Source organism: Acanthochromis polyacanthus, chromosome 3 (genome assembly GCF_021347895.1).
Source record: "Acanthochromis polyacanthus isolate Apoly-LR-REF ecotype Palm Island chromosome 3, KAUST_Apoly_ChrSc, whole genome shotgun sequence".
NCBI lineage: Eukaryota > Metazoa > Chordata > Actinopteri > Pomacentridae > Acanthochromis > Acanthochromis polyacanthus.
The window spans coordinates 19,906,562-20,028,457 of NC_067115.1; the positions used below are offsets into that span (position 1 = coordinate 19,906,562).

At 38.9% G+C, this 121,896-nt stretch overlaps 1 protein-coding gene and 4 long non-coding RNA genes across 6 annotated transcripts in view; 2 read left to right on the forward strand and 3 right to left on the reverse strand.

Annotated features, from left to right (window-relative positions):
- LOC110961498 (alpha-1,6-mannosylglycoprotein 6-beta-N-acetylglucosaminyltransferase B-like) overlaps nt 1–30,662 on the reverse strand; it is a 163,194-nt gene extending 132,532 nt beyond the window's left edge. Inside the window, 3 exon segments of the mRNA XM_051945508.1 lie at nt 25,471–25,530; nt 25,533–25,582; nt 30,042–30,662. Coding sequence (XP_051801468.1) covers nt 25,471–25,530; nt 25,533–25,582; nt 30,042–30,109 — 178 coding nt within the window. The 5' untranslated portion in view covers nt 30,110–30,662.
- A 31,031-nt stretch (nt 30,663–61,693) lies between these two features.
- On the forward strand, nt 61,694–88,413 carry LOC110961497 (uncharacterized). Its single transcript, XR_007940886.1, has 5 exons — nt 61,694–61,793; nt 84,202–84,299; nt 84,445–84,520; nt 84,727–85,056; nt 85,677–88,413. It is a non-coding gene; the product is annotated as an uncharacterized LOC110961497 (long non-coding RNA).
- Nucleotides 88,414–99,343: 10,930 nt separating this feature from the next.
- Nucleotides 99,344–103,675, forward strand: LOC127533143 (uncharacterized). 2 transcript variants are annotated; one of them, XR_007940884.1, is made up of 2 exons: nt 99,344–99,655; nt 103,222–103,675. It is a non-coding gene; the product is annotated as an uncharacterized LOC127533143 (long non-coding RNA). The 2 variants fall into 2 exon arrangements; XR_007940883.1 differs by lacking the exon at nt 99,344–99,655 and adding an exon at nt 102,604–103,065.
- Nucleotides 99,915–101,750, reverse strand: LOC127533144 (uncharacterized). The gene is made up of 3 exons (XR_007940885.1): nt 101,652–101,750; nt 100,816–100,924; nt 99,915–100,656 (listed from the first exon to the last, which is right to left on the reverse strand). It is a non-coding gene; the product is annotated as an uncharacterized LOC127533144 (long non-coding RNA).
- Nucleotides 103,676–103,813: 138 nt separating the features above from the next.
- LOC127533142 (uncharacterized) lies at nt 103,814–105,202 on the reverse strand. The gene is made up of 3 exons (XR_007940882.1): nt 105,059–105,202; nt 104,222–104,330; nt 103,814–104,062 (listed from the first exon to the last, which is right to left on the reverse strand). It is a non-coding gene; the product is annotated as an uncharacterized LOC127533142 (long non-coding RNA).
- Between the last annotated feature and the right edge of the window lie 16,694 nt (nt 105,203–121,896).

Sequence of the window (121,896 nt, forward strand, 5' to 3'; positions counted from 1 at the left end):
TGTGCATGCCATGCCATGCCATGCCATGCCATGCCATGCCATGAAATGCCATGCTATCCAAGTTGGGCATCTGTGGTTAACTTTTTCTTCCACCATGCATCAACACACATTCTTCTATTTACAGACAGAGGACAGAAGTACATTGTAAAAATTTGTTAAAACCAGCAGTGAGTGATGCTATATTCAAGCTTTGCATATTCATGGCACACATTATTTGCATTTGTCTTCTTAGAATAATTTTTATCACACCAGTCGAATGATAGCAGTTAAAAGTCTTACATTCTTTTAAGCTTTGATTTTTTAAATTAAAATTTCCATTATTTTTTTTCTTTAATCGGTGTCCATTGCAGAGTGTGAACATCGCTCCATGCTATCTAAGTGGGACCCATGTCATTCTGTGCCATCAAACAGGGGACTTTTATCATTTTAAAAAGTAGTAGTTTCCATCAAAAACATCAACACACATTCTCAAATGTACTGATTGAGGAAACAAGCATATGGTCAAATGAAGTTAAATTTTGTTCTTGTGAAAAATTATCCGGGTGTTTTAGGACTGAAAAAATTTAGATGTTTTATAAAAGTCTAACATCTGTATTTTAGTGGTTAATTTAAAATCTAAAGAAATTATCACAAGCCTGGCAATTTTATGGTCAATATTGTTCTGGTTTTCTTTTACTACTTTTTTCTTAAATTGTCTTTTTTTGTTGTGATAGTCCTTTATTTTAGTATAAGTTAAAGTTTAAAGCTAGTTAAGACTTCTATAAAATTTTAAATTTCCTTACAAAACAGAATCAAATCATGTCTAATGAGCCTGGTTCCTTCAGTAAGTAGTGTCTCCTCTTAATCCCTCAGAGCCTCCCTGCAGCAGCAAGCCATTCATACAGCAGACGAGTGTGTGAACGACGTGTGTGAATGGGTCGTTGACATACCTGTTCCTGTCTACAGGGGTGCTGCCGAGTGCGCATATTTACACATACCTACCTCCTGGGCCCCACTTGGCAAAAATTATAAAACTTCACCAGAAGGTTTTAGACATGATTTTAGCATGATCTAAAGCATGACCAAGAGGGGTCCGGAAAATGGGCCACTGTTGGTAATGAGGGCCACACTTGGTGAATGTGTAACGACGCTTGGGCCACACTTAGATAGTAGCACAAGTGCACACACACACACACACACACACACACACACACACACACACATTCAAACAAACCACTTGAAACAGACAAATAAAAAAAACAACATTTGAATAGAGATCAAATTGTATATACGTGTACGCAGCATAAAAGGCTAATCTGTTGACAAGTGCGGCGTTTCAGTGTGTGTGGGTGTGTTTGTTTCTTGATGAAACTGCGATGAAATGGGTTGATAGTGACTGCGGCTTCAGACCACAATTTCAAAAGGAATACAAAATGATAAATTTCTTAATCAGATACTATTCTTCTTCTTCGAATTACACATGAGAAATGCAATGTTTATCTATTGGATTGAAAGGTGACATTGTCGAGGGATGACCTCCTTTCTGATTGCAGACACATACACAATCCAAACTAGAAGGATTTAGACTGTTTCACATTTTTTGTTCTTCATGCTCTGAGCTTCAGCACAGTCAATTTGAAATGCAGTAATGGATACATATCAAAGTGCCAGCTTTAATTTGAGTAGTTTCATGTCAATACTGAAAGCAGTGTGTCGGAGATATAGCCCTTTTAATGCACACTGTCTTGTTATTTTTTGTGGTTTACAGGAAATTAGACAGATATGTATGATGTCAAAGGACCAACTCTTTGTATGTTTCCTGCTGATGCTCTCTCAGGCCTTCACTGCAGACAGCTCTTGCTTGTTGTGGGCTTTTTCTGCCTTTAGTCTGGGCTGGAATGCAGCTCAGTCGGATTAACATCTGGTCATCGGCTCGACCGGTCAAGGATGTTCCACCTCTTTACCCTGAAAAGCTCTTAGGTAGCTTTGGCTGTATGTCTGGGACAACTGTCCTGCTGAATGATGAAATGTCCTTCAGAGCGACTTTTGGTGCATTTGGCTGAGTCAGAGCCCACAAAATGCTCCTGTATAACTCTGCATTCATCTAGCAGAGAAATTATCAAAAAATGCCAGTGTCCAAGCCATAACAGAAGCACCATATTTATCAGATACGTTGGTTTGCTTTGGGTGATGAGAACACTATCAATTTGATAGAAGCTTATTTTGTTTTATGAGTCCAATTTAGGTTTTACTTGAAGAGACTGACATAAAACCATCACAACCATGAAGTGACATGTGTCATAAACATTAAAGTGTCTTTATGACTTCTGTCACTGTCATTCCAGTCAATTATGTTATGTTGTTAATGCCAAGTTGACTCTCTTTTATAGCTTAACAACTTAACGAGAACATGTCAGAAACTTGACGTACTCTAATTGTCAAAGATATAATCTAGATATATGTAGCATGACATTACAGTAAACTGTCAAATATGTTTGGTTTTGACAGTGCATGTATCATTTTCCTTGACCTCAGCTATAATGGTACAATTTGCCATTAGATATTAGTCATTAAGACCTAGTCATATAATTGTAACCTTCAGTTAATGTCAAGTTGTTTGACACATTTCACACAAACCTAATAGTAAGGATGACATAACTGACCAAATGACACCTGATGACAATAGTCAAACAATGACTCCTTTTAGGTGTGATGTCAGTCTTATGGGCACCACTTTAAATAAAACAGCACCAAGTTTTGTTCCAGAACTCTGATTTTGAATGTTTTCACAAACTAAAATCTGGTCTTTCTGGTTTTTGAAGCATACCAGGGGTTTGCATCTTGTGTTGAATCTCTTGATCTCTTGATTGTTGACAAGACTCTTGACTTGCTTTGCACCATAGGGGAGTTTTTCTTCCCCAAACAAAGGATTTTCTAGTCATCCATAAAACTTATGTTCTGACACAAAGCTTCTCAGCTTTGCACGAGACAATGTAGTATTCACCTGTTTATTTAAAATTTTATGGAATAAGATCAAGATTTGTTTCTCTACAGTTCTACATTTGGATGGCCATTGATACTGAGCACAGATGAACCTACTTAACATTATATTACATAACACATTTTAGTGACTACTCCGGTTTCCTCCCAGAGTCCAGAAACATGCTGAACTGGTGACTCTTTGCTTGTTTGTCCCTATGATAGACTGGCAGCCCGTCCAGGGTGTCCCCTGCCTTCACCCTAAGTCAGCTGAGATAGTGGTGTATAGACAATGGATGGATAATAGTGAAATATTTCTTCAATAAAAATTACAATCATTATAAAACTGCAATGATGTTAAAAGTTGTACCTGCCATGGATTTGCTGATGTGCGAGGGATGTGTGCAATGTGTTTTGCTGATAGCACAACTCACAGAGGAGTGAAATCCACAGCAACTGTTGGACAGTGAAGCCGATGACACTCTGCAAACTGTTGGCCCTAACATCAGTGATGACGTTGGGGACCTAAACATCCTGCAACAAGCTGTTCTGCAAAGTGGCCACTGCTCTAAATCTGAACTTGGGTTCCAATATGACAAGAATGTCATTAAATCCTGTATTATCATCATGAAACAACGACTTGTTATCAAGAGCAATGTAGTCGGTAAGAAATGTTTTTTTTGTTGCCTGTGGGTTGTCTCTGGACATTTTCCTTCACTTCTGCAGTTGTTTTATGAAATGTCTTGTGTTTCCTCTCCTCCTTTACTCTTGGCGATGTATCTGCTTCATTTCTGCTGCCACTGCTATTCTTAAAATATATACAACCACTGACACGTCTTCTTCTGTGCCTACCTGCTCAACCAACCAGAGGTTACTGTAATGTTGACAGACAGTTGTATCAGGTACATTGTATTGAACAAGTTTTACAATGAAGAATGTGGCTCATGAGTGCAGCATAAGACCTGAAGCGCAGAGCCTGAATCGGGAAAAAATGTGTAACCGTCCAAATAATTACAGTCTGGACTGTATGAGAAAACACAAGCACACTCATCTTCATGCATTATCCTGACAAGCTTGACAGACACAAGGCGTGACCCTCATTACCATTTCCACCGCTGACTGAAGTCACGGTCTTTCAGAAAGCGTTTCTCTGTTGATTTTCACTTCTTCAACTCTGCTGTTCGAAGCAGAAAGACATACAGCTGCAGGGGCTGCTTTCACCACAACCACATCAATTTATGTTAGTGTGACAGAGCATTCTGTTGTACTCTGAGACTGGCATAGATCGAGAAGTTGAGCTTAAAAGGTCTGCAAGTGTGTGTGTGTGTGTGTGTGTGTGTGTGTGTGTGTGTGTGTGTGTGTGTGTGTGTGTGTGTGTGTGTGTGTGTGTGTGTGTGTATTCGATGGAGGTGCACAAGAACTGTGATGGTAAACATGTGTGACATGACCTTTTCACTATTCAGTGTGACTGAGTGGGCAAATGTGGCTGCAGCATGCTCACAAATGTGTGTGTGTGTGTGTGTGTGTGTGTGTGTGTGTGTGTGTGTGTGTGTGTATGAGTATGAGTATGAGTATGAGTATGAGTAGACCACAGGCATAATGGTAAGTCTTCCTGAGGAAATTCCTGGAAAGATGAGTGAGAAGAAAGAAAAAAACAAAGGTATGATGTGTGTCTGCCATACCGATGGGTGTGGTTGCTTCACTGGATCAACTGAACATTCATTATGCTTGAGATGGAGAGGAAAATGAGTTATTTAAGAAAAAAATCCCTACATTTGACTCAGAGGGATTACGTAAAGTGCACACAGTTACACAGATTTTCATGTAAGAGTTTAGAAAACTGTGTACTGATGCTATCAGTTGAACTGCTGTAATTATTCCTCGTTTTCTCCCATAGAGTTTTAAAGATCCCACACTAACATGTCTTAAGTGGAATGGATGGGGAATAACCTAAGCAGCTCTTTTTCAGTGGAAAATTATATGAAAAAATAAATTACTGTAGTGCTAATATGTGTGCTCAGCATCCTGAGTTATACAAATCAAGTACTTCATTTCTAAAGTAACGATGTTTTTAGCATTCCTTCTTTGTGTTCTCTTAACAGTGCTTTCATGCTAAACTGTAGTGGATGGACAGTGACATAAAAGGGATTTTGTACTAATAATACAAACTTCAAAAAGATATTCTAATTAGCTGGACCCATCACTTATACTAGAAGTGTGTTATGATCCATAAGTTATTAAAATAACTTTATGCAACCAATGAACTAACAGTTTAAATATACTAATATTACACTATAATATAACTATAAGTTCATATAATGTGTAATATCCGTGTGTGATACCTCATGTGTGTGATTCCATATGATCTTAAAATCCTTTAACATTTTAAAATTTCTGTAGTATGAGCCCAACCTCATTCTCCTGCAAAAGTGCATAACGCTTGCTGGCATTACACAACATATCACCAGCGATGAGTCTTTTCTCGCTATAAGAAGAAGCCAGCATGGTGTTCTCAGTATGGACACTGTGGCAGAGGCGAAGAGACAGATGGAGGAAATCAGACTTCAGGCGTTGGTGAGAGCTTCATGAAATAAGGATGCCAGACAGACAATGAGCTGGTCTTCAGTTAGACTAAAAGTAATATTAGCTGGCTTTATATATTTTGTTGCACATGCTTGATGTTTTACTGTGTTAGCAAATTTGATCATAGGTCATGTCAGCCCATGACCACAGAGGCCCCGCTTGACATCTCAAGGTCACGTCAGCTAACGTGCTCAATAAAACAGTGAGACATCAGTATTAGTAATAAATGTTCTTGAATTTGTTTCTGTGCAGCATGCATATAGACACCAGACTATTATTTGAGAGACAAAGTGAAACCTGTGCTTTAAAATTTAACATTGGATGAAGGATTTTTTAATTGCATGAGGCATACTTATTTATTTGATTTTCAGGAACCTCCATTTCATTAAGCACCGAGTCAGGGTTTCCCAGTTATAGTGTAGTTTAACTTAAATAGGCACAAAATACGTTTTTACATCGCAACACTGCTCTCCACACCGGGTGCCTGTGAGACTGACACGACTCAGGTTCACCTCATTGACAGATTTTAGCCCCAGTAATGACCTAACATTTGATTTGTGTGAAGAATTATATGTTAGTATTGATAATCTTATCCTAGAATTTACAGACAATAGCCTATGATACTATACACGTATTAGCCTGTCTCAGAATCAAGTTAGGTAATTCCATAGTTGACTAGTTATGGCACATGGACACGAAGAGAAAAAAAAGACAGAAAATAATTCTAAAATGTTGAGACATATCAACAATGCACCCAAAACATGGCGAGACATCTTCAGTTCAGATTCAATGATGCCATGAGTAAGAATATTCACAGACAATAACTTTATCTCATCAATAAATGTCTTTTGTTTTCCTTTTCACATGGCAAAACAATACATGTCAATTAAGAATGAAAACATAATTTAGGAAAAATTGGTTAATTTCTAACTGTCAAAGTAAATATGAGTTTAATAATGAGGCTGACATCTTGCTTTTCTGTGTAGTTTCAGAAGAATTCTTAGTAATGTACAAATACAGTAAATTCGCCACATTTTAAATGGTTCAGTAGGTTTCGTGTCAGTTAAAATGTTCAGTAAATAAAAGGTGCTCATTTATTGTACATGCATAGCACAGTTTTCTCGTGCACATGTGTAAGATAGCATCAAAGCCCCGAGGAAATAATTGTATAAGCTGTCTTCTTTGCCTCTCCATTATCTTTCACTACATCACCTAAAGGCCTCCCATCAATCAACATCACAATGAAACATGGTTGCACTGCAGCCCTGAGGGAAGGATAAGGGAAAGATGGAAGAGAAACGGAAAGACAGCAGTAAAATAGGTTTTAAACAAGTGGATTTCGATGGTCATCCTCCCTTTTTTTTGACAAATAACAAGATACATGCCAGAGGACAATGACATCATTAAATGTCATCATACGGCCAAGACCAAAATAATGGTTTGTGAAACTGGCATCAAGGGCAATTTTCCTATCTTTTTCCATCTACTTATTTCCACAGCATATACATATTTCATTGTACATAATCACCTGAAGGCTACTTGTTTTCAATTGGGTTTTCTAGAAATGCACAGGGCTTTAAGTAGGTAACCTCCAGCTTTTGGATGAGTCAGAGGACAGTGATTCATTATAAATTTCATCCTAATTTGACAGTTGAAATCAAATGATTTGGCAGTTGTTGTATGAAACTATTCTTTGTCACAGGTCAGTTTCGATGGTAATTATTTGTAATGTGGCACTAAAAATGATTTATTTATCATCCTTTGCCTCTCTTATGACTACTTCACGGCACATTCATTCTGTCCAGTAGAGTGAAAACACTCTCATACATTTTAGACTGTGAGTATTCAATCTCTTAAGATCAAACCAATCACTGATTTCTTAATAGTTTTGTGTCCTTTGTTTCTATTTTCTTTCTTTCTTTCTTTCTTTCTTTCTTTCACTTTCATATACTCACACTTTCTCCTCTGCTGATTTCTTCATAGCTCTCTTTTGGCATCTCTCACTTGTTATTGCCCCTAAAATTTATTGAATAGCATCTACCTTTTTCTCTCTCTGGACCTATAATGCTTGTCTCTAATTCAGCTTTCAGCAGATAAATTAGCATCTGTCGGGGCTTTGCTCTGAGCTGAGAGCTTTGGCAAAAACTGTTCTCTTTTTTGTGCTCAATGGCACACTTCAGTGCCCTGGCACCTTCACTCATCCTGTTATTTACTCTGACTCACAGGTAATGAAGCAAAGGACTGATGAAAATGTGTGTGAGACAGGAAACACATACCACTCCTAGAGCCAGAGTGGACATCTGGCCCTGTGATACGGGGAGGACGAGTTGCAAACTGGGGATATACAAATGTTTACAGTCAAACTGAACAGCTGGGCTGAGGGAAGTTTAGGTGTACACTGCAAAAGGTTCTTATCCGAAGGCTTTTAGCCAGTGGCAACAACTACACCATGTGTTCTACAGAGCAAAAATGGAAAATGAGCACCACACTATAGAGCCACAACAAAGTTGTTAGCTAATGTGGGGAAATGCTGGCTGATTGCATGTGTTTCATTGTTTCTGTTGTTCATGCTGAGTCTCATTTTTGCAGACTGAGAAAATTAAATTTCAGAAAATGTTTTGTGCCGAGCTAACATCTTGTTAGAGTGCAAGCAGCTTCTTTTTACTCCCTAAAAAAGGCATAAACAATAGCTTTATGGTGGAACAGCCATCACTACTTTTTGCAAGTGCAAACTCCTAAACTTTCAGTTAGTGATGGAATTTTAAAGCAGCAACTGTTTTTTTTCCCTAAGAGAAGTAAAACAGAAAACAGAGGGCTTTGTTTAAATTTTTCAGGGAACAGAGCTAGCAGCAGTTAGTTATTCTCAAAAGTTGCACTAAATAATTCAGCATTTTTATTACCATTTTATGCATCGCTGATACAAATCCTCTCTATATTTTTCTACTTTTTTATGACAAAAATGGTGCATGTTGAAAAAAGATTAAAATCATTCTTTTTGTTGACTTAAGTTTGAATGGCTACGTTTATAGTTAGTGGTGTTTATCTCTATATGTGCTATGTAATATTTAAATTATTCAAATTTCCATAACTATAGAGTCCATTATGATTTTGTAGCTTTAATCAAGGTAGTCAGGCAGCAATTTACAAAAACATTTGATGCCTAAAGTATATACTTTCTAAGATCTTCTGAGATTTAACAGACTGTGACACACAAATGTGATATTTGTCAGCCTTATCAGTGCCATCTGGTCCTAATAAAATGATCGGTCTGAATGCAAGTATGATAGAATGAAATACTCTGATGTATCACAGAGTCACAGACTGACAACCTTATGTGAAATATGGATAGGGCTGCCCCAAGTATTCGACATTTTGATTTGTTGGATGGTTGTAGAGAAGAGAAGAATAACTCTACAGGAAATGGTGACACTTAATCGGTCACAGACAGACATTGTTGTTTAGACAGCTGGAATTTGCAGTTGTTTATAGTTATTGTACATATCAGGTTGAAAATCCAAAATGTGGAGTCCTCTAGATAGAAAGATGACCCAAAGATGCTGACATGTAAATTCTATAAAGAGAATTTATATGTCACTCACTCCAACATTAGATAGATTGATATGTACCACTGAAGTGTGTGACAGCTGGACGACTGATGGTTTGAACTGACGATGTCCCGTCTTTGGTCGTGGCCATATAAATTCATTGTGAAAGAATTTAAGATACATAAAAATCTACTAAATCACAACTGAAATGAAGGGATGGGAGAAATCATAAAGCAGAAACTGGGTCAAGTGACTATGGCCCTAATAGGTGTGTGTTTAAGTCAACTAAGGCAAGAGTGACCTCTGTTCCCGATCGACACTTTGTTGTATAATCTGCAGTTGGCTGCCGTGTCCCCATCTCACACACATACACACAGCAATCAACACGTACATATACTAAAGCTCAGCCTCTGATCTGTCACCCTCACAGCTTAATCTGACAGCCATGTCAGCTTGAATGGGCTCCTGTTTGCAGCCGAGGCTCTGCGGTATTCCCCTAATTGTATTATCTTACAGCTACCTGAGACACTACGGTCTTTTATTCTGCTGATGGGTGATGCAGAGATGAGAAATTAGTTATCATAGAGGGGGATTTAATACAAAGTGTGTTTTGTGCTGGCAAAATTAAGGTGGAAGTGTGCGATGATTATATCTGCCTTTGTAGAAACGTGCACACCACATTGACATCCAAGCAGAGGCATGGCAGGCAAATCATAACACCACCCATGCAAAGAACGTACATATTAAATCCCACTGGATGGGTTATCAACTATTTATTAATTCCCCAGTTCTGCAGATGATGTTCTTTTGAAATATTGATGAGAGTGTCTAGACAGTGCCAAGTGTGTTTGTGGTGTAGTTATGTGTTTGGATGCAAAGACCAATAAATATATATTTATTTACAATTTTGTGCACTCAAATGTTCTCGGCTATCTTCATTTGTCAGGCAATATCGGCGAGACCGGCAGAAGACCAAAACAAACAGAGAATAATATATGCCCCCGCAAACTTTGCTTCTCGAAAACCTAAAATCAATTTGTTAATCTGCTTTTTTGAATGTCATTATTGGTTAAGACTGATCGTCTTTTTGTGCCATCATTCAGTCTCATTGTTATACAGCTGCCTGCCACTTCTCTGTCTCACAAAGCCAATAAAGTATCTCTGAAGAGGAGCTGCCACTCACAAAGTGACACAAATCCAAGTTAGTGTAAGTTTACTGCAATGTTTTATTGGTACCTGTCAACCAACATATGCATCAGTGCTGATGTGTCTTTACGCAATCTATAATATGCAATTCTCTTTCAATATTTGACTACAGTTTAAAAATTGTGCTGCTTGATATAGCATTAAAAATGTGTACTGCAGATACCACTTTAGCCAAAATGTCACAAAAATAGTCAATATACAACAATCAACGACAACTTTGCATCCGCTGGCAGGTGAAGTGAATAATACTGTAGAATTTTGTCACAATGCAATGCTCTGCTGGGTAACCTTGGGTTCTGGCATTCATGCGCATGTCACTTTGCCTTGTAGAGGCCACCTGAATATTGTTACAAACGAAGCACATCTCTTCCATGGCAACAGCTTTCCCCCAGCAGCACAGTGCATCCTACCACATACCCTCTCAGAGAAACCACTTAAGGAACGTGACCCAGAGCCCAGGTTGTGGATGTACCACACCTCAATTCAAACAATAATCCAGGGGACTCACCAAAACAAATCCAATCCACAGAGGCTCTACCCGGCAACAAACAGGGCCCAAAGTATCTGCTGCCATTATCCTGGTACCAAGCACTACAGGATCCCCAGAGGTCTCATATCAGAGCTGTTTTGGCAGCATAAGGGGAACCGAAATAATGTTAGGCAGATAGTTTCATTGTCGTGGCTCATTTGTGTTTCGGCATCAAACAGAAGCTATTTATTACTTCCACACCCCAGCTTTGTCCAACAAATGCTAATACAAGTTCATTTAGGCACAAATAGCACAGCTTTACCTCAGCAGATATTGTTAGCGACAGCAGTGACACTGATTGCTGTAGTAAGGATGGTATTGATCTGTACAGCTGCAGACAGCAGATATTTGGTTTAAACGTACAGGCAGAGGCACTTTCTGTCAGCATTTTTTTCCTTCATGGTGACAGAGGAAAAAATGACCAATGTGATGGAAACACATGAAGCTAAATAATCGCTAAGGATATGGCTGTGACAAACATGGTGACTGGACATATTTTGTGTTGACAGAAGGAAGAAAAAGACATCTCACTGCTTGTATAAGACAGAGCAGAAAAAAACTCCACAGTGTACCTGCGTGCCACATGGCAGATGGCAGCAAGAACAAGATATACATTTGCAATGTAAATGTACATGGACAGGAGGGTGGGTTACACTTAAACAGATCCATAATTTACGCTGGCAAAACAATCTCAAGGGATTACAGAGGAAGATACACTAACTGCTCTACAGCCGGGTGCCTTTAAATGTAGATGTGAAATACATTTAATTGCTGTTAACATTTATTCTAGATGTGAGTGCAACATGGATTTTATTTGCACAAAGCTGTGCTGAGGAGCTTGAGGCAATTTTCTCCATTGACTTGCTAAACTGTCTGAGCTCAGCTGCTATGAAAGCTTGTGGATACAGTTTTGTGTGTGTGTGTGTGTGGGGTGTGTGTGTGTGTGTGTGTGTGTGTGTGTGTGTGTGTGTGTGTGTGTGTGGGTGGGTGGGTGGGGGGGGGTGTATGTGTGTGGCAGAGAGATTGGGGGTTGGTGCTAGTAGATATGTAAGATCCTATGTTTTGAGATAATAAAAACAATAGTTGTTATGTGTAAATAATCTACAGTAAGACCTGCAGGTTTATAAAGTATTCCCAGGTTTACCCACCATAGAAAGCTGGCACATTTCATTCTTCAGAGACTGATAGCCTTGTGGAAGCCACAGAGACTGATGCCACCTTGAGCGGGTCCATTAAGGAAATGAGAGTGATCAATCAAATCAGATTAATCCCACTTGATCTCCTAAGGCAAATAAAGAAATTGAAATCTGGGGCCAACGCACCCACATGCATGTCCACATACACAAAATAAGGGTGTGATGACACGATTTTAATTAAGGATTTGGGGATGCCAGAGAAGGACAGCACCTCCCTACAGCAAGAAGAGAGATCAAAAGCCGTGATGTAATTAGAGTCCATTATAATGGTGCATGTATTCATTCTGAATGTTCAGTATGAATTGTCTATCATGGCTCCCTGAATAAAAATCCGAATAGCAAGTTCCATCCAGTGAAACTAAGTTATAGTATGATAGCAGATAATAGTTACCCTGGAAAATAGGGTGGACATTGTGTGATTTTTATTAATTATGTACAATGTGTGCTAAACTTTTACATTTTACTTCCTGTACGGCCAGAAACTGCAACTTTTCAGCTCACACTGGTCACAAGCCCCTCTTTGTTTTTTTTTAAGTAACAGGTTGAATTAAACTTATTCAAACAAGACGGCTTTACTGGTTAATTTAACTTATTAAAATATATGTTGCACTTGTGTCAATGGACATTTTAATGTTACCTGTATTATACAGTTGATAGATCAAAATGAAGATCTTTATTAAAGTTATTTTTTTCTTATTGTATATGTCAGAATCTGAGTCTCCTACCTGTTGCAGTAAGAATTATGAACCAGTGAGAAATTCTTGAATGATTATTTTTCAAAGTAACTGACATACATTTTTTTTTTTTTTTTTTTACATTTTTTGCTGTACCAAGAATTCATTCAACCATGACCCCAAAATAGTGGTCCATACCGAGACTACATTTTTTTCCACCTTTACACTCCGACCACGCAGTGTTCTAAGATTAAGTGCTTTTAATGATAGTGCTATGAGTCAGAGGACATGAGTAACCAGTTTGTCATTCTTCGCCTCTGAGTCTGGAACTCGATTTGTGCTTGAAGTGAACAGTATAAAAGTCACGCTATTACTTGTAAATCTCAGCCGAGTATCTGCTCAAACACATCGATTATAAGGTGAGCGTTTCTGACAGGGAAAAATGGATGCGCTCGGTGAAGCTGTTCTCATTCAAATGTGACGCACTTCTCAGCAGACGAATCTACTGAATGGTACATGACATGAAACAAAGAATGAGAGATTTGGGAAAACCTTTTAGAAATTGCTTTTACTGTTGTGCTTCGGCACGTCCTTTATTTACTGGGAAACGGATAGGTCCTATCATCTAGGCTGACAAGTAACGCCATTTAAACTTTCCCAGAGAGAGAAAGAGCCCAAGGCTTGGCAGTATAACACACAGTGTAGCTCAGCAAGCTTCTAAACAGATGCTCGACTAGAAGAAATCCATCAGTATGAAGTGTGCGCGTCGAGGTGAAGCACCAAAGTGCTTCTCATTCGAAAAATAAAATGTTTAACTTTATGTCGCTAAATGCACGCATAAATTACTGGCTCATAATCAAGAGTGTGCAATATCTTACAATCAAACAGAGCCCATGAAAAATGCATTAAGTGAAAAATTGTAAGATCCCCTGGTATGCTTTCTTATCACGCCTGGTTTCACAAGATAAATACCCTGTTACATTATCTCCTATGAAGATGTCCTACAAATACCTGGAAAGCAGCCAGTGGTTTCAGAGGCAAATTTAAGTTCCTCCTTATCGTTTCAACAAACTGCAGTGGAGAAGGTGGGATCATTATTTTGTGTGTAAATCTCGAAACAGAAGCGTTTAACCGCCAATGCATTTTATTTCAGTCTGCAACATTTATGACAACAAGCTGTATACAACTACAGCTCATATGGGTCAAGACAAAAATCAATTATTGGACACCGATGTCGATACTGCAGCCATCAGAGAGCACTTATGTGAGTGTGACCGGCGGCAAATTTCACAATTTTCAGCTTTGTAACATTATGTGGTACAATGCTGACAGATGTGTTGCACCAAGTCTCATATCAGTGCCTCTGATGGTATTACTACTGCCACATGATAATGAGCAGGGAATTCTAACACATTTATGTCTTTGTCTGTGAATTCTGTAGTACACAGACAAACAAGGAATGGGAAGAAATATAAAGATATAGAAAAGCAGAGAGCTTGGCCGTGACTGCGAGGGCACAAAGACAGGGGTTATGTCTGTGATTTAGGCATACGTGCACCTTGCATCAGTTTTTTCGTATATGGTCTGTCTATAAATTAAAGCATCCCAGCTGCACTAAACAGAGCTTTCACCTCCTTCCCTGAACTCTCCTGTTATTTCAGCTCGGCTTTACAACCCAGACATGGTTAATCTGTCTCTGTGCTCCAGACAGAACCTTCGCAGTCACTCACTAACACACTCACAGACACACACATACAAGCACACATCTAGATGAGGTTAGGTCCACCTGTCTTCTGTGTGGTGAGATACAGAGCAGCCCCTATTCACCTTTCTCTCTTTCAGGACTTTTTTCTTTTTTCTATGGACAAACTGTTTCTCTCATTCTCTGTGAAAACCTGTCGGGAGGAGCTCTTTACCTGATTCATCTTACAAAGACTGAATTGGTAAGGTATTGTGAGGTAGGACATAGAAGACTAAGGAAGAGATTTTGAGTGTGTAAGTATAGCACTGAGAAACTGAGGGGCAGGGGGTGTCTACGCGTCCATGCATTTATCTGTCTTACAGTCAACTTAGCCACTATTGTTGGTCATTTGACTGAGTTGTCAGAACTTGACAAATGCTTGGAATCAAACCTTGGGCTACATGCAAGAAAGTACATTAATGTGGATCCTTTTTACATCTGCCCATTGACGAATCCCAGTCATATTCGGGAAAGAGCTCTCAACAGACCATGAGTCGCCTTTTATCCCAACTACCAGTTAAAAGTTTCTTAAGTAGATAAAATCTGTCATACTGGACATCAGTAAAGAAAGTACAATAGCAGAACTTTGTGATGTGGACAAATTATGTGTTAGTCACTAGTATTTTTCCAAAGGCAGACACTACGTCATATTCAACACTGAAACATGAATATTTCCCAAATGGTTAATCTAGTAAATTGTAGTTGCTTGTATAAATGCACAGTAAATCTTCCATTGTGGTTCCATTATGCAGTGTTTTCCTATCGAGGAAAGCAACGTGCCCTCTTAAATAATTGTTTAAAACAAAGTAACCTCCAGCAAAACAGAATTGTGAACTGAAAACAAATTGATTTGAAATTATATGACATGTTCACGTATTGAAAATAATCATATCAGTAACTTATATGGCTGACAGAGGGACAACCACTGCAGCTAATTATTTTTAATCAACTACATCAACTTACTGTTTTTTAATATCCACAGTAAATCTTGCATTGCTCACAAACAACATACTATGTATAACCTCGAACTAAACGCCAGCAGAAAACTGCAAAACAACGAAAGAAAGAGAAGGAAAAACACACTGAGACAAAAATAAAGAGAGCTGCAGCATGAACGCAGCAAATGACGCAAATCAAACAAGCATATATTACACGGTGAATCAAACAAGCAGAGCCGAGCAGAGTTAACTCTTATTACAGCAATCTCTCTCATGCCTTTGTTTTCTCCTCATCTGTCTATCTATACTGCATCTCTGCTGCCCTAAGAGACGTGTCACTTCCTCCTTGCAGCGTTTCCTGAAATAGCACCAGTGCCCTCGCAGGCGCTGAACTGCTACATAAGCACTGTATTCAACAAAAGCACTTCGGATACAGTACACACTGTATATGGGATTTGCTGTGCCACTAATCTAAAATCAGTGTTGGTGACATTATTTATTTATGGCAGCTTATGCATGTGTTTCTCACATCGGCTTAGTTCTGCTTTCTACACATTTCTATCAGGAACTGTTTCATTTTTGTGTTGGGTGCAATTGTAACATGGTATATGTGCCACATTCATCGCAATCAGTCAATGAATTCCTGTAAGGTCCATTTTTATGTCCATCACTTTATACAACGGACTATACTCTGCATTAATGAGCCCACTTAGATTTCTTGTTTAGGCTTTTATCTCAGGCATTTTGCATTTTATATTTTGAATTATCAACAACCTGCCATTTATGTCTGTGAAACTGCTGAAAGAATGACTACTGGCATGTAATGTTACTGCAAAACTCAACTTCCCGTTTTCTGATAAACCTGCTGTTTCCTGTGATGAACTGAATGTTGGTTGCCCTTGGCGGAGCTCCGTGTGCTTTGTTTTCTCGGCAGAAAATTCCATCAGTCCTTCATTCCGCTGTATAGTATTTACAAAAACACCGAAAGCTTCAGCATTAATTAGCGCTGAAAGCAGAGCAGCTTCTCCACAAGATTTTGCAACATTTTCCAAAACATTCTACAGAAATAGCCGAAAAATACAACTACATAAAGAGAAGGATGAAGACCCTTAATTTTTTCCAACCTCACAGTATGAGTTTAATTTGTTTACAATATTCTAACATCAGACATTAAGTATAGTAATGAATTCTTCATTCTAAAATGTTACATTACTGTCTTTAGCATCTTAATATCTTTGGAGTGCCTGTATGTATATAAACCTTCTGCTACTGACTTATTAGACAGTAATGCGAACTTTAAGCCAATTTTGAAATAATTTGCAACGGACAATGCGAGCTAATGCATGTTTCCATCCACTACCATTATTTAAATACAAGGAGTTTGCTGTCAGGATAAACAGCTGGATCAGAAATGTTCCATCTTGTAAAAAGGGTGTAACGCCTGTCAAAACCCTCAACTGGTGAAATACACTTTGTGTCAAATAAATGGCTTCTCATGCATTGCAGTAATAATTACTGTCACTTTTCAGACAATGGCAGCAGTGTTTATGTGGCTGTTGAGGAAAATTCCCACTGTATTCAAGACAGGCTCGCATGTGAGAGCAGGAAAAAAAAGAGAGCAGAGAAATAGGCAGAAGTGATTTGAAGAAACAAAGAAAAAAAATCTACAGCTACCCTGCAATTATTCAGTCTCACGCTGGACACTTAATACATTTGTCTCTTGGTGTAAAAAAAAAAAATGAGAGAGAGAATGGGAGCAGGAGAAATAGGAAAACAGAGAAATGGGAAAAAGAGGTGGCTCGAGGTAAGAAATAATCTCAAGTCATGCTTGGTGTGCTTTTATGGGCTTATCAGTCCACACCAGTAAAGAAGCCAGACAAACGCAGCTGCCGTTTTTGTCAACACAGACGTAATACAATCGGCAGTCTTCCCAAACTGTCAGGCAACAGAGGTTATGGCTGTGCACCATTAGTGTATATCTGCAGAAAGGAGGCATGAGCGCACTTCAGCATGACATTATCAGGACCTGGGAAAATAACCAGCTTATGGCAGAGGAAATGATGAGCCAGCGACCTGTAGACAAAGCTTGATGCAGGCTGGGTAATTGAGATAGCATATTGCTGCGGAGTAACCTTCCTTGAGACGTAACCATAATATAATGTGCTGTGGAGAAATTTCTCATTTACAGCAGGGTAATAGCACTTAGGTCAGAACAATGGCCCTCTTTACTTGGAAATTGGATAGGCTTTTTCATTAATATGTATTGGTATTGGGAATGGGCTAAGGATGGAGTAACACAGTGAATAGCCTGAAGTTTTTAGACAGGAGAGACAAAGTTGGTGAGGAGAGTCTTTAGTGAAGATTGCACAGATAGATGCAGCCCAGGCACCAGCATGATGTACTTGTAGGTGAAAGTCAGGAAAAAGTGCACCCTCTTACTTTTTATGTCAGAATCCTGGGGTACTGGAAGTTTGCTGTGGCTCTGTTGGTGGAGCTAACTTTGCACTGGCTTCCTCAATTGAAGAGATTTGGGGGAACAGGTGATTTGTGCAAATTAACATATGGAAATTACATAAAAGTAAATTCATAAGACTGTCCTCCATTTAAAACCACATTAGGTGTTTTATGTAAGCAGCTTATTGCAAATCATATCTATGTATCATTTTGTCTAGTATTCTGAGCTCAGCAAAAGTGGAATGTAGGTGAGGGAGAGAGAGAGCCAAAGTAAAGAGGCCAGGGTGGAGAGATGGGTCAATAAAACATTGGAAAAGAACATAGGAGATTGTTTCACATTTCAAACCAATGTGTTTCTGTTAACCAGAAATACTTTTTAATCTAAACCGCATGTTTATTGTTGTAATGATGATGGCAATAACAGTTGCAGGTCCTCTGCTTTTACCTAAGCCCCAATACTTCTCGAAGAGTTGGTCTACCAAAAACTATCCCAACACAGGTGAAAAATATCTTTCAGACAGTAGGAACAAGCAAGCTATATGGTCCTTCAGGTTGGATGACTTGCTGTTTCAAAAGCTTGTCTCGACTCAAACTCAAGGACAGAAAGTAGACACTTCAAATAGTCATGTTCGAGCACTGCTTTTAATAACACAATATTGTTACAAATAATTTTATGTTTGGTTATCTGTGGAGAGTAGCATGAGCTAATGCAGAGGTTGCACATACACAAGCTGATTGATTCAGATGTTTTACTATTGTATTAATATAAACAGCTGCTCGGCTAACAGCTGACAATAAACATCCTTTCAGATGCATCAGTTGCAAATATAACCTGACACCTCTCACTAATACTCCACTGGTATTGCGCCTTAGAGCTGTACCTCCTCCTTAATGCTATGTTTTTGAAGTTGTGGCTTTAAGAAAGATTTAATAGTTTAAAGAGTGTATGTGTTTTGTTAAGGGGGAATCAGGTCTCTTGAAATGCTGCTGCTAATCTTTGAGAGCTCCCCTCAAAGAGCACAACACTTTTCAGGAAGACTAACTGTTACATGTGTTTATATCCCCTTTACCTATCGAGCACTGAAAATGAAAATGCCAATAAGCGCTCTCCTTTTTCTATCAGCACCCTGTAGCCACAGCATATTAACTGAGCATCCCTGCTCTGATTCCAGCTGCACTTACATAGGATTTGTCATATCCAGACCTCAAAGTTGTTAAGTACAAAACACAATCTTCTATTTCTCCCCTCAGAGAAGTTCTATAAGAGCTGCTGCAGGTTATTAGCTTGTCTAAGGAGAGTGGTGAATATTAGAATAAGGTCAGTCCAGTTAGGCCTTCTTTCACCAGTCAGGGGATTTATATGCATAGAATTTATAACATTGCTTTTGTCCTCACACTGCCGGTGTCCTTGTTAGTTTATAACCAATGACATGTAGTGATAAATTCAAATATATATGTGTGTCTAAGCTTCCTATGACACTTTCATGACTTACAAATACCTTATAACAGGATTCTCCAGCTCCTTTGTACCTTTCACCTCTTTATTTATGAAGCTATCGTACACACAGCCTAAACTCAGCATGGAAACTTTCAGACGAACATCACAGAGCTGAGTTTAATGCGAATCAAACAACCGTTAGTCTTGGCCTCGGCTCGGACATACAAGCACAGCAGCATTTCCAGATGGAGCGTTCTCCTCTTGACAATCGAAAGTGTCTTATTTTGTAGAATGTATAAATTCTGCTATTTGATCAGAAATATTTTCAAACAGGTAGTTGTTACACAGGGCTGAACAGTGGACCTGTGGTGAGCACTGTTGCCTTGCAGCTAGAAGACCCTGGGTTCGCTTCCCAGCCTCGGCTTAGGATCTTTCTGCATGAAGCTGGCATGTTCTTCCTGCGCATCCACCGGTTTTGGCCAGGTACTCCAGCTTCCTCCCACGATCCACCAACATGCTGAGGTTAATTGATCTAAATTGTCCATAGTTGTGAATGAGAGTGTGATTGTTTGTCTCTATAAGTAGCCCTATGATAGAGTGGTGACCTGTCCATGGTGTCTCCTGCCTTCACCCAAAGTCAGCTGGGATAGACTCCAGCCTCCTCGTGACCTTAATGAGGATTAAATGGCATACAGATAATGGATGAATGGATAGTTATTACATCTACATAGAGGAGAAAGCTACAAAAATTTAAAACTGAGGCAGAAAATCTCGAGTTATGTTTTCTGTCCCATTGGGGACCCACCTAGACAGTGACAAAGTCCTGAGCCTTTATGCTAGAACAAACAGTGTAGTGAGAAACATGCTTAGGGCAAAGGGACTGTCAACAAGCTCTATCGGGAGCGCCGCTGATCAAACTAACATCTCCCTTATGTACGATGCATTTTATTCTTGTGAAGAAAATGCTGGTTATGCATCTTTTATTCCTCTTTTTCATCTGTCTCTTTTGTGAGCAATGCAACCTCCAGAAATTTAATTCTTTCGCTTAATCACACATACTCACAGACACATGCAATCTCTGTAATTCTTCCACCTTCTTCTTTTGTCCTCCCCTTCTTCATTTTCACTATTGAGCCCCTACCTCTTCATCTCCGGCTCGCAGCTCTTGATGAGTCACTGAGGAGAGAAGGGGATTTGAGCGAAAACCCAGCACTCTGAACCTCCAGTGGAAGCCGATAATCCACAGAAGCGAGAGGTGGCGACGGAATTCAGTTAATACCCAAACAATTGCTATCAGTGCTGCTCCCACTAAGGTGACAAAGCCTTACACAAATTTTGCTGTTATTGTGTGCAAACAGCAAGCTAATATCTATGTAAAAATGACTATGACACAATGCGAGATGAAATCCTTTGAATTTGATTTATATAGAGAAAAGCAACTTGTCTACTTGTGTTCCTGATGGCCATGTAGTCAACTCAGTGTGGATTTGTCTTAGCTGGCAGCTGCTGAGTCAGTCATCCTAAACTCAGTGGGATATATTTGCCACGATTCAGTAAAATCCAAGTTTAATTTTCACTGATGCAAACAGATTGGTCACTGGTTCTTTACAGGTGACAGATAAGTTAATATGAGATGTTTACAGCATTAAAATTTGAATGTATATTCAGTAAAGACAAAATAGCATTCTGAGCAACTCTGTGAAAATGTTGATGAAAGGAAGAAATCACAGGATGAGTCAAGAAAATGTCCAAGTCACTGAATATCCCTTGGAGAACAGTTAAATCCATTATTTAGAAATAGAGGGGATATGAGACATGCGTAAGTCTGCCTAAAGCAGGCTGTCCTCAAAAAGCAAGTGACCGTAGACTAGAGAGGCAAGTCACCAAGACAACCATGACTTCGCTGAAGGAGTCACAAGTTTCAGCAGCTAAGACAGGACAGATAGTGTATACTGCATCTGCTGCCTGTTCTTCATCAGTCAAAGCTTTATGAGAGAGTCTCGAAAAGCAAGTCAATGTTGGAAAAGGCTCATATTAAATCTCCGTTACAGTTTGCCAGAAGGCATGTGAGAGACTCTGAAGTCACACTAGAAGGAGGTTCTTTGATCTGATGAGACTAAAATTTAGCTGCGGATCATTACAAACACACCATTGCCACCTCCCAAAACATTATTGCAGGCCAAGTTCACCTCCTCATGGAAATGTCACCCACCAACATCAGAAGCCTCCACCAGCAGGACAATGCACCCTAAAACACAACAACAAAGAGCCCAAGCCACTGACCTGGCCTCCAGACTCCCTAATTTAATTGAGCATCCGTGGGATGAGCCAGAACAAATCCGATCCATGGAGGCCCCACTTTGCAACCCACAGAAACTAAAGGATCTGCTGCCAACGTCCTGGTGCCAGACACCACGGGACACACCAGAGGCCCTGTTTCTATACTCTGATGAGTCAGAACTGTTTAGGGAGGTAGACTTAACATAAAATCAGGCTGGTGTTTTTACTGTTGTGGCTGACTGGTGTATAAGACAATAAATATGGGAAGACAAGTCAATATTTTTTAACATGAAAACAATAAGGTAAATAATTGCAACAAAGCATTCTAATCAATAGAAAACCTGAAAAGGCAGGGTTTAAATTTGTGTTTAAAAATATGAACACATTCAGCTGTAGATTCTCCAGGAAGACCATTCCAGTAGTCTAGAGCATAACTGCTGAAAGTTTTGTCTTGGATTTTAGAGGAAGAAACACTCCTGCCACAGGATCTGACAAGCCATGATGGCTCATAGATTGGAGGCATGTTAGTGACGTAGGCGGGGGTGAGACTTCAAGGAAATAAGTGCTTCAAAGACAAGTAAAATACACTTCATCTTGTGGCCACTTTCTCTCTCTGGGTCTTTAAACCGATAACTAAAATTTCAGTTTTATTTTTGTCGAGCTGTGAAAGGTTTTGTGGCATCCAAGCACTGAGATGAAAATACATATGAGTGGAAAAGACCTTAATGGTCCCTCAGTGTTTCGATATTAGGCTGACACCACCTAATGCGACTGTTGACAACTGGGCACTGTAGTTGCTTCAGCTAATGATAACATTAGCTTCACAGTCTGTCAGGCTGCCTCAGCCGTCAGTTTTGGTCGTCTCAATTCAAAGCTTTTAAGGTTATAAGCTTAAAAAATGTATATAATTTGCGTTGAAAATTTAACTTTGGTATTCAGATAGTTCTGATCAAAAACTGTAATTTGTGCATAGCAACTACTTGGAGTTACCATTGTGGAACTGGAGGCAGGAGTTACTTTTTCTTTGGCAAAAATATCTTTGGACAAAATTTACCATGGAGAGCTTCATACAGGTGAAGAAATCACCAGCTACCAATTTAAATGTTCACTTTTCATAGCTTGTTATGACAACTGGGTAGTTCTGTAAATACCAATTCACATTGTGGGTCTTGCGATTTGAAAATTAAACTCCTTCACAAGTCAGAAATTTCTTGGCAGCTTTCAAACGATCACAAACATGGTTATGTCAAAGCACAGTTCAGCCTGAGTAGAAATTTTTCATTTTTTTCTTGTTAGCAAAGTTGTACATGCCAATAAAAAGGGCTGTAGCTAAAGCCACTGCAAAATGTAGTAGCTGAGTTTTGCAGGTCTGTTTGGAAAGACCAGAGCCAAAATAATTAAAGTGAATTTTTAATTTGGCAATGTTGGACGTTTTCACACAAAAGGTCTGCCAGAAATGGCGTGTAACTCGATGAAACAGGAGACTGGAAGTGTGTGTGTGTCTTTAGTCAGCGGGGGTACATGTACGTACGTACGTGTGTGTGTGTGTGTGTGTGTGTGTGTGTGTGTGTGTGTGTGTGTGTGTGTGTGTGTGTGTGTGTGTGTGTGGCTCTGCAGGTGGTGAGTGGAGGCTTAATGAAAGGGCCAGTTGTTTTTGCGGGGCTGATTTTGCAGAGAGCAGATGGATTGGTCTCTCAGTCTCTTTGGTTTCAATCTTGTCCCACATTGCTGCTGTCGCCCCATTTAACAGCCAATTTCCTGCCAGCTCATCACAAGCACACATAAACACGCACACAAACACACACAAAGGAAGGCAGCAGCAAAAACAGTGTGAGGTAGCAGACCACAGAGACGCGCATAAAGGGAGAAAAGAGGGTGAAACAGTGGGGCATGCACACAAACAACGGTAGCCTGGCGAACTAGATGACAGAGACGCGGGCATCTTTTGTGCATCGACAAGCACAAAGATATTTGAAGGATACAAACAAATACACGCTCACACACAGTTTGCTCCTATGGCTATGCATGGTTGGACTCTGAAGTTTTTAATGAGCTTGCTCCAGATGCCTTCCTAGGCTGCAGCGAAGGAGTGGTTGATTAATCAAATATATTTTACTAAGAAACACTGACACATACGCACTAATCCTAATTTGTCACACAAACACAGTAATCTCAATTTATCACAAACGAAGTAATCCCAAATGACCCCCCACCCAACCCCTCTCCCGCTCCATTATCTCTCTCACACACACCGCTCTTGCTCGTTAATATGCTGCCGTATCTCTGCATTCATTTAAGGCCAGTGCTTTCTGCTTCCATTTTCACGGGTTCATCTTTCTCTTCCACAATCTACATACTCGCTCCCCAACACCTGAGTGATTCACACTTACAATAACACTTACACCGTCTTTCACTCGCTGTCACGCCCACGCAGACCGACACATGGCGAGCTTCAGCTGCAGCAGAGCGCACACACAAGCCAATCACATGTGGAAATGCCCTCAGAACACAGGGTTTCTTATTTTAGCTCCAGCCATAGTGGGCGGTTGGCCTTCGCAAAATGACCTCTGACTTTCAATCTTCACACCTTGTACAGCAGGAGATTACAGTGGCATTGTTTTTTTTTCCTCCCTTGCCATTGGCGGTCAGCCTACACTCTGGGTCATGTGATATTGCTGGCTGGCCACTGTATTAATGAGATTGAACTGGTGAGATATGGCTTTGCTGGACAAAGGCTTCCCTGTCCGTGCAATATAAGTGCAACAACCAATGTGCTGCGTGTGGGAATTTATGCTTTTTAAGGTCAACAAAAACTAAGGAATTTGCAAGTTCCAATTATTTAAAAAAAGATAGGAGGTGAATGGAAGAACAACTTACATGTAAAAAAATAAAACATTTTAGGTTCGCTGTTCACAGAAAGCATTTGATGATGTGAAGCATCAAAAAAGACTCCCCAAAGACTTGTTATCAAAAACTGTTGGCATTAAGTTGGAAACAAATAAAGAAGCAATCTCAAAAGAGTAAAGCTATGCTTCAGTCAGTGGACAAACTGTCTATAAATGGAGACAGTTTAGTGCTTTCTACTCTACCTAATAGACCAGCTAGGATGGCTCCAAAAACCAATAAGGAAAGCACACTAAGGAACAAATAAATCCGAGAGTAACAGCTATAGGCGTGTAGTCATCATAGGAGTTTACTGTATATACATTCATTGTTGCATGAAGCACAGTGTTCCTGTCAGGAGTCTACTTATGAACTTAAAATACACAATTAATTCACAGAACTAGGTCATTCCAAAGGCTTTTTACTACTGTGTGTTAACTGTGATCTAACAGAAATATGCCGTATGTCTGGCTCAGAAGTGCAAATAACATGTTTATTTGGGATTTTAGGTTAACAACTAATCAATCAACCATTCAAGTCCTCATTTATTGACTGAAAATTGTAAAAAAAAACAAAAAATACAAAATAGCACTGTGATTGGGACGTGTAGAAGTTTCAGCTACGTGTGAATTCTGTGAGTTCTGACTTTTCACACCTTGTGGCAACACTCAACAACCCCAGACTCCACTTGAACCCAACTCTAAAAAGAAAAAAGACAAAACTGCTTTTCTGCTGAAGGGTATATGAATGCAATGTTTTATAAATTCACTGGTTCTGGCTCTGCAATGGCATTTACTTTATGATTTTGTTGCCTTATCTTGATATAGTGGGCTATTTCATACGTACTTTCCCGTGACAGGTGGTGCAGCTTTGACAAAGTGGCACATGACAGTGAAGCGCCAGCAGGACCACGGAGAGTTATAGCATTGCAATATGCAGTGACATTACAGCATTTTTAGCTCAGTGAAGGAGCTGTTTACACATAAACACACACACACACATATACACACACACACACACACACACACACATCACATGCCAGTACCTTCTGTGCGGATGGTGAAAGGGGAGTCCCCCAGTCTCTTGGCTGAGAACTGCCCCCCAGAGAAGTCATTAGAAAGCACAGGCTGAAGAAGCCTATTCCCACCACGAATATCCTGCAACACAGGGGGGAGGAGAGAGGACGATGAGTTGAGACAGAAGTGACATATTTAAGGGGAAGGGCAGGTAAATGGATGTTTTGGGGGAGTAGTTGGAATATATGAAGAGGAGGTGGGAAGTAAGGGAAAGAGAAAGGGAGGCGGAAACAGACAAAAGTAGGAATGCATGTAGATGAATAATTATAAAAGACAGGTTTTGCAAGACGAAATGATTGACAGAGAGATTAAAAAATTGAAGGATGAAAAATAAGAGGATGCAAGAAAATGTGGAGAGGAGAAATGAACAGTGTTGGGAAAAATTGAGCAGCAATTCCAAGCAGCAGAGCATAAACAGAGCAGTCATAAGAAGTAGAAAAGTGGAATCTTGAAGCCAAAGGGCACTTGAGACAAACTAGTGTTGTGCTGTTATCATCTGGCAAACATCGAGGACATCTGCCAGAATAAGGGTGAGCAGTGTGCTCCAAAATGAAGGTGATTATTTAAGTACTATGAGAGGGGAAGGGAGGAAAAGGCATATCAAGGAGAGAAGGAAATTTGAAGGGTTTTGGTATGAGAGTAGAGGACTATGAAGTCCCTAAAAACAAACTGTTCTCAGTCACTACGCTGTCCTGAAGTACACAAAAACTGGGTCGACAACGACAGTGTACGATGTAATAGAGTCACTGCTTCACTCTATGGAAAATGTTTTGGTGGGTGACAAAGCATTTAGCTGGTCTCAGGTGATTATATTTTGAAATACATTTGAAATGTGGCCTCAGATCTAAAGTACAGTCCCTGGATTTGTGATAGAAACTTCTGCTTTACCCCGCTTTGTGGGACAGATCTGGTGTTTTCTCCAGTACCTCTGAGGAAAAGAATAAAAATCAGGCTCTGTGACGATTTCCCCCTTGTTAGACAACCATGAGAGAGCCAAATATTTGACTTAAAAGACTTGAAAATCGGGTCTTTTGCGTCTGCGTAAATCCTGCCCTACTTAAGTTAGTCTCTTCAGTGTATATGGATCACAGGTTATCTTATTATGCCGAGACACTTTGGGGGAAACACTTGAGGAAAAGCTGTGTGGGATTCTCATCCAGTGGACTAAACACCAGTCAGCCTCCACAACTAGCAAGTCAAGACCTACTTTTAAAATTGTTTCTGCTCTACTGCTAACCCCCACAAGGGAATATTCTTGGAAGATTTTGAATAAATAGTGCAGCACAAAGGCGGATTTGTGTGACAGTAAACAAGTAAGACTACAGTTTTCATTTTAGCTGCTGAAGCCATTTTCACAGATTTATTTAAATTGTATATATTTATGTAAATACACTGTAATTTCTCAGAAACATGAAGGTCAAATGGCACAGATCATATCTAGCACATTATGAGCAATGTCTGCAGCAGAAATGTAAATAAAAAGAAAAAAAGATGTGAACTGCGATCTAATTATCACAGTTCACTTAAATTTAATTTCAGGCCAGTGTTGCACAGGTAACCTTAACTTCTGCACTCAAGGTCGGAAAATTAAATCTTAACATAACAAATGAATGAATTATTCATCCCTATTGCTTTCTCTCTGAAGCCAGGCGGGAGCTGTTTGCTTGAATGCCTGGTCCAGTGTGAAATCTGACAGTAGTTCCTGGAATTGTAAGTAGCTCCTGTCATGCATACCTCTGAATTAAACCCCCTTAATATTTATGCAGCCGTAAGAAATGAGTTCCTATCAACAGCGAGGAAGAATGGCCACTTAAAAGCACATTCGCTGAACTGATCTGATTGACCCAAATGGATGAAGATGATGTTGAATAATCTGTTAAGTATAGAGCTTTGGTGGTTTGGCAAGTCCCCAGGGCGAGTTTGTATTCCAAGACAGAGCCAATGTATCTTGTCCTGTAATACACTAAGGTGGATTCAAGGACGGCCAACAGGATAGGGCTTCTTTAAGAGGGAACTTTTTATTCTCTTGAAGATATTGACACTGAATGATCATAATCAAGGCTTTCGTCTAATTTGTGGCATCAAACATGACTACAGCCGTCCCATCACCTAAAAAAAGTAAAGCAGCTCCACTGACGTTACCGTTAAATTGGTCATTTATCATTGTTTCCCACACATTTTGTAAGCAAAACGGTGAAATTGCATTACGAGCTGGCGCTGCAACAACACAAACAGTGACTTGTGCATAAGGCCATGTTGAAATGAAGCTTTCCAAGTTGCCTTAACTTAATTTTCTCGTGGCAGAAGCACGTTATAAAACAACTCGTTAATGTGATTATCACCGTGACCATCAGGATTGCAGCAGCAGCATGTCAATGACCGCTCCACTGAGTTAGACAAAGAATAAAAAAAGACAGAGGAAAACCGTGATTGCAGCCTTTATGCCAAAGCCCCGGTATCTCACCACACATGCTCATTCTCTATGCCCTCTCATTTACCTCTCTACCTCCCCCAGGAAGCTGAAATATCATGAAATAATAAAATATTCTCCCCATCTGTTCCAGACATATTGTGGAATGTATTAGAATGGCTCTATCATTGTCAGAGGACCAGAGTGCAGCAATACAGTAGCTGATGTGAATCCAATCCTATGCAATCGATGTAATCAAGGGATTATTTGACATCGAGGTGATGGCATGAACCAAACATACTTTCATCTGCATGGATTACGCTCTCACTGTACGACCATCTGGTCAACAAGCCAAGGGAAGGTAAAGCTTCAAATTAAATCACTGACCTGATCTAGGGCAAGTTATACACGTCAGCTGCACCATTATTTGCTTTTCATTGCCTCTGTGTTATTACAGTAAGAAAAACACAAGCGGCTCAGTGGCAGGTTGAAAAGAGAAAAGGGTCACACAGAGGGCAGGGGAGAAAATTGGCTGATTTTATGGGCAACCATAAAGTTTTTGTCATCTATTCCTTTCGGTAATCAAAGAATTTCTGTGTGAACGCAGGACAAAGGCAGAGACTGATGGAAAGGCAAAGAAGGAAAAAAATATGTTCAGCTCATGTGGGTGTGCAGAAGCCGATCCGATGCCGTCCTAGGGCAATCGCCTCCACTCTTATCATTTAGCCGTTTTTCCAAAGTGGCGTTAGGTGGGTGATATGAGAGGATTAGGCCTCGGTCCTGCCTGACGAGTCTTTAATTAACAGGCTTAAAGTAAATGCCCTGCTCCTTATAATTGGATCAGAGGGAGAGATGTGAGATCAGCTAACTGGCTTCCTCGCACAAATAGACTTATCAGATTTTGCCTCTAGGTGGATGATTTTGAGGAGAGAGCGGTTCTGCCAGCCGTGAAGGAGCCGCGGTGTAGGTGTTAGCTGTGGCGTCTTCCAAGAAACTTTTCCTGGCAGCTAAAAGTAGCCTAAATCCTGGAGAAGATTCAGATCTCCTGACAAACAGGCTGCATGGCAACTTTCAACTTTCCCATTAATTACATAAAAACAGGGGCTTTATGGCATGTCGACTCAACAGCACAGTAGATGTGTCAATTAGATGTGCCTGTTGAAAGCATGATTTAGTCTGTATTTACTCTTTTTAGTGATCTATGATGCAGACTCCACACTAGAACTTCATCTCTCTTTGTGCTTTTACTGTTATTTTCTGTCAAACACTATTAAACAAAGGCAAAACCATCCTGAAAACAAGCTCTAATCTAGTAATCTGGTTTCATTTACATTGCCACAGCCTCTCACTGCCTGTGCTGTTCATCCTTTTTGTGTTTTATTTTTTAAATATTTAACAAAAAGCTGCTTAATTGAATACATTACTGAATAGACAGCAGGTGCAGTACGACTGTAATAGCGCTTTTACACTGCTGCTCCATCTCACTATCCAACAGCGGGTGGAAATTAGATACAATGTGACCGTTTGGCAACCAGCTGTGGACATCCTCCAGCTTTGAACACCAGTGCTGGGCTACAATTGGGAAAATATTGATTAATTGCAAGATTTAAATCCTGTAATTCCTCGGGGTCTTTATGTATTAGTGCATTAAAGCGTGAAGCAGGTTAGCAGAGCATTGGTATGCAATGGGCTGTGAGGTATCAATTCCTCATGTGGTTAACATGTGCAAAGAAATCCCTGCCAGTTTTCTCATTTGTGTCCTCAAACAAAGCATAATGGAGCCATCCATGCAGCCAGGAGGAAGCTGAAGTTGCAGCTCGCTTGGCTGGTAGTGGAGGCTTATTTACAGCAGCCAGATTTACAGCTGCGTGTTGCCTCTTTATCCATATGGATCTGGATCTAATTCATCTGGAAGAGCGAGGGAAGCATCTGCTGTGTGGGTGTTTGGATGAGTGACATGTGAGCACACCTTGGCTCTACAGTATTTACACGTTGCCCCATTAGAGGAATTTGTCAACGCTTTGCAACTCACAGTTTTGGGACGTGTGTGTGAGGGAAACATATGTGCAGCCACAATAGAGACAATGCTGGAGGGGAAACTGTGCACAGATTCAGCTCTTTGTCTCTTACCTGAATGGTTTGAACGTTACTAGACATCTTCTGACCATTATTTTACCGTCGGTGCTGCCAGTAATCATTTCCCAAAACGAGCGACCCCTGACATTGTTGTTAACCTCCCGACCTGGAACTTGACGTGACCAAACATCTTCTGTTATTTTTTTTTCTAACTGCGTCCCATCCAGAGGATCCAGCCGCAATCAACTCGCTTGTTGTGGATAAAAGCTGCTCCCATCAGCGCTTCTTGGCTCGTCCGGGAGAAACGGCAGAAAGTTTCATTCAGCAAGTCTCCTCATCCATGTGCGGAAATGTCATTTAAAGCGTTATTCCAGGCGAAAACGGGGAATCAGGGGGAGAAGAGGAGCAGCAGCAGAAGAAGTCGCCGCCGGTTGTGTCGACCGCAGGAGTCATATCCGATGTAGAGTCACCCCGAAACAAAATAAAATTTTTAAAAAATGGCGTTTTGGGGGGGAGGGAAATATGTTGACCTGAAAGTGTGAGTCGGTTGAATATCTGCGCTTTCTCACCGGGGGAATTGCAAAATAAAGAGGAGAGGCAGCTTCGTTTTAACTTCGCACCGAAGCCAGAGCGACTATGGCCAGTCAGCCAGTCAAGTCGTTCACTTCTCTACGGTCAAGGTAGAGTTAATTCAGTTATGAACGTCCGGGTAGTCTTTTCAAAATAATAGCCTTGCTGAGCAGGGACGAGTTGGAATAATGGGAAACAACAAAAAAAACCCAAAATAAATTAACAATTAAAAATACATTTTAAATTAATGTATGTGATTTATTTTGCGTGTAAAATTGCTAATAGCCTTACTGAGACTATTTCTACTTATGATGGAAAACGACACAGAAATCCATATTAACAAAAGCACTAAGAAAAAAAACAAACAACAACAAAAACAAGAAACAGGAGGTTTGTGTATGTGAGTTTGAGGGGTTTGTTTGTGTGTGTGTGTGCACATGTGTGTGAAACTGTTCATAGTCTTGTTGAGCAGGGACTGTTTCTACTGTTAATGGAAAATGGCACAACCTTCAAATCTCAAAATCTGCCCTTTTATGATCAGCCCTTTTTTTCTTTTTGAGATATCAGCATTAGTGTCTCAATCCTATTATATAACCCTAAAATTTGGTCAAGAAAGAATTTAAAAAATAACTATACAAATAGACATAGATTTGATAAAAAAAGTGACATAAAACTAAAACTATTATTTACGGAGCCCCCTAGGGGACATCCTTCATGTTGTATTTTCTCTCCTTCCTGTTTGTGTTATATCCCTCCTGTTGTACTTTTTCTCCTCCGCGTTTGTATTTTATTCCTTCGCGTTTGTGTTTTTTTCCTTCGCGTTGTACTTTCTCTCCTCCGCGTTTGTGTTTTATCCCTCCGCGTTTATTTTTTAAGGAACACTTTTGTCATTTTTGCCCTCCGCCTTTATTTTTTAAGGAACACTTTTGTCATTTTTGCTGTTGACAAGTTGCTTTTCAAAGACGGAGTTCGCGTTCAAAGTCGAACTCCGCGTTCAAAGTCGAACTCCGCGTTCAAAGTCGAACTCCGCGTTTAAAAACGAACTTCGCGTTCAAAGTCGAACTCCGTCTTGGGCCCGAGCAGTGTCACTCAGTCTGTTGAGCGTGCAGCAGGGGAGTCAGAGGACGGATTCCTACGGTACTACTTCCTGTCCAAACTTAGTTTGGAGGTTTGCTTTGCCTGGCACACCGGCTGATCATCACCTTGGGACATTACACGCCAAACGGTAAATAATTATGTTAATGAATACCACTGTGCTTCGTCTATTGTTCTGAACTCTGCTTATCTCAAGTCACATTAGCCCTTTCTGTATTTATCGCAGTTGGACTGCTTCGGTTTGCACGCTAGCATGAAGCTAAAAGGAGCGCTCATTTTTGTTCAGTGGGACCGTGCGCGGGACCGTGCGCTTTTTATACATTCAGAGAAACAGTCGCGGTTTGGTCAGTAGAAACGTTGACAAAAACGAGCGCTCCTTTTAGCTTCATGCTTGCGTGCAAACCAAAGCAGTAATACAGAAAGGGCTAATGTGACTTGAGATAAGCAGAGTTCAGAACAATAGACGAAGCACTGTGGTATTCATTAAAATAATTATTTACCGTTTGGCGTGTAATGTCCCAAGGTGATGATCAGCCGGTGTGCCAGGCAAAGCAAACCTCCAAACTAAGTTTGGACAGGAAGTAGTACCGTAGGAATCCGTCCTCTGACTCCCCTGCTGCACGCTCAACAGACTGACTGAGTGACACTGCTCGGGCCCAAGACGGAGTTCGACTTTGAATGCGGAGTTCGTTTTTAAGCGCAGAGTTCGACTTTGAACGCGGAGTTCGACTTTGAACGCGAACTCCGTCTTTGAAAAACAACTTGTCAACAGCAAAAATGACAAAAGTGTTCCTTAAAAATAAAGGCGGAGGGATAGAACACAAACGCGGAGGAGAGAAAGTACAACGCGAAGGAATAAAATACAAACGCGGAGGAGAAAAAGTACAACAGGAAGGGATATAACACAAACAGGAAGGAGAGAAAATACAACACGAAGGATGTCCCCTTGGGGGCTCCGTAATTATTATTATTATTATTATTATTATTATTATTATGTTTGTTCTTTGTGCATGAGACAAACTTATACTGGAAACTGTAGACTGCATAATAAAGACCTGCTAAAAGGTTTTTGTAATCAATTCCAATGGCACAATAACCTTAAGGGCCGATCAGGACTCAAGCTACAATTTTTTTTCTTTTATTTGGAAAAAGATTCCCATAACTTCCTGTCTCACTGCAGTTTCTCGTGTGTGACTTAACGCCGGTTCAGTGACGGACAGAGCCGCTGGTCATAGCCTCCGCCGTCGCATTCGCCTCTGCATGGCGTCATTTACGACTCTTAAGTTTGAACTTCTGTTGTGACAGGAAAAGCACTCAAGCACCGCTCAGAAACCTCAACTTTCTTTGTTCTCGTCTCACTATGAGTAAAATCCTTCACTGTGGCATACTTTTTCTCCTGTTCAGCTTATGCTTTCCTTTTCATGACAGACTTTCTCAGGTCTTTCTCAGGTCTATTCTGCAGATTGTTGTGGACTGACTTGTGACTTGTGATTCTTTAGTTCTGGCTTGTTATGATGCAGTCTGACTGTGTTTTTGTGGCTGCCATTGAATAACATGCAGAGCCCTGTTGGGAAGTATTTCAGCACCACGGACAGCGATAATGTTCAGGATGCATCAGCGGCACCTAGTGGCAGGTTGTGGTACTGCAGGACTAACAATAGCAGCCGTAAGTAGAAAGACACTATGTAGAGATACCATGTTTGAGAAACAAATTTACAAGAGAGACTGAGATGGAGTATAACGAGCATTTTCTCTTATTTATTCATTTTCCACACTGGTCACATAGTTAAACACTGTACACTCATACAGCTCACAGCTTACACAGGACTAGCAAACAGAGAGCGACCCAAGCTACAACACTACACCACCTTATTTTAAATGATTTGCAGTCAGTTTTAGTCTCAGCACAGATTTTTTACAGACTTTGTGGCCAGCAGAGCATCGGAGCAGAAATGGAGGGAGAAGGGGTGGGGGGGTTGGGGGGGATCTGCAGGGGACCAGACTGGAGATGACAGCGAAATCTCAAACTCCCTTCATGCATCACTTGCACTTGTACATGTGGATTTGACTGACAGCCCACCGCCCATGCAGGCTGTCCCTCTCTGCGGGTTGTGGGAATTGTTCTGCTCTATCAGCGGGAATCCACTGGGCAAACATGGGAGTTTTACACCTTGTGTTTGTGTGTCTGTGCGTGGGAGTGCCTCTGTGCGCATGTATGTGTGTGCAGAAGGCATCTTGGCTCACGCAAATGCAGAAAGACACACACATGTAGACATAATTGTCCACATGCTACCCACACAGAAGAAGAAATGACTGAACTTCAAAAAGCATTCTGTCAGACTCAGAAAATACCCAATGGCACGAGGCATCACCTCACTTCAGGCTCTTACAAAAAGCAAATATAGACATTTTCTCTGGCCCACTTTTAAGAAAAATTGATGCATTTTTAAAATGGCTAAATTGGCCATCTGCAGCAGAAAACTACATTGTTTTTAGTCAAATTCTATGGTGGTGAAAGTGTCACAAGCTCACAGCTCTAATATGCAGCTTTTGATAATCCAGTCCGCCTTTCCCTCAGTTGGTTAAATTCCCCCAGAAGCAAGTGTCACTATTGTTAATGAGCTGTCTACCTTAAAACAGAACGTAGCCTGAGGCTGAGCGAACCAGCAGCGTCTGTAAAGCCACTGCAGCCACAGAAAAAGCAGGAAATCTGTATTAAAAACAAAAGCTACTCCCAATGTTCACAGCACTGTCTGAGCTGCACAGTTGGTGTTGCTGGATTTTGCTTTTTTTTTACTGTTTTGTTTCTGTTGATGCTTATAAATGGGTCTCCCACTAAGCTCACTGATGGCCTGCAGGAATTGATAGATACCCTAAATTGTACTGATGATTATACAGTCAGTTCCAGGCCATGGGAATAACGCATAAATAGAAGCTGTAATTTATCCTGTTGATATATTACTTTATTTGCTTACAGGCTTCGCATAATGTACTCCTGCAGCCTATGCCAATTTTGGATCTACCCTAACACTATAGTTACTATGTCCTACAGGCCTATACACACGTGGACAAAATTGTTGGTACCCCTCAGTTAAAGAAGGAAAAACCCACAATTCTCACTGAAATCACTTGAAACTCACAAAAGTAACAATAAATAAAAATTTATTGAAAATTAAATAATCAAAAACAGCCATTACTTTTGAATTGTTGATTAACATAATTATTTAAAAAAAACAAACTAATGAAACAGGCCTGGACAAAAATGATGGTACCTCTATAAAAGATTGAAAACTATTTGATCAGAGTGACATGATTAACTCAGGTGTGTCATTTAATTGACATCACAGGTGTTTCCAAACTCATAATCAGTCAGTCTGCCTATTTAAAGGGAGACAAGTAGTCACCCTGCTGTTTGGTGAAAAGGTGTGTACCACACTGAACATGGACAACAGAAAGCGAAGGAGAGAATTGTCCCAGGACATCCGAAAAAAATTATAGACAAACATCTTAAAGGTAAAGGCTATAAGACCATCTCTAAACAGCTTGAAGTTCCTGTGACAACAGTGGCTCATATTATTCAGAAGTTCAAGACCCACGGGACAGTAGCCAACCTCCCTGGACGTGGCCGCAAGAGGAAAATTGATGACAAATTGAAGAGACGGATCGTTCGAATTGTGTCCAAAGAGCCCAGAGCAACCTCCAAAGAAATTAAAGGTGAACTCCAAGGCCAAGGTACATCAGTGTCAGATCGCACCATTCGTCGTTGTTTGAGCCAAAGTGGACTTCATGGGAGACGACCAAGGAGGACACCACTGCTGAAAAAAACTCATAAAAAAGCAAGACTGGAATTTGCAAAAATGCATGTTGACAAGCCACAAAGCTTCTGGGAGAATGTCCTTTGGACAGATGAGACCAAACTGGAGCTTTTTGGTAAGGCACATCAACTCTATGTTCATAGACTCAAAAACCAAGCATACGAAGAAAAGAACACTGTCCCTATGGTGAAACATGGAGGAGGCTCAGTAATGTTTTGGGGCTGCTTTGCTGCATCTGGCACAGGGTGTCTTGAAAGTGTGCAAGGTACGATGAAATCTGAAGACTATCAAGGCATTCTGGAGAGAAATGTGCTGCCTAGTGTCAGAAAGCTTGGTCTCAGTCGCAGGTCATGGGTCTTCCAACAGGACAACGATCCAAAACACACAGCCAAAAACACCCAAGAATGGCTGAGAGAAAAGCGTTGGACTATTCTAAAGTGGCCTTCTATGAGCCCAGATCTGAATCCCATTGAACATATGTGGAAGGAGCTGAAACATGCCATTTGGAGAAGACACCCATCAAACCTGAGACAACTGGAGCTGTTTGCTCATGAGGAGTGGGCCAAAATACCTGTTGACAGCTGCAGAACGCTCATTGACAAATACAGAAATCGTTTAATTGCAGTGATTGCCTCAAAAGGTTGTGCAACAAAATATTAAGTTATGGGTACCATCATTTTTGTCCAGCCCTATTTCATTAGTTTGTTTTTTAAAATAATTATGTTAATCAACAATTCAAAAGTGATGGCTGATTTTGATTATTTAATTTTCAATAAATTTTTATTTATTGTTACTTTTGTGAGTTTCAAGTGATTTCAGTGAGAATTGTGGGTTTTTCCTTCTTTAACTGAGGGGTACCAACAATTTTGTCCACGTGTGTACAACCTACCAAATCTATTGTCAATATGACAGTTTTGCAAATTAGAAGAAAATATTGTAGCAGCCAAAGACCAATCAATATTCAGTTTCAGATGGGATCCAACATACAGTGTAATGATCTCTCTGTTGCATGCGGCAGATTTGGAGACAAATGCCAACATAACACAGTTTAATACTGAGGTTGAGAATGTGAGATGTAAAGGATGAGCCGACTGGAGATGGTTGAGAGCCCAGGCAGTACTGTTCAGTGGTTGTGGCTGACAGAGGATAAAGCCAAGGTTGGTGTGTGTCTGCCTGGGTAAGCGGGGCTATGGGCTGGGCAGAGGGATGGCGTTGAGCTGCGTGATGTGGACAGGCAAATGAGAAGGCAGCCAGGCTGGCTGACAAACCAGGCAAGGAGACACAGGTTAACCAGGAATCAAGAAACATGAAGAACGTCAACTTGTCAGAGCGAGACCTGAGAGTGGAGGAAAGAGCAAAAGTGGATATCCTGCTGGAGATGACTGACAGCAAGTCACACATAGAGACACAGCAAGATGACAAAAGGGGACAAAACAATGAGAAACACTGGCGAGGGGGGAAACAAAAACACCAGAAATGGGGAAAACTAGACACTTTCTGACTGTACTAGATAAGAGATAGATATGATCATAGCTGCTGTTTTCTGCAGCACCTGTGGCTTTTCAGACTAAATTTCCCAAATCAGAGCATGTTTATGATGAAAATTGTGCAAAGTCATTAGAAATTAAAAAAAATAAATAATCAAAAATAACTTCAATAAAGACTAAAACAAAACAAAGGAGATCTAAGGAAGCAAAACACGTAAATAACTGTACCGAAGCACAACTCTGCAGAATATAAAGGGAGTTGTAAGACCCAAACACACAGACGAACACTCACAAAGATGCACAAAGCAAATGAAAGAAAGATGTCGACAGCATGACTTACATATGTTATACTTAACACATTTTCTTATGGGATGGATGACTATGGATGGAATTGAAGAAATTGTCCCATTTCAAGGCAAGTTTTGTTTTCAAACACCTGCCCTTTTCTGTATCTCTTCTGTACATTTGCGAATTAAAGCTATTTTAGATCTGAGAAAAGCAGAGAAGCTCATGATGTCAGCCCTTATTATTCCTGAAAGAAAGTACATTAGATATTAGCAGAGCTCACTGACTCACACTCGTGTTCCACGGACAGTTTGTACATCACTGTAAGATTTTGTTTACTGGCTTTTTTCAGAATGAACTGCGATGTTGAGCCGATTAAGTTGCTTCATTTTCCAAAGCTACTTTTCTATGTATTTTTTTTTTCCTGTTTGAATGCACACAAACCGGTTAATGCTACAGGCAGACATACACACACACAGCTGGCAGCCGGATGCTTCTAAACTGCAGTCTGAGCAGACATGCAATGGATGATTGGTACTGATAATCTTGGTGGTATGTGAGAGTTTAGGAATCCCCTTTTGCTTGCAAATGTCAGTGGATTATCTCAAGCATCATTTTCACTACTTGACTTAGACCAAGCAACACAAATCTGAAAATTTAATAAGAAGGACATCAAAAAAAAACAACACAATTCGATGAATTATTGTTAAACTAATCAACGCTGAATAGTATTATGTGTAATAAAGTGAGTCTCACTTAACCTCAGTCAGTCTACAAGACTCACTTGCAAATATTTGCTTTTAGTTTGTAAAGAAATTATTTTAAAAAAAGATGCTTCTTACTGAAAATCTCAACATTTGCCTTCAAATTAATTGTAAAAAGGTCCCATGAACTGAGTAACGCTGGCTGTCTATAAATGATGGTGAAACCTGCATTATATTACATATTGCCGTCCTTTTTGTGCGACCTAATCGAGAAGCTGTTTATCAGGCTAACAATATAAATAGATTTTCTGCTTCTGAAACCAGAAAAGGTCACAGCCACTTCCTTATTTCAAACTGAATCTTATTGGAACTAAGTGTCAGTGGAGTTTCCTCAACAAAATGTGATTCTGATCGAGTGATTTATGGAGGTCATTATAAAGGTAAGCTGCTGTCACCAGAGGAGTTAAGATGAGAACTGAGATCAAACTCTGATTACACAGACACCCTTACAGACCTAATCTAATTTAATGTCCTTACTGTATCAGGTCTTAATATGTGGTTTAAACACAAAGCAAAGACAACATCTAGACAGACACATACATCAAAACATTTATATTAATATATGGGCTTGCTTCTGTGTGTAAAATGAAAAAAAAGAAGGTATGGTTAAAATTTCGAGTCCTATCACACCTCTGACTACAACCAAATAAACAACACAGGTGTCTTCATCAATAGTCAAAGACAAATCCCTGCTGTGTTATCATTAACTGCTGTGTGGCCACGAAAACCACAAGCCTTAAAGGCATTAGAGGAGATTTAATTTCCTACGACTTTGAATGTAGCATGCGCATGCGCACATACAACCTCTCCCTCACCCCCCTCTAACCTCCCCCCTCTTAACATTTACGAAGAAACGCCCCCCTCCAGAAACTTGCGTAGCACTCGTGAAGCTTTCTTTTACGGCTGGGTCCCCCTGGATCTTTATCTGCCATTATGTAAAAAAAGATGAGCAAAACAAGTCGCCAGCTAACTACGAAGCTATACCAAAGCAACACATACACAAAACACGTAAGTCCAAGGCGTACGTAATCTACATAACTAGGTCTGAGCCGGAAGATTTTTGATTGACAGGAAAGGGAGCAAACCAAATGCCTCGGTCCGAGCGCAATGATTGGCTGATGTTTTTCAGGTCCTGCCATGTCCACAGTTATTTTTTTAATTTTTAATTTTTTTAGAGACCAAACATACAAGTCCACTAAAGGTCAGTATATTCATTTTATGTGAATCAGACAAATTAAACAAAAAAAACCATCCTCCATAATGCCTTTAAAGAGATGACCTGTCCCGAACATTGCAACAGCGGGTATCTGCACTCAGAGATTCACCTTATCTTCTATATTCACAGGATATAATCACATTTCTTCCGGCATGTCTGAATAGAAAACTGATGCGTCACACGTTCTATAAAAGAGCTGTCAACGGTGCTCATCTGTGATCTCCAAACTGACTGTTTGGTCCTTGTTCTCTGCAATAATAGGACAAAAGATAATATATGGCTTCAGCTGTTCACCTTAGCCAAGTTGAATGGTTAAATTTCAGAATATTTTCAGTATGTAAAGTTGAATGGTTAAATTTCAGCATATTTTTGTGTTTGTCCTCATAGACATAGTTTATCCATGACAAAGATGTATGGGCTTCAGTGATTCCATCATAAAAAGGAAGAGTATCTGGTGTGTTTATGCCTGAGTACCAGTAAAAATGATGGTTGTATTTTGTGAGATTGTTAACAAAATGAATGAATGTAATGAATGCATGGCTACTGTAGCCTTGTACTAACATCATCTCAACTCTGAAATGCATTTTTACATTAAATAAATGCTGCAAACCTTTTCTGCTAATAATGTCTGCACAACATGAAGGTATTGCTTCACACTTTGTACAGGAAGAATGATCAATGAGGCCTACAGCTTATTCAACTATACATGTGACATGTACACCATTTGCGCATTTATTAAAAGAAGCTCAAATCACTATTTGTATACTATTTCAAAACCCTCAGATCTCCATTTCCCATCAGCTCTACAGGACATTGTGCTGACATAAGGTCATAGTTGATGTTTTTAGGTCATTTTCTTGCTTACAAGTTTACCATTTTAACTTTTATTTCGACCTTTCCAGTTGCAGCTTGAGCTGTTTTGTGTGGAATGACTGAACACATTTGTCTGGCACCAAATGACAAACAGACTATGTTAGCTGCTTGGTAAACCTAGTGACACATTTAGCAACTATTTGTTTAAGAGGTTTACTGGAAACACAACTCCAAATGCATGTAATGTTCTTTCATATCTGCTGAATGTTGGCCTAAATGGGCGAATATTTCCTAAGAAGGTGATTAGAGCTGAATTTACATTCTGTTTCTGCAGCCCCCAAGAAGCCAGAAAAGTAGTTTATTGTGGGTTTTAAAACTCTAAACTTGTTTAAATGTTTTTGTCTTCTGTAATGTTCGACAGAATTCATACCTGTTACTGAATGTCAAGTATTTTGCTAGAAAAAATACAATTCACGCTCGCTAAAAGTCCTTGGTCAACACCAAAACACGAATCCCTCACATTTCTGACTTTTTCACTAACACGGATTACGATTTTGCTACGGTACTGATCTGTACGTGCCTTTGTACATCTCCTCCATAAGATGACAACTTCAGGAGCAAAAGAGAGGAAATAAGGCCAGCCAGTGAAATAAGCCTCCTGTTAATTTAGCCCCGCTTAGCTTTTGTGTTACAAACTAACTCCTTCCACCTCAACCTCTGCGGCCTCAAACAAAGACGAGGCTAATTGGGAGTCTGGACCAGGTCACAACAAACAAACAAAAAACAATCCATTACCTCTGGACTGTAATTGAAAACAGAGCCTGGAGTTAATTACTAATCTTTAATCATCCAATTCACTTCCAGCTGGATCGTTTCTTGTTGTTGTTGTTTTTCTATGTCAACAACTTTTTTTTCTACCAATTACAAAACCCTCCCTCTGGATGGGATGGAGGGAAACTGTTGAAAGAGAGGGATAAAGACAAAAGCAGTGCAGACAAATAGAAGGATGACAGAAATCAATGGAAGAATGGGGAATGGACATGAGGAGAGAAGAAAACAATAAGGGAGATTGATTTATCTGTAATGAATGATGGAAATGGCTTGGCGGGGTGATTTGTCCCAGTCACGTCTGGGCTGATTGTGGGCCGTTTTGTGAGAGGTTGAAAGGCGATGGAGTATTGTGATGCTGATTGACAGAACAGGTCGACACGGGAGAGACAATTTGCATTTTCATTATATCGTAGATTGACTTTTTTTGCCCATGTGGTTTGACACATGCACATACGGTATACGCACACACGCACGCACACAAACACGCACTGACATACATGCACATGCAGCTCCTCATATACAAACATGCAAGATCATAGTGCTGTGTTATGCAGTGTGAGAACAGTGTCCCTTTTTGAGTTGCTGTGAGATTTAGAAATAGTTGAAACTTCTCTCAAAACAGACCGAAGCTGAAGTTCATTAATCAGATAATTTGATTGAACAAATTGTTAAAAGTTTCAGCAAATGCCCTTATTTGATTTCCCTCAGAGAGTTTCAAGCAAGGATCAATATGTTGTTGTAAAAGGTTTGGAGTTTACTTTAAACTTTAAGTACACAGGACTGACCGTACGAAGCAGAGCAAAGTGTGCAGACAGAGCACTCAAAAATGAGCAAACTGGAGTAAAATTGATGGTCCCCTTGAACTATGGATTGTCCCATAATAACCTGTAGCACTAATTTGATAGCATTTGTTTTCAAATTTATCATGAAGACCATGTTCTTAAGTTGGCATATACTTCTGCAATACTTTTGCTAACTACCTGTGTAGCCACATAACATTTACATATGTTTGTATATGTTCATACATACACTGCCCGCCAAAAGTATTGGAACAGTGAGACCAATTCCTTTATTTTTGCTGTAGACTGAAAGCATTTGGGTTTGACATCAAAAGATGAATAATATGTGACAAGAGATCAACATTTCAGCTTTTATTTCCAGGTATTTACATGTGGATGTGATACACAGCTTAGAAGACAGCATTATTTGTAACAGAACACCAAATCTTTATGTGAGCAAAAGTTTTGGAACAGATACTTAAAATAGATTAAACCAAATAAGACTTAATATTTAATTGCAAATCCTTTGCTTGCAATAACTGCATCAAGCCTATCACCCACTGACATCACCAAATTTTTGCATTCATGTTTTTCTAGGCTTTTACCACAGCCTCTTCCAGTTGTTGTTTGTTTTGGAGGTTACTCCCTTAACTCACCTCTTTAGCAGCTAAAATGCAGCTCTATAGGGTTGAAGTCTGGAGATTGACTTGGCCAGTCTAAAACCTTCTACTTCTTGTCCCTGATGAACTCCTTTCTTGTTTTGGCAGTGTGTTTTCATTATCTTGCTGCATGATTAGGGATCTCCCAATCAGTTTGCGTGCATCTTTCTTTCAATTGTCACACAAAATGTTTCTGTAGACTTCTGAGTTCATTTTGCTGCTGCCATCATGTGTTACATCATCATTGAAGATTAATGAACCCATCATAGAAGAACCCATGCAAGCCCAAGCCATGGCATTACCTCCACTATGTTTCACAGATGAGCTTGTATGTTTAGGATCATGAGCAGATCCTTTCTTTCTCCAAACGTTAGCCTTTCCATCACTTTGGTAAAGGTTCATCTTTGTCTCACCAGTCCATAAAACTTTGTAACAGAATGCTGGACGCTCAGAGGAGTCACCAGCTGTAGTCAATTGGAAACCCTCATGAGTAGTTAAGAGGCCATATCACTGAAAAAAAAAATTTGATTAAAACATCTTTCTACATCACCAAAACTAATCATTCAAATTGCTGTATGTATATTTTTGACCCAGCAGATTGTGTCATATTACCAGAAGACTTTTGATTTTATCTATGAAAAAAAATGCATGATTGTTGTTTTGTGACAAAGATGCATGAGTTTTAACGATTCCATCATGAAAAAAAATATGAGTTAAAGGAGACATTTGAAACTCAAAACTGCTGAAGTACATAGTTAGAAAAAAAAGTTGCACTGAACTAAAAAACTGTGTTCAACACATGTGGCCCCAATAAAAAAAAACTATGGAATGGAATTTATAAAATAAAGTAAAATATAAATTATAGTTTATTTGAATACAGTAGTATTTTGTTGAATCACATTATCTTTGTATTAATATTTACAACAGTATTTCCCTTCATGCAGTCACTTTTGTTGAGCATACTGTTTTGACAGGCAGCAGCCCTCAGACTGAAAGGAGCAGTCATCTGAGTGTAGCATTACTAAGCAATGCCAAAGGGGAAAAGGCTGCAGGGGCCACTGAGGGCCCTAATACTGACACTGTGACTGACAGACCTGCAGTCCCATTTTGTGACAGCAGTGCAAGGATGGAATACACAAAGACAACGACCAACTCCCAATTGCATCTTCTCAGAGACAGAAGAGAGCTGATCTCCACATCGTGATCCAAAAAGAAAATCTCTCTCTGACTGTCTCAAACTAAGCACACTAGTGCAGCCAACAGCAAGAGCACACACATTAGGTCCTGGCAGATAGAAACTGCTGGCGGTACATAACAAGTTAAAATTAGGGAGCCTCTCCCTTCTCCTCTTCATTTTGCTCTGTGGCTAATTGCTTCTTTCCTTCAGTCAGTGGGTAGAAGTAAATATATTCTAAATGAAATGAGGCAGCCCAGGTAATTATACATAAATTACCATTATATAATACAAGTTCAACTTTTGTTTAACATTTTATAGAGTTTTACATCATGGTTTGAGTCTTATTTCATTTAACAAAAATAGTCATTTTAATGTATTTTGTGGTCAACCTTTTCTCCTCTTAGCCCAACAGTCCCTCCATGCATAAAGCAAGATCCATAAAGAAATGATGTTCAAACACAGGTCCTTGTTCTGAACTTAATCCACCATTGCTAGCATGAATTGCAAGACTGACTTCGAGTCAGACTTCATCACCCATGATCAGTGCTGAACTCACTAATGTTGTTGTATCTGAAGGGAAATACACGTGAAAAGCTCAAAAGAATGGAGGGTCTTTTAACAGCATTTTGAGTTATATGATTTTGAAGTGAGATTTTCAGCAAACACAGATGACTGTATGTTGAGGTGTTCTAAAACATTTTGACATAAAGTTTCCACATTGTGTGTGTATGATTTACAATGTTCTTATACAACAAAAACACATTGCAGACCATTTCTTAAAAAAATATTTCTATAAACGTCTTTTTGCGCCTAAGTCTTTCTGCTGCTGCCCCTACATGCAACTGTTTTACCTCCTCTAGCGCCACATCTCAACAGTTTATACTCACTATAAACCATCAGTGCATCTGTGTGTGATTTACTGTCCTGCTTTTGTTCTTGAAAATTAAACAAGAGAGAGCTGTCATGGATGTTCAGGAAATAACTGGAATGAATGAGCAAAAGAGGAAAGGAAACCAGGAACCTCAGGAGAGGGAGCGATTGAACAGTCCCATCCTTTTGGAATTGACTTCACATGGATCTCTTATCTCTACATGAGATGAGTCCCAGAATGACTTCCTCAGCCAACAAACATCCTTCTTCCCATAGTGCAAGTCAGTATCCCTGTGCACCCTGACAGTGAATCATTATAGCCAGTAAGGCTTCTTTTCCTTCATTTTCACTCAAATAGGGTCACAGTGGCTACTGCAGCCAGACACCATCCAGATCTCTTCATGCATTTCACAATCTTGACAGAAATAAGGAGCAGAATATGATTTTGCTACTCAGTTGCAGTTCAGCTGTTTCGCAGTAAAGCAGTAATATATTTTGGAACTTTTTCATTCACTGGTGAGTTTTGGGCCACTGAGGTTTCTAGCTTCAGGTGGCAAATGTTGAAAAGAGAAGTCATTGATCCTATTCACTTTCCACCTCCTTACGCAGCAATAAAAAGACAGCACAACGAGGAATCAGTGGAGGATTATAAAGGCTGCTCTTGTGCTCTGGGTACAACATTATGACCACTCAGACTTTAACAGACTGAGGTGAGCACGGGGGAAAAGGGGAGAAAATTGAAACTTGATAAAACTATTCTGTTTTTAAATGTGATCAAATAAAACTCACATCAACATGTAGGTTGATTATTTCTCGGATTTTTGCAAAAACTCGATGACGGGGTCAGAAGGGGTCAAGGACTTACAATGTGTGAAAGGAAACCACCATCATCTCAGGGAAGATCTCCAGTTTTACCAGCAATTCCACCTCCACTGTTGTTCTGTATTTTCCCCAGCTCGGCACGACCCTATACCCCCGATATCTAATTGTCGACACGTGTAGACACACTGTTCTAAGCAGGACACATAGTGCGAGGGCTCGGAAAAGACAGTGATGTGTCAGGCCCTGCAATGGTTGGTAAGAGATTGGAGAGCCACGGTGATTAAAGCAATGAATCACCAGCATGGAGGTTTCAGCTGCTGGCATCATCTCGCACGCCACGCTGGCAATTTTGGGTGCCCATAAGCGGAAATTCTACACTAAAACTAGTGGACATACAATTGTGTGCATTTTGTCTGAGGGCGAGACAGAGGGACGCTTCCACGCTGAAGCATTGTTTTTCACTCTGTTGTTTACACAGCACTGTATAAATGTGTCCAATTTCATTCTCATTCCCTCGCCAGCCGAAACAAGACTCATAAATCTAGAGAGTAGATGTGCACCGAGAGTCACAATCACTTTGTAATGCTGTGAGAAAATGAGTTCAGGTGTTACTTGCAGGTGGTTACTGGAGTGGAGAGAAGTCCTGCTGTTTTATACTTAACACAGCAACAGAGACGTGGGATTATTTGATTATTCTAATCTCAAACTAAAAATATATCAAATATTGCTGTAGCCTGAAGCAAAAATCAACAAGACTTTGTGGCAATACTGAAAGTCAACATAAAATCAGCCTCTGCTGAATAAAATAGATGTTATGTTGAACACAGACAAAGCACATGCAACAGTGAAAGCACAAAAGGAATCACTCTTCACATGTAGAGATGCTTTGTCAGGGCCACTGAGCTCAGATTTTAAAAAATGTTTGCAGAAAATACTGTAAAAACTGTAAAATAGCAACAGTAAAGCACCATAATATGTAAAACAGTAAATAATACCAGCTGAATTACCCTAAGAAAAGGCACATGATGTAGAAAACACGCGTTTTTACTGGGAAAATAGAAAATCTTGGTTAAAGTAACAGAAAAACACCATATTGTCAGAAGCGAGTAATGACTCTAAGCTTACTTGGATTAGTCTGTCATCTTTACAGATTTTAGTGGAGTGTACATTCAAAATAATAATATTAAAGCATTCACCATTCAACAAAGATAAGCCTTCATATCTACAGAAACAAATAATGTAAATAATATTGGATATGTAAGTTAAATAAGGATAAATTCACCATAAAACACATAACGTACTGTAATTTCACCTCTATGCCTGTGACAGATTTGATCAAATAGATTATGTTTTTCAGGAAGGTCTTAAAGAATTCCTTCAAATCTGACACAAATATTCACTTGGACTCAACAATAAACTGGTCAGGTTTTGGTGATCAAAGGTCACCATGACTTCATGTTTTTTCCCCATTCTTGTCAATGTCACATATCAGAAACTCTTTATGAGAATTTCTGATACAAATTTTCTTTCCAATGTTAAATGCATGCAGAAAAATGTCTTTACAAAACCAGATAGACTATCTCTGTAGTGTAAAAAATGAACATATTAACAATTTTTAATTGCAATGCCTTACCTTAAGTGTTATTTTACATTTTTTACCTGTTTTGTGTCAACTACAGAAAAAGAAAGAAAAAAACTTGTAAAACAAATGTTCACTAGGTGGCGCTATCTTTTTCACCAAATGTTTAAGGCTCCAGTATATGCTACCTCATCAGCACTAATGTATAACTCATGTAACAGTCAACTGTTTGGAGAAAATGTGAAGGTCAGTTTGGGCTTAGTTTCTGTTGCAACTGCTGCAGCAACTCTTTTCAACAGTAACTTCATAGGAACAAAAAATTCTGTTTCTTGAACCATCTCGGTTCAGGATTTTTAGAAGGGGTGCTGTTTAGCAAATCAGCTAGCATTTTCACTACTGTTAAATGAACCATCTGTAATCAAGGGTAGGTCATTAACTGGCCACACAGACTTTTTTCCCCCCAACCTTTATATTGTGGCACACCATTGATGTTGTCTCAGTTTACAACTCAGGTAACAGAAAACATGCTCTGTTTTAAATTTGTGGGCTCTGAACCAGTTTATTTTTGGTCCAAATGCAAAGAATAGTCCAAGATTAGATGTCCAAACAGGAATGGAACCTTCCATGTTGCTGGAAATGGGTATATTTAAAGTTCTCAAGCCTGTTACAAAAAGCCACATGTAAGAGTTGCCAGAGACGTTTAAGAAATAGAGAAGAGCTAAACAGATCTTTTGAGCTTGGTGTCCAGTGCTAGAAACATGCAAAACATCCTGCAGCTCTAGTGTATGCTAAAAGTAACTGTACAACATATCTATCTATAGACACAGCCTAAAAGTCCAAAGCCCTACCAGCAGAGAAGACTATATGTAAGCATGATAGGGTTATCTACAACATGCTGACAAGCTAACTGGAACAGTATTTAAAAAAAGTATAACAAAATAAAATAGGAAAAATGACTGAAATCATACAAAAACTGAATATAAAGCTGAGCTAGTGAAAAAGACATCCCAGACTATAATAACCTTGAATAGACGATGTGGAAAAAAAAAAGAAAAAGGATGCAATCGTAAAAGCAACAGCGGCAAAACTACATGTAGCCCAGTTGGCCACATTGACTTCGGAACTCAACTCATCCATCCTTGTCTTTTCATTTCACGGCTCTTTTATCAGTGTCAATATTTAGCAATATGAAACATGATTGATGATGACACCCACAGTCTGCCACCGTGTATCATCTCTAAAACAGCAGGATACTTATGTCTGCTTTAATTGACAGGGTGAGAAAAACCTTCAGCAGCTCTTCTCTGACACTGGCCACATTAACAACACCAGCAAAATTCAGTTTATTATAAAGTCAAAAAAGACAACAGCAAAGTCAAATATATTCTTTTAACATTTATTTGAGTCAGTCTGGACTTTAATAAAATTGCAATGTCCATAGCTAATCAAAGATGATCAGAACTGAAGTACATCAGCGGTGCTGCAGCAGTTTTACGCATGTCAGATATGTGCATATACATGATATGAGACTCAAGAAAACGAAAATGAAACGGTATTGCCAGGTCTGCTGACAATATCTGATCAAAAGCCAGAAGTTTATCTCGGAAATGGCCACCTACAACGAGCAGCAAGAGTCGTTGATTACAGGCCTGTGAACAGCAGGCGATCTCTGATTCAAAGTGAATAAACAGCTGGGTCTTATTCATCTACTGAAAGAGCTGACATCTTCTCTTTTTTCGAACCAAAGCAAAGACATACATTATTGTTAGAATATCCATTGTGAGCAATTCAGTATTTTACTGTTTGACTTTTTAATTGACTCTGCAGAAGATGGATGAAGTCATTACCTTAAAGCAGCCATTGTGATGAAATGCAAATGGTAGTCAAATATTATTTCAAGTTCAGGCTTCGATGGGCCAGGCATGGGCATCAGTCAGCTGGCAGGATTTAGGTTTATTCGAACGATGAGTCCAGAAGGAGAGTGGATCAGAGAGTAGGGAAGCTGTGAACTGAAGCCAAGTCCATTTTGTTTCAGAAGCACATCTTAGTATTTATAATGCTCAGAGTCAAAGTCAAACAACTCTGTGAAGTGCCCTGGCAAAATGCAGTTAATGTAAAAAAACAAAACAAAAAATGTTAGAACCGCTTTTTTTTCCAGTGTTGTAGTGAACATCACACTTACATTAAAATAGAAAATTAGACTGTGGTAGAGACACTGGAGGCATATCTGTGAAAAACATTCCCAACTAGTTTGTCTCCCTTTGGGGGCAAACAGAGTGTGTGAATTATTCTGGTGAGCAGCCATAACAAAGAGGGCAGATGAGGATAGAGAGGAAGAGGAGCAGAAGAACTGATGGATGGAAGGGAACCAAAGCAGATGACTCAAACCTTGAAATGACAGATTCACAACCCTTATTTCCCTTTCAGAACAGAACTGAGTGGGAGATGTATTCACCTAGGACAGTGTTTGTATGTGTTTGAGTGTGTATGTGTGTGTCCATGTGTGTTATCAAGGCTGTTGTTAAGTTATGTGACAGTGGGATGTATTGTTGATGAGAAGTTCCTTCATAATATTCTCTCACATGCTCAATCTTTCCTCTGATATAAGTTACTGTTATTTTGACTGTACTGTCCTTGTAAAGCACAAATGCAGATTAAAATTATAACTACTTGAAATCCAGAGTAACTTTGGGGTAATTTGTCCTTTGCGTAACACAAAAAAAGAGTCAAAACCAGTTACTAAAATGGATCTGTCCTTGACAGATTTTATTAGCTGCAGTTAGCTAGTTTTAATTACATAAATCCATCCTTCCATTCATTAATTTCAATACGCTTATCTGGGTTTTGGGTTGCTGTGGTAACAAGCTAAGAAGACAATCCAGACGTTTTTCTCCCCAGCCACGCTTTCCAGCTACTCCTGAGGGAGCCTGAGGCATTCTCAGGCCAGATAAGATATGTAATCCCCTCCAGCAAGTTCCCAGTCCACACCAAGGTCTCCCTCCAGTTTGGCCTGGAAAATCTCCAAAGGAAGTCTCCCAGGAGGTGTCTTAATCAGATGCCCGAACTACTTCAGCTGGTTGCCTTTGACGTGAAGGAGCAGCAACTCTTGTCTGAGCTCCCTCTGGATGTCTGAGCTCCTCACTCTATCTCTAAGGCTGAGCTCCGCCACCTAGAAGAGGAAATTCATTTTGGTTACTCATATATGCATTCTTATTCTTTCATCACTACACAGAACTCCTGACAATAGCTGAGGTTTGGATCAAAGACTGACTAGTAAATCAAAAGTTTGCCCTCCAGTTCAGCTCCCTCACAAAAGTCAGATTAAATGCCCGCCTTACTGCTGACGTCACTCTAATCTGTCTGTCCATCTGATGCTGCTTTTTTGTATCACTCATGAACAAGATCCTGAGATACGTAACTTCTTTGCTCTAGGCAGCAACTCACTCCCAAACCAGAGAAAACCACTGATTTCTGGCAGAGAATCAAGGCGTCAGACTTAGAGGTGACAGCTCAACTAGTCGCTTGACACTTAGCTGCACACTGAAGGTCTTGGCTTCATGAAGTCAGCAAAACCACATCATCAGCAAAAAGCAGAGACACAACTCTGGGGTGACCAATCCAGAACACCCTCCCCACAATGACCATGGCTAAAAAATGTTGTCCATGAATAGAGGCAACCTTGGCAGAAACACCCATCAGTTGCTACATAAATTGCGTTGTTTTTGTGGTACATTGCAGCCAATGAGACAAAGGCTTATGAGCAGTGCATAGCATTTACAAAAGTACGATTAGAAAGATGTAGAAGTAAGCAAAAAAATACACCAATGGTTTAGTTGACATGCATCCTAAGCCTGTTATCTTTTATGTGCTTTAACTACTTTGTCCTATTGATCCCAAGATGACCAACAACAATGTAAATGATGCAGTTTGTTGCAGAAAGTTAATAGACTCCATTTTCTAAATATGAGTTAATAACAAGTACTGTCCGGGACAATGACAAGCCCTGCATGCAGAAACACGTTCTTTAATGAATCCTTTTAAAAATGCTACCCAGAGGCAAGGAAAATATACAAGAAGAATCCAGATATTGTAATCAGTATTGCATCGTAGGCACTGTGTGAAAAATAAAAAGTCATCGTATAAAAATTAATTCAGTCACTTCATCTAGTTGGCAGTTGAATCACTAGCTCCAAAGCTCACTTGTGAGGGAGGACCTCTGTCAACAGTGATCGATCATTGGGGGGCCACCCATCAAAAGGTGACATTGACAAGTTGAAGGAGCTTTTTTGTCTTCACTAAGATGAATGGAAGTCTGAGTTTATTGGCACTTGACTGAAATCTCCACAGACGACCATGAGATACTGCTTTTTTCTGCATTTTATGAGTAATGATTGCATTAATTTAGCTACATTATGTACCAGCGTCAAATGTATGACTTTTAACATAAAATAGTAAAATAACTTTAAAATCTACACTTATTTTTCCAGAGAAGACTTTGCTGAAGGAGATCGTTCACTGGTTTTGCCGCCCAGTACGTTTGGCAGTCAGTGCTGGTTGGCTGTGAAGGAGCAACTTTTGAGGGGCTGAGAGACAGAAATAAATTAATTCTATTTTGAGCCACCTGCTGTGTCTAGACAGCCTAGATATGCCGATAGTGGATCTGGCACAGTGTTACTGGTGTCGTTAATGCCTAAAGATCTCCACTGGCCAAGAGAGTTTGTTCTTGAGCACACACGGGTAATGTCTTCCACAACTGGTTTGTTAGATGAGATGAAAAGAAACTGTCTTTTATCACCTTTTTAAAGTCTCACATGCTTAACAAGGACAGTGCCTACTGTGTCTGGGCCTATGAGAGGTTTCATTATGCAGAGTTTCATCCCTTCTGCTTCCAGCTCAGATCCAGGAATACTACCATACTTAGACACTTAGATAACAGGCTTTGCTTTTCTTGTGTGAAGTGTGGAAAATACCACCTGCTGCCTTATGAAGCTTATGCACGTCTCTTGACCCACAGTTATCTTCTTTCATGCAACCGATAGAAGTTTCTCTGTCAGTGTGGGGGAGGACTGGTTCTGAAGTGTCGCTGTTATATTGGCATAATGAGAAAAAAATGCATCTATGCTCCCACACATTACTCTGTCCAAAATACTCCCAGAGGCAACATTTGCACAATACGGTGTTGTCATTATAGACAAAGTCATTAAAAAATGTATCAATACTGACTTCTTCTGAAATTTAAACCATCTTGAGAGATGAAAAATATCTGTAGTTACTCATGCTGGGTTTTTTTTGCTGTTTTTTTTTTTTAACAGAATAGCAAGTACAAATGAAATTTTAACAATTTGAATGTGCCAGTATTTGAATAATGTTTGTATTGGTGTCAAGCCCAAAACCTTTCTCTCTTTATTTTAATTTTTTTTTGTAAAAATAACTACATTATTGACCCCTTGACACTCATTTTATTATACAACATTTGAAAACATAAAGCCTCATGATTCAGACAGTTTAAAGGATTTTTTAGATACGAATAGCAGTGGAAGCAATATTTCTTTCATTTCTAAAATGAGTGTGTATACAGCTTACTTTATCTTGTTAAATCACTGTGAATCACATGTCAGACTGTTCAATTTAAGTCAGTTTTATTTATGTAGCTCACAACAGATTTAATCTCAAAGCACTGCACACAGTAAGGTAAAGATCCTAAAAATTGGAAACAGAGAAACCCAACAATCTCAAAGTTTCTTTTAGATTCCCCTTTGCAAAAAGAATTTGCTGACAGTCGGAAAGGAAAAAAAAAAACTCCCCTTTGCTGGGAAGGACAAAAAACCAAAAAACCACTGTGACATCACCAAGCTCAGGGGGGGTTGGGGGCTGGGATGAAGGGTGTTGTGGGCTGGCTGGGTGGGCATAGCAGAATAGCAATTGGCAAACAGACAAGCAAACAAAATATGTCTTTGTATTTCTAGGAAGACTCACGACAAACAAATAGCTTTCAATCATTTAGTCTTTTTCTGTAAAAATGGGGGAACGTTAAGAGGTTAAGGATAAAAGCAGTAAACCACCTCATCTATAAACCGAGAAGTCTTTATAACTTCACATCACATTTTTTCCTCCAAGCTTTATATCATTTATTCCAAGAATGCATCTTAGTGTTCTACAGAAAATCTCAAAAAACCATGGACCTCTGGTGCAGGAGTTCAGCGTGTTCATTCCCCTTAGAATGGCTATTTGACAGTAACATTTATGATTTTGTGAATTTAATGTTTGTGAATACCTCTCCCATACTGTAGTGTGCAATCTATCTTTTTGTTTTTTTTCTGTTGACCAAGAGACAGCTGTTTTCAAATCAAGTGAAGTGGAATAAAATCTGCTCCTTTTTACGTGAACCATAAGAGTTGTAGAAGGAAAGCAATTTGCAGTGTGTTGCAAGAAAAAGTCAGCCCCCCACCTCTGAAGACATAATGTGTTTATCAGCCATTTAGAGCAAAGGGAAGAGCAGAAAACAAAGACTAAAACTGCCCATTCGCATGATGTTGCTGTGCCCTTGTCTATTCAGTCTTCTCTCCTTCTCTGTTTAAACTCTATTAACCATTCACACTTAATGGCTCTGGTATTTCAGACAATTTAAAGTCCCTCTCCAGCAGAACGGACGGTGCGATCGAGCGTGGCGGAGAACTAATTGAAGTCCGCTGACACCATTAGCAAACTGCCATCAGGCTGATAAACAGTCCTATAACAAGAAGCTGATGGCTGAGGAAGAGGGGCAGAGAGACAGCTGATGATGAACAACACAACAATGATTTCTTTTTCACAGGTCACACCATGACTCTCTCAACAAGCCAGTAGAAAGATAACAGATACGAGATTTAAAAAAAAAAAATCAGTAATACGCACATGACCGCACACAAATCTGAAAAGTATATATTCACAGGCTTATATACTAATGTGTCATTTTCATGCAAATTCACAAACATTTTTCAGAATCTCTTAGCTAATCCAATGTCATCCCATAAGAAAGTCACCTCTCAGTTATTATGAGGCAGCACTTAGACTGGTGCAGCCACAAACAAAGCTGTGTCAGTCTTTTTCTCTAATGTCATTGAATACAGTGACCTGCTGGTTCCTGCACGCGCTGGCCTTTATCTCAGTATCCCAGGCTAATGCAGCATGACTGTTGCCTTTGCTGAAAGGGCTAACAAGTGTTCGACTGCTGAAAATGTACTGCGTAGTGGAGTCTTTAATAGAGGAGAATAAGATTGCCTGTGTGGTTTTCAAGCCATCTATAGTGCTTTAAAGTTACATTATAAATACAATGCAAAAATATGCATTGTACATGATGAAATACGTGAACAAAATCTCTCAGTACCATCTCTGACAGTTAACCTGCAGTGAATATCAAACCTCAAGTCTTGGCAGTATTAACAGCATCAAAGCATTAAACCGCCCCCAAGCCTGGTCCAAGAATCAGCACAGAAGGAGCCTAAACAAGTCACTAACATGCTGATCTGTGCCATTGTCTCCCCCACAGTGCTGCCGATTTGATTTGGCTGCGACTGTCTTTATTTCCCCTGGGCTGCACTGCTATCACGTAGAGGCGAGGAGGTGAGCCATCTTGCTGAATGGAAATGCTCCCATAGATGTGCAGTATGTGAGAGACTAGCCCTTGGGACCAATGCTGGCAAATGGCTATCTGATTGACTGGGCAAAGAGAGGAAGGCAGGAGAGGAAGTGAAGAGAGGGAGTGCCGAAAGGTGACAAGATGGTCTGTTTGTCTTCCTGAGCGTTCAAGTACCGGTATAATGCTTCACCAAGGATGTTTATGCATGCTTATCAGTCTTTGGTGAATACATGTGTGTGCTTGTATTCCTCTCTGCCCGCATTTCTTTTTGCCTGCGGCCCCCTAATGAAGGCTGCTTACAGATTTAATGAGAGATGTGGTCAGATAATGGAGGAGGTAATTACTCCAGTGCACAGAAGCCGCTGGTTAAGAATTACATTATTGATCGGCCGGATGCAACAGCATGACAGGCCAGGGAGGGACGCAAAAATGCAGAAGACAGAAAAATCAACTCCTAAAATAAACAGCTCGTCCTTCTGGCTCCCCGTCAAGGCTGAGGCACACAGGTGAGTTTAGTTTGACGCAGAAACAAGCACCGTACCGCTGAGCGACTTCCCACAGCAGGGAACATCTGCACTCGTGTGAATGTGTAGCGATCCAAACAGCTCACCGAGGAGACACATTTGTGGGCTGCAGCTAAGTCAGATGTAGCTAAATGTTAATCTATATGCAGACTATGCAAATGCAGGTACATCAGCATGACTAAAAGGAGACATAAATTCAGAGAGCATTTAACAGGCATCAGATACTCCTTATTTAATTTGCTCTGTGTGACATTTCAGCAACTGTACTTAATGTGACAGCTTTGCACTGAGCACGTAATTCAGCCTCATACTTCACAACAAAGTTTAGGTGCAGTGCTCATCTGCAAAGGCTGAAAAGTTCCATCTGCAGACACATTTCACCATTAGAGCCTTAAAAAAGAAAAACCAAAGAGTCTGCCAACATGATTTAATCAGTATTCATCTCATACCATAGAAAATTTGAGGCTGGGTTAGGTAGTTGGGGTTATTTACAGCGTGCTTCTATTATTATGAAACTGACTGAGCGGCATTATTACTGTCATATCGTTTTTATTTTAAATAGCATCTTCTCAGTAAACAGTGAATACGCACTTACACTAACACACACTGCACACAGCAGACCGATTGTATAGTACATGCCACGCATATTACCTTGATCCATAACCCTTCATGCACAGCGGCAATCAATACATTATATTGATTCCCTCGTAGAAAGCAGCTTGTAAGACATTAGGTTCTCCTGTAGTTCCTCTGACATCGTCCATGATAGAGCAACTCTGTGCCACAGCAAGGCATTAGAACCTGAAAAAACACTCAATTAAATTTCCTTAATTACAAACCCATCAGCCACAGTATTCATCTACTTAGGATCTGCTCTTGCCCCTTTGGGACATGAACTCTACTGGATCTCGGAGGGTAACAGGTGTCAAGACACAAGCAGCAGATCATGTAAATCCTGTAAAATGCAACGTGGGGCTTCTATGGATTGAATTTGTTTTTCCAGAACATGCTGTGGATGGCCAATTAGATTGGGATCTGAGAAACTTGGAGGCAAGGTCAGCACCCTAACCCCTGTGTCATATTCCATTGCTGAACACTGCTGTCATGAAGGGGTAAACATGATCTCTAACAATGTTTAGATAGGTGGTATGTGTCAAAGTAACATCCACATAAGTGCCAGAATCCAAGGCTTACCAGCAGACCGTTGCTCAGAGCATCACACTGCCTCTGCCCAATTGTTCTCTTCCCATAGTGCATCTTGCTACCATCTCTCAAATGTGACTCATGACATCAGAACGACTTCTTCCACAGTTCCACAGTCCAGTTTTGATGCTCACAAATCCAGAGGTAGACAGGAGGTCAGCCCGGGCTTTCTAATCGGCCTTTGGGTACGCAACCCCTGAACACAGCAAACTGTGATGCATTGTGTGCTGTGACACATTTCTATTATCGCTAGCTTTAAGCATTTTAGCAATTTGTGTTACAGTAGCGTCTCTGTGGAATCCGACAACATGGGCCTATTATCCTGTCAGAAGTTCACAAGCTTCCTTTCCTTAGATCACTCTTGGAAGGTACACAGATGTCTTGCTATTTGGAATATGCTCTAAGTCGGGTACCTTGTAATCAATATTAGCCCTTTGGAAAAGTCACTCAAATCCTCATGCTTGCCAACTTTTCTGCTTTCAACACATCAACTTCAAGAATCAACATTCCCTCCACACAGTAATGTTCCTATGCAACTACATTCATCCATCACGTTTTTTTAATGGGATGTGATTTTGGACCTGTTGCATGGTGCTACAGGTACGCAGTTTGGTCAGTGGATGGTGAGATGAATAAGTAACTGGACATCACACCAGGGTTTATTACTGAAGTTTCATTTTGTGGCAATGCTTTCTTTCGGTTTTCACTCACTTTCTGGTTAGGTTTAGGCACAAAAACTACACGGTTAGTTTTGGGAAATATCCCATTATCTTAGCCATTTTTACATTAGAAACTTGGTTAAGGTTCGGCATTAAAATTACTTGGTTAGGGTTATGAAAACATGTCATGTTTAGGGTTAAAATGACCCTTTCATTGCATGTTTGAAGCATTTCCTTCTTTTTTTTGTAGTTACCAGGGTGGCAAGTCAGACCAAATCTATATACGATTGGTTGTGTAATTTTGTGGTACATTTGCCAAGAACTGACTGTTAACTTCTTGTCTAATAAGAACCACCCCTAGTTAGATTCCACAAGATCATCAATGTTATTCATCTGTGAGTTGTTTTAATGTTATGACTGATCAATGTATGCATACATACAGGAACTGTTTCGCGACTAATGCACACTTCCACCATAAAGCATGATCCTCTCGACCCTGTGAGTAAAATCTCTCATTCGGCAGACAAATAAGGTGGTAACTCCAGGTGTTAAATGCCATCGAGACTCCACACACCCAAAGGTGATTATAGACCCAGATCTGCTCGTTAGCTCGCTGTAACATGCATGCGTGCATGTGTGGCAGTTTTTATATGTGCATTTTATGTGAGCTGCAGCTTTAGCTTTTCATTAAAACAGAAGGCCTTGCAGATTGGTGCTTCAGTGTTTGTCCCCAGAGGTTTTCTTTAACGGTGAGCTCACTGCGATCAATGGCCAACCTGGGAAAAGAGAGAGATGAATGTGAAGGCGGTCTACAGAAGGATGGATGGATAGAGTGAGTGAGGAAGGGAGGGGGAGACTAGGACTGAAGCATGGAAAATAGGATTGATGACATAAAACTCCACTGGCTTAGAAATCCCTTCATTTTTGGCCACGAGGTCTCTCACAAGGGCAACTGGGGAAAGCGGAACAAAGTTAGAGGAGCTGGAGGCAAGAGGAAAGAGGAATGCTGAACAAGAATGATGGTAAAATTTGTCTTCCTCCTGCCCTCCTTCCACCCCTGAAATTGTGTCACTCAGTTTGTGCAATGACCACATCAACTAAATGCTCACACTTTCTGTAGCCACCTAACATGTTCATTTGTCCTGAGTCTGAGAAATCATTACAGATTAATTTAGAATTGGTGTACAAAACAGCCCATAAATGTTTGCTTTTATTGGACATTCATGTGTCTGTTAAGAGTAATCTGTAACTATATTATTGCAAAGCAATGATCTGGCCCCAAAAGACAGTTGCATTTTATTTTCATTTTTCTAATTACCTCCTCTTCCCAATAATATATTCTTGAAGACAGGTTTGTCCACCTTTTTCCCCCGCTATGAACAGTTCGTTTGTCTGTCACGTTAAGAGAGAAATGGGAATAGATCACAGCACACACACACACACAAACGGAAATTTCCACTCAAATACACCAAACCAGTCAAATAAATACGAAGCCAGCATACATCCAGATAAATTCCCGAACTGATCATCAACTTAAATTCTCCTCATGCAAAGTTCTTCCAAACAAACAAAAGAATTAAGATGTTTTTAACAACACTCAAACGTATGCAAACCGCTGCATCAGCCCATTGCTGAGTGTTGAGCCGTACCTAATGTTCCTAAAAGTCCAGCAAAGCTATTGTGGAGCATTAGTGCAGCTCTCACACATAGTACAGCAAATTGTGGCAAATGCTATTGACAGAAGTCCATTAAAAGCTCATTACATTTCAAGCCATACAGTAACAGCAGCACATTGTGGCAAAGCAAATTGTGCTCGAGCTTGCTGGTGTGGTTGCAGGCCTAATGGAAAATCTCAAAACCTTTCAGCACTGAGAGGAAATTAAAAGTATGGTGAGCGCAGTTGCCTCTTAATCTATACATCTCAACCCATGTGCAAGCTAATGTGCCTCAAAATGAGCCCACTGTGACTGAAAGTTTTTACTGAAACTGAAAACTAACAAACACCATGCTCAGCACAGTTTCTGATCTCTCTTATGTTGAATGAGTTTAGAACATAAATTAAAAATCAGTGATGAATGAAAATTGATAAATAAAGCTGACTTACAATTTGTCTGGTTCTTTTTGATAATACAATGATTAAACTATTTGGGTGTTTTAAATTATATTTCTTTGTCAAGTGGCGTGAAGTTGTATCAGGGAAAAAAATGTTGCTTTGAATCTGAATATGTGGATTTGCCTTACACATATTTTCAGCTTTAGTAGCTGTTTGTTGAACACTGTTCTCCACGCATCTTGTCTGACACGAGTTGCAGCCCTGCAGAGAATCGCCTTTTGTTTTCTCAAAAGTCTCTGCTTGTCCCCAACTCTTTGTTTCAGAGCTTGGATATTTGAGTAGCGCATACACACAGTCACTGCCCTGAAGTGTTTCAACTAATTGCTGCAGAGTGACAGCTCTTAAGCTCTGGGACTTCATCTCATAGTCTGCCTTAGTGATCTAATGTAATCGTATCTTTCACAGATCGATGCTGTGTGTGGGAGTAAAGCTAAAACTGTAACTACGGTTCCTAATCATGACATATTAAAGAGAATGGGACACCAGATGTACTGCATTCTTCGCTAATTTTGGGCACAAAGAGCATGTGAATAGTGTACTTTTCAGTCAAAAGCTTGCATAACTGGGATTTCAAGCTGGCTGACTTCCTGCTGGCTCCCTGCACTCGTGAATGAGATTAGATAATAAATTCATAATGCTATTTTAGATTTTACAAATGTTACTGGGCCAGATGGCTAAAAATCTAAGAATGAATGAAGGGGCTGTACATTTAGAGGCCCCCACCAGTGAAAATATATCTATTTTTTTAACCTTAGTTTCATTTTCATATGGCCTTTCTTTTAACGCTGAAAGACACATCATGAGCAAAATTAGCAGTCAGTGCCATGGCTGAGCATTTCCCCCTTGAAACTGCACCGTACTGATGACAGTATCAAACACATGGTTTCAGACAGACATATAACAAGCCTAAGAAACTGATTCTGTCAGCTTGCTAGGTTGGGTTTACTATATCATTATTCTTCTTCAAAACTGGTTTCTGTGTTGGAACATGTATGGATAAATTACTCCAATATTACAACTTAACACTGTGTTGGGTAGACTAGATGTTTGTTTTTTTATTGTTCTAAGAATCTTTTTCTAGCCCTCATATCATCTAATGAAACATTAGGGATCCTGTCATGATCTTCAGTTGTTGTTGTTTTTTTTTTAATTATTTCATGTTTTATTTTATAAAGATCCCTGTCCTTGTGTGTCTGTTGTTGTTTTACCTTTGCCCTTTATCTCTGTTTCCTTCCTCTGTTGATTGACCTCATTAGTTTTACCTGTGCCTTGTCGCCCCAATTAGTTCCCTCTATATAAATAGTCTTGTTCTTTCTGTTTGTGTTTATCCAGTTTGTCCTGTTTACAATTCTACTGTGTTACCTGTCGGTTACTTGCCTGACTGTCTTTGTGTTCATTCCCTGCATCTGCCTGACCTCTTCTGTGTGCTCTATGTGCACATTGTGTTCTGTTTTTTTGTACTTTTTGGATTTCTGTCAGATTTCATTATTCAGATATCACATGGACTTCCAGTTTGGACTTTTTTGAACCACCAGCCTGCATTTGTTTCTTTCTCTTTCCTGTCAACCTTTGTTAAGTAGATTTTCCTTTTACCTTAGCCTGCCTGCCTCTAGTGTCCGCAGCTGGGTCCATACCAACCCTTCCCATTACATGAACTATTGTTCAACATCACTTATCCAAAGTACAGTGCCAATAAAAAGTTTGGGAACAATCTGGAATTAACATTTTTCTTCTGTATTATTAAGTGGTGGTAGAGTCAAATCTGATTTTTATCTGGCTTGCAAGTACAGATAGAAACAACATGTTTAAAACTAATTACACAGAGACCGTTCTAATCTATTGTGCTTTATTGAGCACACCCAATAAACAAACCGAGTGATGCTGGAAAGTAAGTGAACTCTTTGGGTTTAATAACAGGGCAAACCTCCTTCAGCAATAATAACTTATTCAATGTTCAGGAGGAAATGTGGACCATTTTTTCCTGTTTAGGCTCAGTTATACTGTTAGCATGTTAGGGGTGTGACTCGGCCATTCCCAAAAGGCAGATTTTCATTGTTTTTAGCCATTATGTAGACTTTATGGCCGTTGTTCTTCTGCATCAGTATGCTACCTACATACTACCTTCAGCTACTAAACAGCACCACCTTACGATAATCAGAATGTTTCAACAAGAACAATACAGTTGTGTGTAACTTACTCAATTATACTCCAATGTTTTGTTTTGTTTTGTTGTGTTTTTTTTAATCAAAGAAGACTTAATCTTGGATTCATTTTATTCATTAGACTGTTGCGATGAAAATGACATGCATCACTAAGTTATTCAACATGTATGTGTCGACGCAGACAACAGACAGGTAAGAAAGAGCTATTTTTGCTGTGTACACACTTTGCCTGCATTTTGGAGTTGATTATGTTTCATTATGATAATTCATTAATTAAAATTCTGACAACAATCTGATCTCTCCCAGAAACACTGACCGTAACTCTGATTTTAGGGCAAACTCCATACTGTAAATTCTTATAACACTGTCGACAAAAACTCATAAACTGTTGTCAACTTTCTGAAGTACCGTTATTATTCTGTTGTAAGTTTCCAAAAATCAGCTGCCAATTCCCTTATGTGCTGTAGGTCGAACAGTTGAACAGGGCCACAGTGACCTGAACAAAAAGAAAATATCAAGCTATAGACATTTAAGGAAGAGAGCTGTCTGAATGTATTACTGTAGATAAGACAGTAAGCCAAGATATCCAGGAGACAATAGTTTTCACAAAAGGAAATTACTCAGCAGCGGTCTAAATCAAGGATGCTGTGCTGCAGATGGAAGTGGTGGAGCAGAGATGGTGGGTGTGAGATAAACAGTTCAAGAGAGTCATGTGCATTGTAAATCAGACAACGCTCAAGAGCCATGAGACAGCAGAGACAAAAGGTAAGAAGAAACTGCCTTTTTAATTAGCAAGCTGGCTTAGATTTGAATGTGATGCTTTTAAAGTGTATGATAACACAATCACAAACCAACTTCAAAGGCTGACAGCATTAGCAGGCTTGCTTGCCATTTACAAAATGCAGAAGAGGAAAGGAAAAAGATTAGGAAGAAGGCTTCATGTTGCATGATTAAAATTTCACAAATCAAAAGGAGCTAATCCTTATTTTGAAACAACAGAATCTCCTCTAAGCTGAAAGAATTGTAAGTGAAACTGGCATTTTGTAATGTATTGCTTAGCTTCAAGCATGAGGGCTGCATTTTTCAATGACATGAGATGAGCTTTCCTCATAGCATTTGTTGGCAAACTTTTATGAAGCCCCGAAGGCATGTGAGAGAACCTTTTCAACTGGATTAAAATAACATTTCTGATGGTTGTGTTTGGCCCAAATGGTTACGGAGCTACTCCCTTGACACTAAACTAATATAGTGGACTTGTCCTAAATTGACTGCCTCAGCATTGGTCCACTTTCTAGCTTTATATATAACGGTAATTTTAACTTTGTATTTGCTCCCGGCTTCCTTCAATTTTCTCTAGATGGTATTCAACAAGAGAATTTTCAGCAAATGAAACTGCTGGCAGTGCTCACTGGCAAAACGCCAATTTTCCTTAAATAAGAATAGATGCATTCGGTGGAAACAGGAAACAGGTTTATAAACTTGGAATATGACATTCAGCTCAACTTTGGCATTAGCTTCCCTCCTCTGCCTCTGCTCAAAGGTAAACTCTATTGTTCCTAATTGAAAGGCAGATAACACCCCATGACAGTGTCACATGGAAAAATGACTGAAAGAAAATGAGTAGTGTTTTCTAGTAAAGTTAAATGTGTGCTTTGAAAAATTCATCTTTCTCCAGTCATTTTCAAATTTACTCTAGCCATCAATTTAATTTGTACAGTGTTAGTGGGAAAACCACAGGTATAGCAACAGTCATGAATGCAGCACAATTCTTATCACTATCTAAGTTGATGTTTTTAGTGAACACTTCCCTCTTTACATATCCAACACATATGGTAGGCAATGTAAATCATTAGGAGCCATGTTGACACTTAGTGCATGCATTTCTGTAATTTAAGCTCTGTTTTATTCTCTACTAATCCTGATAAAAACATGTCGCTGTTTAGCTGCTAAATGCTCCATTATGTTCGTTACCTGGTTGCAAACCATTGACTTGCAAGCAAGTCCTGGGCAGGCATTGTACAGTTATTTTTTAGTGTGTTCTCTTTTTTCTTTTGTTTATGCTGCTTTACTCTAAAACAAAGGTGGACAAAAACCTTTGTGGGCTGTAAAACCAGGGCACATCACTACAAGTGGCTCAGTTTATGTAAACTGTGATGTAAAAATGATCCTTTATTTGAAGAGGATCTATAAAAATCTGGTTTTATCATCTGTATTTATCTGTCTGTGTTGCCTCCACTTATCCAACACATGCATGTACAAAGTACGTCTGTTGTTTCCTGGAGGAAAAGGGGTCACTAACCTATTACCTAATGATCTTTCCTGCCTATGTTTTGCTCTCTACATCTCTTAATCTCCCTTTGTCTGAGATGGTACACTTCACTTTCTGGCATTTCCTAAGACAGCCTTGTAGGTATTCTTTGTATTGCCTCAGTAATTTAATGTGACTGATTTGATCCCCCAGCCTTTTGTGATCCATCTGCTCAAACATGTATTGATTTTGACTATCACTTAGATTAGAGCAACGGTCAAGACAAACAGTTCTCTTACATCAGCAAAGAAGCCCTGCTGCCTGCTGCCTGCTGCCTGCCACTGTGTCTGTCAAATGAAAATGTAAAAATCTGTGGGGGGCAGAACTACTAGATCAATTCTTAAACGTGCTTTGATGTATGAAATGAGTGTTAATATAGAGTGCCTATAGTACTTCTGGCATTTTGGCAAATTAGGAAAGTATTTCCTTTCCACAGTGGAATGCGAGGCTTTGTTCTTTGATGTGAGAGTTACGACTGAGTTTCCCACACCTCTCTTTCCACAAACAGTCTCGTAGAACAATGGAAGTTGCCAATTTTAAATATAGTGCTGTGCTGACACACATGCATGAAAGTATGTGTGCCGAACGGAGAGACTGCGCAACGGCAGTTCTTTCCTCATGCCTACGTGTTTTCTTCCCTTAAGGCTGCACGTGTCCTTGATACTTTCCACTCCCTCTTCCCTTCAACTGCCTGCCCTCAGGTGGAAACCGTCTCATCTCCAACAAGGATGCTGCGAGAAACACACAGTTTACAGTGAAAGTGAGCACCACCCTGTGCAAAATTAACGAAATATCTGTTGATTTCAAACTGAAAATACAGGCTGTGAAGTAGAAACCTAATGGAACAAATGTAAATAACCCTGTGATTACTAAAACAACCATGAAAACAGCCATGATTTTTAACGTAACAGCTTGGTTAAGTGAATTAGTTATAAAATGACCATGGGACATGGAAAAATGTGATTGTGTGATAAAGATGGAAAACAATACAGGCAAATGGTCATCAAGTAAAAATCAGTCAAAGGAAGTTGCAGGAATATTTAGGGCATGTAGAATTAGATACAATTAGGTCTTAAAATGCTGTCACAGACAGTGTGCTACTTTCACACCAGACAGGCAAGTGCTTAATACTGGGCATAAGGATTATCAGTGGAAATACGAATTTCTGTGGCACCTCAGTCAATGTGAAGGATGTGGCATAATGTAAACCTCTCAAAATTACATTTAAAAAAATATAAAACCTTGCTTGTTGTTTTAACTGCTTGCTCACCAAACTACAATAACAAACTTTGTTAAAAAAAGGAAAGATGTCTGACGAATACTGAGAGTACATTCTGATGAGATCAAGACATATATTTGTTTGATTCAGAAGGGGTCCAGCATGTTCAGCATGAACCTGGTCTGAAGTACCACAGTGAGTACATAGTCCTGATAGTGCAGCATGGAGGTCAGAGTGTCATGATATGGGTCGGCATGAGTGCAAATGATAATGATAAATGATGATGGCATTTATAAGACACATCACTGATGCCTGTGGATAGATCAAAATAGTGTCTGACAAGGTGATGCCTAGTCTGCAGTAGCTTGGCAGAAGAGGAATATTTCAGCATGATAATGATCCAAAAACACTCTGCCAAAATGAAAAAAGAGTTTCTAAAGAAGAAAAGTGAAAACTATGATCTGGCCAAGTCGCTTGACTCAAATCCAATAGAACCTATTTATGATGCATCTCTCTAGAAAAGTGATATCCTCCATGCTGAAGAGCATTAGATCTGTCATTGAAAATGAAAGTAGATTCTAAACTTGGCAAGATTTACTTTTGTTGCTGTGAGTTCCTATACTGCATTTCTTGTGTCTGTCTGTATTTTTTAATACAGCCCAAATGTGAACTGTTTTTAATCTTACCCAACTCTGCTCTACAGTTCAACTTACTAGTAATGCAATTAATGAGAGGTGACACCATTTTTTACCATTGGTACAATGGTATTGCACAGGGGTGTTCTCGCTTCAGTTACATATTGATGTTGGTTCCTGCGTTGGTGACCTATACAGTTATGATAATGAATGACGCTTCCTTACACTAGGAGGATGAGTCTCAGTCAGAGGATCATAGAGGTGTGGGAGCACTGATAGAGGCCATTTTCATCAGCAGTCCAACAGCTCATTTAATGCACTATACCTAATGGACAGGGGTATCATTTATGAAGGGTAATGCCTTTAAAGGGGACATCAGTGGAGGCTAATGATCTGACCGGCACTCTGTTAGAAGCGATTCTTTGTTGGATGACATTTAGACTCCCTTTTATGAGGTGCTTTCAGTGATGAATTGTAAGCTTAGCAAAAATATGTTGATAATAGAATATTGTCAAGCACTTTACTTTCGCTGATTCATTTACAGTGGCGATGATTTATCATGCAGATGAATGAAAATACTGTAGTTTATATGTAGGGTTTGGTCCCCAGCTCTTCTCTGTTGAACACTGCATCATTCTACTTTAACCGAACAGGGCACGGTTTATGGCGCTTCGTTCTCCTGTGAAATACAAACATCTGAAATTCATCTGGGAGCAACTTCTCCCCTGTGAATTCTCTGTTCTCTCACCGTTACAGAAGTCAGAATATACTCACAGATTCTTCCCAGCTTCCCCACTCCAGCACTTTATTCCTTTCTTCAAGCATTTAATTATTCATCACAATTCAGAAACACATGCATGCGAGTTTGCAAGCACTTCCTCGTACCTGCATATTTTGACTGTAAACGCACCTTCTGCCGCCCTCATCACTGCCAGATTTAGGTTCCCGCAGCATGCTGTAAACAAAAGCATAAATCACCTGCAGTTCTCCTCGAATGCTTGACTGAAATTCATGGTTCTGAGCTCCACTAAATCACGGTGTTGAATGCCCCAGGGAGGCGAGGAGGCTAATACACACTGTCCATGAATACGATCAGCAGTGAGGCCAGTCCGATACGTCTAAACAGAGTCAATTCAGAGATGGATGGGCCCAAGCTGAGCGGCCACAGGGGAGACGAGAACATCTATAAGGCTGCAGAGTGCTTGATAATTGTCCACAGGGTTTGGGCTAAAAAATTTAATAGCTGGGGACGATTTGAGGATGTGTGGATTGACACTCTCAGCTTCACAAACACTTAAGTCCATAAGCCCTAACGAAAAAAGATTAAGAGGAAATGTGTTTCTTTTCCTCTATCATGAAGGTGTTTATGGCTCTACCACTAAACTGAGCATGCAGGTCTTGTATAGTTTTTGTTGCTACATGTTAATGCTGTTGAAATATATTGTTGTCCCTAAGATATGCAATGGAGTTAGCAAATGAACTATTACCTCCATATGGTATATTGCAGTGTTATGATGTGATTATGCCATTATTGTAGATGTGTTATTGTGGTGAAAATGTGGCAGGCTAAGGATGTGATCACAATGGCAGACATTTGGTCCACTGGAAAGCCCAGCCTGAAGAATCTCAGGAACTATTGGATGGATTAAGAGAAGGTACAGGATTTGATTCAATTCTGGATTTTATTGAGAGGCAACAAAGAGAAATTACTGTCATAAGGAAGAAATTTGTTCTTTCTTCCTGTCAGTGCTCTTTCTGCAGCATTTTGGATCAACTGGAGGCTGTCCATGGAGTTACTGGGACATCCTCATATTAAGGAACGCCAATAGTCCAGTCTGGAAACAACAAATGCATTGACTACTTTTTTTCAACATCACTCAAAAACAAGATGATCCTAATTTTGATAATATAACATAGATGAACTGATTCAAAACCCAAACTTATGGCTCTCCTCCAAGTAATCCATTGCCCCACTGCATTCTCTTCTCTCTATAGGTTTACATTTTTGGCTGTTTAGCTAAAATCTGCCGTCACAAGCTTGAAATAGGAGTCAGTAGGAGATGCAGACGTCTAGTTTCCTCAGAATTCTTGAATTACAAAATGCGGAAAGGTTCATATGGACTTTTTGGCACATGATGCTAAAAAATGTGGTCAACCCCAGCTATAAGAATAATGGCATGGTTGATTCTCAGTAAATTTTATACAGATATATGTGATTGCAGTTGATGCTTCTGAATGTAGTGAACACCTGACTTTTGTTCAGCCATGAGACTCACTTTGACAGCTACTGGATGGATCGCCATGCTATTGGTTTTCCATTCAGTGTTGTCTACAGATCAAATTTTTATTTCATACCAACAAAATTATTCATTTTTCCTACAAGCCAAAATTTGTTGTTGTTTGGATGTTGTTTCATCTGTTCACTATATATTGTAAAAGTTTTCTTATTCCACTTTACTTAATCTGCCGTTTTCACTTCCTGCTCACTACAACTCCACACAAGCATTATTATCACTAAACTGTTCATTCATCTAGCTGGTTCAGGTACACACATTTCAACATAATAGTCCGCTGTGATATAGTTTATCGAAAACCCTACCTGCTGGTCCCCATGGCTGCTTCTAAACTTAAAAAAACAGTTTATAGCCTCAGAACCTCTAGTGTAGCTCTTGTTCCTGCATAGTCTCTCCACCTGACTCATTCATTGTTTGTAATTATTTTTACTGCTTACAGACTCACCTTGCCGAACCCAAGGTGAAGCGTTGAAGCCTAATTAAAGGAGCTGCATTGTAAGCATCAGCATGCAGACATCTGTACAGTCTTATTATTATTAAACCAAAAATTATTTCTCCGTCAGACACGGATGGCTCATGAAGGGATGTAATGCATAGAGATTCCCCTGTGCTCTCGCTGTAATTACCATAATCATTTCCTTTTTATGATTAAGGTGAATACACTCTTTAAATCTCTGGAAATGAAAGCACTCTGTCTGTAAGCACTTCAATGTGAAGTGGCTGTCTGAGTGTTGTTAATCACACAGGGGGGGTCATCTTTTTCACTGAGACAGTTTGAACCACGTTTAATCATCCTATCATAAAACACCTTTCGAGGTTAAAATCTCATCTGGGAGTCGAACCAAAATAAAGGATATGTTTGGGCCCAGTAATGCTGTAACAACACATCAGCAGCAGCAAAGTGCAAGCAAACAGAGGAAACTAATCCTTTGCGTTAGCAAACATTGGCATCAAGTTTGAGCATGGGTCTTACGTTTGCTAAGAAGGTGAGCCAGCTACCCTGCATGCTCTGAGCCAGATTAGCTTCCTGATTCGGCAAAAAACATGCCTCTGATCTCCTCAAAGCTGGTTTTAGAGTGATAAACTCTCTCTCAAACACAAATTTGTCCTGCATCAAAGCTGCTGACAGCACCAGGAGCCATGGGATATACTGCATGTATCCAAATATTGTAATTCACCAATTTTTGTTCAAACAAAAGATAACATGAATGCTTCAGATGGTTGTTCCTTTAGAGATTAGAGAAAATTATGGCTCAAATAATTCTGATTATGCAGGATAGAATGATGGTCAGCTGGTCAAGAGTAACAGCCTGAATAAGATGAATAACATGGCCAAGAGTGACATATTTAATGTTTTAAAAAGTGTCAAGGCAAAGGTGGCTGCAGTACAGATTCACTTGCAACACCACTATCATCACATGCAAGTCCATTTTTTCTTGTTCTTGCACTCAAGCTTAGCAAGTTAGAGGCCCATAACTGCATGTTATGGTGATGAAACCTGGGATCAGGGCCTAACTTGTCTGTAACTGATAACAAAAGGTTACCTTGTATTTAAGATTTACAAATGATCTATTAATGTCCGTTACAAAAGTCTTAACACAAACAATGTTGGACTGTGTCATCATCTTTAAAACACACAATACACTTATCAAGCTGAGTTAAATATTTGAGTATGTTACGCGAGCACTGGCTTCAGGCTTGTCTGCGTGACTGGACTCAGACTTAGACTGACTTTATTAATCCCTGGAGGGAAATTCAGTTTTTACAGCAGCGTGGATATTCAGCAAAGAGGTGAACAATAAGACAACACAGAATATTTGGGTAGAGTATAAAGCGAAGGCCAAATCAAATCAAATAAGATCAGATAAAAACATAGAAAATATAATATAGAAAGAAAAAAATCAACAAAATATACAAGAGTGATGCAGAAATGTGTAAATGAGAATGTGCTTAGATGTGCAAATGACATCAGTCCTTGCAGATACGTTTATAGATATTATAATGAACAACATTTGAATGTAATGCCCAGTTTTTGCCAAAAATCAGCATCACTGTTCAATTAGGTTGGATGCTGCCATTAATCAAACAATTTATTAAAATTTTAATGTTTTGTTGGGTTTTTTTGTTTGCTTTTTGTATAGATGAGTGGAATTCTAAGTTCATGATTCACAAGTTGAGACAAATGCATACAGATTTTAAAAAATCCATACAGTGCTGCAGCCCTTTGCTGTACTGTTTATATCATATCTTTTGCATCAGGGACAACATTTTCATCCCAGAATTGCTTTTTCTCCTCTCTCAGTTCCCTAAAAGTCCTGTTCCTGCCTGCTGAAGCAGGCAGCTGCACTACCATCAAGATTATTCAGTTACATCCGTTTGAAGCCTGTAACAGCCTGTAGATAATGGTGAAACTGATGTATAATGAGGCTACAGATGGCAAATCACAATGCTCCTTAATGTCTCACTGTTCATGTAGTTGCTGCAGCTTTTTCTAACCACAAGAGAATAATTTCTGCAACTGTGTAGCGTTATGCACGTCATTATCATGGCAGGCCATTTCTGTAACCGCAGTGTTGACTTTTACAAACATTTTAGATGGAATGACCTTTAAATCCCAGAGAATGAGCCAATTATCTGCGATTCTAGCTGAAAAACATCCACAAATGTTTAATTGATCTGATGGGCTTTGTGTATTTTCCCGCTGAGATGTAATAATGTTGATGAATTGCATGTTAAAATGGTGTTTCAAAAACAGAGAATGGTAGAGCTTATGAACAATCTGCCATTATATATTCCTATCTGCATTTTTTTCAGGTCTGTCACTTGAGTACACTTTTCATTTTTTCTCTCTTGCATTGAAAGAACATTGATGATAAAAGTGTGGGTATAGTTAGTCAAGTTTTCATAGATGTAAAGTTTATACGATGTAGACTAAAAATCCATTTAAAATATTCTGAAAATACAATGATTAATCTGTTTAATCTGTCTATGGACCTATATTGTCAGTCTACTTTTGATAATCTTATAATATATGCTTCATACATAGAGTGCATGCATGTTACTAGACAGACATTAGGTGATAATTCTAGTTTGGTTTTGTAGACAAATTCAGTGATATTTACAGTAAATCTATCTCTGATAAAAACCTTTCCTGAAATGCATGCTTTGGCTCAGTAGTTAACATTTTTAATTACAGACCCAATTCTATGTTCAACAAATTTATATTTCTGGAAGATTAACCCCTAAATCCTTTTATTGGATAGCACACAATCAAATTGTTTAACTCAGATCTATCTTGCGAACTGGTGCTTTTCCTAATTTGTATTCTCATTCCCTTTTCCTTGAGCTTTTAGGATGCAAGCCATCACAACAGTGTGTGCCTGCTCAGAACTGCTGACTGATGCAAAATGTCTTTCACACATTTCCCAGTAAATTATCTTATGTGGGATGTGTGAGTTGTATTGAAAAACTTTGAAAGTATATTCAGGAGAACAATCATTTCAGGGAGTTTTTGCTCCTCATTTTACTGGAATATAACCCAGCCTCTGGTCCTGAGTTTTAAACTTTATAGGACCTTGAAATGAGCAACGGTGTCTGTTCAGTCTGACAAACAATATGTATAACTTCCTGCTAAGCCATGCATTTCCTGCCGACACTCGGAGCACATCCTCCTATAAACCATCCAGCACGCATTACTATAGCCGTGTGCTAGCAGTCTGAGAGGACACTGGGTCAGGTTGTGAGTTTAGGGGAGCAGCAAAGACTTCTGATCAGCTCATAAATGCGATTCATGATTTTGTATGATGAAGATGTCCTCAGAATTTAAAGGCTCAAACGGAGGGCACCAGACAAAGGAGATAGGCAGGCTAAGCAGGGAAGTCAGGTCAGGTGTCGGTTTTGAGGAAAACACAGCATCAGTTTCCAGGCTGACTTTGAAAGTTATGGGTAAAGTGGAAACACAGACGACATTAAACTGTAGAACTCCAGCCCAGACACTACAGAATATGTATCCGTTTGTTTATATCTGCCTGCCAACTTTGTTCAATCTACACAGAGATGCCACAAACTCTAGAATAATAGTTCTTTCTTTAAGTTAATTGATTATAACTATTGTTTTTCATCAAGTGTTTGGAGCGATTGTGAGCTTACATGTGTCTGTCATTATGAGTTTAAGAACTGACACCATGACAGTCCCCCAGTGTCATGAACTGTGTCATTCTCTTAGTTAGCAGCATCTGTAGTTTTACTGGAGTGATTCAGTTTGCTGCTGTCATATTCTGTCTTTTTGTGGTTTGTCCCATAAAGGGGAGCAAAGATCATGTGAATCGCATAGCACAGCAATAACTGGAGTGTGTTTTAGAAGCAAAGGGAGGATTTCTCCATGATTCGGACACATTATTCTGATATAGCAAGTTTTCCACAGCTGTGTTTTCTAATAAGTCAACTCCTAACTTGTTACTGCATTTGTTTTTGTTTTTTATTGTGTAGATTGTATGTAAGATGGAAGTAGATGACAACAGTGAATATCAGATCAGACGTCCTAAGAGGAAGTCAGAGAGAATCTGTGCAACATCAACTTGTATCATCGAGATCCATGTGTTATTGTACTATTAATACTATTAACTGTTAGTTTGTAAAGTCTATATAATAGATATTCACAGTGAGGTTTCAGTGACTTCACCTTCAACAATCAGTTGATCAGTTTTAAAGAACTTTAGCAGCTTTAACAAAACATGTCCATAGATTTGTTTTTCTTACCATTTTTGATCAGCACAAGCTTTAAACACAATAATGTAAAGTATGCAGTACATCTGGATTATTAGTTTTTGACAATTTATTTCAATCCAAACTTCAGTCCTGTAACCTCAGTCTTCACTTATCCATCCTAAAAACATATATGCATTGTTTATTTTTGGTGGAGCTCTATGTGGCAGTCATAAAAAAAGAGTATTTTCTTTTTTTACAAGCTTGCCTAATAGCCTTTGTGTTAACTTTGAGCTTTCATAGTTTGTTTTGTTCGATTATTTTTACTTGTCAGTATGTTTCAGAGGGAGCTGTGTATGACACTATCTGCGAGGAACATAGAAGAAGACTAGTTGTAGTAAATAGTTGTTGTTCTCTTGTACTCACAGCTTGTACATTTTACCTGGCTTTCTTACACCAATAATGCCTTCACAGCTACATGTTGCATTAGGGAAAAAACAAACAACTGTAGCTGGTTATGGGTATTGTAGAATATCTTAGAATATATTGACTTTTTACCTTATCATAAAGATACACAATTCTATCCTTTCACCTTTCTGCTCACTCAAAGGTTTGTTGTCAGAAAACCTACAGAGGCCATGTCATGCAAAATCTAGTTTTTGAACATATTTATATGGCCCTGGTGTATCTAGTGATCCACAAAAAAATGAGAAAAGGCTATTCCCTTTTTCTATCTTTTGTCCATAGATCAAAAATTGTGTCAAAGAGGTGTTCCTGTGGCTCTTTGACTGTAAGGAGTGTATATCAAGCTATAGACACTGAAACAGCCCAGAAATTTGAGATATGTTAGACCTAAATTAATGTCTTAAAAATGAATAGAATATTTGAACCTCTAACAGAGAGCTAAGAACAACAGTGTATACAGGTCCAAATTGCCTGGCAATTTATCTCTTCATATTCATGTGTAGATTATGTTGTATCAATTGAAAATGAGATATGATTTCCAAAATGCATTTAATACTTGTTCATAAAATCCTATCAAATAATGAATCAAACTAAATTCTCATGCCACATTCATAGTAAAAATCAAGGGCAAATTGCTTGGTATACCTCGACTACATAACGGTTCATATCATGTTCCTCTTACAGGTGTATTTGCATTTGATCACATCCTGAAATAAGTACCGTATTAAATTATTTTGAAACCCAGCCATGTTTTGATGGAATGTCACGTCTCACAATGGTTAGTTTGTTTAAACTGTTTTTCCTACTCAATACACCCACTAAACTCTACAATCTTTGCCCTGCAGAGATCCCCTGAGGCGGTCCTGACACTTTTGAAATAGTAGGTCAATTTTATTTGGATAGTGCGTCACGTGCTACCTGGGCGATGCCACTCCAACAAAAGAAACTCATTGCTGATGAAAATTCTTTACTTCTTTGCTCTCGTAGGAAAATCTGCACAACTTTGCCTTCTCTTCTCCTGCTCTACTTTTGCTTAAGGCCCTCACAGTTGGAGAGCATAGCTTTGATTGCATCCTGCCAGTTTTTGGATGTCAGCAGTCACCACTAATGGGTGTATTAAGGACTGTATCCATGCTGATGCTTGGAAATCAGCAGGAAGACTGTGGTAAAACACTGAAAGGAGAACAATGTGAATGCTCAGATTATTTGTGTGTTTTGAACAGACCTGCTCCACAAGCTTTCTTCTCTCTGCACTCATTAACTGCTTTAAAGGTTTCACTGGAAAGGTAGAGCAGCTGTTCAAACAATAGCATAAGGAAGGAAAAGTCAAAGTTCAAGAGAGCTGAAGGTGTGGCAGGAGGAGTGAGGAAAATCCAAAGAAGGTGGCAATAAATCTGACTCAGAGAAACACTTCTCTGAGAACGGTCGTTGTCATAGAGATATCACTTATGTTTGTAATTGACTGATTGCGCTGCTGTCTTGAACAAATTCATTATGAATACTGTATCTGTTATATCTGCATGCCAAACAAGCGGGCGCTTATAAAAAGCTGTCTAGTTTATGGTGAGATGTTATTGCTTCATAAAGTGCTCATAAATCTTTTGTGTCTCTGGTACTAATAAATACCAGTGTTCAAACTGCAACAGTTGACAAGTCAATACAAAGCCCTGCTCATTAGTCAGCACGAGCCGTCTTTTCAAACGCAGTGTATACAGCATGTCCCACATCAGCAAATGTCATGAAACAAGGACTCTGTTATCCCTGCATCTTCCACAACTAGCTGAATTTATCAGCTCAGAAAACAACATGACAAACACTGAAATTATTTATGGTTGTCCTTAAAAAAGTAAACAGTAAGAGACGCCTGGAACAAAGTCCATTAGTAGGTTTACCTTTGAATAACCCTGTGTGACTCAATAGGTCTCTGTGGGTGTTACAGGCTCCCATCCCACATTGCACAATTCAGTAGAAAGTGAAATAGGACGCAACTGTTCAAACCTGTAAGATAATTGTGTGGGAGATGGCTTGAGGCAAACTCGTTTTTTACACGACACGGTTAATGATGTTAACGTCTGTTTGCATTTTGACATGTCACCTTCTGTTGGGAAAAACCCAGAAAACTCCTGGATACTTCCCCTTTGTAACTGATCTAGAGTTGTTCACGATTTCTGCGTATATTTGCCTGTATTAACTAGCAGTTAAAATGGCATTTATTAAGAGGGTATTTCAAATTCTACAAATAAACAAAGGGTGTGACCTCCATTTTTGAGGCATAACTGCCTTATATCACTGTCCAAACACAAACTCCACCATTTATTTCTTTACTTTGCTGTTGATGCTCTTTGAAAATCAGTAGATGAGAGGTAAGCCAAAAGCTGTGATCAAGCATCTGTATAAAAAGGGATGACACCCAAGGATATCCACTTGGTGAGGACTCCCCTTGTTTTTCAACCTTAAAGAAGTGGGTTGCTGATTTCAAATAGGGCAGGCAGAGCACCAGAGATGACCACAGATGATTAAGTGGAAGTCATTCACCTCATGGCCAAGAATGAAAGACGTCTAACTGTCTAACACATAGCAGAAACCATGGACATCAGTGTGGACTCAGTTCACGCTGTGTCGAGAGACATCTTGGGGATGAGCAAACTGTCTGCATGGTGGGTGCCCTGAATGTTGACACCAGATCAGAGGTTGGAGAGAATGGAAATTTCAAGCACCCCTTTGACTCTTTTTCAGTCCAGTCCAGCCAAATTCCTCAGGAGATTTGTGACCCAGTATGAGACATGGAGTCACCACTTTGATCCAGAATCCAAGCATCAAAGCAAACAATGGAAACATGCTGGTTCTCCCAAAAAAAGACTTCAGCAAGTGGCATTTGTCGGCAAGGTGATGGTGTCTGTGTTTTGGGACAGTAAGGGATTGCTCGTGATTGACTTCTTGCTAAAGGATCGAACAATTGATGGGGGCCATTATGCATCAGGTTTGCAACAACTAATAAAAGCAATCAAATAACAAAGTGGCATGGCGTTGTCCAAGAGCAACCGCACGCCACAGGTAATGGAAAATTACCAAAATGTGGCTTCAAACTGTTCACTCATGCATCTTACTCACCTGACTTGGCACTGTATCTCTTTCCCAAGCTGATATCCCGCATACTTCAACACCATTTTCAGACTAATGATGAAGTCATCCATGCTGTTCAGGTGTATCTGTAGGCTCAGGATGTGACATATTTCCGGTAAGGGACAGTAAAGCTTCCACATCAGTGAACCAATCACGCTGAAGTTAAAGAACAGCTAACAAAGAATCTTTTTATCTGACATTTTCTGGTGAGGCCAAGAACGTTTTGAAGTATCCTCATACCTGACATGCACTTTAAATGCCCGTAATGTTTCAGAAATGTTTTAAGACTGAACTAAATATGTTGGTTCCAACATAAAGCTCAAAACATGGAGGTATCACTTCAGCAGCAATTTGCAATTCTAAGACAACTTTTAGAGTTATATGCCAGCACAGCTTAGATCCTTTAAATCTCATTGAAGCAGAGCTTTAGTGGAGCTTTGGGGGATATAACAGCTAACAGGAATTAGATACACAGGAATTATTATTGCAAGTTTTACCAGCATCTTCGAGGCTCTGATGCGATGGAAAATCAACAGCTCTTGTAATGCAGTTAACTTAATGAGAAAACATTTAAAAACTGCCTCACTTCTGTTCGGTGTCGTTGTTCCATAGAAATGATTTATGCACTGAGCTCAGTAATTTCTGCTGTCAATGAATTCCATTTGAATAATTTTATTTTGGTGAAAATTGGAGCATTAGCTAATGTTTCCAATCACAGAAAGTGATTTATCTAACTGAAGTGACATCCAGGAAAGGGGATGTAAATAATTATTTCTTTTGAGCTTCACAACACTGTATTTTGTACCTTACTAAGAAAAAACATATAGTCCTTCAGCTCCACAACCCACCAGATTTAAAGATGTGAAGTTCTGATCTTACTCCATAATCCACCTGACAAATCACTGCAGCAATGGGTCCTCAATCACAGCAGGACTTTCTACAGCTCAATTATTGTCAAAGTTCATTTGATCCCAGATACCAGAGGTTAAACAACTGCAGTGGTTTACCCGTCCTCTGGTAAAGCAGGCAAAAGCCACATATAAACCTCAGCATTATGGGTAATCTGGCCTGCAGAGCAATTAAGTACAGGATAAATGTTGACATGTCGTTTAACTGAGCTGCAGTGCTGCTGGCATGCAGGGCAGGGGCAGCCTGAGAGTCTGACATGTTTTCCCTGGAATATGAGACTTCATGATGTAAAGTAAACCATTTTGTGTTTGTGTGTTACATGTGTAGGGCTGTGTGCACACATGGCCAAAGCTGGATTACAGACAGACAAAAAACATAAATGTGTTCCAAGGCTGCAGATACCCACAGGCCGAAAAGCCTCAGGTTTAACTGGTGTCACTTAGTTGGGTTTAATTGCATTTTTTATAGGGATATGGTCGCAGTGTCAAGCCAAATAATCAGAGCCTGTTTGTGCATTTCTGGATTATTACAGTTTGGGTCTTGGCCATCATTTTAATTTGTAGTAGAGTCTTTGCACAGTATATTTGCTAAAATGACAATGTGCTTGATTTTATAGGAGTAATAAATATAATAATATGACTTTGTAGCTATTTCTTCTGAGGAAATACGTATGGCCAAAGAGGTGAAAACAAATAAAAACACATCACTTTTATTGGAGGCGTCGGGGAGGGCTGGAAAACTCTTAATGGAAAAATATGGTCCATATTCTGTGCTGTGAGTGAAGTCCAAGCCTGAGTCAGCCTGGCCCGCTTTGGCCCGGTCTGGTCCAGCTCAGTCCACCGCACGAGGAGGCTGCTCCCTCCTCGGGCCAGCAGATGCGTGGCAGATGGTGGCGATGGTGTGCTGACAACATATTTTGACAACTTATTTTACAATCATGCAATATTTTTACAATAAATTACAATATAGCTGTTTTCAAAGAGTCAGGCTGCTCATTTTACTGTTACATTGTGCCCGTTGATATAACAAATTTTGATATTTTGGTAGAAGTGGTGATGCTGTCGACTTCTGCACAGCAAATTAGTCACTTGCTCTCAGCTCCAACGGGAGGCTTCTCACTTCTTGTTTCTTCCAAAAGGGATTAAAATGTGTAAGATTTAGAGGGATTCATTAGCAGAAATGGAATTTAATTTTCAGAAATTAGTTTAATTAGAGTATAATCATCTGAAAATATGAATGAATGTGTTAGAATGAGCCTGTTATAGGTGCAGAAGAAGCGAGTTCTCATTCCAACATGTTTCTACAGTGGCCCTGAATGAACAAACCACTTTTTACATTTTTAGCTGCCACTATTTATTCTCCTACATGCTTGGAGGGAAAGACAAATGATACTCTGTTAAATACAGTCTGAAACGCCACTGCCAGATGCCACAAAATCTACACATTGGTCCTTTGAGGGATTAGGAAAAACGTCCATGATATGCTACTACATTGAGCACAATAATTTTACCTCCCACATGTCCAGTTCTGCAGTAAATCAGCTGTAACCCAATGTTACTACACATCTAAATAAAACTTCTGTTTAATATTCATTAATAGTGTTATTAGCAAAGAATTTGGTTACAAAGTAGTAAAACTTCATGTGAAGAAATATTGTTTGTGTCTTTTTATTTAGTCTGACTAATGTGAACTGATTAAGACAGCTGGGATCTATCTAATGAGAAGTACAATGAGCCCTGGTAGCTGTTATTTTGAGACATCACTGAATGCCAAACTTTTAGAAAGCAAAGCTCCCTACCAGACCACATGCAGACCTGTAAAGAGGTGCACATGAACCACACAGCATTTTTCCTATTTATTCAATTCAGTTCAATTTTATTTATATAGCGTCAATTACAGTCAAATCGTCTCAAGACGCTTTACAGAACCCATATGCCTGAACCGCCAGAGCAAGCCCAAAGGCGACAGTAGCAAGGAAAACACCCTTTTAACAGGGAGGAAACCTCGAGCAGAACCCGGCTCTATATAGGGGGGACCCATCTGCCTGCTGGCCGGGCGGGTTGAGAAGGACAGAGGAGGGCAAGGGGGAGGGATGGGAGAAGAGGGAGGGGTGGGAAAGCAAGGAAAACACAACACACATTTGGATACATGTATGACAAGATATGTGACACAAACAAAGTATAAGCGAACATTGAAAACTGACTCAGTTTACTCTTATGATGTACGGCTCTGACATTAAACATACTCCATATATAGCTAGCAGTAAAATTCAAACAGTATGTAAGTTAGCATAACAAGTATAGTGAAGGCGATGCAGAGTTGACTGGTGGAAAAAGGGGAGTTGGAAGCAGAGGGCTGGAGGAAGGTCAGCAGCAGCATCCCACAGTGGACATGGTGGAGACTGGACCTGTTGGTGGAACATCGACCGCAGATCTGAAGCATCCAGCTCTGGGACCAGGGACACTCAGAGAAATAGCACAGGGGGAAACAGAGTGAATGTACTGCAATAACGGTATACATATTAAATGTAAAGGTAGATAGAGAAGGGCTCAGTGCATCAAGAGAAGTCCCCCAGCAGCCTATAGGCCTATAGCAGCATGACTAGAGGCAGAACGAAGGGACGTCCAAGAGGGAGTCAGCTGTGCAAATGAAGACACAAGCCGAACCCCTGTGGGTCACCCAGTCAGCCCCAACTATAAGATTTGTCAAAAAGGAACGTTTTAAGCCTGGTCTTAAAAATAGAGAGGGTATCTGCCTCCCGAACCCAAACTGGGAGCAGGTTCTACAAGAGAGGCGCCTGATAACTGAAGGCTCTGCCTCCCATTCTACTTTTAGAAATTCTAGGAACAACAAGTAAGCCTGCAGTTTGAGAGCGAAGAGTTCTACTAGGATAATAAGGTACTATCAGATCTTTAAGATATGATGGAGATTGGTTATTAAGAGCTTTATATGTCAGAAGAAGGATTTTAAATTCAATTCTGAATTTAACATTTAGTCCAGTGGCTATAGGAAAAATCGTACTTTTTGAAGTTAAGTTTACTTGACTGATTAAAGAAAGCAGCTGATTTAAAAGACATTAAGTTTACAAAAGTCATTACCTTCTTCTTTGCGGAGGCTACACACGTGGACAAAATTGTTGGTACCCCTCAGTTAAAGAAGGAAAAACCCACAATTCTCACTGAAATCACTTGAAACTCACAAAAGTAACAATAAATAAAAAATTATTGAAAATTAAATAATCAAAATCAGCCATCACTTTTGAATTGTTGATTAACATAATTATTTAAAAAAACAAACTAATGAAATAGGGCTGGACAAAAATGATGGTACCCATAACTTAATATTTTGTTGCACAACCTTTTGAGGCAATCACTGCAATTAAACGATTTCTGTATTTGTCAATGAGCGTTCTGCAGCTGTCAACAGGTATTTTGGCCCACTCCTCATGAGCAAACAGCTCCAGTTGTCTCAGGTTTGATGGGTGTCTTCTCCAAATGGCATGTTTCAGCTCCTTCCACATATGTTCAATGGGATTCAGATCTGGGCTCATAGAAGGCCACTTTAGAATAGTCCAACGCTTTTCTCTCAGCCATTCTTGGGTGTTTTTGGCTGTGTGTTTTGGATCGTTGTCCTGTTGGAAGACCCATGACCTGCGACTGAGACCAAGCTTTCTGACACTAGGCAGCACATTTCTCTCCAGAATGCCTTGATAGTCTTCAGATTTCATCGTATCTTGCACACTTTCAAGACACCCTGTGCCAGATGCAGCAAAGCAGCCCCAAAACATTACTGAGCCTCCTCCATGTTTCACCGTAGGGACAGTGTTCTTTTCTTCGTATGCTTGGTTTTTGAGTCTATGAACATAGAGTTGATGTGCCTTACCAAAAAGCTCCAGTTTGGTCTCATCTGTCCAAAGGACATTCTCCCAGAAGCTTTGTGGCTTGTCAACATGCATTTTTGCAAATTCCAGTCTGGCTTTTTTATGAGTTTTTTTCAGCAGTGGTGTCCTCCTTGGTCGTCTCCCATGAAGTCCACTTTGGCTCAAACAACGACGAATGGTGCCATCTGACACTGATGTACCTTGGCCTTGGAGTTCACCTTTAATTTCTTTGGAGGTTGCTCTGGGCTCTTTGGATACAATTCCAACGATCCGTCTCTTCAATTTGTCATCAATTTTCCTCTTGCGGCCACGTCCAGGGAGGTTGGCTACTGTCCCGTGGGTCTTGAACTTCTGAATAATATGAGCCACTGTTGTCACAGGAACTTCAAGCTGTTTAGAGATGGTCTTATAGCCTTTACCTTTAAGATGTTTGTCTATCATTTTTTTTCGGATGTCCTGGGACAATTCTCTCCTTCGCTTTCTGTTGTCCATGTTCAGTGTGGTACACACCTTTTCACCAAACAGCAGGGTGACTACTTGTCTCCCTTTAAGTAGGCAGACTGACTGATTATGAGTTTGGAAACACCTGTGATGTCAATTAAATGACACACCTGAGTTAATCATGTCACTCTGGTCAAATAGTTTTCAATCTTTTATAGAGGTACCATCATTTTTGTCCAGGCCTGTTTCATTAGTTTGTTTTTTTAAATAATTATGTTAATCAACAATTCAAAAGTAATGGCTGTTTTTGATTATTTAATTTTCAATAAATTTTTATTTATTGTTACTTTTGTGAGTTTCAAGTGATTTCAGTGAGAATTGTGGGTTTTTCCTTCTTTAACTGAGGGGTACCAACAATTTTGTCCACGTGTGTATCTTGTCCTGAAAGTTAAAGTGGAGGTGTTTCTTCAGAGCAGCTCTTTCATAGCTTCACTGAGTAGGTGGGATCTCAGACATGATTGAATAATAGATGTGTCCTGATTGGCCAGTTTAAACTGAAAAGACAAGCTACTTATATATGAGTCTGTAGTGGTTTGTTCAGAAAGCAGCACATTGCAGCACTGTTAACTTTGGGATGCAATTTGTGAATATATTTTTTTTTCTAAGTTTGAATTTTTGCTGTTTTTCCTTCCCTTTGTAGATGTATTGTTTGTTTTTAAAAAAAAATCTTTCCAGCACATTTTTTTTTGCCAGTGTGATGTCTGTTTTCCACATGTCTCGCAAAGCCACCAACACTCCTCTTTTTAAAGACTTTTCATTAATGCATAATAAACCATTGGCTACATACATAGGCCTGATACAGGTGAGGGGAGGTTGCATATAGAAAGAACAGAAAATGGAGGGATGAGGATGTCATGCCATAAAACAAAAAGTAAATACTTGCATTTATTACAGCAAACAATTTAAAGAATATATGAAATTGTACTCTGACAAAATTGAAAATATGCTAGGTAATAATAGTAGACGTGTCAGTGTTGGCCTTGAAAATCATAACAGGTCAGGGCAGTGATTTACTAACAGTATATAAACAATTAAGGTCAACCTTTCAAAAGTGACACTTGCAGGATTTGAATATAGGACGTATGAATCATCCACTAGTGCCAGTTGAGATCCTGAGGTAAATAAAACAAATCAAGCAGTGCCAGGCGTGACACAGGCTGTTGATTCCAGATGGAGTACATCAGGTTTGATCATAACCAGTACCGTTTTGTGGTCATAGAAACTCATAGTCACTTCCTCATTCACAAAATCGGGGAAAGGCCAGTAGAGTGGAATTCACATTAAAAGGTAGACAACAACAAGGAAAGAAAATAGCCTAGCCCATGGATGAAGTGCAACTTACATGACTGTAAATAAACTGTAGATCTGTTAAGGCTCTTGAGAAACCTGCTGATGGTTCAGAGGTGGTTTGAGCTCTGCTGTGCTGCAACACTATTTCATGGTTGCAGCACTCAGTGAGATGTGCACAGTATGAGTGTACAAAACGTGTAGGTGTTCAGAGTATTTTTAAAAGAACAGTCTACCGATTTAGTATTGCATTTCCATAAAGTTGTTTGAGTCACGATGGGTGCGTTTAAAAAGTCAAAACTCAAGACAAAAATAGTTTCATTATTCCGAGCATTTTCTCCTATTCTTCCATGTCAAAACCTGACTTATCAAGATCTGATCCACACTGAAGCTCAACAGTTCAGTAGTGGTGGTTAATGTAGCCTAAGGCCACTCCAGAGGACTTTTATTGTATTTCTCCATCTTGTTTCATTCAAATTTGCATACACTGTACAGACCTAGAGGTTTCTGCAATAACCTTTACCAGGTGTCGATACAGCCTTATCATTATATTTTTGAAGAAGTCCTAGTTTAGTACTACTAATTTATCTTACATTTTATGATAGGTAAGGATCAGTAACTATTTAGTAACCAGTAGTAAGTGATTAGTTACTAAAATGAAATGCTGCTCTCAGAAGACAAATATAAGGTGAACACATCTGCCCATAATGGGCCTCGTACCACATTCATAGTCACGCTGTTAAGGTAAACACTGTTCAGATTTCTTGTTGCAATTGTGTGAGAGCTCTTTTGGCAGGTTCTGTTCTACTCCTTGCTGCTTGTTTCCCAGTGCTCAGTTATGTGGTTGACTACAGTTACTTTGTCCCTGTCACACAGTGGACAAGCAGCTCTCTAATTAACATTCATACTGAACATAATCAGATAAGTGCCATTAAGAATCAGTGCTTCTTGTGACTTGATTTGTTGTGCATATATGATGAAGATTTGGAGAGGCTAACTTGACAAGAGTTAAAAAAAATATCTTCTTGAGTATCAATGGTACATTTAATGCACATTGCCTTAGGAAAAAAATACATGGACATTTTTTATTATGTTTCCAAAGTTGAAACTCTGTTGCCCAATACAATAATGAATTCTACTGAAGTATTACACAACATCACGTCTGAACTTGTCATATTATTTCACAATAATAAAAGTCGCCTGTGGAAATTATTCTTCTCTCATATAAATAAGACTATATGAAATTTACAAATACATATCAGTGTTTTCTTACTACCCGTTGTTCACTTGTATGCCATGAGAAAGAAGTTCTGACCACTGTGAGCTACTGATACTGACCTCACTTCTCCATTACTGTGTAACTACTTCCGATAAAAATGACTCATGACTTTAAAACAAGACACAATGAAGTCCTTAACTTGGCAACAATGGCTCTTTAGAACATAACACATGAAAGCATTTCCCCCTGTGGCTATTGCCATGATGTTTGATAGTTATAATGACCTTGTGAACAATCTAAAGTCGAATGCACAACAGAGCAGTGTTGCAACGCATCAGAGTCAGTCACACAAGTCTGTACTTGTGGCAGCTTCTCTCTTTTACTTTCTCTCTCTCCCTCTCTCTCTCTCTCTCTCTCTCTCTCTCTCACACACACACACACACACACACACACACACACACACACACACACACACACACACACACACACACACACACACACACACACACACGCCACACTTCCTTGTCCATCCCCTTGTTATTTAGGTTTCAACACACACCCTCCACAGTCTTCAACCTTCCTGGCAATCTCACTTCATAATTCAGTAATGATTAACTGTCTCTCTTCAGAGGTCTGAAGGAACTATAGATATATATTGAAGCACAATAAGGACTCTGACACAGCGAGCGCTGAGGAACAGTTGAGGAGAAGCAACAGTCCTCCAGAGGTCAGTTTCACTCAAATGTAAGACTTTAGAAATATGTGGGTGATAAATCAGCCTTCTCATCCAAAGTCCCACTCTGCGGGCTGAAAAAACTCCAAGTGTATGTTTGTATAGAGCTCTTTCAATTTGATCGTTTCTCATGTTACAGTGAAATGCAACAGAGCTGACAATGGGGTTCACAGCATTGCTCTGTCTCCTGTCTGCATTCACTCTGACAACGCAAGGTATGTATTTGCTGAGTTTGAAAATCTGTTACAGATGTGTTGCATGCATGCAGCTTCTTTACTAATCCGAGCTGTAAAACTGGAAGTAAAGACTAAGGTGCAACTGTGTGATCATACTGTTGATAACGTTCATTTGAAGACACATTCAAATGAACAAGGCACTTTTGTTTCCATTAAGTCTCAGTGCATCTGTGTTTTTTCCACAGATTTGGTGAGCCTCATTGTGAGCCCCGTAGTGACTGCAGAGTGTGACCAACAAGTTACCCTGAACTGCAGCGTATCCTCATATCAAAACGGACTATCAATAAAGCATATGGAGTGGTCCCAAAACAGAACAAAATTATGTACTGTGGACAGCAAGGGAGACCTTATCCAACACAACCCAGCCCCTCTTGGTAGCTTCCAATGTTACTACAAAGATGGAAGACTGTCCCTCACCTTTCCACATGTGCGGGCTCTGAACAGTGGAAAGTACATGTGCAAACTGCGTTCCAACCACGGAACGTCCAATGAACACACAACACTGGAGTTAAAAGGTCAGAATCCACATTTATTCCTATTTCACCAACAATAAAGTGGCATAGCACTATTTGTTGTATTTGTGCTGGCTTGAATGTATAAAATACAAAAAAAAAAAAGCTTTTACATTCAGGTATCATGTGACATAGCATTGTGTTTTTCCTTGAGCACTACTTCCACTTTCTTAGAAATAATGCATGTTGGATGGCAATCGTCTTTTTCCCTGCCTTTGTTTTTGAATTCATCAGAATAGTATGAAGCAATAGGCAGGACCATGCAAGGCATGACCTGCATGTACACGCAGAAAACAAAGCTAATTAGGGTTACAAGCAAGTGTAAGACACAAATGAAGTTATGCTGATAAAAGATGAACATTAGCAAAGTTGAATTGTTGCATCTGGATAAACTAAATGTTATCATAAGGCACAATAAAATGGCTACACTCCAATAACGTGCCTCAGCAGTGCAGTCAAGTGTAGCACTGAAGCAAATATACTTACCACTTAGCAGCAAAAGTGAAAATGAGTGATGTATTGTCAATATATGATGCTTTCAAACGCTGAATGAGAGCATGAATGTCCCTAGTGTGTTGCATGTAAACTGACTTTCAACCATCTTCTTGTGGTTTTCCCTTCAGAATGTTCTGGGAAAGTTGAGGGTGTTTTCATGAGTGATGGGCCTTCCTGCACCTTCCACCGTGTCCACCCAGGAGGAGAAGTGCACTGGTTTCACGGCTCCCACAATCTCTCAGACAGCTCCCACACTTCCCAAAGTGTGGATAATGAAGGCTATCTGACTATCCATAGTTACCTGAAGAGGCAAAGTTCCCATGTGCCTTACAATTGTTCTTTGAAGAGCACCAGGTCGGGCAGGTATATTGCAAGTACTCTGGTTGAAAATGATTCGGCCGGGAGCCCAGCCAGGAGCCCTGTAGTCAGAAACCTGGGACCTTCAAACATGAGTAGATCACAGGAACATATGAGGACAGTTCTGGGTATTTTAATCTTACTTGCTGCCATAATGAAATAATGGATTTTCCAAAGTAAATCCATGTCAGAGAGTCTGATCAGATGGAGTGATGATTAACACTGATTAGAAACAATGCGGTACTGACATTTATGTTGTTGTTTTGTTTTATGTTTTTCAGACACCAGAGCAACAGTGCTCTGAGTTAAGTGACTCATCTTCTACGGTCCAAAGGTTCATTTTTCTCCCTTTTAGCTCTTGGGTGAAGTGAACAAGAAAATTACAGACTGTTGAGAGGTGATAACAAGGGAGTCGATAATCATTTCACTGTATAAAATACCTTTGTTGTTTTCTTTCGACAGACTGTCACGGATGAGAGAGCAAGGCATATTGGTTTCATTATACTCTTTTAGAAAACAACAAACACACCCACACTCAGAAGGCGCACCTTCACATAACTGGAAAGACAAAATCTGCCTGACTTCTGGCTCAGTTTTGTCTTGAGCTTTAAACCTTTGAACCACAGATTAGCTTCAGGAGTGTGAACTGACTTCTATGAGAGTGAGATGAAAGCATCTGTTGACAGGTGTGTACACCATGTGTCTGCAGCACCGTTGTGTTTGTGTAACTGTGAATGAATGCTTTCTGCACAAGCTGCATGAAAACAATTTTTTTAACAGAATGCAGACCATAAAAAATTGCCTTTTCTGTAATTTTCTTTTAGAAATAGAAGCTTTTTAGGTTGAGATGTCAAATAGCAGGAGGCATGAATCGTCAGTTGAGCAACAGATCTGTGTGGTTTATGGATGGATGCTGCCCTCTGGTGAACTAGCAGGATAATGAACAGTGATATAAATTCCTGTAAAGACACAGGTAATTTTTTCAGGCAGCATTGGGCTGTACATGTGGAATGCAATATGACTGCATTTAAAGGGTTGATTTGCCCAAGTTAGAGCTTGTAAAAGTGACGTGAAAACCAGTCAATGGTTCTATATGGGGCTAATTTTAAATAGAAAATGGTTTCCACAGTGAGATCTGTGGATTATCAAAAGTGATAAGGAGATGGGTGCAGGGAAATATCAGCTTCTGTATGGCTACATGCCACCAGAGGTAATTAAGATTTGATAAAACAACCCCTGGGTTTGCATGACTGAAGTATGTATAAATGCTCAGATACAGATCATGTCTTACTTGCTCAAAAACTGTATATCAGTTCCTTTTCAATTAGGAATCAGATCAGCAATCAGCATGAGCAAGAAGGTGGATAGCGATCACTTCTGTTGTTTCCCATCTTCAGTTTGCCCTCAGACTCTCCCCACTCAAGTCTCTGATGTATAACTTAAAGCTAGAGGACAAACCCCGCTCCAAGGCTAAAACGCAGCCTTTTTACCGGCTCAGTGCACTCTCACTTCAGACAGGACATTTGAGAGCCTTTTCAAGTGAGGATGACTCTCTGCTAATGGTGTCACTAAATCAGTGTCATGCAGGGGGAAGGTTGCGCTTTAAGCAAGACAACGATGCAGCTGAGATGCCACAAAAAAACCAAGTCGAGGTCACCTTGACTGTTTCAGAGTGCAGGATTGCATCCAGACACAGATACGGCACATGAAACACAGCTGTGTTTACAGCATTACAGAGGACCCCACACTGACTTATTTTTTTGTGTCATTTTGGAGATTATATCAGCCTAACCTTAACACAAGTTTTCATCCAAAAATGTCATAATTTACATTAAGACGACTTAATATTGTCAGATGTTGTGACTTTGTAAACAGATTTATGTCACCTCCATACACACCAGTCCGGATATGCTTGCAGAAAACTTGAATATTTGTGCTGTCTTTAAAGGGTTTGGGGTACAATAATGATATTTCAAAAGCCTAATATTGAAAATACTGCTGCTGACCAGAATGAAATGAGATATACCCAACTTACAAATATTTAGTAGCTCAAAAAAAGGCAGTTTACACAAATAGTTAGGAACTAAAGCACTAATGTAGACTGAGTGAATAAACGCTTTTTATATATATATTATTCCTTTCATTTTGACTCACAACAGAGCGATGTGCTGCAAACACTATTGTACAATAATTGTTAAAATGAATGATTGTAAATTCTCTTGATTTTCTTAACTTGGAAATTAAATACATGAGTTATTGCTTTACTTGAAATTGCATGTCGTCAAAAGCATTGGGGATCACTTAAGGTCTACAGGACATCAGTCGAAGTCTCATCCTTGTGTAAATGAGCTCACCAAGAAATCTGCGTACTTGGTCTCCATATTGGTTTTCAATTTTGATATTTTTAGAAAATTTTTCTGACATTAATGTTTACAACGATTGTTTTGTAAATAATGAGTGCTGTATTTTTCTTTTACAATGACAAATAAAGAGCAATTATAAAAATGATTGATGTGTGGTTATTTTCCATAAGACTTTCATTATGTGACCCGCAGTCACTTGGACTATACATCATTTACAGTCCTAGGTAGACCTGTGAAATCTAACGTAATCCATCACAACAGCTCTGTCACAAATTCAACTTTTAAAAGGTTTCTGCACTTTCAGTTTTTGCTGACACTATCAGAAAGGTGAAATTTTCTTTTGTGTTTGTTATTGGGTGGTAGTGCACTGTGTTACAGTTAAAATGTTTTTGAAATTATGAACCTCTCATGTATGTAAGAGCAAAAGCATGTGCAAAATAAATACATGTAAATATCTGTACATTCTGAAGAAGCCAATGGCTAAAACATCAATCTTGAACATTTAAAATTAGAGACTGAATTGACATTTGCACAGCTGTCCTGGAGTTGTGGGACAACTTTAAGGATTTCTCATCTCTGCCGATCTGTTTTGTTTTGCTTTTTCTTACTTTGGCTTTACTCCAACTGACAATGGACACGAAGTCCTTGAAGTAGAAACTGATCATCTGCAGCATTAAAATTGCAACAGCTGCTTCTTCTAATGAAGATCATGTGTTGTGACTAGAAACTAGACTGTCCTTTGAAAGGACTTTGGGAGGAGACAACTGGACTTCAGCTTGCAGCCCAAATGATTAAGTCACAGAATTTTGTTTGACTGTTATATTTTTTTATCACTCACTGCAACAGCACAGTGACTCTGTGGTTAGCACTGTGGCCTCACAGCTAGAAAATTCCCATTTCGTGTCCAGGCCTGCTCCTGGGAGCTTTCTGTGTGAGTTTGCATGTTCTCCCTGTGCAGCATGGGCTTCCTCCCACAGTCAAAAAACATGCTGAGGTTAATTGGTGATTCTAAATTTTATTTACTGTAGCTGTGAATGTAAGTGTGCTTGGCTGTTTGTCTCTATCTGTAGCCCTACAATAGACTGTTGATCTGTCCATGGTGTCCCCTGCCTTCACCCTGAGTCAGCTGGGATACCCTCCAGCCCCAAGCAACATTAGTGAGGACTAAGCAGTGTGTAGATAATGGATGGATGCAACAGCAAACTACATCAGTGTCTCACTCTCTGGTTGTAATATCCCCTTGTAACCACAAGGTGGACCAGGTTACACATTTATCAGCCATCCTCTGGAACAAATAATGACTCCACTCTCCTTATGTCACTTATCCAGAGTGTTCAGAGGGTCCAGGTTGTCTGGGGTCACTTAGATCAAGTAAACAGAGACAACCTGTTCACCATGCAACCGTTTGCTTCATTGTGAGTTTCATGTTTCAATAAAACAAACAAATATACACCAGTCAGCTCCAACATTATGGCCACTGACTGGTGAACTGAATGACATCGATTGTCTATTTATAGTAAGCAATGTTCTGCTGAGAAACCTCGAGTCCTGACATTCATGTGAATGTTTGACATGTACCACCCACCTAAACGTTGCAGGTCAAGCAACCCCCGACTCCCCATGGCAACAGCAGCCCTTGATGCCAGTTGCCACCCTCAGCAGGACAATGCACCCCGGCACACCGCAAAACCTGCTCAGGAGTGGCCCGGGGAACATGACAGAGCTAAGATGTTCAAACGGGTTCCACACTCCCCAGATCCAAATATGTGTGTATATATGTATCTATATATACATATTTCTTGTGAATTTTCATTCTTTATTCTTATTGTTTTGGTTTCGAACAGGTGCAAAATGCATTTCACTGTGCATTATACTATGTATAATTGTGTATGTGATAAATAAAGGTCTTGAATCTTTAATCACCACCCCAGGGCCACAGAACATCCCCAGAGGTTCTGTGTCCGTGCCCCACCGGGCCAGAGGAGATTTAGCAGCATTTAGAAAGGGGACAGTATTTGGCAGATGGTCATAATGCTATGCCTGATGTTCACATTTATAACAATATTATATATTCTTTTTCGTTTGGGTTTTCTGATGCTCTTGGATAATTATAAGTTATGTTTTGCCGTAGGGACCTGCAGGATTTTCTTGCACGTTGTCGTGTTTCTATAAGAGATCCCGCTGCTTTGTTACATCATCTCTCTGTGTTTGAAGTTTGTTTCTCCTCTGAGCATCTCATCTGGGCAAAGTACACGGTGGGGGCTGTTCAGTCTATTCACCGAGATGTGTGAGTGAGTGTATACAGGGGTTTCGGGTCATGTTCCCATGGTAACTGAGAGGTGTCTCACTCTGTGCCCTTGCTTCATTTCTGTGTGTGTGTGTGTGTGTGTCTGACCAATTATCCCAGCAGGCTGTTATCTCCTTTCAGGGAGCTTTACATTATCACCTTGGCAGCCGGGTGGTCTATGGTCAGGTGAGTCGCCACAGCTAGTTACACCACACAAGAGCAGAGGGAGGGGCAAGGTGGACAGATCACAAGAGGAGAGATCAGGAGCTGACCGACCGACAAACAGCGAGGCAGGATGGATAGATGGGACAGGGAGGGAGAAAAGACAGGGGCAGGGGGATGGAAGAGGGAGCTAAAAGGCAGATTATGTCAACAAACAGCCAAGATTTATGCGAAGCACTGATAGCCCGTTACCTAACATGGCGGTAAATGGGAGTTGGCTTGGGATTAATTACCCCAAGAACCGATGCACACAAGGCTCAGTGTTGCTAGTGACAGTTTCTATGGGTTTCAATGTGTCTTCTTTCCTCATTTTCGACACTCTTCAAAACATTTTGCCCAACTGCATGAACAATTTGTACATTTTACACACACACAGACTTCATACATATTTTATAAAATACACCAACGTATTTTAAATCCACAGCAAACATCAATATTTGTTCACAGCCTGCAGCGGTGTATGGTTTCACTCTGTTCAGCAGAACAGCTCATCATTTACTTTAGTAAAATAGCAATACTGCACTGTAGAAATAACATTATAAGTAAGTACACTCAAAAAAATCTAATTTAAAAGTATACATACAGCGGAATGTCTCTTATCAGTGAAGGAATATTTAATTAAGAGGTCATGATGCAAGAATATGTAAATAGTACTTAGAGTCAAGCAGCTACACTTGATATCTTGAAGATCAATTGAGCACTGTGGCACTAAAACATATTTGACCTCATTTATTTTCAATGGGACACAAGTAAAAAGCATTTTGAGTTTCTAGGTGATACAAGATCGATCAGTAGTGCAACAAAAGGTGGAGGGAGTCAGAGGTTGAAAACTTGAGACAAACTGCTATATTTAAAAAAAAGAAAAGAAATGACCATAAAGAAGCAACATGTGGCTGGGTAAGTAGATTCAGGAATTAGTTTTTATGTCTGTGGAGATCAGACATAAAGATCATTATTGCACTCCTTCTGATCCCTCTTATCTATGTCCCAGATCTTCAGGATGACACATAAAAACAAAACCGAAGTGTTGCTCAGCAGCGTATCAAGGGTAGCGCTGGAGAAAGTACCTGTTGCTTATTGACACACTGTTTGCAGAAGAGCAGGCTACTCGCTTGGACTAGCAATGGGAGTAATTGCTCATTTAGCAAGGCCGGTTTGTTTTCGTTCTGCTCACATCAAATACTCGTTCTTTAAATCATTCATTTTTCTATTAATTGTCAGGGTCATGTGTTAGCTCCCATTTAGCTTCTTTAGCTCTTCATGTACCCCCCTTTTTGCTCTTAGTTACAGTTGTCATCATTCAGTATCTGAGGTGCAGAAAAACCCTTTAGGCTCTTATTGTTCACCTCAGTTCAGCCCCAGTTATGTCCTGATAATGTCAGAAACGTATTGCATTAGTGTCAGTTTTCCCTAATCGAATCCTTTGTAATCTTGTAATATATACAGAAAAAATAAAAAATGCAGATAAGGTATATTAATTTCTTGTGCAACATTTCTCCCACTATACTAGCATGTGCTTGGATGTAGTTGGGTCATCTACGATGGTTCCGTCACCGTTGACCTTAAAGGTTCGTTTCTTGGTGGATTTGTCATCTATGAAGAATAAATAAAAAATTTGGCCCCCATGCCCCTCGCGAAAATGTGGGCATAACCCGTGAGGACTGCAAATCCAAAATGGCCGCCGCGAGCTATTTTGGAAAATATCTTTTCAGTGGTTTGGCCCACAGAACCCCACAGCATATGGTTTCTGACATTTCTTGGGGCCAGGATCTCATATTTGATGTTGATTTAATGATTGGACCTGTTTTTGACCTTCAAATTCAAAACGGCCACCATAAAATCCAAAATGGCCACCATCATTAATATCAGAAATGATCTCTATTTTTTTTTTACTACATGGCTCAAACGTGGATAGTTTCTTGAACTTTTTAAAGTTGAAGGATAAGTATTTAGTGTTTGCTTGAAGGTTTGACATGATGAAAGGCGCAACAAAAAAGCTTAGCAAACATAAAGACTCAAGGAAAGTGAAAATGTAAAAATGTGTAATACTGCTGTTAGCCACCACTTTAGGTGTTCACCCTTGTGCCACGATGAGGCCCAGTATTTACGACTTGACAAGGGGTTTTCGGGTTTTTTTGTTTTTGTTTTTTTTGCTTTTTTTTTTGCTTTTTTTGTTTGTTTGTTTTTTGTTTGATTTTGTAATATATTCGAACAAAAATTTAGCTTTCTAGATATGGTACTTGCCTACTAAAATGTTAGAATGTTGACATATCAAAGATGAATGTCTTCTTTGCCTTTGACCTTTGGAAGTTAAATGGAAGGTCTGTCCTACCACTGCTTCTGCTACAGCCTTTTGATCTGAACTTAATTAGTGCTTATAAATTCTGCTTTGCTCTGTGGCATGGAAGTTAAACAGAGGTTATCCCCACCTAGCTGTTTCTTCTCTTGCTACTTAGCATATTTACAAACATCTACTTTACTGTAAATTTCAAGATAAACAAGCTGTTGTTTGATAGAAAATATGTAGCAGAAGATTTGAGGGTCAAAAACTGGTGCAATCATCAAATCAACATCATATATGAGATCCTGGACCCAAAAAAATGTCAGAAACCATATATTATTGGGTAAAAGACAGTCTGCTTCAGCTGGTTGGGTTGACTGGAAAGGGATTGCAGAGAAAAATGATCTGCATTCTTTTTTGTTTTTTCCTTTTTTCCCTTTCTATCATTTTGAAGCGACTAGGTGTTTTTTTCTACGTCTTTCTGGTCGCTCTGTTCTATCACTTTTTGCTTGCATCACTTCAGTCTGAAACGTTTAGGACTTCTCTCATCACCGTCCTCATCGTCATCTCTTTCTCTCTTTTTCCACAATCGGCAATTTTTGCTGTCCTGAGAATCGACATCCTCGTCGTCTTCTCTTGATCTTTTTCTTGATGTAGCAGGAAGATCACCTGGATCAGCCTCACTGTCTTGGTGATGGACTGGAGCATCGTCATCTTCATCACTGTCACTGTCATCACTGTCATCACTGTCAGTGTCATCAAACTCATCCCACCAGCGGAATCTTCTGCTGGGGGCGTCTTCACCTTCATCCTCCTCCTCCTCACGCTGCCGTCGCCTTGATGCTTCAGGCTGAGGATCATCAGATGCTTCTGCTTCTTGGATAACCTCCACCTCTGGTCTGATTATGTCGTGTTCCACATTGTCCATGATAATGTTGTTCATGTTCTCAGTGAAGTAGCGGTCAAAAATGTGCCTCAGATCGCAGAACAGAGGATCGTCCACTCCGTGATAGGTGACTGTACGGAGCAGTTCGAGCAGCGTACGTGCATACTCTGCAAAGTCAGCCTCCAACATTCGTTCAATTGTGGCTAGATGAAATGTCAGTCCTGAAAAATCAAATCCACAATTTTGGCACAATTATTAAGAATCAAGGTCAAAACCAGCACTTCAGTTTTCCTCAAACAGCAAAGAAAACTGATCTAAAATGCTCTAAACTGTACATCACAGATATCTCAGATGTGAAACAATGGAACAACTACTTACGATTTGGAGGCTGATTCAGAGAGTCCCCGACGTCCATCTTTAGAAAAGCAGCTGAATGATGTGTGGCAGTGGTGCTGAAAGTTTTCTGTGGTCTGTCCAACAAAAACGCCGACTGGTTCAGTGAGATCTCAACTTGAAGAGCAGACTGTCCTTATTCCTAAGCTGCTTTGCTTTGGTTTGATTTCAGTTCAGTTCAAATCAAAACAATTTACTTTTAACGGTCAGTAATTCCAGCTTTCACTAACATGGGGCTGAAGGCAAGTTTTCTTCATCACATTTAAAAGTAAACACTTGCACATTATATTTAGAAATGCATATTTGATCTACATTTGAGTCCAAAAAGATACTGAGGTTAATTGATGATCCTAAATGTTCCTGTAGGTGTGAGTGTGATTGTTTGTCCTGTTTTTAAGCTACTGTGTTGTTTTGAAGTTGTTTTCTTGTTTTTCCTCTGTGAAGCACTTTGGTGCTTTTTCAAAATAGCTCACAGCGGTTATTTTGGATTTGTAGTGCTCACGGGTTATGCCCACGTTTTCGTGAAGGGCATGGGGGCCAAATTTTTACTTATTCTTCACAGATGACAAATCCACCGAGAAACGAACCTTTAAGCTCAACGGTCACGGAACCATCGTAGACGACCCAACTATATTTAGCTAACATAAGTGAAACTATACAATCAAGCAATGCCCTAAATAATGAAATAATATTTAAATTTTATAATATGGCTTAATTTGCTAAGTTGACACATCAGAATAGCATTACACTTGCATCAAAACATTAAATATTTATTTCAGTCAGTCTGTCAGTGGTCAAATGGTCAGGTGAATGACTGGCTCTGGCACTGGCCATCCTCACTCAAGCTCAAGACTTTCTGAAAATCACTCTAAAGCTCTAAAAGAAAACAGTGCAATTTAACTGAAGGGGTAAAAAGACCAAATAGTTTAACTCGAAGACTGAGATCCTTCGGTTCTTTTAAAGATTCGTTTCTAATAGCTCATTCAGTTGTGAAGTAGCATCACTGGCGTAGACACATCTGCAGCGATGAGGGTGAAGTGACGGAGGTGATGCTGTGCCAGTTTGCAAGTGGTTCTCCATGATGACAGCTCACTCTGCAGCAGGCAGTGGTTTTAAAACAAAGGGTTGAAAACTCAGTGAGAGCTGCCTCATTATTAAAAAAAGCCAGGCCCACACACACTTGGTTAGCAATTCAATAGTGTCTAGCAGCCTAACAGACTGATACTCCCTTGGGAGATGATACCGTCAACAGAACTAAAAGAGGCAGAATATTGGACTAATCAGGTGGCAAGAGGAAAAGTCACAGACTTATGGAAAAATTGTATTTCGTAACAAGTTTGGATGGTTTGTGGACGACTACTTTGGAGCATCAAATTTAGCATTTGGTTAATGCTATGCTGGTACTTTGAAACCAAATTACACAAATGAGTCATGGATCTGACTGTAGAATGCTACGCATAATGACATGGTAGCAACCTGTCAATCACAAAGCTGCTCTGCTCTGAACTATACTCTGCTTGGTCATCTGTTTTACTCTAAATGTGACCATAATTTACACAATTACCAACGTGCTGCACTCAAACAGTCTTGAGATTAGTGATTATGTCCATAAATGCATTAGGAAAATGTTTATCGAGGTAACAGATCAAGCGAGAAGTAGGGACATTTTTTCATTGACTTCTACACAGCCGGGCTTCTTTGCGCAACTGGAGGAGTTGCCTCCTGTTGGCTGTTGGAAAGAATGCATCTCCACCATCCACCTTTTATATACAGTCTATGGCAGCAACTTCCAATATTTGACACCAACAAAGGCCAAACTTTACCTGAGTTAAAGTACAGAGGTGTTCAAAATAAAACGTATTTGGTATAAAGTAAGATAATGTATTCATGAGGAATAACTCAGTACCTTTCTGTGATGTGAATGCACAATACTGAATCATTGCTTTAATTGTGTAGTTGGATAAAACTGAGCAAATGTTTGCTGGTTTATAAAATGTTGGCTATTTTTTTAAAATCTGAAAACAGCTGAAATGAAGGTAAAATGGTGACAAATGTAGTTAAACATTACATTTCCCCCTGGAACTTTGTGTAGTTAAAGTAGTTGGATAAATAGAAATGCTATGTACTCATTGTCTGAGTAAATATATTTAGTTCTTTGCCTTGCTGAAAGTGGCAACAGAATTTTACAGCATAATTCCCAAGAACTGCTACTGTAGGTCACACCTACACATAAAGCAGTTATGACTCAAACACTGAATGCACTGAATACACTCAATAAGTATCGCAGGTGACAGCACAAGAGGTGTAATTAAGCACTTTATCATCTCTCTGCAACCTGGATATTGTATCACAGATCAGAGAGCATCGATGACTCAAAAATGTCTGCTGTAGCCTACACTGACTTCATTTTAACACTGTGGTATTATTCTTCTCTGATTTTTTCTCGCAAGGTTGGCAGACAGATCCGTTTCGTGCCATTCGTTGTAGATACAGACTCGTGAAAGGCTTTATGTAACAGCTGTTTCTTTAGAATAATCAATACGTGAATAACTCATCAGGAAAACTGAGCTGCGCCTCAGCTGCTTTCACTTCCAAGATGGGGTGTGCTGAAACGAGTTACAGCAAGATTAATAGAAGTGTTGAAAGGTTTGAATAAGAATAAACATTAATATAGATCTTTAAGCTATGTGCTACAGCTGGTGCCCCAGGTTTTCACAGCCATGATGCACCCGTAACAAAGACTGTAATGTGAATGAAAGATGAAGTCTTCTGAGTGCCATAATAAGATGCCAATATATAAAAGCTAATGGTGACATGAAGAATGTTTGAATACAGACTCTATTTAAGCCTTACTTGCGGGTTTGACAGCTAAAAAGAAGCATAAGCTGTCAAAATTCCTATTTTTTTGACAGATTAAGCCCAAAATGTTGATGGGATGTGTCCTCATTTGATCTCTCTATAAGATGCTTTTTCTCCTCTCCATCTGCATCAAGTGAGCCAAGGCAAGCAAGGGTGACATATGGCATGTAAGTCAGTCAGTGCCCAAGGCCCATGTCCAGAACACGGTATGCAGACAGCTACATGGTGATAACTCCAAGTGTCTGAAAGCTAGAATAAAAAGATCTGGATTTTCCGACAGCCACAATGTGAGCCATGACACCACTGATAACAGACAGTTGATAACATTGTGTGTTTTTCTACATCACGCATTCAGACATTGTTTTTAAAAGGAAATTTTACACTTCAACTAGCTGTGTGCATAGTTGCCACTCGTGTTTGCTTAGTTGTGTGTGCGGTAAAGGTAGAATTTCATGTAAGTGCATATGCTGCATTGGTTGCCATGGGAGACACCACATGGTTATGATCCTCACTTTGCAGATAAAGCTTTCATTAACATAATGCTTTTCACAAAACCCAAGAGCAAAGCATGTGTAGGTCACTAAGCCTAATACACAATAGATACTCTGACTTGTCAGAGATCCCACCTGCATACCCCCTTAAGAAGTAGTAAGTAATATTTACAGCTCTGATTTTACTGTGGCATGTCAAAATCTCTTTTGTGGGGTAATAAAAACAAAACAAAAAAACACTGTTGTATTTAAAATGTGTAACCATTACCATATAGATCCAATGATGGTTCCCAGGGCAGGAATTATCTGATAATTTCCTCCATATTTATAGAACAATGCAAAATGTTTAAGTTGATACTGCCCATTCTCATTCACCTACGCTGTGCTTTGGGCCCAGTGCAGATTCCCACAGTGGGAGTTTTGTAATCTGACTGTTTATGCGACATCCAATTCAACGCGTCCTTGTCACGTTAGGCATATTACCTATCACAGATGAAATAGCGCAGGTATAATAAATAAAAACACTGATGAGTGAATTTCGTTTAGTGGTGCAATACTGTGTCCAAATTCACAACACAGACTAATTTAATACAATATGTTCCACACAGGGCTGCACAGTGGTTAGCACTTTCGCCTTGTAGCAAGAAGATCCCTGGTTCAAATCCCGGGGTGGGCCTGGGATCTTTCTGGATGGAGTTTGCATGTTCTCCCTGTGCATGCGTGGGTTTTCTCCGGGTGCTCCGGCTTCCTCCCACAGTCCAAAAATATGCTGAGGTTAATTGATTATTCTAAATTACCAGTAGGTTTGAATGCAAGTGTAACTGTTTGTATATGTAGCCCTGTGATACAAAATACGGCTGTTGTTTTAGTTTGTTGCAACACCGGAAGTTGCTGAGGAAGAACTGTTAAGAGCTGGTCTGGATCGTCAACACATTTAGAATGGCTTTAATGGAGCGCTTTTCCAATTTTATTCTCCTTGAGAGTGACAAAACCCGCGCAGAAATCATGGAGTTCACATTGCTCCATATTAAAGAGATTATATATATATATATATATATATATATATATATTATGGCATGCCGTTTAGGAAATTATATATATAATGAAACTTGATATATATATAATGAAACTCGATATATATATAATGAAACTTGATATATATATAATGAAAATTGATATATATATAATGAAACTTGATATATATATATAATGAAACTTGATATATATATAATGAAACTTGATATATATATAATGAAAATTGATATATATATAATGAAAGTTGATATATATATATAATGAAAGTTGATATATATATAATGAAAGTTGATATATATATAATGAAAGTTGATATATATATATATATAATGAAAGTTGATATATATATAATGAAAGTCGATATATATATAATGAAACTTGATATATATATAATGAAAATTGATACATATATATATAATGAAAGTTGATATATATATAATGAAAGTTGATATATATATAATGAAAGTTGATATATATATATAATGAAAGTTGATATATATATAATGAAAGTTGATATATATATAATGAAAGTTGATATATATATATATAATGAAAGTCGATATATATATAATGAAACTTGATATATATATAATGAAAATTGATATATATATAATGAAACTTGATATATATATAATGAAAATTGATATATATATAATGAAAGTTGATATATATATATAATGAAAGTTGATATATATATAATGAAACTTGATATATATATAATGAAAGTCGGAATATAGAATGTTCAGATTTTCATTCCATCTATTCAAAGTTTCATTCCATATATTCAGACTTTTTCCTACTGAGCCCTGGAAGGACATGGCAAACAAAAACAGGAACCTTATTGGACATTTGCTCTTCAGATGAGCTCTTCTGTGATTATCTATCTGTCTTCATGGTTGTCACAGGGAACGGCGACTACGTTTGAGAAAACAGGTAATTTTTAGAGATGTTTTGATTCTGAACACTGAACGTGTTAGCATTAGCTTAGCTACTTAGCTTCGACTACATTTGCATCCCTACATAGCTTAAAGGTTAAACACATGCACCATATGTTGATGATAATGATAATATCTATGTTTATCTTTATAGCTGGTCTTAAGGCTAATTACGAGGCAGAGGTCAGCTGCTGCCTGGACACATCCATGATCACGCCACTGGTGGGACACAATTGTACTGGATTTCAGCTGAAGGCTGCTGTTCTGTCCAAACTGAGACATTTTTATTGTGACATACCCTCCACTGTTGTTAGCTTTTGATTCAATAATTTTTTTTGAGATGAGGAAATCACTATTGCATGTTTCTAGTTAAATACCCTACTTTTATGATATATCACTACAGCGTGCACTTTTTGTATTTTCCATCAATTTCACCCAAAAGTTGAATAACTATTTGTGAGCAGTGTATGTAGACACATAATAGAAGCACATTTCAATAATATGTCTGCTGCAGTAGTGCAGTTTATCTACCTAGATTGGTGTAACAGTAAAAAAACAACAACGTATGCTACTGATGTTTCTGACTAAAATCTGCTTGAAAAGCACAACTGCTTATCTGTCAAAATGTGTGTAACAAAAGTGTGCACTGAACACTGAATAAAGTCTCTGTAGATTATAGACAAAATTTGCATCTCTCATCACAAATTTCTGTTCATTCATCCAAAGTGCATGAGTAAAATACAAAACAGGTGAAGTACTAAAAAAGATTTATTTTCTAGAAAAGCCAATAGTCAACAATGCAGTTTAATTCTGGGACAGTTGCTCCAGCACCGACACCATGCGTCCCATCAGTGCAACCAAGGTTTTCATTCATCTTCTGGATGTTCTGGAGCATGGCAGAGGTCACGTCTTGGTGTCTTCCGATCTGTTCCAAGAACCGTTCCTCTGACCTCTCCAGATACTGCAGAGGATCCAAAGCAGCTTCCTGGTTCCCTTTTCCTGCATAAAAGCACCAAAAAGTACTAGTTGTCAGTAATTATTTTCTATTTTCATAAACACAGTTAACTTAAAGTAAATGTTCTATTTTGTGATTTTAGGATGGGTCAAAAGATAACATACTGATCATGTTGATGTCTGCATAGTCTAAACAGATCTTACTTGATTTGGTCTGTAGAGAGGAGGACAGCGTGGAGGAGCTGCAGGACGGAACCAGTAAGCTGCAGACTAGTGCTCCTGGTAACTGGACCTCATCATCCAAGGCCGACAACTAAATAAAATGAACAAGACATGCTGTTGATAGCATCTGTAATACAAATGATTTTATCCATTAACTGATTTATTGCTTTGTCCATACAATGTTAGAAAGTGTTACAAATAATACCTGTAATAATTTCCAACAGTGATAAATGCCTTGTTTTATTTTACAACAAAAACACCAAAAGCATCTGTGTATAAGAAATCAGTGCATTGGATTTCCACATCTGCAAAGCTAGAAAATCACACATCAGAATTTCACCTTGAAATTATGAAAATAGCTGCAGATTACCAGTACTCTTTACTTCATTGTGTTAACTTGATCATTTCAATCAGTTTTTTAGACTTGTATTACTGATACGAAACATAATCAACACATAAATTAAAATGTGTTCGCAAAGAGTTCACTGGTTCTTCAAGGGAAATTTCAATGATAACCATATAGTTCAGTAATATGATTAATGGGTCATTGTGCAACAGCGTGGGAGGTTCTGAATACAGGTCTTGGACTGAAATATTGCTGCTGCTTTCCTCCGGTTTTATAAGGAGTTGTTTCATAGCTTGTTAGCTTACCAGCGGCTAACTGGCTGGCAAACAATAGTTGAACGCCAACCTCTAATCACTGATCCGGTGTCCGGACCGCGTTAGCTGGCGGAACGTTCATAATACTGATGTGGGACTGTTGTAGCTAGCGTATTCATAGTAGGATAACAGCAGGATGTTGGAGAAATAAAACTTACCATTATCAGGATCGCTGGTCTGCATGGCAGACTCTTAGCGCATCGCACTGCTTGAATGTCTGTGTGTTTCAGGCCGATTTTAAAATAAAACTCAATAAAATTCTCGTCCGGGTGAGTGTCCTTCGTTGTCGCTTCGCCATACGGACATGTCCCTTCCGGGGCTCGGTAGGAAAAAAGATTTGATATATATATAATGAAAGTTGATATATATATAATGAAAGTCGATATATATATATATAATGAAACTTGATATATATATAATGAAAGTTGATATATATATATATAATGAAACTTGATATATATATAATGAAAGTTGATATATATATAGTGAAAGTCGATATATATATATAATGAAAGTCGATATATATATATATATAATGAAAGTCGAGATATATATATAATGAAAGTTGATATATATATATAATGAAAGTCGATATATATATAATGAAAGTTGATATATATATATATATCAACTTTCATTATATATATATCAAGTTTCATTATATATATATCGACTTTCATTATATATATATCAACTTTCATTATATATATATCAAGTTTCATTATATATATATCGACTTTCATTATATATATATATCAAGTTTCATTATATATATATCAAGTTTCATTATATATATATCAAGTTTCATTATATATATATCGACTTTCATTATATATATAATTTCCTAAACGGCATGTATGGCATGCCGTTTAGGAAATTATATATATAATGAAAGTCGATATATATATAATGAAACTTGATATATATATAATGAAAGTTGATATATATATAATGAAAGTCGATATATATATAATGAAACTTGATATATATATATATAATGAAAGTCGATATATATATAATGAAACTTGATATATATATAATGAAAGTCGATATATATATAATGAAACTTGATATATATATAATGAAACTTGATATATATATAATGAAAGTCGATATATATATAATGAAACTTGATATATATATATAATGAAACTTGATATATATATAATGAAAGTCGATATATATATAATGAAACTTGATATATATATAATGAAACTTGATATATATATAATGAAAGTCGATATATATATAATGAAACTTGATATATATATAATGAAACTTGATATATATATAATGAAACTTGATATATATATAATGAAAGTTGATATATATATAATGAAAGTTGAGATATATATATAATGAAAGTCGGAATATAGAATGTTCAGATTTTCATTCCATCTATTCAAAGTTTCATTCCATATATTCAGACTTTTTCCTACTGAGCCCTGGAAGGACATGGCAAACAAAAACAGGAACCTTATTGGACATTTGCTCTTCAGATGAGCTCTGCTGTGATTATCTATCTGTCTTCATGGTTGTCACAGGGAACGGCGACTACGTTTGAGAAAACAGGTAATTTTTAGAGATGTTTTGATTCTGAACACTGAACGTGTTAGCATTAGCTTAGCTACTTAGCTTCGACTACATTTGCATCCCTACATAGCTTAAAGGTTAAACACATGCACCATATGTTGATGATAATGATAATATCTATGTTTATCTTTATAGCTGGTCTTAAGGCTAATTACGAGGCAGAGGTCAGCTGCTGCCTGGACACATCCATGATCACGCCACTGGTGGGACACAATTGTACTGGATTTCAGCTGAAGGCTGCTGTTCTGTCCAAACTGAGACATTTTTATTGTGACATACCCTCCACTGTTGTTAGCTTTTGATTCAATAAATTTTTTTGAGATGAGGAAATCACTATTGCATGTTTCTAGTTAAATACCCTATTTTTATGATATATCACTAAAGCATGCACTTTTTATATTTTCCATCAATTTCACCCAAAAGTTGAATAACTATTTGTGAGCAGTGTATGTAGACACATAATAGAAGCACATTTCAATAATATGTCTGCTGCAGTAGTGCAGTTTATCTACCTAGATTGGTGTAACAGTAAAAAAAAACATATGCTACTGATGTTTCTGACTAAAATCTGCTTGAAAAGCACAACTGCTTATCTGTCAAAATGTGTGTAACAAAAGTGTGCACTGAACACTGAATAAAGTCTCTGTAGATTATAGACAAAATTTGCATCTCTCATCACAAATTTCTGTTTATTCACCCAAAGTGCATGAGTAAAATACAAAACAGGTGAAGTACTAAAAAAGATTTATTTTCTAGAAAAGCCAATAGTCAACAATGCAGTTTAATTCTGGGACAGTTGCTCCAGCACCGACGCCATGCGTCCCATCAGTGCAACCAAGGTTTTCATTCATCTTCTGGATGTTCTGGAGAATGGCAGAGGTCACGTCTTGGTGTCTTCCGATCTGTTCCAAGAACCGTTCCTCTGACCTCTCCAGATACTGCAGAGGATCCAAAGCAGCTTCCTGGTTCCCTTTTCCTGCATAAAAGCACCAAAAAGTACTAGTTGTCAGTAATTATTTTCTATTTTCATAAACACAGTTAACTTAAAGTAAATGTTCTATTTTGTGATTTTAGGATGGGTCAAAAGATAACATACTGATCATGTTGATGTCTGCATAGTCTAAACAGATCTTACTTGATTTGGTCTGTAGAGAGGAGGACGGCGTGGAGGAGCTGCAGGACGGAACCAGTAAGCTGCAGACTAGTGCTCCTGGTAACTGGACCTCATCATCCAAGGCCGACAACTAAATAAAATGAACAAGACATGCTGTTGATAGCATCTGTAATACAAATGATTTTATCCATTAACTGATTTATTGCTTTGTCCATACAATGTTAGAAAGTGTTACAAATAATACCTGTAATAATTTCCAACAGTGATAAATGCCTTGTTTTATTTTACAACAAAAAACACCAAAAGCATCTGTGTATAAGAAATCAGTGCATTGGATTTCCACATCTGCAAAGCTAGAAAATCACACATCAGAATTTTACCTTGAAATTATGAAAATAGCTGCAGATTACCAGTACTCTTTACTTCATTGTGTTAACTTGATCATTTGAATCAGTTTTTTAGACTTGTATTACTGATACGAAACATAATCAACACATAAATTAAAATGTGTTCGCAAAGAGTTCACTGGTTCTTCAAGGAAAATTTCAATGATAACCATATAGTTCAGTAATATGATTAATGGGTCATTGTGTAACAGCGTGGGAGGTTCTGAATACAGGTCTTGGACTGAAATATTGCTGCTGCTTTCCTCCGGTTTTATAAGGAGTTGTTTCATAGCTTGTTAGCTTACCAGCGGCTAACTGGCTGGCAAACAATAGTTCAACGCCAACCTCTAATCAGTGATCCGGTGTCCGGACCGCGTTAGCTGGCGGAACGTTCATAATACTGATGTGGGACTGTTGTAGCTAGCGTATTCATAGTAGGATAACAGCAGGATGTTGGAGAAATAAAACTTACCATTATCAGGATCGCTGGTCTGCATGGCAGACTCTTAGCGCATCGCACTGCTTGAATGTCTGTGTATTTCAGGCCGATTTCAAAATAAAACTCAATAAAATTCTCGTCCGGGTGAGTGTCCTTCATTGTCGCTTCGCCATACGGACATGTCCCTTCCGGGGCTCGGTAGGAAAAAAAGATTTGATATATATATAATGAAAGTTGATATATATATATATATATAATGAAAGTCGATATATATATATAATGAAACTTGATATATATATAATGAAAGTTGATATATATATATAATGAAAGTCGATATATATATAATGAAAGTTGATATATATATAATGAAAGTCGATATATATATAATGAAACTTGATATATATATAATGAAAGTTGATATATATATAATGAAAGTCGATATATATATATATATATATATATCAAGTTTCATTATATATATATCAAGTTTCATTATATATATATCAAGTTTCATTATATATATATCGACTTTCATTATATATATATATCAAGTTTCATTATATATATATCAAGTTTCATTATATATATATCGACTTTCATTATATATATATCAAGTTTCATTATATATATATCAAGTTTCGTTATATATATATCGACTTTCATTATATATATATCAAGTTTCATTATATATATATCAAGTTTCATTATATATATAATTTCCTAAACGGCATGCCATAGGCATGCCATAATATATATATATTTAAATATATATATATATATATATGTATTATCAGGAGGTTCTGCATGGAGAACAATTTAAGACGCAGTCATGTGTCAGCTGCTGATTTTGAGAGAGCTGCCATTTGTTCCATATTAACGACATATGTTAATTTCAGTGCCATACTTTATTAACTGTAGAATCTTATGTTTCACTTTTGTGTGTTTTACAGACAGTCCCGACCTCTGGACGAAAGTTTCTGTCATCTATTGGTGCTGCTGTTCCAGTTTAACTGGTGATCAGGTTAACTGGTGATAGTTTCAGTCTCCAGATGTTTCGTAGCAGATTTGACCAGACCAGACCTGGATCTGTGTGAAATTAAGATACTAGATAAAGAAGAGCTCCCCGATAAACGTCGGCATCACTGCTGAATAAAGTCAATATCCGTGTAAATATCACCTACAGCCATTACAAGGAAATGTATTGGCGAAATAAAAAACACGTATTTTTATGAACGATGAGAGGAATAAAAACATTTTATCATCCACAGACAAGATTCGGGGGTTTATGGGCAAACTTATCCTGTGGCGTGAGGCTTTGGAACAGGGCTGCATGGACATGTTCCTGCTGGCATCAGCTGCACCACAGGCAGCGAGGGAGCGCACTGTATATGCTGAACACCTTCAGACACTAAAAGAGAGGTTTGAGCGCAATTTTCCATGTGTGGCTGACATCGAGGACTGTGACTGGAATCCTAGACCCATTCAACCAGGAATCCTCAACAGTAAAGCTCAGTATGAAAGAGAGAGAGAAGTGCGCAGAGCTCTGTGTGGACCGCACACTGAAACTCAAATTTAGTGAGCTCCCACTGGATCAGTTTTGGTTGGCTTCTGCATCAGAGTACCCAAACATCTCCCACCTCGCGATTGGGCAACTTCTTCTCTTCCCCACTACCTACCTGTGTGAGCTGGCGTTCTCTACTCTGGTTTACATGAAGAACAACAGGAGGTCACGGCTCTCCGTTGAACAGGACTTGCGAGTGGCCCTCTCCTCAGTGCCACCAAGGATTAAAAAAATCCGTGCGCACCGACAGACACATGTGTCTCACTAATTTGTAAGTAGGCAATGATATTTACAGTAGCACACGTTTCAATGTTGATGCAAAATGTTACATTTATAATTAGTAGTTCAGGACAATGGACAGTTCTTTGTACATAATTTCTGCTGAGTTTGCTTTGCCTCGTTTTTAATTTTGTGACCTGTCTGACTTAAATAGGTGTGTTGCTGCTTTGATGAAGCCTAATTTGATGAAGTTTCAAATTAATTGTTGAAATATTTTGTTTATAAATATTTCATGAGTAATGGAGTTGTGTTTGTCTTATTTTATTTAGCATTAGGAAATAATTATGCACATTTACAGATATTTTACATGAATATGAGTGATAATACGTGTTACAAAGGCTATTTGGCACAATAGGTGTGCCTTGAGATTTTTACTTGTCCTTTGGTGTGCCTTGGGCACAAAAAGTTTGGGAACCACTGATGTAAACCATTGTGTCCATGAACAGTTTTATTTAATAAATACACAACATTGCAGTCACACAACATACTTTAGCTATTTACATTAAACTCAACACAAACATCGTTAGCTGAATGCTACGTTAGCTTTCATCAGGCTACAACTAAGCAGCTAGCTTGGTCAGCATTGTGAACAATAAAGGTAATATTTACTGGATGCTAACACTCTTCTCTGGTCAACACACACAGAAATAAACTCCACCAACATCTGGAGTGTATGGTACACATTATATCTAACACTAAAGTTGCTTATAAAGTGCATTAAAAACGGCACTGATACGAAAATAAACATTAACTTACCGAACAATCACAGTCCTTTCAGTGTCTGCTGGTAGAATCAGGCGAAGGTAGAAAACTGGTTAACACAGGCCAACGCAGGAAAGCTGTCAGTGGAAAGGCTTCTGCTGCTCCACCAATAAATAAACCATCAGAATTCATCCAAACAAGGAGAGCAGAGTCTCGGCTGCCTCCTCCATAGGACCTGTCAATCATTCCAGACCAGATGCCAATCAAGTAACCCCGCCCCTGGCTTCGCAAAACTTTAACGCTCTATAAAAAATTCAATATTGATTTATTTTAAGATCGGCCACCTGATCTCTCATTGTGACCATGAAAACTAACGAAAATATATATATATACAGTCTATGCACCGTATTCTGTTTGGCTCCACACTTGCTGATGACCACTTCTGGTCTCAGAAAATGAAAAAACAGGCCTTTTGTCGTTTCTGTCTCTTTCTGATTTTATTTTCTTGTTATTGTAAATATAAAATGAAAATCAAAGCATTTTTAAAATTTCGTATATCCCTTTTTGATCATCAAAAGGAAAAACGCCTTAAATTTCAATTATAATTTTTTGTATTTTAAAACGAAAATCAAATAACCACTCCCTTTTTGTTTTTCATTACCATTTCAGAACGGACAATCCAATTGCCAGATAAATACACCGACCTCCATGAATTGGAACAATATATTATGAATCATTATGAAAACTGAGCAGATTAAAGGGTTGTGTGACTTTTCCACTATGAATAGCAGCAGTAATGAGCTTATTAAACCAAAAATAATCTACATAGCACATATGCAGATGGCATGCTAGAATGCAGGTGTAAAGGGGAAGTAAGAGAGATGAGTCGGTTTGAACCCACACAGTTCTGAGAAGAGGTCTAATTAGGTAGAATATGTAAAAACATCTGAGTGACCATAGGTCCTTTCATTTTCACACTCTTCACACTACAGGCACAAGCCTACTTATAGTTACCACGCAGAATGGATTTTGGATTTGGATGACTGACAAAGCTGCTGTAAGTGGAGCAGGGGCCTTATTAGCTACACCTGTGCTTTTCCTGCTAAGGCAGTGAGAGTCTGCCAACAGCTCTGCATCTAGGATTTACAAGTTGTTTTAAACATATTTATACACCACATCTAAGCTCATTGTTATTGTAAAGTATATCTTCGACTGCCTGAAACCACAAAATATTACATCCTTATAGTGTTGACCACCTCCTTTTGTGTAACTACATCTAAGCAAAAAAATATATTATCACAGTCTTTATGATTAATTTTGTGAAAATTAAACCATTTTTTTTTAGCTTGCCTGTACATTCAACAACACAAACTGCTTGGCAAGTCCCTTGAGTTTTTGTGTTTGTGGCTGACTAGATGGCAGAAAAGCTAAGAGTCTGCAAAGTTTCTTTAACTGGATTGCTTGAAGAACATTGGCATTGAACACTCCTATTTTCTTCAATCAAAGCTTACACTGTCAAGTGAATGAACTACTGTCTAACTGAAAGTAGATATTGACTGTTGCTGGATTCATGCTTGTTTAACTGCATACTGAAAAAAAAAACAGCAGGATAATAGGAGGGGAGCTGTATGGCTGGCAGTTCAAGGACAAGGCCAGAGAGTAAGGAAAACAAATGTCTCAGAACATAATGGACTAGTTTCATCTTCTGAGAGGTGAATGCAGAGGTGGATCGGTGATTGTTACATAATGTGTTTCTCCGTGGGGTTCAGTTATTCTGTGCTACACTGGGGCACATCATCAGAGGAAAAAATAGTCAATTTTTAAGATCAAAGCCTAAAATAAATTTGGGGAGACTAGATATCGCTAAACCACATACATTTCTGTAAAAAACTATTAGTCACAAAAACCACTGTATCCTTTCTAGATTTCCAGGATAATATCTGTGATATATGGACATGTTTCTGAACCATTCTGAGAAACATAGAATCAATATCTCTGCATCTTACTGTGTAATTGCATTCAAAACTTATGAAACCAAGCTAACAAATCATGTGGACTGCAAGACAGCAGACTAAGCCATAGACTTAAATCAAGCCCTTTAGAATTGTAAATAGATCAATAAAGCCTCACCGAGCTATTTGTTACATAACACACCCCCTCTGGAGGATTGCAAAACCTTCCTGGGCTTAAATGAATGTTCATCAGCTCATGCCATAAAGTCACCTCTGTGGACATCTCTTCCTTTTATTCCACCTCCAGGAAAAAAAAGAAGGGAAGCATTTTTGGTCATTTATGTTCTTCCCCCCTTCAATTTACAGACGTCACTCTCACTGTTCACTCTCTGCATGAACTTATGAGTCAGTGCACTGCAGGCAGAGTGACATGGTCCTGTCCTCTCAGAGAATAAAGCGCAAATGATCTTCATTACGAGGAGACCCCAACCGCTGTAGAACACAAAAATGTTATGCAGCTTTAGCTTCTGTCTACTGTTTGTGTCTTTGCCAAACTGGCAAATCCCCCTGAGCATCTTCACTCATTTTGGTAAGTGCTTGAAATTTAGAGGAACCAGTCGAGATTTCTTTGCATTAATAAGGAGATTACCATATCCATATGATCTGAGCACTCGTGCTTTTCAAGGACAATTGCTTACTGTGAAGTGACCAAAAGAGAGGTGGAATTGTTTTGTTGTTGAATTAAATGTGGTTCCCAATTATGGCGAAAAGCACGACAACTGGAGAGTTCCCCTTTGAAGAGTGAGGAACCTTATATGGAGGTGGCTTACGCTTCAAAAGGGATCATAGTCCTAAGATGACAGAGCCAATTTAAAAGCTTTTCTGAAATGATGGCACATAGCACATCACATTACAGTATAGAAAAACTTCTTCAGACTTAGTGTGATTGAACTTTATTTCCTCTTCCCATCTGCTGGAAGATGACTCATTTTTAGTATACAAGTCCAGATACCAGTATAGGCTGTGGAGAAATGCATCTTCAGTTGTTGAAAAAATTAATAGACCACCTTTGTTTTCTTCAATTTCTTGTTCATTGCAATGCCTGGTGCCACCAAAAATACATTACCTAAAGAATACAATGAACACAACAAAAAATGCAGCTGATTATATAATACTTTATGTCCTATTTGACATGCTTCAGCTTAATTGTATTCCCAGGGTATATAAGCAGAATTGCACATGCAAAAGCCTAGAGTGGTTTCCTGCTTACATTCAAGCCGTAGCATGACTCAGAAGTTGTCAGCTGTCATATAATGCCTAAAACAAAAGAATTACGTCAAGCCACAAAGGCAGCCCCCTTTGCAATGCTGGAAATTGGCATGAGTGAGAGACAGGTAGCAAAAAAAATTAAAAATCTCGAAGACAGCAGTTCATTACATTAAGACAAAACAAATCAAACATGGTACTACCAAACTGCTAGCTGATTGCGGCAGGAAACGTCTTTCTACCCAACGAGCTGACTGTCACTCATCCATTCCTGTGTCAGAAATCGTCGTCAGACCTCCAGGGACCTTAAAAATGAGTGGACACTGTGGAGAAATGTGGCTTGTGTGGCAAGGACAGTTGGAAATCGACTTCATGAAGCTGGTCTGAAGTCATTCATCAACGAAAGGCAGAGGAAAGTTACTCTTTGCTGGGGATCACAAGGATTGGACTGTTGATGATTGGACTAAGATTCTCTTAAGTGATGAATCCAATTTTCAGTTGATGTGCACTCCAGCCAACTTACTGTTTAGGAGGAAACCTACAAACCAGACTGTCTTGCCCTGACAGTAAAACATGAGCGTGGATTAGTGACGATCTCGGGTTGTTTCAGCATGGGTGGAACAGGGCAAATGCAGTTGTCTACTCTGCTCCTGATGAGAACCGTTTGTCTGTGCTCTGATACTGTTGTTCCCCAAATGTTCTGTGCCTCAGCTTAAACATATCTCTTCGCACTCAGACTGCTTCTGTGCACTCGCCAAACTTCTGTTCTCAAAATTGCGCTCTCGCTCTTGGATATTTGAGAAGCGACCCTGTCAAAAGCCCCCATTCAATAAAATGCCAGCTAAGATGTTGACCAATGAAATCGTCACATTTGCTTTGCTTTTTTTTTTTTTTTTTTTTTTTTACCATACTTCCCACTTTCACAAAAATCCAAGCTCAAATTTTGAGAGCAGAAGTTTGGCAAGTCCACAGAAGTAGTCATAGAGTTAAAGATATGTGCTTAAACTGAAGCAAAGAACATTTGTGCAGCTACAGTATATGAGGACAGACAGTTTTCAGGAGGGGAAAGCAGATTTGCAACTGAGCCGAGGCTGATTTCAAGTACTTATGGAGGCGGCACACATGCCAAAGGACACCTTGTGCATAGCTGTCAGATGTCAGCAGCTTTGACAAAGCAGCAATATTTGACAGCCTGGAAATGAGTAAAGGTTGAAATTGCCTAAGAGGAGCTTTCATAGTTTACAGATGGTTTAGAATGCATCAGCCTGCATTCTGACTGAAACAAAGAAGCATGACCACATCTCACCAGTGTCATTCCATTGGCTCCCAGTTCATGTTAGAGCTGATTTTAAGATACAGATACTTCTATTAGAATATAAGGCTGTAAATGGCACTGTGCCATCATATTTAAAGGAGCTTGTAGTCTCATATGAACCAGCAGGGTCCTTGTTCTCCCAGGGGACGAGTCTGCTGACTGTACCTAGAGTTAAAAAGAAGACAGTGGGTGTGCGAGCTTTTTACTTCCGTGCTCCGTCTTTATGGAACGCTCTTCTGTCTGACGTTAGGCGAGCTTGCTCAGTAGAGGTGTTCAAAGCTTAGCTAAAGACCCACTTGTTCTCTCCTGCATATGAATCATAACTTGTGAGGTACTGTGTCTTCTTAAATATTGTCTTTATCAGTTATCATTTTAATGTAATTTATCTGTTCCTTGTCCTGTAAAGCACTTTTACTTGAAAGTGTTATATAAATAAAAGTCATTATTTTATAGTTATTATATTATTACATAATGCGCTAATTTTTTTTTTCATGAATTCAACTATTTGGAAAGTTATACATTTGCTGATGCTGATTGTATCAGTAACATGCTCACTGATGATGCATCGGTTTCAACTAAAATATCTAATATTTGAGTGTAAAAGCGCAATATCAGCTTGCGATAACTTTTTTTTGTTTTTTCAATTTTTTGTGGCCATTTGGGGATTCATAGTGCTTGGTTTGGTTTATTTCATGATTTTACCCTGCTTTAATAAAGAAAAGATTCACAGAGACTTTAGACACACAGTATTTAAAGCTCGCCCAAACCACAGTCTTTTCAAAGTAAAGGCTTTTGTCACATAACAACAACACACCATACGTAGAAAAACCACTTTAGTTTTAATGTACATGTATGTAATTTGTAGAAGACAGGAGTGCTTATCTACATGTTGAGTGATCCTTATTCACATGTTTAAAATTCCATATTTTTTCACACAACTGATAAATGAACAGAAAACATCATATTCCTTCAAAATAAGACTGGTTGCAAAGGTGGCAACTACTTGGGAACAGTCGTCAAGGTGATGAGCCATTTAGGAAAAAGTGGCAAGAATTATTTATTTGTTGCTTTATATTAGATAATGATTATTTCTAATCAGTCTAAATGTAATGAATTGATTCCAGGTGTAATTTTGAAGACATATAATTACAATATTTAATATTGTACATGTAAATCTGATGAAACCTTAAAAGAAATAGTAGTAAATGACGAGTTTTCTTTTACAGCGTTGAAATTTAAATTGCTTCCACGTATCTAGTCACACTATGGGAAACCAGCAGATGTGTTGATTGAATGGTGACTGTAAACAGCAATGTTGCACATTTATCATACAGCTGACATGCTGTGAAACAACACACACGTTTGGTTTTCAGACACCGGCAGCGCTCTGTTCTCGACAAGTCAACAGAAAACCATCTGATGCAAATGGCACTGGGACAAGAGCAAAGACAGGGGGCCAGGGAAAACGTTCTTTGCAAACACACACACAAGGCAGACACACTCTGTGCAAGCATACACTTGTGTGGAAGACAGACACACATTCAGGATCGTATGCACACAGAGAAAAAAAGCATCCACACAAACTAACACAGACACACACCGTCACTGGACATAATGTCTCTGTTGACATTGCTTTAGCAAGAGGAAATGTGAATCTGGAAAGTCTTTTCATGCTAAGCAGGTCTCATTAAAATATTCTATTTTGGGATGAATATTTGCAATCACAGATGCACACACAGTGTCACACAATCTCAACAGACACATGCATGCATGACACTAATAAGACACAAACAATAGACCCGGCATTCCTTTTGTTTTGCATAATTGCCACACACACAGAATGCAAATGCACACCTGTACATGCATTTCTCTCTACTGGACCAGAAGTACTGGTTTGTGGCAGTCAGATGCTTTGTGTACCAAATCTGGAAAAGCAGATCTTTGTACTGCATCATTCGGGCAGTGAATTCTTTAAAAATAAAGTGACAACAAATATGTCCACCCCATGTTGTTTTATCAAAGATATATCTCCATAATAGGTCATTGAGCACAGAGATGTGTTTGGAATGGACAGTCACATTATTTTGACAAGTCATGAGACACAGTTTCACAATCAACACCCAGATTTCCACAGCATTCTTCAGCCAAACTATACCTATTAAATTCACGCTAAAACAGAACTTACTCATGGTGGAAGGTGGAAATAAAAAGAGTGAACACAATGCAAAAAAAAAAAAGCAATTTTCCAGAAAATGCATGGACATCTTGTATTCAATAGATACCTTGCAGTTTTACAAAGTGAAAATTAACAAAATAAACTTAATTTTGTTGATATTAGTCAGTTCTTCATGAGATTTTTATTCATGTTTAGGCTGAATTCTATTCTATGAATTCTGTTATGCTGGATGTATGTAAAAAGGCTTCATATTGTAATTCTGGCAGTAAACAAGAATTTTTGAGGAAAGCAGAAGAAAAACTCTGCTTTCAAAATCGATGCATATTTCTTGCTCTCTGAATTCAACATGAACTCAAAATGGAGCTATAGTTATAATTATGGCTGCATAAAGAGGGATTTTGGTAGAGAAGAAAAAATCCCAATGTCAGAATAACCTTTCTGAGCTGAACTAACACAACAGACCACCAGCAGCGTAAATGAGGCTGCAGAGGTATAAATAGCATGATGTGAGGTTGTCCTGACCTCTCTCACAAGAGAAATGTCTGAGGTGCAATCAATAAGACCTGCCTGTTTGTGCAGAACCCATGCAGAGCTCTTTATATTGATTAAGACCTCAGAAGTACAGGTCATCATCTCACTCACATCTATAGTAACATACAAACACACGCACTGAGATACAAAACCGCAGAAAAGATGCTGCTGTTTTTACTTTCATTTTTGTTCAATTCAGAGTCATAGGAGTTTTTTTTTTTTGCTTGTTTTACATGTGATGTTTATGCCTGATTATTGATTAATGGCATGCAAAGTAATGGTAAAAGAGGAATGTGCGGGTGTTAAAGCTTGTTAATTTCCAGTTTTCCACATCTCTCCCTTTGGCTTTTCTTCACTGAATATAAGCCATTTTTAAATATCAATATTATGGTAACTGCTAAAAAGAAAGAAAAAAGTAGCAGGGAAGCAAAAGTATTATATGAACTTTAACAGCAAAATGCATTTGAAATACACAGTCTAGTATACTTATTTCTATTACAGTACCTGTAAATGATTCATATCCATGCTGGCGTACAACTGAGTTAGCATATGGCTGGTTATATATATATCTGCCCTCTCCTATGCAGAGCAAGAACGTCCATGCAGGTACAGTATGTACTGTTTAGTGTCCTGATGCAGTATTAAAAAAAACATGGAGTACAGATGGAGGCATGTCTACGGAAAGAAAGCTGTTTTTTATGACCTTATACAAAGAGTAAGGACATAACTCACTGTCTCATGTTGGAAATTAACAGTAGTTCAGTTACAAGTTTCAAAAAGTAGGACAGTAACATCACCTTAAGCATGAATAAAGTGTCACTAAAAACTTTATAATACTGGAGTAAAATCAACATATTTTTAATATTAACTGGTACCATGTAATAATTGTAACATGTGCAGCCATGGTTCCAACACAGCTCCAGGAATTAATAAAAGTAAGAGCTGAAGACTGATCTCAAACTTTGTCCCTTTGTTGGTTTTTGTACTCAGTTCTTTCTTCGTGAGCGCTTCACCTGCATGAGCTTTGCAGAAGATAACCTTTGGCAACAAGGAAGACGAGTCAATCATGCTTAGCCGAAGTCGCAGAGACAGCCATATCTTTGTCTTCTATGACTTCCAAACTGGCAGGATGGCAGGTCATAGAAACTTTGAAAAGAGGCTTTTAAGCCCATGTGAATTGTGTTGACATGAACATCTGCTTCTGTAAACCAGGATAAACTACATAAACAAGACTAAGGATCAACAGCCATGCTAGTGGCTCTGTGATGCTGCACTAAGCTAAGCGATTAGATCTGGATGGTGTCACACTTATACTGACAATGTTGACATATTGTTACCTTTGTATTTTGTGACTGTGAAAGTAAAAAAAGTTAACTTTGAATCACCTTGGGGCTTGCTCTGGGCGTTCAGGCATATGGGTTCTGTAAAGCATCTTGAGACAATTTAACCTGTAACTGGCGCTATATAAATAAAATTGAATTGAAATGAAATAAATGGGGCATTAATATGGGGTAAATATTTTCCACTAAGGAGAGTTGTTGCCAATTTTGAAGATGGTTTTGTTTCCATGGCGACAACTTTACATAAATTAGTAAACTACAACAGACCACAAAATCAAACGCTAGATTGACTTTCATGAAAAGATTCATGATGTTGATTGTTGACTGTTGTTCTCAGTCAAACATCTAGCCAAACAGTATCAAATAATATTACAGCTGTAGCCTGGTATGCTGTAATTAGTGTGGCATTAAGCAGTACAGCAAAAAGTAATGTGAGTTCTCATGAATTCCATTTACTTATTTGTGCCAAGCTAATGAAGGTGCATTAGAAACAGAGGAAACTGTGGTGCAGGCAAAAGTCAAGTTCATCTAATGGGCTCTGCTATAAAAACAAGCAATGCAATCTTTCATTTCCTGCACACATTATAGATGCAGAACTGTCCTGTGTGACTCACTGGCTTTGTAATGTTTTTTGCAAATGCATCACAAATGAAGAAACCGTCATAAGAGTGAGTGATGGACGAAAGAATGCTAAGCTGCCTTTTTATCTCTGCTATAGTAGTAAATGTAAATTTAATCTACTGTGCTGCTCAAAGGCTACCTGCAGATATATTTTAAGACAAAATGTTTTCCTGTATTTTGTTCCATGCACTAGTTTCACATTGTGAATAAATGAATACCAGTTACATGCCAACATTGAGCATTCTTTCATGAAACATGCTTTCATGATAAATATCCAGCATGTAAGAATGTATATGGCTCTATTTCCTTTCTTGGAAATACAAGTGGCAGAGTGTGAAGTGTGCTTTACATCTATACCTGGATGTCAATGCCTGTGTTATACAGAAGCTCTGCTCACTTTGCTCCCCCTTTTTTGCCTTCTTTAATATGAACAGACTTCTGTTTTTCTTTCCCCATGTATTCTGGTGTGGTATGTTTAATACCAGGGCACAATTCAAATACCTTCATCAGAATGCTCCTCACTGGTCACAAAATGTCCAATTTACCACAAATAAAATAAAATAAAATAAAAAATAAATACCTGTGCTGTATGTTCTAGGTGGTGAAAGAATTTCTTGACAAAAAGTAGGAAGCCAAGAAAACTTATCCAACACCATCCCCATTAGTCAATTAAAAGGCAGTGACAACACAGGTGATACCCTGAATCTACCAGCTGACATTCCTTAATGATTTTTATATGGTATAATAACTGTGGTGTTATCTAACACTGTTGCTGCAATATTCACAGCCGACTATCCTCTGACTCTGACCAGGTGGGGGCTGTTTCCCATCATTGTCCCCTTTATCAGTGAAACAGGCTGGTACAGGGGTTTCCATGGCAACTGATAACAGGTATCAACCTGGGAGGAGGGCAAGAGAGCGAGAGAGAAAGAGAGTGAAAAGAGGTGGAAGAGTGTAAAAAAGAAAAAAACAACAAAGCATTGCAGCATTGATAGCTTCCTCCAGTTTAAATATACAGTACCACACGCAAACATGGCTGCAACACACCAAAGTGAGTATTTACAAGTCGTTTTTCCTGTAGGTTGCTGTGTTAATGTTTATCCCTAGAAAGGTGTGTTCATCTAAAACAACCAAATGCTTCTTGGTAAAGGTGTGTAACCTTTGTTTGCCCTATATGTCCCCTTCAAGAGCATCCAACTCCCTTTGCAAGAGGGGATGAAGGATATTTGGATTCCAGGGCTTACAGATGGTTTCATCATGCCCTTAATACTTGAGAAAACTGTGTGATTAGATTTGGCTTCTCTTTGAACTAAGAAACGACATAGAATGATCTGCTGCACCTTGGGATTCAGTCCCTTTATTACAGTTATCCACTGACTTACAGCAGTGATACCTCCAGATAGAAGTCCTTAATCCAGTGTAATGTATGTGACCTTCAGCACTGCGTTTATCATTTCTGTGTCTAGTATAAAACTGTAAACAGCATACAGCATTGCAGTTCTATATGATCAACAAAGCCAGTAGTTGTACCCAGGCACGAGACACATGGCGATTATGTTTCAACGTGCGCCTTTGCTTTCATGTGAAATCAGCACTTCCCATCGGAGTGCAGAGCATTGTGAACTATATGGTAATGCAGCACATTAGCATCAAAATGCAGGTCGTGCTGTGTTGCTTATCTGAATGGATGCCATTTCTCCTCAGCATGCCTGCCTCGCTTGTGATGTCTCTGCTGCATGCTGCTTTGAGATTCTTCAGAATGCGGACCAAACTTCAGTCGATTTGGAAAAATGTGTTTAATATGTTAATGTGTATGAAATCCAAGAACTTTTATCAGTGTTAATCAGATATGTAAACAATGCTAACTGTGTGCTATAGTCATAGTTCATGGTGCTTCACAGGTGCACAGAAAATTTAATAACATAAAATATAGAATGATTTTCATGGAGTGTTTAAACATAGAGATATAAATCCAAATATATAAATGTGCTGTAGCCAAAGTTTCAATAATTCCAGCGACATGGAGAATGCAGCTCAGATGACCTGCACATCAATATTAGTATGGAGCATTGATGCATACTGTGCACACAATTGCACATAACAGTGGAATACATGTCTACATGCATTTGCATTTTGACTTCTGTGTGGGTGAAAGCAGCCTTTATTTTCATCCTGAATGTTATCCTAAAATGAGGATTAAACACATTTCTCCTCAGTCTGCTATATACAGCCACATTTCGACCCCAGCTAACTCTGAAGAGGGTCCTGAAAGTGTGCTGCACTGTTGTGAGGGTGTTGGTTTTTCACCCAAGCCAAGAATGAATCAGACTCGTCACTTCTATTAAACAACAATCCCCCAGATATTCTATACATTAACACCAAACACCATCTTGCTGACTAAATCAATACGTCATATCATTAGAGTGAGTCTGGTGGTTGTTGTTGAGGTTGTATAAATGTTGCACTGCAGTTTCATTGCAGTATGTGCAGGTGGGTTCATGGGAATATGTGTTTAGTCTCCACCTCTGAGCAAATTAGATGTTTCTAATCTGAGATTCTGAGTGGGTTGGAGTCGTGAGAACCTCAGTGAGGCCACTGGGTCACTCCACAGTGGGATGATAAGAAAAAGCCAGTCATTTAGCCTCCTCTCTCTCTCTTGTCTTTTTTGTCTGTTTGCCAAACATTAACATTCACTGTCAATCCTGTGTGGAGTTCAGATGAGAAAATACAAATACGAAAAAGGTCTGCCAAGTATATTTAAGAAATTGGAAGTTTTTAAAGTAAAAGTAAGAGTGCACTTGTGACTGCTATTATAGCTTAAGATATTTATTACTGATGTATTAATGTGTAAATACCACTTTACAGTTAGATTTTAGTACATAACTTATTATGGGTTTATCTCCTTATTTGATTGATTTGTTGTTTGGTTTGTAAACCTTCAGGTCATACTGTCGCATTCACAATGACGGTCCAATAGACAGTCCAAACCTCGGAATTAAAATGAATTAATTTAAAGGCCAAAGCAATCAGTCCTTAGCTTTGAGAAGTGGTAACCATTTTTGCTTGAAGAATGACTTGAAGAACTGACATAAAAACAGATTCTCTGTCACCATACACTGATTAATAGACCACTTGTCAGTTAATTTGTATACACTGTTGGGCAGTTTAGTCAACAACTAGTGTCATATTTTACAAGATCTTCTTTTGTATGTAAAAACATTATATGTAAAGCACATAGCCATAGTGGCCACAAACACGGTGCAATAGAAGTGAAGGTAAAGAAATAAACTCTTAAGTATCTCAACTTGGTAACTAAGGATGCACCTAGTTACATTCCAGCGTTGAACATGAGAGAGTTGACTGGCTTTGGGAATTTTGAAAGGGGAATAGATTTACCAGCTTGACTGTTTGTAGTTGAAGACTTTTTCAGTACCGATAACAAACAAACAAACAAACAAACAAACAAACAAACAAACAAACAGAAAAAAAATCTAGAGCCTATATACAGGCTCCAAAACCAATCACTCTCCCCACTACAGTCTATTAGGGATCCTGCAAATACATATTAAACACAGCTTCTTCTTTTCTTTTTTTTTCTTCTTCTTTTTACATCTGGTATGGCAGCAACGTGGTTAGCAACACTATGTGTAAGCACAGAAAGCTTTCTCTGTCACTGGTCATAAGGTATCTGATATTATTCATGTTTATTTGTCTCTGTGCATCATATCTACCTATTCTCCATTTATTGTCGTTTTAATGTGATGAGTTATTGTTTCCTGCAGTTGCTCCTTTTGTTTCTATTCACCAAGAGATCATGTCTTAAAGCGATTCCATTTTCACTAAAGAGAGATTCATAGTCCTTCTTTGGCAGAAACTTGTTTTGAAGTTCATCTGAGGTTATAAATCTTATGATAGTAAGTCTGAGAAAGATAAATTCTTCATTCACAGGCAATATTTATTCAGAATTACCAGAAGGTACAAAGTTGTAGGCTTTATCTGTTGAGAGGATGTAGTGAATGTCCAATGGTCAAATCTCATCCTTGTAGAAAACCCCCGATGGAACTAATACAGTGAAATACATGAATACCTGAATGTAAATGGGCAGAAACCCCTTAGAAAATGTCATGAAAACCGATCACTGCTCAGCGGGGCTCATTATCTGCCTTGGTGAATAGATGGAGAAGGAAAGGGGTGGGAAGTGGGGAGATGGCTGGAGTAAGAGCAGCGTAAATGATTGAATGTAGAAAGCATGAAGGAAGAAATGAAAAAAATGGCGAAAATAAAGAGAACAGAGAGTGAAAGGGAGTGAGAGAATCCATGTGATCAATATTCTTTCAGCATCACTCTGCTGAGAGGCCAGGAAAACAATAAGATGCTGTGGAAATGTGGTTTTACTGCTTCATGCAAGCGAAGAATTCTTTGTACTGTACGTGATGTAGACACACCTCATTCACACTGAGTGTGAACCTTTGATGTCTCCTTTATGGAAAATCAAGGGATCCAGCAGTGGCAGGACAGATAACTTCATAATTTATAGACAGAGTTTATTGATGGAATGCCCACTGGAATATTGATTTAGGTACAAACAGAGTAGAATGCTTTGGGCCATGCAAAGCAAAAGCACTGCAATGTGATAACTAAATTTTCTCCACTTGGTGTGCTTTTCCTGATCGTTCTGAAGATAATGCTGTGATGAAAATGCCTTTAAAGTATATGAATATAACAGTGAAATTTGATGGTTTTCCAGTCAACTTAAAGTGCCAGATATTAAAGATCCCAACGTGACACTGATGAGTTAGCATATTGCCATTGCGGAAAAAAAAAAAATAATCTGATTTCCGTCACTCTCACTTTGCAAAATCATCACTGCAGTGCTAACGCTCGTCTCACCATCAGACATGCCTCAAAAGTGATGTCAAACATTCTGACCCACATTGCAACCAAATCTTTAATGGACCCATCCAAGACAGTGACACATGCAATGAACTGGAAAGATTGGGAACAGTTAGATGTTTGCCCGAAACACTTCTGAAGGTTTTTTTTTTTTTGAAGGACTGTGGTTCTATTAGTTCTCCTGCCTCATGCTGGTCGAAAATCAATAATGCTTTGAAACAGAATATGAACAGCT